Raw genomic sequence first — 144,179 nt, 5'->3', positions numbered from 1 at the left:
GTAGAGAGGTTAAGCTTCAGTTGTACAGGGCATTGATGAGACCACATCTGGAGTATTGTGTACAATACAGGTCTCCTTATTTAAAGAAAGATGTAAATGCATTAGGAGCAGTTCAGAGAAGGTTTACTAGACTAATACCAGGAATGGGCGGGTTGTCTTATGAGGAAAGACTGGAGAGGTTAGGCTTGTATCCACTGGAATTTAGAAGAGTAAGAAGTGACTTAATTGAAACCTTTAAGATCCTGAGGGGTCTTGTCAGGGTGGTTTTGGAGAGGATGCGGAGAACCTAGAACGAGGGGCCATTGTTTAAAAATAAGGAGTCACTCATTTATGACAGAGATGAGGAGAAATGTTTTTCTCAGAGGGTTGAGAGTCTTTGGAACTCTCTTTCTCAAGAGGTGGTGGAAGCAGAGTCTTTGAATATTTTTAAGGCAGAGCTAGATAGATTCTTGATTAACAAGGGGATGAAAGGTTAATGGGGGTAGGCAGGAATGTGACACTGAGGTTACATTCAGATCAGCCATGATCTTACTGAATGGCGGAGCAGGCTCAAGAGGCTGAGTGGCCAATCCTGCTCCTAATTCGTATGTTTGTATGATCGTATAACCAACACTAACTTCCTTTGTGCTAGATTAGATTCCAACCAGGAGAGAGTTTTGCCCCTGTTTCCCATTGATTCCAGTTTTGCTGGGGTTCTTGATGTGACCCTTGGTCAAATGCTGCCTTGATGTCAATGACAGTCAATCTCACTTCATCTCTTGAGTTCAGCTCTTTTGTCCATGTTTGGACCAGGGCTGTAATAAGGTCAGGAGCTAAGTGGCCCTGACAGAACCCAAACTGAGTGGCAATGAACAGGTTATTGGTGAGTAAGTGTCACTTGATAGCATTGTCGATGGCACCTTTCATTACTTTGCTGATGATTGAACGTAGACTGATGGGGAGGTAATTGGTTGGATTTGTCCTGACTTTTGTGGACCGGACATGCCTGGGCAATTTTCCGTATTGTCGGGTAGATGCCAGTGTTGTAGCTGCACTGGACCATCTTAGCATGGAGTGTGGCTAGTTTTGGAGCACAAGTCTTTAGTGTTGTTGCTGGAATGTTTTCAGGGTCATTGTCTTAAATATCCAGTGCAATAAGCTGTTTTTTGGGGCAGAATTTTCCCATTGGCATGTGGGGGCGGCCCCCCATGAACGCGTGTAAAATGACCTGCGGTGACACCGCGCACCGTTGCGATATTTCGTTGGGTGGGCCCACGCTGATCTCCGATGCGTGCCTGCCATTAAATAACGGGCCACTTGAGGCCCTTGAGGGGCCAGTTGATGGCAATTTTTTGGCACCCGTGCAATCTTCAGGTCGGCGCAGGGGTGCAATGGGCAGGCGGGTAGAACACATTTGTATAAACCTCATCCACTCGTGGGATAGGAGGGCTTAGTGGGGTCGTGAGTGTGCTTTGTCAAATATTGATGTTTCAAAGTTACTGATACTTGCCTGTGTGATCTGCAGTACTTCAAAACATACCAGCTGCTTGGTCTGGACTCATAACCTTTAGGTCAGCACTCTGCAGTGAGGAATCTTTTTTGGGCCTGCATGTTTCAGGAAGCCTTCCCTTAGCCTAGGAATGGGAGCTGAACTCTCCACTGGAGGCAGCTCCCCTGAGGAGGAAGGGAGGGCTATTAGGGGGGAGGAGGCCAGGAGTGCACATTCAGCCTCCAGGGGAGCCACCTTTGGGAGGTCAGGCGCAGGCAGAAGGGGTGCAGGGCCAAGAGGTAATCCAAGGCGGAAGGGACCGCAGGAGATGCCACTATCCTGCTGCCAGGGTATACAGGCAGTGAAATAACTACCTCAATATGTCTGAGGTGCAGTGCCAAAGGAAGCTCCATCTCCCAAGGGAGACAGTGAACTATATCTGTCAGATGATAGGGCCTGAGATCTCCGCTAACTGTGTGGGTGGACACCCCATGCCAGTGGCTCAAGAGGTCACAACTGCCCTCATCTTCTATGCCTCTGGCTCCTTCCAGGGCTCGGTGGGTGATCTTTGCGGTGTCTCTCAATCAGCTATCCACACTTGTGAACAGACGCTCTGTTCAGGCGTGCATTGACCTTCAGCCTCTACTGTTGGGACCAGGCAAGCCAGACACAAAAAGCCATAGGCTTTGTGGCCATTGCTGGCTTCCCCCACATCCAGGGTGCAATAGGCTGCACATATGTGGCCATCAAGGCACCAGCAGATGAGCCCGGTGCCTTCGTCAACAGGAAGGGCTTCCACTCCATGAACGTGCAGATTGTGCGTGATCACAGGATGCAGATTCTGCAAGTCTGTGCAAGGTACCCAGGCAGCTCCCATGATGCCTACATCCTCAGACACTCCCAGGTGCCGGGGCTCTTCAGTGCTCCTGCCCGGTTGGATGGTTGGCTGCTGGGTGACAAATGCTATCCCCTCAGAAGGTGGCTCATGACGCCTCTCCGCCATCTAAGAACAGAGGCTGAGCAGTGGTACAAAAGGAGCCACACCTCCAGAAGGGTTGTGGTGGACAGAACCACTGGTCTTCTCAAGATACTTCTGATACCTGGACCGCTCGGGGTGCACTCCAGTACCCCCCAGATCGTATGTCACTGATAGTAGTAGCATGCTGCACTCTCCACAATCTTGCGCTGGAAAGGGGGGACGCAGTAGACGATGAAGACGTCGATGCAGTGGCTGCAGCTGCTCACGATGAGTCCAGCAGTGAGTCCGAGGATGAACATGCACAGGGAAATGCTGAGGGGGTAGATGCTGACCCGGGCATACTCCAGGGAGGCAGGGACACCCGGGAGGCTTTAATCCAATGAACCTTCAGCTAGCACACCACAGATGGATCTCCAGGACAAGCCTGGGCTATAGGCTCCATATTCGAGAAGTAAGTGCAACATCTGTCTGGTTAGAAAGATTAACTGAGGTCCTTGTTAATAAAGCTGAATGTCCCACAAAACACTCATTACATCATTGGAAACCATCCAACTGCAGAATAAAAGAGGCACCCTCAGCCATGGTGACATGTCTGAATTTAATATTGCAACCAACCAAAGAAACTTAATGAAACAAAATTACAAAGGTGTTAAAAATTAAACAAACTCATAAAGACCTCATTGCGGCCAGCACAAAAGCACCAGAGAGAAACCCGTGGTGTACCTAAGGTGCCTCGTATTTATGTTTTCGGGTGCCACATCTTGGAGAACATTGGTGACCTCACTGCTGGGCAAATATACCTGCCGTGGCTCCCCAGCCTCACCAACACTGGTGGACCTGGGTGCATGGCGCTTTTCCTCCTGCTCGAAGCGGCTGAGAATCATTAACAGTGCCAGCCCGCCGCCAGTCCTCACCCGCTCGGCTGCATTATGTGCATCCTTCTCCTGAAAAGGTGAGAAGAGCATTGATTAGTGCTAATTGTAATTGGACTCGCTTCACGAACGGCCCACCCCAACCAGAGTGGGACATTGCAGGGCTCCAGTGTCTTCTCACCCTGCTGCCTTCAAACACTCACACAAAGATGCTAGGCCTGTCCAACCCCCTCCCACCCCCTTGGCCATATGCTGCCTACATCACATTAGGCACCACACAGTCTAACCTTCCACAGCAAGGAGGCATAAGCTCGTGGAGTGCAGAAGACAGCGGGTCAATCGGTGCCACACAACCTTGAAGCTCCCCTCCCAGCATTTCGTCACCCTGGCTTTGACATGTCCTGGAGTTCCAACATTGTGCCTAGGTGCAGCTCCTCCAGGTTGCCCCCAAAACAGTAATGTGGGTCTCAGTGTACCACATACTGCGGGGGAAGAACCCATCTCTTCACCACCCTCTCAGGGTGAGCTCAGCATGGGCAATATTTGCTGGCCCACCCAACAAGGGACACATGCTGTCAATGAATCAATACAGCCACTATGCTCAGGCTGCGGGGCAGGGGAACCGGGGAGAAAGCCTTCCTGGTGGGTTAAGTGACCAATGGCAACATGGTACTCACCATTTCTGAGTGCAACAGGTCATTGAAGCGCTTGCGACACAGTATCCAGGTGCACCACACCACGTCGCAGGAGCTCATCACCTCCGCCACCTCCTCCCAGGCACATTTGGTCATGTGGGGCGGAGCCTCCTCCTCTTATCCTGGGGTACCAGGACCTCCCGCTGTGCTGCCACCTCCGTGAGGAGAGCAGCAAGGCAATCATCGGAAAAACAAGGGGCACACTGGCCCCCCGCCCTACCCTCTTGCCTAGCCTGCTGACCACTGGCCATGATTCACAGCCTTTGAAAGGCTGCATCAACTTTTTAAAACAAGTCGCTGGGTCGCCATTGGATCTGACGGTCATTGCAGTCCCGCCTCCGCCCACTCCTGCTGCCCTCGGGTGCCACGATTCATGCTGGGCGGGCCTTAATTGGCCCACCCGCATAAAATGGCGGCATGGACCCGATCCCCCTCCAGCCAGAAAATTCTACCCTTGATATCACATGGAGTGAATCGTATTGGCTGAAGACTGGCATCTATTAAACTGGGGACCTTAGAAGGAGGCCAAGCTGGTTCATCCACTTGGCCCTTCTGATGAAATTGGTTGCAAATTTTCGTTCTTATCATTTACACTGATGTGCTGGGCTCTCCCATCCTTGAGGATGGTGATATTTGTGGAGACTCCTCCTCCAGTTAGTTGTTGAATAGTCCACCACCGTTCATGACTGGATGTGGCAAGACTGCAGAGCTTAGATCTGATTGGTTGGTTGTAGGATTGCTTAGCTCTGATTATTGCATGCTGCTTATGTTGTTTGGCATGTAAGTAGTCCTCTGTTTAGCTCACCAGGTTGACACCTCATTTTTAGGCATGCCTGGTGTTGGTCTTGGAATGCCCTCCTCCACTTCTCATTGAGCCAAGGTTAGTCTCTCAGCTTGATGGCAATGGTATAGACTGGGCAATAAGTTACAGATTGTGGTTGAATACAATTCTGCTGCTGCTGAGTACCCACAGCATTGCACGGATGCTCAGTTTTGAGTTGTTAGATCTGTATGAAATCTATCCCATTTAGCATGGTGGTAGTGCCACATAACACAATGGAGAGTATCTTCAATGTGACAATGTGACTTTATCTCCACAAGGGTAGTATGGTGGTCACTCTAACCAATACTGTAATCGACAGATGCATCTGTTACAGGTGGATTGGTAAGGACAAGATCAAGTAGATTTTTTCTTCATGCTGGTCCCCTCACATCCTGTTGCAGTTCCTTCTAGCAGCTATGTCCTTTAAGGCTCAGTCAGTCCAGATTGGCATGGTACTATAAGCCACTCTTGGTGAAGCCACTCTTGGTGATGGGCATTGAAATCCCCCACCCAGATTACAATCTGAGCCCTTGCCAACCTCAGTGCTTCTTCCAAGTGATGTTCTACATGGAGGAGTATTGATTCATCAGCTGAGGGTTTCCTTGCCCATGTTTGACCTGATGCCATGAGACTTCCTGGTCAAGGATCAATGTTGAGAACTCCCAGGGCAACTCCCTTCTGACTTTATACCAGTGTGCCAACACCTCAGTTGGGTCAGTCCTGCTGGACAGGACATACCCAGGGATGGTGATGGTGGTGTCTGGGACTATTCCTAGGACTAAAGTGAACAGCCTCACTATTCTCCAGATTATACTCCACTTACTTAACCTTTCTATATGTCTTTGCAGTCTATTTGAGTCCTCACAGCTGTATTCTCACCTGGCTTTGTATCATCAGCAAAATTAAATACATATCTCTCTGTCTCTTTAAGTTATTATTGCAATTTGTAAATAGCTGAGGTCCCAGCACTCATCTTTGCAGCAATCTACCAGTCATGGCCTTCCAATTGAAAATGCCCCATATCCCTAATAAAGACAAAAGCAGATGCTGGAAATCTAGAACAAAAACAAAAATACCTGGAAAAACTCAGCAGGTCTGGCAGCACCTGCGGAGAGGAACACAGTTAACGTTTTGAGTCCGAATGACTCTTCAACAGAACTAAGGAAAAATAGCAAAGAGGTGAAATATAAACTGGTTTAAGAGGGGGTGGGGGTGGAGGGGTGGGGGGGGGTTGGGGTGGGACAGGTAGAGCTGGATAGAGGGCCACTGATAGGTGGAGATTGCAAAAAGATGTCATAGACAAAAGGACAAAGAGGTGTTGATGGTGGTGAGATTATCTAAGGAATGTGCTAATGGGGACATTAAGGGTAGAAAGCAGGACAAGCAAGGGACAGATAGCCCTAGTGGGAACAGCACCTCATCTTCCGACAAGGCACTTTACAGCCTTCTGGCCTGAATATTGAGTTCAACAATTTTAGATCATGACCTCTCTCCTCCATCCCCACCCTCTTTCCGATCCCCACTTTTCTAATAATTTATATATATTTTTCTTTTCGTACCTATTTCCACTATTTTTAAATGTATTTCCATCCATTGTTTTATCTCTACCTTTTAGCCTATATCAGTCCCCCCCACCCCACCCCCACTAGGGCTATCTGTCCCTTGCTCATCCTGCTTTCTACCCTTAATGTCCTCATTAGCACATTTCTTAGTTAATATCAACATCTCTTTGTCCTTTTGTCTATGACATCTTTTGGCAATCTCCACCTTTCACTGGCCCTCTATCCAGCTCTACCTGTCCCACCCCCGCTTAATCCAGCTTATATTTCACCTCTTTTCTATTTTTCCTTAGTTCTGATAAAGAGTCATTCAGACTCGAAAACTTAACTGTATCCCTCGCCACAGATGCTGTCAGACTTGCTTAGTTTTCCCTAATAAAGACTGTCTCTTTCTGATCTAATTATTTTTTCTCTAACCTTGCAACAGTAAGTATTGTCCCAGGAAAATGAAACAAGACCTTTGGAACATACCTTTCACTTAATTTGCCTTACTGTGTTGGGTCTTTGCCACCTGCAGGTCCAAGATCCTTGAGACAGGTAATTTTGAACTCACATTCTGCCACATCCTTCACTGGCTGAAGATGACTTTTAACTGTCTTGTTCTATTCAGATCTGCTTCCTGGGCTGTATTAAATGCTATTTTCTGTTGTGTCATATATTGCTACCCCTATTCAACATTCCCTCCTCTATAATGAGGTCCAGCTCTGCTTTGGGATCTATTGACACAGACAGGAATTTATGCAAATACATTACTAGATGAAGTCAAAATAGTGAACAGAGATAATTGAATTCCTTATGGCATCAAAGAGGCTTATCTCTTGCTTGTTGTGGTGCTGAGCTCTTGAGTGTTGTTTGCAGTCTTAGTACTATTAATTGTAAAATTCTATATTCCACATAGATAATGGTTGAATTAATATACCTTTTGCGTACTCAAGGAGTTGATTTACCAGATTTTTTTTCCTTGTTCACACAAAAACCTTCAAAGTCTTTGTCAATATTATCCTCTTCAATGAACATTGTTGCGGGCCAATGGTTGTGCCAGCTGTTGGCCAAGGCATCTTTGTCAACAAACCGGTAGGCATAGGTGACGTCCTTTTGGAAGCCTTCCACCCCCAGGTCTCTGTTCACAGCACCAAGCATACCATTCAAGAAAGAGTCTTGGATATGTATATTTCATAGACTAAAGAATGACTTGGTCCATCAGCTGCATTACTGATCTTACATTGTGGGGAAAGTAAACAGCAAAAACATTGGCCAGAATTTTATGCTCCCCCACTGGTGGAATTTTAGGCGGGAGCGGGAGCATGAAACTGAAGGGACGGGATTCCCTCTGTGTTCCCGCCCACCCCAGCCACACAGCAATTTTGCGCTGGGGTGGGTAAGGCCCCAGATGGGAAGCCCGACTTTGCCCCATTTGAGGCCCTTAAGTGGTCAATTATTGACCTCTTAAGGGCTGTTTCTTGCCCAGCCTCAATTTTTAGGCTGGTGGGAGGATTGATCATGCATAGGGGAAGCCCAAACATTTACATGGTTACATCTCAGCCTGGAAGGCGAGGGGAGGGCCTCCCTCAGAAGTTTCTTTCTGACAAGGGGTGCTCACCCTTAAGGCCTAATGGCCTCCAGACCTCCCTCCCTCCTATCCCTGGCCTTTCCGCCAAGACCCTGATCACCCCTCCTATGCATTCCTACTTCCGTGCCCTGGAACTCCTTAAACTTACACTGGCCTCCATTTCCCAGACTTAGGCTTCGACATCCTCCTGAACATTCTCTTCTATTTATTGCAGTGTTGTCACTGCAGAGTTTGGAGAGTTGCTGGCCAATCGGCGACTGAGGGGTGGAAGTCCTGCCTGCATCCACTTAACGCTCATTCGAGTGTGAAATGGCTGCGGGACACTGGGAGTCGGTAGAGATGTGTTCCCTGCAGAAACAAGCAATAGTGTCATGGAACATATAGAGATTAAAGAGGAGGAGGTGCTTGCTGCCTTACAGCAAATAAAGGTAGATAAATCCCCCGGGCCTGACATGATATTCCCTCAGACCTTGAGGGAGACTAATGTAGAAATTGCAGAGGCCCTGACAGAAATATTTAAAATGTCCTTAGCCACGGGTCAAGTGCCTGAGGATTGGAGGGTAGCTCATGATGTTTCGTTGTTTAAAAAAGGCTCCAAAAGTAAACCAGGTAATTATAGGCCAGTGAGCCTGACGTCAGTAGTAGGTAAATTATTGGAAGGTGTTCTGAGAGATCGGATATACAATTATTTGGACAGCCAAGGGCTGATTAAGGATAGTCAGCATGGCTTTGTGCTTGGTAGGTCGTGTTTAACAAACCTTGTAGAGTTTTTCGAGGAGGTTACCAAGAAAGTAGATGAAGGAATGGCTGTGGATGTTGTGTACATGGACTTTAGTAAGGCCTTTGACAAGGTCCCACATAGGAGCTTCGTTCAGAAGGTTCAGACACTTGGTATCCATGGAGAGGTTGTAAACTGGATTCAAAATTGGCTTTGTGGGAGAAGACAGAGAGTGGTAGTGGATGATTGCTTCTCAGATTGGAGGTGTGCCTCAGGGATCTGTGCTGGGACCATTGTTGTTTATTGTCTATATCAATGATTTGGATGATAATGTGGTGAATTGGATCAGCAAGTTTGCTGATGACACTAAGATTTGCAGCATTGTGGATAGCGAGGAAGGCTTTCAAAGTTTGCAGAGGGATCTGGACCAACTGGAAAAATGGGCCAGAAAATGGCAGAAGGAATTTAATGCGGAAAAATGTGAGGTGTTGCATTTTGGAAGGACAAACCAAGGTAGGACATACACAGTAAATGGTAGGGCACTGAGGAGTGCGGAGGAACAAAGGGATCTGGGAGTTCAGATACATAATTCCCTGAAAGTAGCATCACAGGTAGACAGGGTTGTAAAGAAAGCTTTTGGCATACTGGCCTTCATAAATCAAAGTATTGAGTATAGGAGTTGGGATGTTATGGTGAGGTTGTATAAGACATTGGTGAGGCCAACTTTGGAGTATTGTTTGCAGTTCTGGTCGCCTAACTGTAGGAAGGATATCAGTAAGATTGAGAGAGTGCAGAGAAGATTTATTAGGATGTTGCCAGGTCTTATGGAGTTGAGTTACAGGGAAAGATTAAACAGGTTAGGACTTTATTCCTTGGAGCGTAGAAGAATGAGGGGAGATTTGATAGAAGTTTACAAAATTATGAGGGGTATAGACAGAGTAAATGTGAGTAGGCTCTTTCCACTTAGATTAGGAGAGATAAACACGAGAGGACATGGCTTTAAGGTGAAAGGGGAAAGATTTAGGTGGAACATTAGGGGGAACTTCTTCACTCAGAGAGTGGTGAGAGTGTAGAACGAGCTATCATCTGACGTGGTAAATGCGGGCTCACTCTTAAGTTTTAAGAATAAATTAGATAGATACTTGGATGGGAGAAGTCTGGAGGGTTATGGACTAGGTGCAGGTCAATGGGACTAGCGGAATAATATTTCGGCACAGACTAGAAGGGCCGAATAGCCTGTTTTCTGTGCTGTAGTGTTCTATGGTTCTAAGGACTCTTTGGATGGCAGGAAGTGAGAGCCCACCATCCAAAAAATTCAGGCTATTGTTCTTCACCAACAGTTCAGCAGGGGGAGGTGCTGAACAATTATCCAGGAGTAACAGGATTTTACAATTTTCTTGAAGTCCAACAACCTGACAATGTGATGTGCCTCTGGTACAAAGCGGTTATGAAAACAATCAAAATATGTGTCCCTGGTTACCCAGGCTCTCTTATTGGCATAGTAGTGAACAGGTAATGTCCGAATACCCTTGAAGCATCTGAGAAATTTCTCTTCCTGATTACAGCTAATTTGCATTTGCGTATGCCTGCTGCATTGGCACAACCAAGGGCCGTCAACTGATCCTTAGCACCCTTAACACATATTGGTGCACTCTCCTCAGCCATTGCTCGTGTTTTCCTTTGGACACACCATCAGAATACACTTGTTTTGTCAGCATTGTAAATTTGTTCGGGCGATAGGTTTTCATCTGAAATTACCATAGCAAAGTCATCAATAGATTTTTCAGTGGTGTCATGGTCTGCAAAGTTTTATCACCATCGACTTTCAGAAACTTGATACCATGACACTTCTTGAATTTCTGAAACCAACCTGTCATATATTCGCATGCACCTTCAAGCCTTGGTTCTTTGTGGTAGATCTTGTCTTGCTGCTTGATCAATGGGCCAGTCAATGGAAACCTTTCACTCCTGTGCTGACGAATCCACTCCCTCATAACACGATCATGTTCATCATTCTTTGACCTATGCAAAGTTTTGCTGTTATTTTGCGATTCACTTTCAATATAAAATTTCGACAATTTGCCTTTCTGCTTCTTTAGATCGTGTGTGGTGGTGATACTCACCCATACTCTTCACTCAATTGCCTCACAGCCGTACCATAGTCAAATTTCTGAAACAACTCTATTCTTTTAGCATCTGATAACGAATTATGCTTGCTTTTCCTGTTCTCATTGTTAGCCAGAAGGGTATCTGATTGTCTTTTTGAAGTGTTCATCACAAAACTTGCAAGGGAAACAGTGCAGACAAACAACTAGACTTCCCGTGCTAAAGGTCAGGTGTGGTGGGCGAGTTTTGTGTTGGCCAGGTCGTGTTGGCTCAGGTCAGGAACTTCCTGTGCTAAAGGTCAGGTTGGGTCGGCAAGGTTTGTGTCGACTCAGGTCGTGTCGGCTCGAGTCAAGGATTTCCTGCGCTAAAAATTGAAGAGGCTCAAAAAAAGTGCAGTTTTTGGATGAGTTTGGTTTTCAGATTTACGGATAAAGGATACTCGATCTGTAGTAGACACTGCTTTAAGGAAGTTTACCCCCCCTCCCCACTACTGGCTAACTTTATTCAATACCTGAATAAAACATGGCAGAAGCAAAAGTCAATTCAGAGTTTTTGACATAGCTATTGGGCCTATTTCATAACAGCACGCTTACTGCAGTAATGGGATGTTTTTATCAATGTAGATATTACAGCAAACTAAATTTGTCTTTTAAGGAACAAAATCCAGTTTTTACTCTGAGTGTCGTCGGTAACTGGCCAGCTTTATGAATTATCTACCTTATCTAACCATGGCAAACTAAGTTGTTTAAAGCGTTACTTATTCCTTTCAGGTCTATTGAACAATGTTTTAAAATGAAATGTGTAGAGTAAGTTAACCTGAAAATCATGTATTCTTGCAACTCTTGCTGCAGTACTAGGGGGCACACATCTGTGCAGCTATCAGGTTCAAAGCGAAAAGTAGTTCTGCTGACAAGTAAGCTGGCAGGAAACCATATGTCTGTTATTTCACATTGAGTAGGATAAGGGGCTTTCACCATTTATTTTATGCAGGCTCCATAATGAAGCAAAAATCCAGCTTTTGACTAGTATTAACATTGGGTCTTATATGGTGTGCATTGTCAATGCTGCTTATTGTCACTGAAAAGACTTCACAAAAGTAGGACAAGTACTGCTATTCAGATCTACTATTTCAGTCATACTGAAGCTTTATATATGAACCCACCAGATTATAAACACCACAAATACCGTTAAAAGCAGTGGTTGCCATGTAAACCATTTGCCAGCAGTGCTGGCATTGTTTATTAATTATATGCATGGTTTGACAAGAGGATGGCTTTTGTTCTGAAATCATAGACAAGTACCTTTTAGCACAAGAAATAATTTTATTCTATCAGGTCTTCACATACAAAGGCCTTTGTGAAAATTTACATACTGCACCTTATAATTATAAGGCAGTTAAATTAGTTAGGCACGACCTAAATTAGATACGATGTCAAAAGTTATCTTCTCCAATTCTAAAACATCATGGAGAGGGGGTGGGTGGGTGGGTGGGGGGGGTTCTCCTGTTAGTTCTCATTTTGCACTCAGGATAATTATTCGTGGTAAAATGCAGGATAGGATGGATTTCACTGCTCCGATTCTTCCTTTCATGTTTTGTATGTCGCTTTGCTGTTCAGTCTTTGCCTTGAACTGGCAAAGTTAAAAGAAAGAAACAAAAATTGCACCTATACAGTGAACTCACAACCTCAGGACATCCCAAAACACTTTAAAACCAACGAGGCACTTTTGAATGCAGCCACTGCTGTAATGTGAGGAAACATGGCAGCCAATTTGAACACAGCAAAGTTCCACAAACAGATGGGAGGTCATTGGGTCAGAAGACACCCAGGCATCTTTTCATTTATTTTGGGTGTCCTTGTGAGCCAGGAAGAGCAGAGTTCTCCTTCAGGCCTCACAAGCAAATCTTGGACCTGCCTTCCTCCAAGATTCCCACCACCTCCCTCTCCCACCTCCACCAATCACATACAGAGCCCCACTCCCAGCAACTTATTTGACAGCCAGGGATCAAACCCCTACCATGTCCTCCTGGCATCCAAATTGCCTGTCACCACCTCTTAACATAGTGGATTAGACCAGGTTCAGGCGGGAGTTAGGGACAATTTATCGGAATGCACTCTGTGAACTCGGCGGGTTGGCTACACACTTTAGGGTTCGCCCATCCTCAAACGCAAGTCCTATAAATTTTTAGTTAAAGTTATTTTTCTGCTTGCTTATGGAGTTCCATTTGTATTTGCCAGCATATTGTCTTGAGAAGTAAAAGTGTTTGATCAAGAAATCATAAAGAAAGAAAGACTTGTGTTTAGATAGTACTTTTCACACCACAGGATGTCTCAAAGCACTTGATAGCCAAGGAAGTACTTTTGAAGTGTAATCACTGTTGTTATAATGTAGTAAATGTGGCAACTAATTGCAGCACAGCAATGTGATAACCACGAGGTAATGTTTTCGTTTGGTAGTACAGAACTTGAGTATTGCTGAAAAAAGACATTGTCAAAGCTTTTTGTTTTGTTCTCATCAGGACAATCGCAGGAATACCAATGTCAGGGGAAGCAACAACTTCGTACTGCATGAAAAGAGAGTGCTGATTAGTTGGCAAGTGGAATCTGATTGGTAGAGGCACTGCTATGGAGAATGCACCAGTTAATGGTGACTGACGTTTAACTGCCAAGCCTTCTTTGAAATTTAAACGAGGCAGCTTGACTCTGATTGATCAAGGCATTTCCCTGGTTCTTTCCTCAGGAAACTCTGAGCCATCTGGTGCTCAGTAATGTCAAGAAAGCTAATCTTCTGTTTATGTATCCTGTGTCACCTCATGCTAGCTGGATCTCTGTGCTCGTCTCCTCTGTCCAATGGAATGGTGGTTGAAAAAAGGCTGTTCCCGCACCTGCTGATGCTACACCTGCTGCTACTAGTGTGGGTGGTGCTGCTCCACTTGTTCCTCATCAGAGGTTTAAGGTGCTGGTCCATAAGCAGCTCCTGTGTTGCTGTGAAGACTGACAGAAAGGAAGCGCAAATCAATGGGATAAAGCTCAAAAGTAGTACAAACGATGTCCAAACTATTGAAAATCGTCTGCAATGTAGTGAAAGCACAATCTCAGAAAAACTCTGGTGAACAAAAATCTCTCATTTATGGAAGGAAGCAGCTGCCATATTTCAGTATTTAAAAGGTGCCCTTGTGCAGTAATTCTGGTTTTATTTAGTGTGCAATATATCTTTAAGAAGAATACGTGTTAAGGCAAATCACATGATCTTTAGTACCCAATAGGAGAGTACCGTGGGTTACCTCAGTAGTTTGTAGTGTAGAGATAGAGTTTGAGTTGAAAGCACACATGTAGTTGCTGCTGAGTTCCTTGTAAATAAACTTTAAGTTTCCACCCAAGCCATATTTGCTGATCAACTGTATCAATAGTACCAACTCGGCCACCACTCTCAACAAACTGGCAATGAGGATAAAACAAATTTAGTAGAAGAAATCAAGTGAAAAGAAATCAGCATTGTACCTTACCCAGTGATTGTATGTAGAAAGCTCCACTAGATTAAATAAGATATTCCCTCTCAAAATGCTGCAATTCAGAAGAATTGATCCTTTCGATCGAGCCATGGACAATTGGTCTCATTACGTTGAATGCCTCACATTCTTTTCTCAAGCGAGCGAGATTACGGGGTAAGAGAAGTGAGCGATCCTCTTAAGTACATGTGGGAATAAAACCTATGGCTTGATTCAACGTTTGACGGCACCCAGTGCCCCAGATTCAATAACTGTTGATGAATTGATGGACCTTGTGAAGGATCATTATCAACCAAAGCCCTCAGTAACGATGCAAAGGTTCAAGTTTAAATGGAGAAACAGGGCTCCGAGTGTAACAGTTGCATGCTATGTGGCAAATTTGAAGCAGTTAACGGAACATTGTGAGTTTGGTACATCGCTAAACGACGTGCTCAGAGATCGTTTAGTGTGCGGTGTTAATGAAGACACTAATTAGAAGAGATTATTGTCTAAAATGAATTTGGATTTTAAGAAGGCGCTAGAGGTAGCATTGGTCATGGAAAGGGAAGATTCAAAAGCCTTACAGGGTGTGCAAAATGGCGCCATCCTCCACATTGGCGGGAAACCCCAGCCAAAAGGAGTGCGAAAGTGCAAGATTCTGCCAAGAAGCTGAAGAATGAGAAAAAATAACTTAGCAGCAAAATCAAAGAATAATTTCAGTAGAGATGGAAACAAGTAGTCTTTTAATAATTGGCAGTTTAAAAAAATCGAATGCTGTTACTGTCACAGAAATGGACATATAATGAGACAGTGTAGGGAAAGATTCAAGCAGGCTTTTAAACAAAAGAAAAAGCCCAATGAAATCTCCAGTGTAGAAGAGCCTGAAACAATAAATTCAGACATTTACTCATCTAATCTGAAAGTTGGAAAGACAGAACCAATGTTTGTTACAGTGAAAGTAAATGGCGGACCTGTTAGAATGGAAATGGACACGGGAGCTTCCACTAAAGTAATTGGGGAACATACCTTCAGGTATCTGAATAATAGTGAACATCAACTAGGTTTAGAAGAAACTACTTCCAAACTAAAAACATACACAGGTGAAGACATTCTAGTCAAAGGCATAGGCAGAGTAACTGTCCATTGCGGGTAAGGCTTTCCGCCTGGCCCATTACGCAGCACCATCAGCTCTTGGGAGATCCAGACCACTGTGTGCCTGCTGCTGCCCGGGGAACTGGCCAAACATACCATGTCGGAAGGGACAAAGGCGGTGTTCAAGTACACCAACTCCAAGTAAAACTCCACAATGAACTGAAAAACAATGGAAGCCAATTGGCAAAGCTACCAGTGTTGGTATTGGGAGGCAGAGGACCAAGCCTTCTAGGGCAAAATTGGCTAAGGGAAATCACAGTATCACAGTATCACAGTGCAGAAGAGGTCCTTCGGCCCATCGAGTCTGCACCGACACGTGAGAAACATATGACCTACCTACCTAATCCCATTTACCAGCACTTGGCCTATAGCCTTGAATGTTATGACTTGCCAAGTGCTCTTCCAGGTACTTTTTAAAGGATGTGAGACAACCCACCTCCACCACCCTCCCAGGCAGCACTTTCCAGACCGTCACCACCCACTGGGTAAAAAAGTTTTTCCTCACATCCCCCCTAAACCTCCTGCACCTCACCTTGAACTTACGTCCCCTCGTGAATGACCCTTCAACTAAGGGGAACAACTGCTCCCTTTCCACCCTGTCCATGCCCCTCATAATCTTGTACACCTCAATCAGATCGGCCCTCAGTTTTCTCTGCTCCAATGAAAACAAGCCAATTCTATCCAATCTCTCTTCATAACTTAAATGTTTCATCCCAGGCAACATCCTGGTGAATCTCCTCTGCACCCCCTCAAGTGCAATCACACCCTTCCTATAAAGTGGCAACCAGAACTGCACACAATACTCCAGCTGTGGCCTCACCAAGGTTCTATACAACTCCAACATGATCTCCCTACTTTTGTAATCTATGCCTCGATTGATAAAGGCAAGTGTCCCATATGCCTTTTTCACCACCCTACTAACATGCCCCTCCGCCTTCAGAGATCTAGGGACACATACGCCAAGGTTCCTTTGTTCCTTAGAACTTCCTAGTGTCATGCCATTCATTGAATACTCCCTTGTCAAATTACTCCTTCCAAAGTGCATCACCTCACACTTTTCAGGGTTAAATTCCATCTGCCACTTATCTGCCCATTTGACCATCCCGTCTATATCTTCCTGTAGCCCAAGACACTCAACCTCACTGTTAACCACCCGGCCAATCTTTGTGTCATTCGCAAACTTACTAATCCTACCCCCCACATAGTCATCTATGTCGTTTATATAAATGACGAAATATAGGGGACCGAGCACAGATCCCTGTGGTATGCCACCCTCGGCCTCCTACAACTAAGCCAATTTTGAATCCACCTGATCAAATTACCCTGTATCTCATGTGCATTTGCCTTCTTTATAAGTCTCCCATGTGGGACCTTGTCAAAGGCTTTGCTGAAATCCATATAAACTACATCAACTGCACTACCCTCATCTACACACCTGGTCACCTCCTCAAAAAATTCAATCAAATTTGTTAGGCATGACCTTGAATGGCCATGAGATTCCAAAAGGAAGCTGGAAGCATTCCTGTTTTAAAAATGAGTCTGTAAGGACTCAACAACTGGAAGAAACGCAAGCTGTCTTAAACCAAAACCTGGTAGAACAGCAAAACGATCTCGGAGAGACCATGCTCGATGACAGAGTTTGAGTCGAGGTGAGCAACCTCCGAAAGGAAAAAGAAAAGCTGTTGAAAGACCTTCACACACTACAAGTTTCCCTCAGGTCAAAGTTTGTACCTCTGGAAAAGTATGTTGAGAAACAGAAAGAATTAAGTGCTTCTCTGAATAAACTGAAAAACGAATTGGCAGAGAAGGCACAACAATTCTCAATTTTCCAGGAGGCAGCAAACAAATACACAAAAGAGGTGGAAGAGCTGTAGAAGCAACTAAATGAAGACAAAGAGGCTTGGGAAGCAAAAGTTGCAGAATTTTCTAAGAAGCAGACAGATGATGAAATTTTGGGAGACACAACCACTGAGGTCACTCAAGTTGAGCTTGCATCTGAGAAAGGTCTGGCTTGGTAGTGAAGTTGAAAAGAATGGTGAGATTAAAGTCAGCGCTAGAAAGAAGAAGACATGTAGAAAGAAGATGCAGAAATACTAATAGGGCTTTAATCTTGGCAGCATATGAATATACTTATGTACATAGACCTGGCAATCAAATTCCAAAATCTAATGCACTTAGTTGTTTGCCTTTATAAGAAAATAATGAGGACATCCCAGTTCTACAGGAACTTGTTTTACTGTTAAATTTCTTAGATTCCTTGCCGGTATGTGCTCGACAGATCAGAGATTGGACAAGTCGGGGCCCAGTTCTATCTCAAGTATGAGAACAAGTGCTTCATGGTTGTCACAAGAGCCAGTATCTGATGAAATGAAACAGTACTTCAACAAAGGACATGAAATAACCAGCCAGGATGACATCTTATTGTGGGGAGCCTAAGTGATAGTGCTTCCAAAGGGAAGGGAGCCACTTTTCATTGAACTACCCAGCGCACATCCAGGAATTTCCCGAATGAAGACCATAGCACAGCTACCTCTGGTGGCCTGGGATGGATGACGAAATAGAGAGTTTAATGAAGAATTGTGTGCAATGTCAGAAACTGCAAAAGTTGCCATCGACAGCTCTGTTACACCCTTGGGAGTGGCCAGGTAGACCCTGGGTGTGATTACACATTGATTATGTAGGACCTTTCTTGGGAACAATGTCTCTACTCATTGTTGATGCCCACTCAAAATGGATAGACATATATGAGGTGAAGTCACCAACATCGACTGCTATAATTGAGAAGCTACGTCAAAGTTTTGCCATTCACGGACTACCATAAGTAGTCATTTTTGATAACAGCACTGCATTTACAAGTGCTGAGTTTCAACGGTTTATTAGTCTCAATGGTATCACTCGTAAAAATTTCACCGTACCACCTTTCTTCAAATGGACTGGCCAAAAGAGAGGTTCAAACATTCAAGGCAGGCATGAAGAAGCTAACTGGAGATTCCTTAGCATCCAAGCTAGCATGCTTTCTTTTCCATTATAGGACCACCCCTCACAGAACAACATGCAGAATTATTGTTGAAATGCTGTCTCAGGATAAGATTGAGCTTAATAATGCTGAATTAAGCAGGGAAGGTGGAAAGGAGTCAGGGAAGCCAGAAAACTAGACACGCCTAGCATAGTCATGAGAGGAAATTTATCGTGGGAAAGATGGTATACGTGAAGAACTTTGAAGAAGAACCAAAATGGTTATTGGGTAAAATAAGTGCAGTGACTGGAGTGACTTACCACGTGGAGGTGGAGGGCTGGGTCATATGGAGACATGTGGACCATTTAAGGAAGAGAGAAACAGATCACCAAAAATTGATTCCACACGACCAGGTCAACATTTCCTGTAGCAAGTACTCAACACAGGACAGACATGATTGATGTTCCTGTAAGATTTTGAGGATACAGATTTGCAGGTGCCCACTGAAGCACCTGATGTTCAGGCAATTCTGAAAAGGGAGGCTCCTGACAAAACATCTGAAGTTGTAGAGCTGAGACATTCTGCACACAACAGGAAACCACCTGAAAGACTGAACTTGGTAATTCCCTACCCAGTGTAAATAATCTGTTGTCTTGAGAAATTTGTACTTGTAAATAGAATATGTATATCTGGGTAAAGTCGGGGGGAGATAGTAATTATGGTTTTACTTTGTATGTAATATACATTTAAGAAGAATACTTGTTAAGGAAGATCACATGATCTTTAGTACCCATTAGGAGAGTAGCACGGGTCTACCTTAGTAGTTAGTAGTGTAGAGATAGAGTTTGAGTTGAAAGCACACAGTTCCTTCTAAATAAACTTTAAGTTTCCGCCCAAGAAGTGTCTACTGATCAACTCTATCAACACTACCAACTCGGCAACCACTCACAACACCTTGCCTTTCAATTGCTCAGCCTCATGAATGCTTGCTATTTGCTCACTTTGTTCAACCTGGAAACTTCCAGGAAGCCTGGTAAAGCTGCTCAGAATTAGAGACAAAATCCAGGTTAAAACTTCACCCAATTTTAACATATATAAATATCAGACTGGCCTGTTTATCAGGGGTTTCCTACATGCTAAAGAATGTGCTCAAGTTAAATGTGGAAGTCCGCATGTTTTTGCTGGCTCCCCGGCATGCCAGTGGTTTCTGGTCTTTTTACCAGCTGCCAGCACTGAAACCTGCCCACCCTGGCAGGTTAAAATTCAGCCCTGCATCTCCCTATTTATTCTATCTAACCCCTGATAATTTTGAAATGGTTAGTATCCATTTGGTTTGCTATTACACATGTCCTAAGAATTCACAGCTTATAAATGCATATGTGCAAACCTTTTCAGTTCTGCATGAATTCTGACAATATTGACAATTTAAATTATAAATGAGATCAGAATCTCAGGGGTATTTTTTCCTCCATTGAGTACTGGTGTTTTAATCTCAATTTGTTGGCAAATGCCTCTGAGCTCAAGCTGCAGAGAATCAATAAGGGGAAGACTGGAAACATCTGTGATGATAATTGTCTTGAATCTTACTCGAGAAGGCTTATGCCGTATTTGCTTCACATCATTCCACCTGACGGCAAGAGGAACATTAGATGCATCCCTAGAGGAAGTAGCTTGCCAACAATGAGGCTGCAACACCCCTCTCATAAAGGGGGATCCTCTGGGGGCTGATAGCAGAGAATATAATCGCTGCTGCGGTTGGGTGACACACTTTCCCCATTGCTGACCCATATAGGCCCCCCACTGGCACTCAAGGAAGTCCTGGCCAGCCCATCAAGGTCAAGCTAACTATTGTTGTGCAGCATTCATACTTTAAAGTCAAAGTTAATTATAACTTCTGAACAATTGTGCGATCACAAACATGGACATAAGAAGCATTCACTTTACTGTCAAATCCACTCAGCAATATAAATGGGAAAGATATGATAGCAAAAGAATTTTAACATGGCTGCATAAAATTAATGGGAAATCGTACACTAGTTAGAGAGTGAAATTCCATTTCTAATGAATTGCAGATGAATGCCTACCTTTAATGTAATTCTGACCACTTGTAAAATTATGGCAATGCTGGGCTTGAAATATTTCTGATGCTTCGATTGCATTAGAAAGTGATTTATTCTGGCAAAGTACAGGCATTTTCTCCACTTTAATTAACTGAGGTGTGCCACTCCCTCTAGTGTAAACAATAGGACCTAGTAAAACTGAAACAAAAACAGAAATACCTGGAAAAACTCAGCAGGTCTGGCAGCATCGGCGGAGAAGAACAAAATTGACGTTTCGAGTCCTCATGACCCTTCAACAGAACTGAATAAAAATAGGAGAGGGGTGAAATATAAGCTGGTTTAAGGTGGGGGGGTGGGGTGGGGGGGGGGGTGGGGGGAGAAGTATAGTTTCATTGTCTAACCAGGTAAAATCAGCAAAAGGAACTGCACGGGATTAAAAATGTAAATTGTTTTACCTCCAATTAAAAGCGCTCACTATTCTCCTCTGTCCTTTACAGTTTTCACCGTAAATGTCTTTTCCTGTCACCACAGAAATCCAAATCCAATCATTATTACATTATTAATGGATATGTTCATTGGTCATGCCTCTTGTCTAGCTGTGTTGACAGCTGAGGTTTCCTATTGTTGTTTATCCAGTAGTGAATTGAATTTGAATTATTTGTATTTTAATTGAATTTGTGACTTCGCAGGAGCTGACCATTTACACAGGAGTGAGAAATGATAATTGAATTTGCAGTCGGCTCTTGCAGGTCATTTTTGCACATGTGAGACTCAGTGACTTGGTTTTCTTTAAATATAATTTTCTTCCCTCCTCGCCTGAAGGCACTGGAGTTGATTTTGAGTGACCTTTGTCTGCCATTTATGGGGCAGTAACAGCCCAAAAATGAGGTTGGTAACCTTACTGCATGTAAGCCCTCGCTGCTAACCAGAGTATCTGGAGACAAGCAGTCAGGAAGGGCATGGAAAAAGCAGTGGGCAAAAGAAATGACCAGATGTCTGAAAAGAGAGCCCACTAGAAGGAAAAAAACATCAGTTGACCTCAGGTCAAAGCTATTATAGGAACATTGGAACCGGAGAAGGCCATTCAGCTTGTTGAGACTGCTCCGCTATTCAATACAATCACGGCTGATGGAACACTTCAATGCCTTTTACCAACACTATCCCCATAACCCTTTACATTATTGTTAACCAGAAATCCATTAATCTCTACCTTAAACATACTCAATGACTGAGCTTCCACGGCCCTCTGGGGTAGAGAATTCCAAAGATTCACAAACTTCTGAGTAAAGAAATTTCTCCTCATCCTGGTCCTAAGTGGCTTCCCCCTTATTTTAAAATTGTGTTCCCTGGTTCTAGACTCCCCAGCCAGGGGCAATATCTTACTTGCATCAACCCTGTCTATTCCTTTAAGTATCTTGTAGATTTCAATGAGATCATCTCTCATTCTTTGAAATTCTAAAGAAAACAGTCCCAGTTTACCCAATCTCTCTTCATAAGACGGTCCCGCCATCCCCGGAACAAGTCTGGTGAGCCTTTGTTGCACTCTCTCTATGGCAATAATATCCTTTCTGAGGTAAGGGGAGCAAAGCTGCACACAGTACTCCAGGTGCAGTCTAACCAAGCTTCTATACAGTTGAAGCAAGACTTCACTACTGTACTCAAAACTTCTTGTGATAAAGGCTAACATTCCATTAGCTTTCCTAATTGCCTGCTGCACCTGCATGTTAGCTTTCAGTGACTTAAGGACAAGGACACCCAGGTTCTCTTGTACATCTACACAATCTAATCCCTTACTGTTTAGGAAATACTCTGCACATCTGTTCCTTCTACCAAAGTGGATAACCTCACATTTTTGCACATTATATTCCACATGCCATTTTCTTGCCCACTTATTAAGTCTGTCCAAATCCTCCTGTAGCTGCTTTACATCTCCTTCACAACACACATTCCTGCTTAGCTTTGTATCATCTGTGAACTTGGAAGTATTACATTTGGTCCCCATATCCAAATGATTGATATGTATTGTCAACAGCTGAGGTCCAATTACTGATCCTTGCGGTACTCCACAAGTCAGAACCTGCCAATGCGAGAATGACCCATTTATTCCTACTCTCTGTTTTCTGCCTGTTAGCCAATCCTTAACTCATGCCAGTATATTGCCTCCTATCCCATGTGCTTTTATTTTGTTAACCTCCTGTGGGGGTTTTTATCAAAAGCTTTCTGAAAATCCAACATCCATCAACTCTCCTTTATCAATTTTGTTAGTAACATCCTTAAAAGCTCCAATAAGTTCATCAAACATGATTTCCCATTCGCAAATCCATGCTGACTATGCCTAATCAGATCATGATTATCCATGTATCCACTTATCACATTCTTTATAATTGATTCTAGCATTTTCCCTGCTACTGATGTAAGGCTAACAGGTCTGTAGTTCCCTCTTTTCTCTCTCCCTCCCTTCTTAAACATTGGGGTGACATTTGCTACCTTCCAATCTGCAGGAACCATTCCAGAATCTATAGAATTTTAGAAGATGATCACCAATGCATCCACTATCTCTATAACAACCTACTTCACCACTCCGGGATGCAGAATATCAGGTTTGAGGGACTTATCAACTTTCAGTCCCATTAATTTCTCCAATACAACCTTCTTACTTATACTAATTTCCGTCAACTCCTCATTCTCTCTAGTCCCTTGGATCTCTAAACCTGGGAGATTTCCTGTATCTTCCTCAGTGAAAACAGACACAAAGTAATCATTTATCTTCCCTGCCGTTTCTCTATTCCTCAATATGAATTTTCCTGACTCTGCCTGTAATGGACCAACATTTAACTTAGCCAAATGCTTCCTTTTCACAAACCTATAGAAGCTTTTGCAGTCTGTTTTCATGTTTTTTGCTAGATTGCATTCATATTCTACTCTCCCTTCATCAGTTTGTTGGTCTTCCTTTGCTGTATTCTAAAAACCTCCCAATCCTCAGGTTTACTATTACTTCTGGCAACTTGATAAACCTTTTCTTTTAACCTTATACAATCCTTAACTTCCTTTGTCAGCCACGGTTAACTGACTTTTTTTGGGGTTTTTGCACCTTGATGGTGCAAAAGGTGCTGTAAGCTATGTAATAGCTCTTTGAAGATTATATATTGCCTATGTACAGCCATATCTTTTAATGTATTTTCCCAATCCACCTCAGCCAATCTGACCGTCATGCCTTCATAATCTCCTTTATTCAACTTTTAACACCTTGCTTCAGAGTGAACTACCTCACTTTCCAACATAATATAAAGTTCTATCATATTGTGGTCACTCATCCCTAAAGGTTCTTTTACAACAAGGTTATTAATTAGCCCTTTTTTATTACATAATACTAGATCTAAAATAGCCTGTCATCTAGTTGATTCCTCAACATACTGCTCTAGAAAACCGTCCCTAACACACTCCAGAAACTCATCTTCCATAGCATTAATGGTTAATTGGTTTCTCCTGCCTTCTGTTCTCATGACTACTTCCTGTTACCAACTTTACTTTCTTCCAATTTGGGTCACCCCTCAGGTTCCCATACTTCGGACAAGCTAGTTTAAACCTACCCCAACAGCACTAGCAAATCTCTCTGCGAGTATATCAGTCCCCGTCCAACTTGTACAGGTCCCACCTGCCCCAGAACCAGTCCCAATGCCTCAGAAATCTAATGCCCTCCCTCCTGTACAAGACCTCCCGCCACATATTTAATCAATCTATCCTCCTATTCCTGTGCTTACTAGCACTTGGCACTTGGAGTAATTCTGAGATTACTGCTCCTGAGTTACTGCTTTTTAATTTCCTTCCTAACTTTCTGAAATCAGCTTTCAGGACCTCATCCCTCTTCCTACTTATGTCATTGGTACAATCTGGATCACGACTTTTGGCTGATTTCCCTCCCCCGAAGGATGTCCTGCAGCCACTCCATGACATCCTTGACCCTGGCTCCAGGGAGGCAACACATCATCCTGGAGTCACGTTTACTGCCACACATACAGCTATCTGATCCCATGACTATGGAATCCCCTATCACTATTACCCTTCCGGTCTTCTTCCTCCCCCCCCCCCCGTACAGCTGAGCTGCCCGTGGCGCCACAGGCTTGGCTCTGGCTGCATTCCCCTGAGGAACCATCAGCATCCAAAATGGAAAACCAATTAGCAAGCAGGATATACTCAAGGGATTTCTGCACTACCTGCCTGCCTTTCTTAGGCTGCCTGTGTCATCTGTGTCAGCTGCAGAAGGGACTGCCACTCATGAACTGGCCTCTACAACTACAACGGGCAATATTCAATATGGAAGTGACATACACCCTGGGCGCAATCCATCATCCCCCAAGACTGATGGATGCTATCAACCATTTACACTGACAATGTAGCCAGAGCCATTTTAAAAGTGGTTTATCACCAGGTATCTAAAGTGCTAACCTGTTTCAGGCAACGGGCCCCTTTTATATGGAAATTTATAGGACATAAGCTTCTACCTTTTATAAGTTACTCTATGGTTCCATCGCGAGAATTACGAGAAATAATGAGAGTACACTCAAATATCTGAATAAAATATGAAGATCAGACATACAATGCTAAATTCTATTCTACTATGGACTATGTGGCACCTAGAATAAAAGTTCTGAGCAGATTCAAAGTAAAACTACATGGCTCACACCAATAGTCACACACAGCCATACATAAATACAAATAAACAGTTATATGTTTTAAACAGAGTACTAGCCCTTCTTCGTGTACATGTTAATACAATGCCTTTTTTTCATTTTTCATAGGATGTGTGCATTGCTGGCTAGGCCAGCATTTGTTGCTCATCCCTGATAGTCCTTGAGAACATGGTGGTGAGCTGCCTTCTTGAACTACTGCAATTGGTGTAGTGTAGTTGCACCCACAGTGCTATTAGGAAGGGAATTCGAGGATTTGAATCCAGTGGCAGTGAAGGAACAGCAATACAATTCCAAGACAGGATAGTGCATGACATAGAAGGGAACTTTCTGGTGGTAATGTTCCATGCATCTGCTGCTCTTGTCCTTCCAGGTGGTAGAGGTCGCAAAACGTGCCTTGGTGAGTTGCTGCAGCGCACCTTGCAGATGGTACACACTGCTGCCACGGTGATTGATGATGGAAGATGTTGGAGGTGGTGATGGGGCACTGATCAAGTGAGCTACTTTGTCCTGGATAAAGCTCCTTGGGTGTTGTTGGAGCTGCACTCATCTAGGCAAGTGGAGAGCATTCCATCATACTCCTGACTTGTTCCTTATAGGTGGTGAACAAGCTTTGAGAGGTCAGGAAGTGAGTTACTTGCTGTAGAATTCCCAGTCTGACGATAATATCTTATTCTGAGCACAGCACAGATATTCTTCTGAAGATGGGACGAATTCCCTCTTTGCCATTCTCCTTCCAACAATCAGAGCCCAGGCTGCCATTCTCCTTCCATGATCACTTGGATTTCTTACATGATGGCAGTAATGAAATTACCTTAATAGTTTCTTTAGTATCCTTTTCCTTTTAGTGGTGGACAGGATGTTACATTGCTAAGGCCTCATTAACCTATCAATAATAGCCTTAGATCATGCTAACCAAACATATATCACATTTTTGTTTTAACTTCAAGTTAAAGCCCACATGACACTGTTCATCTTACTTAAACTCCATTTCATTACATGACATGAAGCTCATCGTAACACAGAGATAAAAACAAAAAACTGCGGATGCTGGAAATCCAAAACAAAAACAGAATTACCTGGAAAAACTCAGCAGGTCTGGCAGCATCGGCATAGTAACAGTTGATTGATTGGATAGCTCACACAAATCTCAACTATCCAGCTGGTAAACTTTCTGATAAGGATTGTTTACTGAGGAGGCCCACTGAATTCTGTGTCTTCAAGGCCTTGTTTACATGATTTCCCCTTTAGCTACACAATGGCCCAAATCTTCCGGTATCCACATCAGTACAACCATCCATGGAGAAGGCCATCAAGTGCAAGAAAAGACAGATGGAGACAGAACATGTGCTTTTTACGTCAGTAGCTGCCATATTTTGGTAAGTTTTTAAAGGGCTCAAGTCTTCCAGTAAGTGAATTTAGTGAATGGATGACTGGGTGAATGGATGAATATATGAGTGAATTTACCGTGGCCCAATTTTCAGGCTTCAACCTACTGAGCTTTCATGGAAGAATTGTTTAGTGCCTGCAGCACACTTGCAAACTGAAATGAGGCTGGAGCCTCAAAAACACAATGGCCTCTTCGTCCTTCACCGCCCCACACCGCCCCCCCTCCCCCACCCCCCCAACCCCCCTCCCCAAATGGGATAGCCGAATTGCCACCAATGAGTGGTTCATTGAGGGACCATCCAAAAGTCCTACCCTACTGTCCCTTCCCTTCTGATACCTTGCCCAACAGATGGGTATAGGGTTTGTGGCGGGGGCCTCTTCTGATGGCTTTGGTTTTAGCTGGAGCAAATTGGAGATCATCCAGGATAATACCCCGGACAAGCAGTCTAAAAGCGCAGAGGCAGTGGAGTGGTTGGGAGAAGCGGTGGGAAGGTAGAACTGGGTGCCACAGTCTAAATGTGGAAGCTGCCCCATGTATGTAGACAATGTTGCCAAGGAGCAGAATATAAATGAGGAGGTGAAGGAACCAAACGTAAATGATGTGGAGAAGGAGGAGAAGACATTACTACAGATGCTTTGACAATGATTGGATGGAGAAGTGGAATGATGTAAGGATGGAAGAGGTTACAGAGATGTAAAGGAGTGAGGCCATGGAGGACTTTGGAAACAAGGATGAGAACTTTAAAATCAAGGCGTTACTTGACCAGGATCCAATGTGGGTAAGTAAGCACAGGATGATAAGGGAATGGAACTTGCTGCCGGCAGACAAGGGCAGCAGAGTTTTGGATCCCCTCAAGTTTACAGAGGGTAAAATGTGGGAGACAAATGGTCCAATTGACTGTAACCCCATTTAACACCTTAAATATACACTCTTTCTGCCACTGATGTCCCAAGTCTGCAGTGTGTAATATTTACAGTATGCACTGTGTTGCAATATGCCTTTAAGGGGTATCAGCATGACATCACAAGAAGGGAAAGATGTCACGTGATCCAGTTTTAGTTTCACCTTTTGCTTTGAGCAGAGCACACACACAGCTTTGTTGCCTTCAAGCTTTATATCTATGTATCATTGTTCTCATGTGTCTATAGATTGAATAAATGAACCTATAATGTGTTTACCCAATTCCTTATAAGTGATTGGTGCCTTATGTCTTGTACAGTAAATGAGCCAAAGGTATTATATCATTATAATGACATGACATGGTGATCAGAGGTGGTAATACAGGTGACAGGAAGATTAAGTACAGGTATAACATGGTGAAAAGCATGACAAGCCTCTTGACATTTTGGTCAGACCACAACGAAGTCGCAGCATCAGACAGTGTTGAAAAATTAGCTTGGTGACTGCAAAGAAAAGCTTCTTAGGCACTGTGCTGAACGAGTGCTCAAGTAAAGAGCTGCTAAGCAGGCAGATCCCATGTGGTGAGATTGCAGTGCATAGTCTGACAGTTCAGTGAGTGGATAGCATGTCGAGAGGACCGGCTCAGTCAGGAAAGGTGAGTGACCATGATGTGGGCAGGATCGATAGGGAGCAAGGGAGAGTCAAACAAAAAAACCCTCATAAAAATCAGGCCAGAGAAGTTTGCGATTATAATGGGCAGCTTTGGGAGTTGCTGAACAATAAATTGAATAAAAAATAAAGATGCCATTGCTCCAAGGTGCATTCCCACCACAACTTGCCTTTGTAGGCGGAGCTTTGGAAAAGTGCATGAGAGCAACTACAGCGACACTCATCCCAGATACTACAGAAGAAGGAAAGGTCAAAGGAATATTGTCAGAATGTCCACAAATTTCCTTTGTTTGAATTGGGATGCAGCTGATCTAATATCCAAATTCAAAATGTTGAAGCACTGTACAGAGCTATGGCTTCTTGACTCAGGTGTGTCTGAACAAGTTAGCCATAAAAAATTGCTTAGCAATTGTGAATGAAGGTCTACACGGGTTGAACACATCAGGATTAACAGAAAAAGAGCTAAAGGACCCCCAAAAAGATATGGGCTACATTGGAAGACCAGTTCAGAACTGGGTTAAACTTCTATATTCAATGACTACAGTTCATGTCATTTTGACAACAGTCTACAGAATCCATAGACTGCTTCATCCTCAAATGTAGAGAAAAGGGTAGGTACTGTGATTTTTCAAATGCAGAGCTAGCTGACAGAATTGTTGAGTTGGTGATTGCAACGACTTCCAAGGAAGCATTCAAGAAAGATGTTAGACAAGGCCAAAACATATAGCTTCAGAGAGCTCCTCAAGGATGGACATAAGTATGAAGTAGTCCTTGCAGGTCAATGAAACTTACAGGTTCTAAGTACAACCCAATTGTTGACACACTCACTAGAACATCCAAACTTAGCAAGACATATGGAAGTTTTGGCCTTCAGTATGCACCAAGGAAATGCCCAGCAGTTCATCAATTCTGCAAGACATGTGGCAGAAAGGGCCATTGTCAGCAGCAATGCACTAGAGCAAAGGCTGATGCAGCTACAAAGAGCCGTGCATTCATCCAAACATACTGTACACAATGGGTATCTTCAAGCAATAGGAATGACCATCTGGTCTCTGGCCAGAAACACATACATGAAGTGATTGACAAACCAGAAAATGATGGATGATGTGCATGATGAGACAGAGTGCTAAATGCATGCTTCAGTTGTGGAAAACATAGACACCATCACACTGAAGTGCTTGCCAATATTCAAATTATCTTCCCAAAGAAAGTTGGTAACTATTTGTTATTGGCCAAGATTGACACATGGGCAAGGACCAACGTATTACCTCTGCGAACTCTAAAATACATGTATCCAGAGACATGGAAGGCCATAGTGAAACTGACTGCTGTGAAACTTTCAGCGTACAGCAGTTCACCAATTCCATGTGCAGGATCCATAGTCCTGGAGTGCAAGTACAATCTTCATGGGTGTCACAGATGTTCTACATAATGGAAACTAAAGGCCCAGCGATTGTAGGTCTAATGGCATGTTGTGACCTCACACTAGTCACAATCCATGGAATCAGTCAGACTCACAAGGCAGCTCAACCTCAGAAACTACTCCTATCACCCGGTTCATGGCCTCACATTGAAAAATCTGGAACGTTTTGACAAAATTAGCAGCTTCAAGAGAGCTCCAACATTACACTTGTGGGAGAATGCAAGTTTGTCAATTAATCGTAAGTGTAGCATCCACTTGCAAGTCAAATTAAAGGTTGGACTGGACAAAATGGAGAAAGCTAGAATTATTAGGAGAGTACAAGAGCATACAAATTGGTACAGCTCAATTACATGTCATAAAGGTGGACAGATCATTGAAATTGTGCCTGAATCCATGATGTTTAAATGCAGCTTTGAAACAAAATACCCACATTAGAAGAGTTAGATCCAAGATTTGCAGGTGCAATATTATTTTTGAAGTTTGATACCAACCATGGATATCATGCTTGATACCAACCATCAGTACATCTCACGGAGAAGTCCCAAGAGCTTACTTCACTTTGTGCCCCATTAGGATGATACTGTGTTCAACAACTTCCTTTTAGGCTTTTTGTTAGTCAAGATCTTTTTCAAGCTCACATGGACCACATTTACAAGCACTGTATTGGGATCATCTGTATTGCAGATGACATGGCTCTTGTGGGAAGAATGAAGCAAGACCATAACCATAATCTGCATTAAATAATGCAAGCAGCACGTAATGAAGGATTAATGTTCAACAGTCTGAAATGTGACATCCAATCAATTTCTTCGGTTCTATTTATTCCAGTGCTGGCATATGTCCTGATCAAGGTAATGTAGAGGATATTAATGCCATGCCAGCTCCTCAAGATAAGAATGATTTTTCAAGATATCTTCATCACTATGAGAATTGTTGAGAAAGGATGTGCCTTTCATGTGGCACAAAGACCACCAATACCTCTTTGAAGCACTGAAACAGTCATTATCAGAAGCATCAACACTGTAATTTTACATCCTTTGGAGACAGTTACCCTGGAGTTAGGTGCCTCATAGAACGGTCTGGGAGGATGCATACTACAAAAAGGCAAACCGATTACATTTGCTTCAAAATCTCTGTAATGCAATCCAACTATTCCAACATTGAGCGGAAAGCATTACCTTCAGTGTTTGGAATCATGCATTTTCATACCTATCTATTTGGCAAAAGATTTGTGGTAGGGACCAACCGCAAGCCACTGGAGATGATTTGGTGAAAACCATTGACCAATGGACTACCAAGGTTGCAACATCTCTTGATAAAGGTTCAAGGTTACAACCGTGAGATTAGGTACAAGTCAGGTAACTTGATGCTCACATCAGATACGTTTAGCAGATTGCCTAACCCAGCAAAAACAGAAGATATATCCTTAGATCTACAAACTGACTTCACTGACATCAAACTTGAAGATATTCTCCAAACTGATCTGGTAAATTTTGCGCAATGCAAATGCCAGCAGCTACAAGGAGAAATGTGAAAGATTCCACACTACAGAAACTATGGAAAACCATCACTGAAAAATGGCCAGATTTAATTCAGCATATCCACAAACATGTGAGACCATTTTGGCCTTACTGGGATGAGCTAGGCATCTCCTAGGGAGTCACTTTTAAAGGCAGGCAGATCGTCATGCTGGAATCTTTGTAACCTGATACTCTTCAACAACTTCATCACTCACACATAGGCATAAATCAGATAACAAGACTCACAAGGTATACAGTCTATTGGCCATATATGAACACTGACATTGAAGTTGTCATCAAGAAATGCAAGGTATGTCAAGACCATAAGACAAGTCAACACAAATAACCTTCTCTTCAGATCTGAAGAAGCATCATATAGACTTGACTCTGAAACTCTGTTTCTCTCTTCACAGATGCAGCTAGACTTGCTGAGTTTTTCCAGCATTTTCTGTTTTTGTTTCAGATTTCCAGCATCTGCAGTATTTTGCTTTTAACAAAGAACCACTGATTCCATATGAAGTTCCAAACCATCTCTGGTACAAAATCGCATCCGACCTCTTTCACGTCCATGGCACTGACTTCATCGTGATCATTGACTACTTTACCAAGTACCACATTATTCGACAATTACAAAATACATCAAGCACAACTGTCACACACACTCTAAATGCTATATTCAATTTATTTGGCATATCTAGAGAAATCATTACGGATAACAATCTGCAATCTCTTAGTAAGCCATTTCAGGAAATGTGTGAGAAGCGAAATATCAAGCATACTGCTTGTTCTTCTCATTACCCTAGATCCAACGGTTGAGCTGAACAAATGGTTCACACGGTGAAAGGCCTAATTCTCGTATGTAGGCAGACCAATCAAGATCTACACATTGAAATGTTACATCTGAAAGCAACATCTTTAAGTGCACCTATTCCATCACCAGTAGAGCTCATGTTCAGCAGACCAGTGCATACCAATTTACTATTCTTACACATTCTACTCTCTCAGAAACTAGAGAGAAACTTTTAAAACTACAAGAGTAGATAACCAATCTGCATGATAAAAATGCAGGTACAAAATTGCCAAGATTATAGTTGGAACAAGTTTGCACCCAGGATCCCACAGAAGGTACATGACAACTAGTTAAGGTCAGAAACAAAGTCCGATGAAGTCATTACACAGAAAAGCACAAATGGTGAGGCATAATCAAGGACAAATCAGACACATTCCCACTCCTCAATCATCATACCGTCCTATTGCACCTTGGACAAGATCCCAAATGCAATCAGGAACAACATCCAAGAATGGCATTCCCATTGATCACTGTGAGCAATTAAAGAAACCGCCAGACAAGATTATGTTGGGACTTTGACACAAAAAGGAATCCAAAACTTTATTCTTTGGCCATTTTTAAAAATTGGACTTTCTGCTGAACCAAAAATGGCTTCGACAAGTCTACAGGACTGGCCCTCAGTTCTGGGAGCTACCACCAGGAGTTACAAGAACAAAATATTTCCTCTCTCATCTTGGAGAATCTCATATCTCATTGTAATCAATGAAAGCAGAGGAAGTGCAGATGAACGGGTTCCCCATCCTGAACTATCACAGAAGAGAGAGATTGAAACTTGTCATATCAGAATAGATGCTAATAGCCATCTCGTCTCTCTCCTAAGGGGGAACAATGGAATTCTAGCCAGAAGCACGGAAACTGATTGTTAAACTTTAATTAACCACTAATGGGCCATGTCACATGATCCAAGCCTCTGGCCTTTTGGGCAGTTTTAACATTACATCTTTGGCCTCACAGGCAGACTGCTGTTTTAACATCAACTGGAAAAGACTCCAGCAGCCTGACTGTGCAGGAAGTCAGTTACCATCTCTAAACTCCACGAAGCCTGCTTGGTTTCTCTGATCAATGCTTGCCAAGTGGTCTAAGCACATGGTGCTGCAGCATCATTGTTTCACGGACTTTCGTATTGTTATCTCCAACTATAAACTCATTGGGATTAAACCCCACCATGAAGGAAACAGCTTCTGGACTTTGACTTCTCGGACTCTGGGAATCACATGAGTTAATATTCAATTTGTAGTTCGTGTAGTACATATCCATAGTTGTAAAACTCATTTTATTTATCCTCCCTTACTGGGCACGTGTGTGTCTGTGTGTGTGTTGTGTGTGTGTAGTGGAGTGGGAAGTTACAAACACTCCTCCCCCAGGTTTTGAAGAGAAATAAATTAACCTTTGGAGTTAATCATAAAGTGAGTTTGCTGTGAATTATTAATAAATTGGATCACACAAATCGAGGATTTGGGAAAACACGCCATAGCATACTTTAAAAATAATTCAAAACACCTTCTGCTTATGGACAGTTGTGGGAAGACAGAAGTACAGTTTGCCTGTCTCCGTCCTATTCATCACAGTTACCATTACAAGATATGGGCATACCAGCAGATTACCTTTACACTTTAAAGAATCATAGATTCATCAGTTCTACACAATTATGTAATGATAACTAAACATGAACATGTATTGTAAATAGTTACTTTTTTTGGAAGGGGGAAATATATTTAATAAGAAGGGGGGGGATGTTGTAATATGCCTTTAAGGGATATCAATGTGATATCACGAGAAGGGAAATGTATCATGTGACCCCATCTTAGTTTCACTTTTGCTTTGAACAGATCACAAACACAGCTCTGATGCCTTCAAGCTTTATACCTATGTATAAATGTTCTCATGAGCAATGCCTTAATAAATGAATGCATAACATGTTTACCCAATCCCTTATGAGCGATTGGTGCTGTGTGTCTTGTACAGTAAACAAGCCCAAGGTATGATATCATTATAATAACATGACACACTGCGGCATGTTCTCAAATACACAACCTCCACCACCTAAAAGGACAATAGCAGCAGGTACATGGGAACATAATCACCTTCAAGTTCCTCTCCAAGCTGCACAACATCCCAACTTGAAAGTATATCAATATCCCTTCAATCCTGCTGGGTAAAAATTCTTCAATTGCCTACCGGATAGCATTTTTTGCAATACACTAAAAGTTCAAGAAGGTCACCACCATCATCTTGAGGGCAACTAGTGACAGGCACTAATAGCTGGCCTTGTCAGTGACATTGGTACCCTGAGACTGAGTAAAAAACAACAGATAAGGAGAGCAGAGAGGGATAATGGACCAGGGTCACATCCATTAACATGCATGTGCCACCTTTAAGAGCAGGTTTAATACTTTGTTTATACAAACAGTCCAGTAATTCACGCAGAACCTAGACTCTGAGACAATTTCAACACTGGCAGATTTCTTTTAACTGAGTGTCATGGCAACAATAAACTATGTTTCATAAGCAGCCTTCTGATAGATTTCCGCACAGTTTGTGCTTATGCTGGAAGATACCATCTGATCTGGTTTTGTGATCATACTCCATTGAAGACCACTTCTGCCAATATCACCTTACTGCATTACCTACACAATGGGCTAATGGAAAGAAAGCAAGTCTGGGATACAGTATTTGATTGGGGAAGGATTGGGGACCCTGGGTGGGAGGGGGGGATCTGGCTTTGAAGCCCAGGAGAGAGGAACAAAGGGAGGGGAATACCATCCTGGGCAGAGGGTGCCCGGAGGGTGCCCATGGCCACGGGGCACCCTCCAAAGGAGGTACCACCCTTCCTTCCCACCTTTTAGCCCAAGGTGGTGACAAAGCAGGCTGGTCTCTTTGTTCTTCCTTCCCTAGCCACACATATTATTTAAATCAATTTAATATTTCCCCCTAGATAGGCAACGTATCAGATAAGAACAAATACTGCGCATTATTGCTGCAGAGGCGGGAACAGGCCATTAATTGGCCCAGTTAAGAGCCTCAATAGGCTAAGGGCAGGCTGGCTGGCTGACGCCTTACCCACCTTCAGTATTATGGGGGACAGCTTGGGGGTGGGCAGGAAGGTGGGGGACTAGACACCTGTTCTATTTTATGTGCCACCCCACCTGCAACTACACCAGCAGAGGGCCATCAAACTCCCTCCAATGGGCAAACTGTCTATAGATATACACTGCTTACCACGTGCAGATGTCAGCATTTTGATGTAAACTATTTTGCCCCGTAATCCAGCTATTTTGTTATCAACCCATTCCTGGATTTCCTTTAACGAGGACATTCCCCGTTGTACATTACACATCCTGTACAGATAAACTTTGCTAATTTTTTCCTAATGTGCTTTGCTTTGGAGTCACCAACAGATTTACCAACCTTTATATCAATTCACTAACTCCCTACCCAACATGTTGGGCAGGAGAGGCGAGGGAGGGTTAAACATTTAAATGCATATTCTGCCTTCCCCACACGTTGCACATGCGCTCTTGAGCTTTTTAATGGGGATAGAATAAAGTGGTCCCCAGGTGTCCAGCATGGCTAGAAAAGACACATAATTAACATATTTATATTGGACTCGCACAGTATGGGGAGCCCCATAAAAAAACTGACAATTGCTGCATAGGTTTCCCAAGGGGAAGTCAGCAGTGAAAGGGACACAGGAGCTGCCAGTTTCATAATCCACATTATCCCCTAATCGCAGACCATGCTCCCAATCACAGCTTCCCTCCCTCCTCTCAAGAGTTATAGAGATTTAGGGTAAGTTAGCAAAGGAACCCAGTGTTCCCTAAAATAAGGCATCAGCAGGTGGTATAGAAGGGAAGTCCAAGAAAGAATAATAATACATGGGCTAAGGATAAAGTGTTAATGAGGGTGAACTTTTATAAGCAAGCAAGTTTTTGGAGGAACGTGTGGCCTCCATTTTACCATCAAAAGTAAACACTGATGCCTTACAATTTTTGCTTTGCAATTGTAGATGTGTCCCTGTGGTTAAAGGAGAAGTTTACTGATCAATTATATATTCATAAATATTTTTGAAGGTGACACCTGTGCCCTTGTTTCTCAATTGCCTTTGTTACCTTATGCTCTAAAATACCTGGTTAGAGGAAATGGAGAAAAGATATTTGGTATGAATTCTTCCTAAAGTGTCATAAAGATCGATTTCAGTAGTGTTCTCTAATGAAAATTCTGATGACTTAGCCCAATTCCCAAGTCTTTCTAGTTCCTAATTCTCATCTCCACAGCACTCAAGTCAAGATGATAGTCAGTCATCTATGTCTTCATCAATTTGGGACTACAGTAAGAGTTTACAACTGAAACTAAGAATTCCATTTAAACCCTACCCGCTTAGTGGAAATCAAGCAGACCAACAGCTCCCAAGTTGACTAACCCAGCATTTTCTTGGTTGCTTTGTGTCCACTTTGATTTTAATCTGCTCCTCCCAGCAAGTGTTAAATGAACCAACCTGAGGTCAGCTGGGTCCTTCTTTCAATATACAGATTGGGATCCAATTACATTATTTGTCCCCAACTGTAGTTTTAACTTTGGCTGATCAGGGAAGATGCTTTAAATTCCCCACCAGCAAGAGGAGGATCTGGGTCCAGAAAATGCAATAAGGTCAGTTTTTTTGCAAGTTCTTTACATGGGCCATGAGGAGGCCGCAAGAATAATTTAGGCTGCTAGACCTACTCCCCCAACCCCAACCCTGGGTTCCTCTCCTTCCCTCTAGCAAAACCCCCTCAGAAACCCCTTCATGAAATTACTTTCTTGCCTTCCTTTCCTTTGCTTTCCTTTGGTTCCAATGCAAGTCCCCAACATCCTCCTATAATACTGGCTGGGAATTTATGCAAACAGCAATACTGACAGTGAATACCATAAGTTAGATTGTTGTGCTCCCCAGTCCTCCAGAAACATGCTCAAAGGTTCTTGGAAAGCTGATCTAAATATGCCACAGTGAGGAGAGTGGTCAAAAAGGGAGCTCAAAAACATTCTTTTACTCAATGTTTACAGTGAGCCACATCTCAATCAAATACTTTTCAACCTGCCTTCTGAAAAATGGAACAAGCCTACATGGAGATATCTGCGAAATCATGGGCTGGGATTTTCTGACCCCACCCACCACCAGGTCCCACCGAAAGTCAATTGGCTTTTGGCTAGCCCATTGCATCTCTCACAGTGGAAATGGAATATTCAGCCCACATGGGGCAGAATATTGAGCTCAGCGGGCGGAAGCGTGTCTGACTCGGCCGAGCGTAAAATGGTGCACAATGACGTCGGGCGATGTCTCAGCAGCGTCACATAGTCCTGCTATATTTCGTTTGGCAAGTGTGCACTGGAGTCAGCAGAGCGCCCTCTGACAATTAAAAGGTCTATTCAGGCCATTAAAAAGCTAATTAAATTCAAATTTACACTGCCTGTCCAACCTCATGTTTGGCCGGCAGGTGAAAACCCCAAGCAGCCTTTGCACTTTTTAGGAAACCTCATCCACGGGCTGGGTGAGGCTTCCTAAAGCAAATAAAAATAAAATAAAAATTTTACACTTGAATTAAAAACATGTCCCTGCTCATGTGACAAACTCACATGAGGGGACATGTTTTGTAACATTTTTATTTTGCTCATTAAGTTTTTTAACAGTGATTCATGTCCCTGAGGCAACTCCGTGCCTCAGGGAGATTGAAGCACCCTTTCGTGCGCGTGCATGAAGTTCATACAAGACCTACTTGCCCTCCTCTGCCCGGCCGCACAGGCAGCACTAAGCGCTGCTGCTCGTGTTCCATGCTGGGTGGACCTTAACTGGCCTGCCTGCGTAAAATCACAGTGCAGTGCCAATCGCGGGTGACTGTCGGCTTCCTGATGGCCCCCGCCCACTCCCGCCGAGCACCCCCGCCAAGGGCAAAATCCTGCCTATGGGGTCTATGGTTACAGCCCTTGCATCATGTTATCAATTAACCTGAAATTGGCAATAGGAGTTAGATATCGTATAAGAGTCACTGGTAATGGTGAACTTGACAGGATATAGGGTGCAGTCCAAAAATTGTAACAGAAACCTTAAAATGTAAAGTTGGAACTGGACAAATAAACAACTAAGCTGTTGGGTATCTGAGAGAGGGTGGGGACATGTACCTTATTTCAAAATTTCACTCTTCTGAATCTGATAATCTGGATTAATGGGAAATCATTGCATCGAATTTACAATATAGATCCAGGCCATTCAGAACAACTGGTCTGTGCTTCCCTTAAAGGCATGTATAATCACATATAGGAATAGCATATATGTTATTCCTTTCAACAATTCCATATTATAGTTTCACGTTAAGAAATATCTCCTGAATTTCCTATTGGATTTGTTAATGACTATAGTTATGTCCCTAGTTTTGAACTCCTCCAGAAGTGGAAAGATTTTCTCTGTGTCTACCACTATTGAAACCCCCAGACTATCAAAAGAGGCAGGTGCTGCAAAACTGGATAACCCCTGAAAACAAGCATGGAGATTACAATGTACTTGTAACCTGTGCACGTTGCTTCTAATGCAGGCAGCACACAAACTTTCTGCTGTCTGCTCAGGTAAGTGATTGCAACGTGAAGCCTGCACTAAGTCTGCTGATGCTTGGTGTTGGTTTTCAGCAAAATTTTGAGAAGCTAGCACAAATCCAAGCTAGCCTGCACTACCTAAAGCCAGTCTTTTAAATGGAAGGTGCACTTTGGCTGGAGCAGGTGTTGGAAGTCAATGTAAAAGTGACTTTGACCTAGGAAAGATACATGAATGACATTACATGACATGCAGAGAATGAGCTCCAAGATTTTCCGATGCTGCACGGAGGATTTCCTACAGGAGGTGAAGAGGAAATAATATGTCATCTCTTCACATGGGGCCAGGAGAATCTCCAGTTTGCAATGGGACCAGATAATGGTGAAGGTCCAATGCCAGTACCCTAGATCCAAGGAACTGAATGCAGTGCTGCAAGAGTGATGGGTGTGGACATCACAGCACTTATTTCCCATAGCTAATCGCTCTTGAGAAGGTTGAACTGCTGCAGTCCATGTGATGTAGGAACACCTACAGTGCTGTTAGGGTGGGAATTCCAGGAGTTACAGCAACAATGAAGGAATGGTGACATATTTTCAAGTCAAGATGATGTGAGATATGGAACTGAACTTGCAGGTGTTGGTGTTCTCATGAGCCTGCATCCCTTGTCCTTCTAGTTGGTAGAGGTTCTCTGGTTTGAAAAGTGCTGTGGAAGGACCATTGGCAGGTTACTGCTGTGCACCTTGTAGATGGCACATACAGGAGCCATGGTGCACCTATGGTGGAGGGAGTGAATGTTTAAGGCAGTGGAGTGGGTGCTAAGGCAAGTGGGCTGCTTTGTCCTGGATGGTTTTGAGCTGCCTGAGTGATTTTCCAGGCAAGTGGAAAGTATTCCAGCGCACTCCTCACTTGCATATAGTAGATGATTTTGAGGAGACAGGAGTTGAGATACTCGTTGCAGAATTCCCAACTCTTGACCTACTCTTGCAATCACAGTATTTATGTCCAAGTAAGTTTCGGATCAATGGTAAGCCCCACAGGATATGGGTTATAGCAATGCCGTTGAATGTGAAGGGAGGTGTTCTGGTTCTCTTTCGTTGGAGATAATAATTTCCTGATGTTGTATAGCATGGGTGTACTAAGAACCTGACCTGGCTAAGTGTGAAGGCCCCTTAACACTTCCCAGGGAGTGCTGGCCACCACTTGTATGGCCAGAGTTTAGGACGCTGCATAGTTGCCCAAAACCCCACCCACCTCTGCCCTGCTCCACCCAACCGACTAGCGACAGTTTTGCCCATTGGATTGCATGCTGTGCTCTCAGCTCAGGCGCAGATATTCTCTTAACATATGCTGCAAGACAGCACTGTTAGCTTGAACCATCAGGGAGAGTGGTCCAAACCGGGATGCTGACATTGCAAGGGGCTGTGAGTGCTTCCAGCAGTGACTGCTCCATGGCCAGCTTTAGCAAGGAGATTGTACAATGTGTGCAGTCATCCAACTGTTCTTCAGTCCACTAAAATGCTCATGACTTTGCAGTCTGTGCCAGGGAGTGAAAAGCTCTGCAGCACTTGGTGGCACTTTGTTGCCTCTGCATTGCTTGAGTGGGCAGATAAGGTAGAAGCCTGATACCAATCATATCAATGTGGCTGCACCAGAACTGTCTCCATGCAGAGGAATAATCACTTTATACAGGTTTCCCTAATGCATGGCTGCTTCCCTCGCCCACTCAACCCCCAACCCCGAATGCTTGTGCACTATATTCAACAGCAGGGCTGCCCTTGCCCTCCCCCCACAAGTCGCCTCAACTGCTGGGCTGCCCTTGACACCACCTCCCCACCCCCAACATTCCTCAAGCTTGAAGTCCAATAGGTGACCCTGGTGAGTGTTGCACACGGTTGCTATGTACTCACCTCTGAGTTCCCCTCAGTGCAGCCCGCCAATTGCATGCCTTTTATATGCTGTTGTGAAACACGTCGGCATGCTTTCCCACCAAACTGGACAGATCCAGCTGGGGGGGCGGGGTCGGGGGGATGATTCCAGCAGGCTGGCCTAATAATGATATGCACATGTATTACAATGAGGTTCCGACGTCCGATGGTGGGAAACGCGGTCCATCGTTGGCAGGCTGAGTGGACAATCGCGAACTGGTTGCATGCCATTGTGAACCCAATCGCGCCATATTGTCTGCTCACACCACTGAAGATGCCCAATGTCGGCGGGCACAAAAATTCCTGACAATAGTTTACTGTATGGGTGTCATGCATTTCCCAATAATTCCACAGGACTTGCTGGCTGGATAATGAAACAGCTCAATAGGCATGAGCTATTCATTGGTCTCTGATTCTTTAACTTCTCCAATCAATACTCTCTTCAAGCAAGAAAAAGGTCAACTCTTAGACATTTTCTATTCTCTTTTGTTGTCTATGGTGAGAGTGGGTGACAGCAGCTATTGTTGTGTGGGAGTGATGGTGAATGAGAATCTTGAGACTGAGAGTGAACCAGACACACACTCACCCTCACCCATACCCTCACCTCACCCTCACACACTCACCCACCCTCGCCTTCACTCATCCACCCTCACTCACTCACTCCATCACCAACACTCATGCACCCACTCTCACCTTCACCAACTCCCTCACCCATACATCCTCACCCACTCGCACACTTTCATCGTAATAAACTTGGAGTGCTGGGCCGGTTTCTTGTAAGAAACAATAAACTTTATTTACAGACTCCTGATGAGGCTACATGCTTGTTCCAAGACCAAGGCTAAAAATCTCTGCCCCTAAGATTCCCCACGCTTAGGGCTGATTCATCTGTACAGTCACATGATCTCCATAACAGTAAGAAAAGGTTTAATTTACAATTACTGCACTCAACCTCCTTCACACTCAACATTGTCACTGACCCTCACTCACCCACCCTCACTGTATCTGCTGGGGGGAAAGGTGGAATGTGGTGCTATGACAGCTGAAGAGAGACCTGGGGCAAGGCTTGAGGTCTGGCATCGCCCATATGCAGGTGCCTGCTGAGGGGATGGCTGAGTGCTGGGAAAATGCGAGGAGAGCTGAGGGAACATGAGAAGAGCTGGGGGAACACTGGGGAAAGCATAGAGAACCTGGGGAACATGGATGAAAGCAGGGAGAACCAGGAGAATGCAGAGAAAGTGGCCACAGCCAGGCCAGAGCACTGGCAGCCAGGGGAAAGCAGCCGGAGCCACAGGGAAGGGTGGTGAGCAGAGACTCCACGTGCTCCAGAGTCTCTCTCTTTATCTACCTTCACATACTCACAGCTGCTGGTGTTCGCATTCTCCTCTAACTCAATAGTGAGCCTATCAGCAGCACACATGGGAGAGAAACAGACTGTGTTAGAGGTGCAGTGCCCTGCAGGAATCTTCAAACTCACCGAGCTGTCTTACTGGCAGTTTCAACAATTGCTCTAAGGGCCACATAGGGGGGATTCCTGGGCCACATTGCGACCCATGGGCCAGGGGTTGGACAAGCTTGCTTTACACCAACCAGGACAATGCAGCCTACTTGATCAACAGCCCATCCACCAACTTAAACATTAAATCCCTCCCCCCACTTATGACTTACACACACTGGCCACAATGTGTAATATATACAAGATGCACTGCAGCATTCCTTCGACAGCACCTTCCATTCCCACGACCTCTATCACCTAGAAGGACAAAGGCAGCAGATACATGGGAACACCACCATCTGCACATTGCTCTCCAAACTACACACCATCCTGACTTGGAACTATATCGCCATTCCTTCACTCTCATCGGATCAAAACCCTGGAATTCTCTTTCTAACAGAACTGGGGGTGTACCTGCACCAGATGGTTGGCAGCAGTTCTGAAGGTGATTCATCACCACTTTCTCAAGGGCAAATGGGCAGGGGCAACAAATGCTGGCCTTGCCAGCAATGCCCACTTCTCATGAAAGAATAAAGAAAAGTAATTGACAATTTATCAGAACTAATGAAAGGTCATCAATCTGAAATGTTGCAGTCAATTTTAACCTAACCAGGTCATTGAGATCGGATAGGATGTTAGTTTTGCACCCCACCTAATATTAATTAACATTGAAATCTTCCTTTGAAAAATTCACAGGCATTTGGTCAAATGCTGTCCTGTTCTGATGTTTCCTGGACACAGTTGGCCTGTGACTGCCCATGGGTCTGGTAAGAGGCATTTCAGATGAGGGTGGGAGATGTATTGAGTGGATAAAATGCATAACACAGGAAGCCTGGAAGTCAGTGCAGTGCATTGGTCAGTGTTTTTTATTTAACCAAGCCAATGAGTTAACATAACATTTCTGGGTTTCCTGACAAATTAGCGTGAACAGCAGTGATGACCCGCATGATGCAATTTCAACTCCAAAATGCAATTTGTTGGAGTTTTTGAGCAGTCAACACAACAAAAGGAATTGTCAAAATGGAGTCACAACATTCAAAGGCTGTGCTCCATTTTAGTGATGCTTTCCTACTGCTGCCGGCAGTTGTCAGGTCCCCACCTCAGAGATACACATCCCTAGCAATTGGAGGAAGATGCCTGTGTGTGAAACTGTGGCTGGAGGTTGTCCATTCAAAGCCAAAAGCAGTTTAATGACCTAAACAGACAGAACAGGTGAGAGATATAGCATATTCACCTACATGATGTCTTCAACCCCCTCACTCTGCCTTTTGAAGTCTATTTTAGCTCATCATTCCTCACACCAACTTACCTTGCATGTGTTTCCATCCTGCTCTGTCTATGCCCTCTGCACTCCCCCATCTGTCCATCCAACACTGACAATCACCCAGATTCTTATGCAATGTCATGCCACTCCCTCATAGTCACCCTTAATAAAAGTTCTTTAATTATTTTACCTGGAAAAACTCAGCAGGTCTGGCAGCATCGGCGGAGAAGAAAAGAGTTGACGTTTCGAGTCCTCATGACCCTTCGACAGAACTCGCAAGTTCTGTCGAAGGGTCATGAGGACTCGAAACGTCAACTCTTTTCTTCTCCGCCGATGCTGCCAGACCTGCTGAGTTTTTCCAGGTAATTCTGTTTTTGTTTTGGATTTCCAGCATCCGCAGTTTTTTTGTTTTTATTTCTTTAATTATTTGTTCCATTTCTCTTACTTGTAGATCCAGTCTTTCCTTCTTACAGGATAAGGGCGCATGGGATAGTAGGGAAAGTCAGAGAGCTGAAGCTGGTCCTCTAGGTACCTCTCAGCTGACACCTGCAGAGGAGGCTGCATCGGAGATCAGCAGAATTGCATCTTGCCTGGGCATCAGTGATGGGGAGTTGAGAAACTCAAAGTTACCCATTGACAGTATTGAATATCACACAGCCACATGGCTTACAATACTTAATCATGTTGACTTGATGTCAGCAGCCAGAGAAATATGATCATGTACATAAGGATTAGTTTAAACATTCCTACTGTGACAGTTCTAATTCATGTCTTTAATCTCTCACAGGGCCTTCAAGAATCACACAGGACGTTTTTATGTCTTGGTTAATTGAGTTTGTTGGCCAACCGAACTCTAACTGCATGCCTTCCTATGTTCTATCAATTGCTGCTTGCAATCAATAATGTGGAGAGACTGATGTAAGAATAAACAGTAATAGTTTATTGAGACATAGGACAGAGCACTAGATCATATGTGCTCACTCAGTTCCCAGGTGCTCGTGCTGTACAGTGATTCGTCAGTGCTACCACATGATCAGTACACTTGCGTTCTTTTAAAGGGACAGGGTACTTCATTTTACCACATCCCTCCCTCTTTACTTAAAAATGCAGCTAACAAGCTTAAAACATATTAACTATATACACAATAACTACTTACAGGTCAAGTCACTCAGGAGGCTTTCTTGGGCGTGTTGAGCGTCTCAGTTCAACCACCTCGGCTGGTTTTTCCAAGACTTACTTTTCAAAGGTCAGTTGTCCACTATGTTCCTCAGTGGCAATTGGCAGGTTTGTCTCCCCGACCCCCTTGGATCCCACAGGCCCTACCGGTGCTTCCAAATCGTGTAATCTGTCCTCTACATGTGGCACAAACTCAAGCTTAGATGAACACTGCATTTCTTCTTGTGAGACTGGTGTTCCTTTGCAGAAATGATCCACGTGTCATCTAATTACTCGGCCATTTACACTATAGGAGGGGGTCCAGTTACTGCACTAACCTCGCCTAACAGCCAATTGGGCCCATCTCCAAAGTTCTTCGCGAGGACCACATCTCCCGCCATGAAACTTATTTCGTGACCATGACCATCGTGCTTAGTCTTCTGCGCCTCTTGGCTTTTCTCCACCTTCCCCAATAAATTCGGCCAGATAAGGGTCAGGTGGGTGGGGAGAGGTCTCTTCATTAGTAGTTCTGCAGGGACAATGCCGGTTGTCATGTGCGGCGTGGTCCGGTATGTAAACAAGAACCGGGACAATCTCGTGCTGATGAAATCCCCTTCCATCTTTTTCGTCCCGGATTTAAAAGTTCAGGCTGCCCGTTCAGCCATGCCATTCAATGCTGGATGGCAGGATGAGGTTTTGATGTGGGTAATGCCATTAAGGCTCATGAACCTGTGGAACACCCTGCTAGTAAAAGCAGTCCCGTTGTCAACATGAGGACCTCTGGTAAGCCATGTACTGCAAAACTCTGCCACAAACGGTATTTGGTGGCAGCCGACGTGGGCAACACGACTTCATAGACGTCCATCCATTTGGAGTGGGAGTTAATCAGTAAAAGGAACATTGTGCCCAAGAAGGGTCTCATATAATCGACGTGGAGGCTCACCCACGGCCACCCCAGCCATTCCCATGGGGGCAATGGAGCTAAGGGGGGGGGAGCTTTTGCACGTGCTGGCATTGAGGACAGCTTTTGACCAGGGTTTCTATATCCAAGACCATATCTGGTCACCACAAATAGCTGCGTGCGAGCATCATCATTCTGCTAATGCCCGGGTGAGCACTATGTAGCTCGGATAATAACAGCCTTCACCCCCTCAGGGGGCACAATAACCCTTGCTCCCCAGAGCAATATGCCGTCCTGGCAGGAGAGTTCATATTTGCGATCAGAATAGGGCTTCATCACCTCAGATTTAGATCCACCTGACCAACCATTCAAGACCTGCTCCCAGACCTTAGACAATAGTGGGTCCCGGCTTGTCCACTCAAGGGTTTGTCTGGTCTGAACAGCGGAGGAATCCAGAAAATTTAGCACTAAGACCAGTTCCTAGGGAATCGGAGCCTCCCTGTTATTAGTTGGCAGGGGAAGGCAGCTTTGTGCGTCGGCATGTGTAATTTGAGTTCCCAAACGGTGAACAAAAGTCTATTTGTAGACGGCTAATATTAGTGCCCATCATTGGATGTGAGCCGATGCAATAGGTGGTATCACTTTATCTTCTCCAAATAATCCCCGTAGGGGCTTGTGGTCGGTTATAATATGGAAATGGTGACTGTGGAGATATTGATGAAACTTCCGGACACCAAACACAATAGATATCCCTCCTTTTCAATCTGAGAATGTCATCACTCCGCGACACTGAGTGTACGAGATGTATAACCAATGGGTCGTTCGGAGCCATCTGCCATCTGATGTGAAAGGACAGCCTCTATTCCATAAGAGGACGCATCACATGTTAAAATTAATTCTTTCTTGGGGTCAAAGTGGACCAACAAGGTCAATGATCTTAACAATCGCTTCACTTTCAGGAAGGCATCCTGGTGTGGGCTTGCCAACCCATTTCTGGTTCTTCTTAAGCAGGCAGTGCAAAGAGGCCAGCATAGTCGAGAGGTTTGGGAGAAATTGGATGTAATAGTTTTCCATGCCTAAGAAAGCCTTAAGCGCTGTGGTATTTCTCGGGGCAGGTGCCTCGTGAATGGCCTGGACTTTTTCTTCCACAGGATGCAGACCCTGCACATCAACCTTGTGGGCCAAGTAAACTACCTCCTTAGCTTGGAACAGACACTTCCCTCATTTTGAACATAGCCCCACTTGTGCGAAGTGTTTGAGCACCTCTTCTAGATTTGCTAACTGTTCGTCGTCGGTCAGTCCCGTGACCAATACATCATCCAAGTAAATGATAATATGGGGCAATCCTTGGAGCAAGTTTTCCATTGTTCTTTAGAAAATAACACAGGCTAAGGTGACCCCAAAGGGAGACCTGTTTATTGATACAATATTCGGTGTGTATTAATGGTGACGAATTCCCTTGAGTCCTTTTACCAACTCTACCAGCTGGTAGGCATGGCTCTTGTCTAATTTGAAATATGTGGTGCCCCCTGCCAACTTCAAATACAATTCCTCAATCTTGGGTACCGGGTGTCTATCAAGTATGGCCACCTTATTGACAGTTAGCTTATAGTCACTGCATAAATACATGCTTTGTTCTGGTTTCAGTACAAATATGATGGGTGCCACCCACTCAGAAAATTGCACCGGTTGTAAGATGCCCAATTTTTCCAGTCTGTCCAGTTTGGTTTCAACTTTGCCCCATAGAGCATAAGGGACTGGTCTGGCTCTTATAAATTTGGGGGTTGCGTTTGGGTCTAAATGGATCTTGGCCTGTAGCCCTCGAATCCTTCCTAACTCATCGTTGAAAACGGAAGCATGCTTCTGCAACAATTCCTGTAAGCTTTTCGTTATCATTTGAAAAATTGCAGGCCCATTTAAATTAAACCATTTTGAGCCAGTTACGGCCTATTAAGCTAGAGTCCTCTCCAGCTAACACTAACAAGGGCAACCTTTCAGATTGATTGCGATAGGTTGCCGAGACTTGACCTAACCCTTTCAGTCTTATTTCTTCGCCCATGTATATCCTCAGCTTTGTGTCCAGAACTTCTAACTTCAAAGGATGGGTTCCTTTAATCAAATATCTAAATGTTTGCTCTCCAATGACGGACATGGACAGTTCCATATCAACTTGCATCTTAATGGGTCGTCTGTTAACTGTAATGACTACTTGGATTAGCTTAGTTCTACCCACTTTGAGGCTATACAACGAATGGATGTCTGAATGTCTGATTCTATTTCTTCTGGCTCTTCCATGAGGAATATTTCACAATTTTTCCTTCTGCCTTTATAGTTTTGTTTTACCCTTTCTCTGCAGCGCCGCCTTATGTGGCCATAGCGGTGGCAGAAAAAGCACTCGACTTGTTTGAGTTGTCATTCGCTCACTGGTGGTCTGGATGCATTTCTCTCATTCATTTTGTGAGTTTTTACTACAGTACCATTGTTTTTCAATGGTCTGGAGCTAGACAGTGTTTCCTGCCTTTCTGTGGAGTCCGAAGTTTTTGTGCCTTTTGTTGCTGGGTTGCCTTGCTCGACCAGACAGATGGAGCAATTTTGTGTCTCTTTTTTATTTCTTCAGAATTTCTAACAGCACTCTCCATCATGGTAGCTAATTCTAATGCCTTATTGAAGCCTAGATTAGGTTTGGCTAGCAAACGCCTTTGGATAGTATCATCTCCAATCCCGCATGTCAGTTGGTCTCTCGACGTATCACTATTGGATGTTCCATATTTGCAATGCTCAGTTCATGCCGTTAAAATGGCCACATGATCAGCTAATGTCTCTTCCGAAAGCCTGTTCCTTGAATTGAACTTGAAGCGCTGCATAATAACTGAGGGCTTTGAACAAGTTTTATTAACTCATTGAAAATCTTTGAGTCTGGGGCACTAGGTGATGTATAGCTGCAGATTAGCCCATACGTTTTGCTCCTGAATGAGCACAGAAGAATCGCCCTCTTCATCTCCTCCACTGCGATGTCATTGGCATTAAAAAAAACGCTAGGCATTTGACGTGTTGAGACCAGTCATCTGAAATGGGGCAGAGTGGATTGACACATCTGAACTGCAGCATTGTGAACGACTGTAAGGGGACTGCATTTCTGATAGGCTTTCCAGGTAATGATGAATTTAGGTGTTTAGCTTACCGCGAAGTCGCCCTCTCTCTGGGGTCTCATAATTTTCTGTCCATAGCCATTTTTCATGTATTTACCCTTTTAAATGTACTTCCGCTTTAAGAGCAGTCACTTTTAAAAACAAACTCTGTCTCTGGAGCTGTCTGCTTTTCTCTGCTGGGTTTCACCCTCTTTTTGAGTTTTGGCAGGATCCCCGCGATTGTTTCGCATTTTGGCGGGATTCCTGCAATTGCGATCCTGCAGGGTTTTAAAAAAAATTTAAACTGCAGCACTGCTTCCTGTTCCGATTGGCGGCTGTTGCCTGTTTTATAACATAAGTACAAATGCTTTTTCCAATGCTTTGCTCACCCATCTTGAAATTTATTTTCTTTTGCTCTTTATCCTCATCACCACTTTTGTGTCTTGGGTAAATGAATTCGTTGGCTAACTGAACTCTAACTGCATGCCTTCCTGTGTTCTCAACAATTGCTGTTTGCAATCAATAACAGGGAGAGACTGGTGTAAGAATAAATAGTGATGGTTTATTGAGACATAGGGCAGAGCACCAGCTCATATGTGCTCACTCTGAAACCTCCAGAACTAGACTTACAGTTCCCAGTTGCCCATGCATTCTTTTAAAGGTACAGGGTAACTCACTTTACAAGGTGGTCAGTCCTCAGAGGAGAGTGCACTGTCACATAACTCAGACAGACCATGTACCAGTTCAAATACTCACTCTTCAGCAGGGACTGTAAAGCAGATAGTTGAGTTTTCCCCTGGTGACTCACACTTCACAAATGAGCAGATGCAGATGGTGGAGACAAGGACAGAATTGTAGGTCCACATGAGAGGCTGCAGGACAAGCAAAGCTCTGCTCAGCTGCAAACAGGTGCTATCTCGAAGGCTGTCAGCAAACAGGATATTTCTAGAAAGGCAGCAGAGAATGTGCAATACACTGCCAGTTATTCCAGTTATACTGTGCACACTTGCGGATAAATTGGAGTAGTCCATCTTAAGCATGAGCCTCAGGCCACAGTGATCAGATCTGGGCCATGGAAAGAGTGGCCACTTGTATAGACCGTCAAATGTGGTAATTAAATGAGCGCAGGCAAGCCTTCACCAATGGCTTGCATATGATCCATGTCATCTTAAATAGAGGGAATATCCCACAGAATTGAATTCTTCCCATCTGAGCAGTACTTTTTTTCCCCTTGTCTAGTTTCTTCCTGCTTATGTCCGCAACTCTTCCAGCCACCTCCACCACAATTTCCAGTTTCCATTTCACCATGGATTTCCAATCTCTCTACATTTCCATCCTCCACCAGGATGGTCTGAGGGATTCATGTTTCCTCTTTGAATGCAGGCCCAACCAATCTCCATCAACCATTATCGTCCTCCATTTGTGACAGGAAGTACTCTGCCTAAGAACCAATACTGCACCACTGAACCTTCTGTCATCACCTATGTACACTTTGTCCAGGTGCATAAATGTTCTTTAAAAACTTCACAAGTAACACCTCCTGCAAATTTCTTAGCTGCAGAATTAAATGTATTTTCAAGCCACATCTTTGCACAGCTGAGAATAATTTACTGACTGCAGTTTTCGAGTTTATGGCATTTGGAAGAAAAACTTGCAGAGTTCATTGGTATTTCTTTCATGAAGTAAATAGAATGCCTATACTTAATCAAAAGGGAAGTGAAAAAGCCTTCATGCTGGCCTTCTCTCTATCTGTGTGAGTTTCCAAATAAAAATCTTGGACAGAAAGGCGTCTAGTACTGTTCGGGGAAAAACTATCTAAAAACCAGACTGTCTGGCATAAAATCGGATGAATGGCCACCCTGGGTAATCTGGGGTGCCTTAACTGTACTATGCCTGCAATCAATGATGCTTTGTACCTGTGGGAAGCTAGTCAGAATCAGAAACCTGAGTGCCCACCCCTCCAACTGGTGTCATCATAGGAAATTGCACTCTGCTGACATGTCATATATTTATGTGCCACTGACTGTGAGATTCTGCAAATATCTCTGGGAGGATCCAAAGGCAAAAAATGTTGTGGGTGATAGTGTCTTTGACACCCACTGTTAAAGTATGACACCAGGTACAGCTGGCACCAGGTCTTACTTCAGCAGGCTGCAAATGTCTTCCACCAAACTGATAAAGAGGAGTTAATGGACAGGCTGTCTGTACTTAAAGTAAGACACCAGAACTGGATGAGTTGCATCCAAGTATATTTAGGGAACTGATAGTAGAAATTGCAGAGGCACTAGACATAATTTTTCAGTCTCCTTAGACACAGGGGTGGTGCCAGAGCACTGAAGAATTGCAAATGTTGCACCCTAGTTCAAAAAAATGTGAAAAGACTAGCCCAGAAACAACAGGCCAGTCCGCTTAGTTTCGGTGGTGGGGAAGTTTTTTGAAATGATACTTCAGGACAAAAGGAATAGTCACTTGGGAAAATATGAATCAATTAAGGAAAGCCAGCACGGATTTGTTAAGGGCAAATCATGCTTAACTAAGTTGCTTGAGTTTTTTGTTGAGATAAGAGAGAGGGTTAATGAGGGGAATGCTGTTGATGTGTTGTACATGGACTACCAAAAAGTGTTCGATAAGGTGCCACACAACAGACTTGTGAGAAAAGTTAAAGCTTACAGAATAAAAGGGACACTGGCAACATGGATACAAAATGGGTTGAGTGACAGAAAACAGAGTAATGATGAACAGTTGTTTTCCGGACTGGAGGAAGGTTTATAGTGGAGTTATCCAAAGTTCAGTGTTAAGACCCCTGCTCTCCCTAGAGAAATGAATGCACTAGACTTTGGTGTACAGGGTAGTATTTCAAAATGTGTTGACAATACAAAACTTGGAAGTATTGTGAACTGTGAGGGGAATAGTGTAAAACTTCAAAAAGAGACACAAGTATTGATGGAATGGGCAGACAAGTTGCAAATAAAATTTAATGCAGAGAACTGTGAAGAAATTTATTTTGGTAGGAAGAGTGCAGAGAAACAAAAATCAAATAAAGTAGACAATTCCAAAGGGGTTGAGCAGAGACCCCTGGGCATAAATGTGAATAAATCATTGAAGGTGTCAGAACAGGCTGAGAGAGCAGTTCATAAAGCATACAGGATACTGGGCTTTATAAATAGGGGCATAGAGTACAAAAACAAAGTTATCTTAAACCTGTATAAAACACTGGTTTGGCCTCAACTGGAGTATTTCATTCAGTTCTGGGTGCAACACTTCAGGAAAGATGTGAAGGCATCAGAGAGGATGCAGTAAAGATTCATAAGGATGGTTCCAAGGATAAGGCACTTCAGTTACATGGATAGATTGGAGAAGCTGGGACTGTTCTCGTTGGAGGAGGAAAGGTTGAGAGGAGATTTGATAAAGGTATTCAAAATCATGCTGAGTCTGGAGAGAGTGGATAGGGAGAAACTGTTACCATCGATGGAAGGATCAAGAACCAGAGGACATCAATTTCAGAAAATTAGCAGAAGAAGCAATGGTGATATGAGGAAAAGCTTGTTTTACACAGTGAGTGATTAGCTTCTGGAATGCACTGTCTGAGATTGTGCTGGCAGTAGATTCAATCAAGCCACTCACGAGGAAATGGGATCAATATCTGAAGAGGAATAATGTGCAGGGCTTTGGAGAAAAGGTGGGGGATTGGCACTGGGTGAATTGCTCTTGCAGAAATCCAGTATGGATAAAATGGGCTGAATGGCCTCCTTGTGTGTTGTACCAATGATTCTACCTGATGTGACACCCTGGTATTCTGACATGTTGATGAAATTTATCCTCTGCCAATAGACCTCTGCCTGTGCTGGGGATGGCCTCTAACAAGCTATCCCTCTCTGCTCATCATCACTCCGCTATGGGGCTTCAGTTCATGAGCTGTTTCTGCTTGTGCTGGTGCTGCTGCTGCTGCTGTGGACTCAGTGAGGCACCAAGTGATCAGGGAACAGAATGCTTTGTAAACCGAGTGCTAAACATGGGAATTTGGTCTCTCTAGTATGTACTTCTTAAACTGCAATTTTGATTAACATTTAGAATTTGACTTAGAACTTTAAACTGAAATAAACTTCAAACTCGTTAAAATACCTAGTTAAGATAAACTGCCTGTTAGTGGCAGTGGCAGTTAACTGTCAGTCGGCTGAAGGTGATTGTCTGAATAAACTGTTAATTACTATATCAGGAATCTGATTTAGCAGCTATAATTTAGGTGTGTTGCCACCAGATCAGGAGTGAACTGACTCCTCTCTTTGTTGGGTTGGTTGTAATAGAGTTTGAATTTAAGTTACTAAGTGAAGAGTTAGTTTATTGCTAAAAATCACTTGGGTAAAGATGGAGAAATTTTGCAGAAGACACAGAAGGTTTAAAATGTGCAAAGATGTCTAACTACCCACTAACGCAAAAACAACGCACAGAAAACACCCCACACCCACCCTCCGCTAAGCATAAAAACAAAAAGAAATAAAACTCTGCAGTGTATCAGAGTTTAAAACCCAGCCAAGTAACAAATACATTCAGAAAAAAAAATATTCACAGATTGTCCCGATGCTTGCTTACAGCTGAAGGCTCACTCTCCACAGGAACTGCTGGTACTTGGATTTCTCATTGGAATAGTCATGGCTGATTGATTCTCTTTTCTCTTGGAGGCAGTGATGGTGATTCGGAATCCCCTTTAAGAACTTTTGGTTTGCAGCAATGAGGTCTTCTGGTGGATTTACAAATCATAAGCAGCTCAGCTTTGATTAGAGAGGTTTCAGAGAAAGAGAGGTGTGGTAAGGCTGTTGCCCTTTGGTAGTCTCTCACTGCTAGTTCGAATCTGGTATCTTATTATGCTCAAGAAATGAGTCACATGACCTCTTTCTAGTTTCAATCTGGGCTTATTTTAGCTACTGTCTCTGAGAGCTCTGCAGTCTGGGTCACCATAACACAGCTTGTGTCCTGAACAAGTGCAACACAGTAGCTGCTGTAGGCCAGCATCCTTTGCTTAGCAAAAGTGTTCTTTTCAAAAAATTCAATACATGTGTGTATATATGTATCTATATATATGTATATATATATATAATGTCCACCCGATGACATTATTAAGGAATATATGTCCAGCCAATTACATTATAAATTTATATTTTATATAACACATCTTCATAGCAGGTGTGAGTCATAAGCTCTCTGTATAAGTAGACAGTGTTGCACAGAGTGTGAAGCACAGTTTGATGGGGAACAGAGTGCTTTGTAAACTAAGAGATAAAGTCAGCAATTTGGTGCAGGTGGGAATTTGGTTCGGCAGAGGAAAGAGATGCTGCTTTTTATTCATTTTGTTTTACCTCCAGTAGCTGGTGAGTGTTCTACTTTGTCTCCAAGCTAGGAGACTATAATTTGCCATTAGTTCACTAAATTAGTAACTAGTTTTTTCATTCTATCACGGAATGTAGGCATCGCTGACTAGGCCAACATTTATTGCCCATCCCTAATTGACCAACCAACAGTGAAGGAACGGCGATGTATTTCCAAATCAGGATGGTGAGTGACTTGGAGGGGAACTGGCAGATGGTGGTGTGCCTATCCGTCTGCTGCCCTTGCCCTTCTAGGTGGTAGTGGTCACGGATTTGGAAGGTGCTATCAAAAGAGCCTTGGTGAATTTCTGCAATGCATCTTGCAGATTGTACGCACTGCTGCCATTGTACGTCGGTGGTGGGAGGAGTGAATATTGCAGGTGGTGGACAGGGTGCCAGTCAAGTGGGCTGCTTTGTCCTGGATGGTGTCAAGCATCTTGAGTGTCGTTGGAGCTGCACTCATCCAGGCAAGTGGAGAGTATTCCATCACACTAATGACTTTTGCCTTGTAGATAGTGGACAGGCTTTGGGGAGTCAGGAGGTGAGTTACTCTCTGCAGAATTCCCAGCCTCTGACATGCTCTTGTAGCCACAGTATTTATATGGCTAATCCAGTTCAGTTTTTGGTCAATGGTGTCTCCCAGGATGTTGATAGTGGGGGATTTAGTGATGGTAATGCCATTTAATGTCAAGGGGTGATGGTTAGATTCTCTCTTTTGGAGGTGGTCATTGCCCGCATGTGTGTGGCACGAATGTTACTTGCCACTTATCAGCCAAGCCTGAATGTTATTCAGGCCTTGCTGCATATGGGCATGGACTGCCTAGTTTTCTGAGGAATCGCAAATGGTGCTGAACATTGTGCAATCATTGGCGAACATCCCCACTTCTGACCTTCTGATGGAAGGAAGGTCATTGATGAAACAGCTGAAGAAGGTTGGGCCTAGGGCACTCTTCTGAGGAACTCCTGTAGCGATGTCCTGGGAATGAGATGACTGACCTCCAACAACCACAACCATCTTCCTTTGTGCTAGGTATGACTCCAACCAGTGGAGAGTTTGCCCCCGATTCCCATTGACTCCAGTTTTTCTAGGGCTCCTTGATGCACACTCGATCGAATGCTGCTTTGATGTCAAGGGCAGTTACTCTCACCTCACCTCTTCAGCTCAGCTTTTTTGTCCATGTTTGGACTAAAGCTGTAACGAGGTCAGGTGCTGAGTGGCCCTGGTGAAATCCAAACTGAGTGTCAGCGAGCAGGTTATTGCTGAGTAAATGCCACTTGATAGCACTTGATGACACTTTCCATCATTTTGCTGATGATCGAGGGTAGACTGATGGGGCAGTGATTGGTTGGGTTGGATTTGTCCTGTTTTTTGTGGACAGGACATACCTAGGCACTTTCCACATAGCCGATAGATGCCAGTGTTGTAGCCTTTCTGGCAGAGCTTGGCTAAGGGCACAACTAGTTCTGGAGTACAAGTCTTCAGCACTATGCTGGAAAGTTGTCAAAGCCCATAGTCTTTGCAGTATCCAGTGCCTTCAGCCATTTCTTGATATCATGTGGAGTGAATTGAATTAGCTGAAGACTGGCATTTGTGATGCTGGGGACCTCAGGCAGAGGCTGAGATGGATGATCCACTCGGCATTTCTGGCTGAAGATTGCTGCAAATGTTTCAGCCTTGTTATGTGCTAATTAAATTAATAAGGTTAGACAGGCATGGCACCAGGGCATGTGACTGAAGCATGTGCGAGTTTGTGGAGAGCATTGCATTCCCAAACAACCATATCTGTGGTAAGTGTCTGCAGCTTGAGCAACATTTGCTCAGAGTTGCTGAGCTGCATTCCAAATTGCAGATATAGTGAGGCATCAGGAAAGAGGAGAATTACCTGGACACTTTGTCCTGACATGCTCACACTCCCTAGGTTAAGTAGAACTTCAGAGTTGGTCCGGGACAGGAGGAAATGATTGCAAGTCAGGCAGGTCTGGGGGCTCAGGATACACAGTTGGCCATTGATTTCCCCCAACAGATGCAATGTACTTGCTATCTGTGTGGATGAGAACAAGGGCTTGAAGTGAGAATGGGCAAACTGACCATTGCACCATGGTGCAGGAAGATATTCAAGTGGAACGAGTGAAAGGAATGTGGAATCTGGAACACCACAATCTTCAGATAAGAGGTTGATCATATAAGGCTGAGATGAAGAGAAATTTCTTCACTCGGGGGGTTGTGAATCTTTGGAATTTTCTTCCCCAGGGGGTTGTGAATACTTCGTCATTGTGCATATTCAAGATTAAGGTAAATAGAGGTTTGATCTCTTGGGGAATCGAGGGATATGGGGAGCGGATGGGAAAGTGGAGTTGAGGCTGATCAGCCATGATTGTATTGAAAAGCAGAGTAGGCTCGAGGGGCTAAATGAACTAGTCCTGCTGTTCTTTGTGTTCTTCTATTCATGGTTAAATTGCAAAATCCATGTTAATACATTGTAATTGAGCAATTAACATACTGAAATTGACAACCTGTCTCTCTTGAGGTGGTTGTGCACATCAGCCTAATGTGTTCTATGTAGAAGTCGACGGGTTGGATCTGGCTTCCTGCAAGCTCTAACATTCAGTTTTAACCCATCCCTCACCTGCACCTTAACCCACGGGATCATCCAGGTTAAAATTCCCTCCAATGTCTTTTTGAAGCTAGGAACTCATGGGTGTGAATTCCAAATATGGCTTCATCAGTAGTCTATGCAACATTGGAATAAGTTGTTTCAACCTGTGGTCAACTGTCCTTGAAATACAGTCAAATACATGATTAATATGGTTGGCAACAGCTTACACTTGGTTATGCTCATCACACGAATGGTTCATGATTGCGGTTGTGTATTTTGCATGAGCTGCATGGAATTCTTAAAACTGCAAAGACCTTGTGATATTCATCAATGTCAAAATGAGCATCTTTTAAGCATGATCCATGCAGGGAAGCAGTGCTGCAGGGATTGAGCCACTGAACCCGCATATATAGTCTCTTTTCTCAGTTTTGAAGTTTGTTTTTAGGCTTTGCCTCCTGACATGTACATTTAACCCCTGGCTGCATTATTTTTTCTTCTTTCAGGCCTCTGGCTGACTCATTGTTAACCAACCATTACAACTATAGTTTTGACTTCATGTTAAATCTGACTGTGTTTTGCAGAACACCTGATTTGCGAGGTTCAAAAACAGCACAGAGAAAGAGAAAGGGGCCTGATTTTTTCACTCGTCAGGTGCACGTGATCGGCAGGTCCGGGAGCGGACAGGAAACGGATCTCCGACCGCGATTGGCCCGCGGCCGCGGTTTAATGCTGGCTGGCCAATTAACGGGCTGAGAAAGGCTCAGCACTGCCAGTGGGGGCGGGAAGAGGGCGGGTGCCAATGTCACCGCGGGTGCTGGTGAGCGCTGCCAGTGAGCTCCCTGAAGGCAAACAGCTGCCTGAGGGAACTGCAGACCTCCACAGAATAAACAAGACAACAAAAATGCTGCAAAATATGTCCATGAAGAACAATCAGGCACCCGAAAGCACACCTCATAAAAAAACAATCCCAAGATATCTCTTTTTATTTAATTTCCCCACAGAGATTTCATCCCACCCTGGATCAAGTTTTGAGCAAAAATGCAAAGGCCGCCAAGGCAATTCGCCCGTCCGCCAACCATAAAAGTGGACAGGCCACGAAAAATCACTTTCAATTGTTTCCTTTTGAGCTTAGTTGCTTATTTAATTGTCGGCAGGCTCACTTCTAATTGCCACGCATGCCCACCAACTTGAAGATTGCCCTTGTGTGGGATAACGTGGGCACGCTCGCCCAACATCATCTCATGTTATTTCACATATGTTCGGGTTGGGCATGCACCCACCCATGAGGCATAAAATTCTGCCCAGGAAATCTTTAGTGGGGTGAGCACAGGAAACCCAATCAGCTGGTGACTCTGGTATAAACTGGCCTGGTCTACCTGCCGTTCCCTGTCCCCAGAGCAAAGGTATAAATACTGGGACCCTATGCCACTCTTGGGTAATCAATGATGATGAACCTACATAGCATTGGCTTGGAACAGGGCGTGAGGGGTTGGGTAGCTTACTTCTGTTCTTCAGTTCTACTGTGTTATTAATTGTCAACCTTTCAATTGATTGAATCTCCCTGCATCGACCTGAGGTATTGACTCTGTTTCTCTCTCCAGAGAGGCTGCCAAGCCTGCTTGCTGTGTGGTTCCAGCATTTCAGAATGTTCTGTTTTATACTGGAATAGGTATGTCTTGAAGTAGATGAGATTCAGCAGCGAGTTAGGCTAAGCTGGAGAGCAGCAATGAACATAGGTAGTCTTTGTTACCTGTCAGAAATTTAGCTTGGGGTTGAAAAGCCAGGTAAAGGTTGTGAGCAGATTGGTTCAGCCTGTGACAGTCGCATTTTATGGCACAGGACCAATGACAATGACTTTGGTCATACAGATGTTTAGCTGGAGGAGATGGCAGTTCATTCAAAATTGGGGGTGAAAATTTCCCTTCTGAAAGCAGCACCACGGAGCCTGATTGCCATTCTGCTAAGATACCTGCGCAGGTGTCTCCAGCATGTGCCGGAAGGAACCCTTTCCTGCAGCACACAGCCCAACCAGCTGATGCAATGCCACAATGCCAAATTTGGACCACGCAGTTTCAGGCAACCTATCCACTTGTCAGTCTGCAAACAACAAGCGCTAACCAGCAAGATGGCCCTTGCATGAGTGTTTTTAAAAGGGCCAGGCACACAACTCGCAGTAAGGTCAATTTTAAGCATACGAGTCTGGAAATACTCTGAAGTGTCTTTGGAGGTGTTGTAGTGAGTTCTTGGATTTACCAGAGGATGTTGTCACACCCTCACAGAAAGGACAGAGGTGTAGCTGACCTGTGCACACAAAGGCTGCAACAGATATTGGGACAGCAAAAGTAATCCCCCAGGTTTGCAGGATGACAGAGAGATGGAACAGACTTTACAGAGAGGCAAGTTCTGCACGATGCCCTTTGCCAACTTGGAGCCTGTCCCCTACATGCTCATTGGCTGACCTGCCAAATCATCCAGTGTCTTGGTTTGCATGCACATCAGTGCTTTCCTGTATGCCACCTCATTGAGGTCCTCTCTTGAGTTTGTAGCAGAACTCATCTGTGACCTTCCTCTCCAGGGAGCTGTCAAATGAACCATCCATTCGATCCTCTTATGTCCTAGCTGGAACCCACTTGTGCCTGGGTCTCACCACATGCTGATCTCAACTCTACACTAACCTCCAGGTTTTGTGAAATGCCAGTATCTGAAATTTCAGGTCAAGTGACATGGCCTCTTCTTCACTTCTGTGCTGTTGCTCTCTCTTCCTCCTCAGTCTGCTGTGATTGGGCAGGCAGCAGGCCTGGAAAAAAAAGCAGGAAATCAGAAGGTGAAGAGGAATGGGGAGGAAGCAAGAGGTGCATGGTCACACAATGAGCAGCTTTCTCTTCATGAGATACCCGGATGATGGTGTGCTGGGAGTTCAGCAGGGGCATAAGGCAAGGCCTCAATATTCTCAGCAATGCCAGAAGCCTCTGTGACAACTGGCCCTACGAAGCTGAGAGCCCTCTCCTTCTTAGAACTCAGTGAATACAGGCTTCTTCGTCATCTCCCACTTCTGCTCTGCTCCCTTCTTGCTCTGCAAGCAAGAAGGCAGGATATCAGTGATTATGTCACATTATGATTTTTTAAAAGATTCATTCATGGAATTTGAGTGTCACTGACAAGGCCAACATTTGTTGCCCATCCCTAATTGCCCTTGAGAAGGTGATGGTGAGCTGCCTTCTTGAACCTTTGCTGTCCATTTGGTGTAGATACATCCATAGTGCTGCTGGGAAGGGAGCTCCAGGAGTTTGACTCAGCAGTAGTGAAGGAACAGCAATATAATTACAAGTGACGATGCTGTCTAGTTTGGAAGGGATCTTGCAGGTAGTTGTGTACTCACATATCTGCAGCTCTTGTCCTTCTAAGTAGTAGACACTGCGGGTCTGGAAGGTGCTGTCAAATGACGCTTGGCAAATCTCTGCAGTGCATCATGTACATGGTGCACACTGCTGCCACTGTGTGCCAGTGATGGTGGGAGTGAATCTTTAAGGTGGTCGATGGGGTGCTGATCAAATAAGTTGCTTTGTCCTGGATGGTATTGAGGTTGTTGGAGCTGCATACATCCTGCAAGTGAAGAGCATTCCATCATACTCCTGACTCATGACTTGTAGATGGTGGACAGTCTTTAGGAGTCAGGTGGTAAATTATTTGCCACATAAACATCCAGCCTCTGACATGCACTTATAGCCACATTATTTACATGGCTGGTCCAGTTCCATTTCTGGTCAATGGTAAACCCTAGGGCATTAATCATAGGGGATTCAGAGATGGCAATGCAGCTGAACGTCAAGGAGAGATGGTTATGTTCTCTCTTTTTGATTGGAGATTGTCATTGTCATTGGATGGTGCAAATGTTACTTGCCACTTATCAGCAGAATTCCAGGTCTTGCTGCATGCAGGCACAGGCTACTTCAGTATTGTGAATGGTACTGAACACTGTGCAATCATCAGCAAACATCCCCACTTCTGACTTTCTATTGAAGAGAAGGTCAATGATGAAATAAATGAAGATGGTTGTGCCTAGGATACTATCCTGAGGAACTCCTGCAGTGATAGCCTGGGACTGAGATGATTGGTCTCCAACAACCACAGCCACCTTCCTTTGTGCTAGGTATGACCCCAACAAGTGGGGAGCTTTCCCCCATTTCCTGATTGCATGATGTGCATGTCATAACTGAATAGCTCCAGGCCTGTTTTGGCAGTGAGATGTGGGTGTGAGGCTGGCAGCATTGACAGATGGAGCATTTGAATGTTAATTCCTGAGTACTGGGGTTGCTGCTGGGTGAGTGATGGGAGTGTGGTGCATTAAGCTATTTGTTTTAATCTTTCACAGATATGGGAGTCGCTGGCTGGGCCATCCCTAATTGCCCTTGGGAAGGAGGTGGTGAGCTGCCTTCTTGAACCGCTGCAGTCCATGTGGTGTAGGTACACCCACAGTGCTGTTAGGGAGGGAGTTCCAGGATTTTGGCCGAGCAACAGTGAAGGAACAGCGATATATTTCCAAGTGAGGATTGTACGTGCCTTGGAGAGAACTTGCAGGTGGTGGTGTTCCCATGCAGCTGCTGCCCTTGTCCTTCTAGGTGATAGAAGTCACAGATTTTGAAGGGGCCGTCAAAGAAGCCTTGGAGTGTGACTGCAATGCATCTTGGAGATGGCACACACTGCTGCCACTGTGCGTCGGTGATGGAGGGAGTGAATGTTTGTGGATGGGGTGTCAATCAAACGGACTGCTTTGTCCTGGATAGTGTCGAGCTTCTTGAGTGCTGTTGGAGCTGCACTCATCCATGCAAGTGGGGAGTAGTTAGTCCATCACTCTCCTAGCTTGTGCCTTGTAGATAGTTGACAGGTTTTGGAGAGTCAGGAGTTGACTTACTTGCCACAGAATTCTCAGCCCTGGCTTGCTCTTGTAGTACTTGTGTAGCTGATCCCATTCAGTTTCTGGTCAATAGTCACCCCAAAATGTTGAGTCCAGGATTCAGCAATGGTAATGCCATTGAATGTGAAGGAGTGATGGTTGGTTTCTCTCTTGTTAGAGATGGTCATTGTCTGGCACTTGTGTGGCACAAATGTTACTTGTCACTTATCAGCTCAAGCCTGAATGTCCTCTGGGTCTTGCTGCATATGGGCATGGACTACTTCATTATCTAAGGAGTCATGAATGGTACTGAACATTGTGCAATCACCAGCAAACACCTCCACTTCTGACCTTATGATGAAGGGAAGGTCATTGATGAAGCAGCTGAAGATGGTTGGGCCTAGGACACTACCCTGAGGAACTCCTGCAGTGATGTCCTGGGAATGAGATGATTGACCTCCAACAACCTCAACCATCTTCCTTTATGCTAGGTATGACTCCAACCAGTGGAGATACTTCCACTGATTCCCATTGGTTCTAGTTTTGCTAGGGGTCGTTGATGCCACACTCGGTCAAATGCTGCCTTGATGTCAAGAGCAGTCACTCTCACCTCACCTTGGGGTTCAGCTCTTTTGTCCATCTTTGGATCAAGGCTAATGAAGTGAGGAGCCCAGTGGCCTGACAAAACACAACTGGAGAATCAGTGATCAGGTAATTGCTGAGTAAGTGCTGCTTGATAATACTGTCAACAGTACCTTTCATCACTTTGCTGATGATCAAGAGTAGACCGATGGGGCGGTAATTGGCCAAGTTGGACTTGTCCTGCTTTTTGTGGACAGGACATACATCATCAATTTTCCGCATTGCGGGGTAGATGCTAGTGTTGTCGTTATAGTGGAACAGCTTGGCTAGGAACACAGCTAGTTCTGGAGCACAAGTCTTCAGTACTATTGCTGGAATGTTGTCAGGGCCTTTGTAGTATCCCTTGCCTTCATCCGTTTCTTGATATCACTTGGAGTGAATCGAATTGGCTCAAGATTGGCATTTGTGGTGCTGGGAACCTTAGAAAGAGGCTGAGATGGATCATCCACTCATACTTCTGGCTGAAGATGGGTGCAAATGCTTCAGCCTTATATTTTGCGCTGATGTTCTGGGCTCCTCCATCATTGAGGATGGGAATAATTTTGGAGCCTCCTCTTCCAGTTGGTTGTTTAATTGTCCACCACCATAGGTGACTGCATGTGGCAGGACTCTAGAGCTCAGATGTAATCCACTGGTTGCGGGATTGCTTAACTCTGTCACATGCTGCTTTCAATGTTTGGCACGCAAGTAGTCTTGTGTTGTAACTTCATTGGGTCAACACCTCAGTTTTTGATTTGCTTGGTGCTGCTCCTAACATACCCTCCTGCACTCTTCATTGAACTAGGGGTGATTTCCACACCACCCCCCACTCCAACAACCCCCATCCCCACCACCCCGTGCCCCCAATTTGATGGTAATAGTAGAGTGGGGGATATGCAGTCCATGAGGTTACAGATTGTGGTTGTATACAATTCTGCTGCTGCTGCTGATGGCCCACAATGCTTCATCGAAGCCCAGGTTTGAGTTGTAAGATCTGTTTGAAATCTATCACATTTAGCATGGTGCTAGAGCCACACAACACAACAGAGGGTATTCTAAATGTGAAGACAGGACTTCGTCTCCACAAGGACAATGCAGTGATCACTCCTACCAATACTATCAGGGACAGATGCATCTGAAGTGGGTAGATTAGTGAGGATAAGGTCAGGTAGGTTCTTCCCTCTTGTTGGTTCCCTCACCACCTGCCCTAGATCCAGCCTAGCAGCTATGTCCTAGAGACCTGGCCAGCTCCATCAGTAGTGGTGTTACTGAGCCACTCTTGGTGATAGACATTGAAGTCCCCCACCCAGGGTGCATTCTGTGCCCATGCCACCATCAGTGCTTCTTCCAAGTGGCATTCAACCCAGAGTAACACTGATTTATCAACTGAGGTGTGGTTTTGGGGGCAGTAACTGGTAATCAGCTTGACCTAATGCCATGAGACTTCATGGGGTCCGGAACTGATTTTGAGGACTCCCAGGGCAACTCCCTCCAGACTGTACATCACTGTACTGCATCTCTGGTGGGTCTATCCTGTCAGTGGGATAAGACAGACCCCAGGGATGGTGACGGTGGTGTCTGGGACATTGTCTCTAAGGTATGATTTGATGAGTATGACTATGTCAGGCTATTGCTTGACTAGTCTGTGGGGCAGCTCTCCTAATTTTGGCACTGGCCCCCAGATGATAGTAAGGTAGACTTATCAGGGTCGACAGGGCTGGATTTGCTGTTGTCATTTCTAGGTCTATGTTGTGTCTAGGTCAATGCTGGGTGGTCTATACAGTTTCACTTCTTTTAGACTTCATAGCAGTTTGTTACAACAAAGTGGCTTGCTAGTCCATTTCAGTGGGCATTTAAGAGTCAACCACACTGCTGTGGGTCAGGAATCACATGTAGACAAGAGTAGGTAAAGATGGAAGATTCCCTTCCCTAAAGAACAATAGACATTCGTGTGAGAGGCTGGCATTTTGGTGGACAGGAGAAGTCATGGGCAGCTGCATTCACTGAGCTTGGCCACCTATGTGAGGTCATTAGTTTTCTTGTGGCCTGGCCCTTACTGCCTGGCCCTTTGGATCCAGACTCTGGGAGTTGACCTCCCTGCTCATCTCCTCCCACTCCCTTCTGAAGATGGTCCTTGAGAGCCTCCTCAACCCTGCAGAAATATGGCATCTTTTCTCCTGCCCACCTCCTGTACTAATGCATCTAGTGTTTCATCCATCATCCTAGAACCCCTCTCAACCCTAATGTTCATCCGTCATATTTTAACTGCGAGCAATATTATTCAGTGCAGCTTTTCTTAAGGGGGACAGATTGCCTTTAAGATGAACAGGTTGGCTACACCATGTGCTCTCTGACAAGACACTGTTTGGCCCTCTGCTAAGTGTAGAGGCAGTTGGAAGCAGAATGAGGAATCCTGCAATGCAGAATCCCCTTGGCCCCATGCAAAAATCATGGTAATGAAGTAGGTACATGAAGTCTGTGTGCTGTCCACCTCCGAAAGACATGGCACAGTCAGGTTGTGAATCATGAACCTCCTGACCTCAAAAAAATGGGCAAACAAGCTTTAAACATGAATGTCAGACAAGCACTCTGGCAGCATAGAGGCAGTAGAGGTTTGAGAGAGGTCTGGACCATTGCGATAGGTTATCTATGCTAATCTATCCACCCCCGTACCTTTTATTTCTGCTCAAAATGTGGCAAGAAAGCGCTGATGATTGTGTTGGCCTGGGCAATTTCTCACATTTAACATCCACCCAAAACTAATGGGGCTGATGCAATGGTTGGTAAACTGGAATGGATATCATACAGTTGCAGACTAATACCAGAGAGATAGGGGAATGATTTCCTACAAAGTTAGTGAAGAGAGTGGGAAGGGTCAAAGGCTATTGTGGTTATAGAAAATGGCAAGGATGCCTGGGCAGGAGAGTAACAATTATTTCTTGTGGAACATTGAGGAGTATTCCTGCTCCTCCTGGCCCTCAAAGTAAACCTTAAAGAAAATTACTTTACTAAACTTTCCCTTTGGTGCTGGGCATTGCACCTGTGATCCTGAGCTAAATTCTTAGTGGGCAGTCTTCATGCTCCTATTAGTCTCTGGAAGTTACAACAGTGTGGGTTTGCTATCATGATAGAAACACCTGTCAGCCAATTCAACCACACCCTGCACTATTGCTGCTGGGTGGCCAGGATTAAAGCATGGCTTCACTGTCTGTTTCACAGCAACATTAACATTGTTTTGGCCAATCTTTAACACACATTTGCCACACTAAACATCCAGTGGATAAAATATCATGTCCATTACACCGATGGTTCAGTTGTACTCTGTTATAAAGCCTTGCTTTATATCAAAAGTGACTTCATGCATTTATTGGGCTGAAACCACTGGTTGAGTTTTAAAATGCTGAACAATAGCATTTCAGCGACTTAAAACAACAGCTTCTAAGATGGCTGAACATTAACATAGCTATACCTTGCAAATTAGAAAGCCATTGTAACTGAGCCAGGCTGTCTGGAAGAACCCATCAGATATAATCACCTAAAATTAATATAAATGGTCTATCCTGAACCATTCACAAAACTTCTAGACAATCATCCTTGTATTCAACTGGGTGTGGAACAAGCCATTAGACACAATCACTTTGAACAATGAACCCTGGCTGAGAAGGGAGCCCTTCAAACTATAAGCTAATCATGTCCAAACCTTGGATCCAGAATCAACTCACTATGACCATGTTTGGGTAATTGGTAAATTGTTGAAAGGGAATCATGTGATGTGATGAATCATGTAAGTCTTAAGAAACTACTTTTCTCCAGGCCAGAGAACAGAAGAAGAAAGATGCAGAAGCAGCAGGATCCTGAGTTGGATACTCTCTCTCTCCACCCATCCTGCAGGCTTGAGCCCAGCCTGTCATTTGACAATCCACGTGATGCCGGTTGTATTTTAAGACTTAACCCAGTAGCCACTGCACCCAGCAGGAAAAGATATAAATCGCCTATCAATATCTTTAAGTCATCTCTACACAGAATCCAGAAAGGCCATAGAGCCCAGTCTGAAACCATCCAAGTTATCAGTCTACAAGATCCGTATACAACTGACTTTTATTGAACTTTTAAACTACTTAACATGTCCTCCCACTTTGTAACTTACTCACCTCTACTTATGTGAACCCTTGGATGCACATGTGTGAGTTAGGGCATTTTCATTATTTTTGTTTTGATTCGGTGTTAAGTGCAACAAATACTAGTCTCTTTTCTTTAAAAAAAAACAGGAAAGCATGCCTGTGTGTGTCTTTTACAGTCACAGCAATTAAACAGTTGAATAGTCACAGATTTGGCAAACACATCCTTTTAAAAGAAACTAGTGGTCAAACAAAGAGTGGGAAAAGAGGGGTGCCTTTCCACCCCTTTTCACCTGAGCATAACAACCCGTATGTACCCCTATATAATCATACGTGGAAGGGCAAGATTTAAAGTCTGGGTCCAATTGAATCTAGAACAGGTAATGCTTGTACATTCTTCAATAATGCTGACCTAAGATAAAATAGTTACCATAACTATCAGAGAAGACTAACTATTTCAATCCTCGCTAGAGAATTAAGGCAAAATGAAAATCATCAAAAGAAGTGATGCCAATACCAGAAAATAATGCTAGCAATCAGAAACAAATGATCCAATTATTTGGAAATAACACGTGCTCATAATTAAAATTAAAATGGTCAAAATCAGAAATAAAAACAAAATATGTTGGAAACACTCAGCAGGTCTGGAACAATTTGTGGAAAGAGGAACAGAGATTTTGGCCAGTTAACATCTGAGCTCCCCAGTGTCAGATTTGGGGCTACCCGAAAGATGCAGTGGGGAATCCCTGTGTGAGAAGTTCCCAGGTAAGGGTTTGCATGGCAATTGCCCAGAAATGCTAACTTCCTCTGGACTATTGCGCTGCACTGGGAACCATCTGAAAATGCAGTTTAAATTGCGAACCTCGGATGGTTCCACCAGTTATACCGATAATTACTCAGAAAAAGTCAGAAGAATTAAAACCTCTTCCAACTTCTGAATAACTATTGTAAAGACCCAGATTGACTCCCGTGGGACAACCGCTCTAAATCCCGACCTCTGAAACCACCCACCCTCCTCGACCTCTAACAACCCTAACCTCTGATTCCCCCACTCCCCCAAACTCCTACAATCCCTACCCCACCAATCTCCTACAACACCCCTCCCCACCCTTCCGACCTGCAATCTCAGCCCCCCATTTGACCTCGGACCCCCTCCACAAACACCGATGGACCTCCAATCCCCCCCCCACTGGACCTCTGACTCCCACCCACTCACCAAGAGCCCCCTCCACAGCCCGCCAGGACCTCCAAACCGCCCTCACGATCACCCGGACCTCTGACCGACCTCCGCCCCCATGCCTTAAAGTCCCCCCCTACGGACTTCCGACACCCCCTCCACCAAACCCCCGACCAACAACACCCCCCCCATGCCCGCATCTCTGACCCACTCCCTGGACCACCCCCGGACACCTCTACCCCCAAATCCTATCCAGTTACCTTAGACACTTACCTTCTCCCTGGCCTGTCAATTTCCCTGGCCCTTTAAACTTACCTGCTTTACGGAGCAAGTGTTGTAAAAATAGAGGGCATGCCCTCCTTGAATATGCTGGAGCTACACTATGCTGGGGCTCGTGAGGAGTCTTTTGATGCAGGCCCCAAGCAGCTCCGGTGAATGGAAGTGGCAACGTAATTTTCAAGGGCAGGTAAACTGGTACTTATTTCTTCTAATTCCTGCGGGCCAGCATTTTCCACTGCAAGGCAGAGGCTATGCCCAACGTTTTAAGTCTGCTGAGTATTTCCCACATTTTCAGTTTTTTTTAATAACATTTTCATGAATTGCATACACAACAACTGCACACAGGTAGGTGTCATAAAAGATGTAAACAGGCTGTCTGCCAAATACTATACAGATGGCATGCTTGTGTTGGGAATGTTTGACAAGTTGCTGTTAAGCTTAAAATATACCTTGCAAAATAGACCTCCATAGCGTTAGCTCCCTTTGTATGTCCTATTGACTGTCACTAATGCTGCTGCATATTCCAAAGATATAAAAAGGACTGACACAGCATTGAACAAGACAGGAGATTTATTCTTCTTTATTAGCATTGAAGGGAGGTCAACAGAGGGCAAACTCTGTGGCTTTCTGTCTTATGGAAATAAGTCCCAAACAATCACATCTTCCATGTCAGCAGATGAAGCTGTCAATCAGACTGATGTTACATCTTATCACATTTCTGATGATTCAAAGATGACCTTCACTTGCATTCGTTCTTTCAGTTGTACAATGCTAATTTTTACTATTTTCTTTTTAGGTCAGGACCTTCATAAGCTTGTGCACTTCAATGTTTCAGCCATGGCCCAGTGATACTATTCTTACTTCTATATTATAAGGTGTCAAGTTTAAACCCCACTCCAGGATTTGAACATACAATCTAAGCTGACACTTAAGTGCAGTATTTAAAGAATACTGTATTGTTGAAGGCGCTGCCTTTCTTGTGAGACATTGAACCAATTAGTCTGCTAGCTTAGGTGACTGCAAAAGGTCCCATGGCAATCTTTGAAGAAAGCACAAGAGTTTTTAGCAGCCTCTAGCAAACACTTATCATTCAACCAACACCAACAAAATAAAATTATCAGTGATTTATCTCATTGCTGTTTGTGGAGTACAAATTAGTTACCACATTTATCTACACAATAACAGTGTGAGCATGTCAAAAGTAATTCATTAGCTGTAAAGCACTGAAATATTGACGTTTTGATGATGCAAAGGATGCTTGATCAATACAGTTTGTTTCTTTCTTATGATGCATATATTAAAAGTAAAATGGTATTTACTTAATTGCAATATAATTAATATACCTTAGGAGTTAAATTGGATAACACAAAAGCTGGATATCAGGATCATGGTAACAATTAACCTACGCCCATGCATTGTGATGCAAGCAGCATGTTAAATTGGTGATGCCATTTATTTCCATAATTCCTGCATGCAGCCATGGCTATGCTCTGTTCATTGGCTGTACATATCAGCAGGGGGCCTTGATATCATGGGACTTAAAGACAACCTGCATTTCTTAAAGGGGAGGTGTATTATGGCCGCAAGAAGTGTAGGAGTCATTTGAAAAGCGAATTTGTGCTGTGCTACTTTGAGAAATGGCTGAACCTGTGAGATAGTGGGCACCGAGGTTTTCTGACAATACACGGGAAGTCTTGGTGCATGACTTGAAGAAAATGTATCCCATATTTACGTGGAATGGGAGGCCCTCCAGCCAGATGCTTAAGAAACAATAAAAAGAAATTGGGGCAGAGGTCAATTTCAGAAGGGTAGCTCCAAGAACATGAATGCAGCGGTGGAAGATGTTTAATGATCTGACACTAGTTGCCAAGGTGAGTAAGTTCAATCATCAAAAGGCATATCCTACTAACAGCACCACTTGCCTCATTGGCTGGTCAATTCACTAAACTCACATCACCCACCTAGAAACAATATCTATTCATCAGTACTCAATCCCACAATTCATATGGTTTACCTCCTTCACATACTTGACATTGTTCCCAGCCTCACACACACCACTCACAGTTTGTACAGATTTGCATATATTCAACCATAGCAGTCACATTATGTAATCATACTGCAAGACACTGACTAACACAGCTCCCCTTTTCTTGCAGGAGTGTGTGGCACATTACAGAAGACAGCAGGACAGAATTAGAGAATGGCAAGCACACCTAAGCGTTTTAATCCTCCTGGAGATGACAGTGTTGATCATCATGGAAGGGGCATTAATGAGGCCACTGCTGAGCTGGAGGGATCGATGAATAGGGTTTCTCATACCTAATCCTCCTGCTCTCTTTCCATCTCTCCATTTGTCACATAAGCAGCAGATGGTGTATTGCTCTCCCCTCACTACAACCCAACCCTTGTCCCTTTGCATTTCCATGTCCAAGACTAGAATGTTCCTAGTCAGAGGAGGGAGAAAGACAAAGAATAAAGATGAAGAAACACCATCATGCAACTGATGCTGCGCATATTTTAGAAGCTTAGATAGAGGAGAGATCTACACTTGGTGAGACACTGGGCATAAATGTGCAGGAGTAAGGATGGGAGAAAAGAAATTGCTGGAGGACAAGGTCACAGGAAGTTCTGCTGCTGAGAAGTCAGATAAGGGCTTTGATGGGCTAGGCCACAGAAGAAGGCTGATGGATATACACATTTAAATATCTGATTCTCTGGAAAGTCTTCCAGAAAGCCCATGCACAATGTTAAGGAGCATGGGGGTGTCCAACATTTTCTTGGTACATGGCTTTGCACAACCTTTGGTGTCCATCCTTTCAGATATGAAACAGATGAAGGAATTGTGACTGCTGCAGGATAATTGACAATTACCAGCTTTTATGTTTTTGGTTGTCACGTTCACTTTGTCCGGCGAACGCTAGCTGCGCCCTTGATATTAACACATTAGTTGGTGCTTGAAACAATATAGGCAAAGAGACTGATTAACTGAACAAACAATGGTGGTTTATTGGAACTAAGAACAGAGCACTAACACCATGTGCACTCCTTCAGTTAGCCCCAGCTGTAGACTTCCAGTTAGCCAAGAAGCCCGCGCTGTGTAGCAATTGGTCAATACAGTTGCAAGGTCAACTAACTATATTCTCTTAAAGGTACATAGAACTCCATTTTACCACACCTGTATGTGTTGCTTCATTCAAAGAGGACAAGTTTGTGTTCCATGGAGGAGCTACAACCCTCTTGGGGTGGCATATCAGCAATATTGCTGAACTGTTGGAGAACAGATTGATGAACTGGTATGATGCCCTGGAAGCTCCATTGAACAGTGATATCCATAGCCATGATGGCAGTAGTCTGAGATTCAATCGTAGCATTCAAACCTTGGATGGAAGCTGCTTGTGTTGCAATGGAAGCTCCAACATCGGCCATCAGTTGCAGCCGCATGGTGGGTCCTACAGGTTTGTTGTTGGAGGTGACCACTGATTCTACGTTTGAAAGGATGGGCTCCAAATTCCATAAGACCATGAGGCGGAGGAGCAGAAGTAGGTCATTTGACTCATCAAATCTACTCCACCATTGAATGAAATCATGGCTGATCTGATAATCCTCAACTCCACTTTCCTGCCTTTTCCCCATAACCTTTGATTCCCTTACTGATTAAAAATCTGTCTATCACAGCTTTGAACATGCTTAACCACTCAGCCACTACAGCCCTCTGCAGTTAAGATTTCCACAGATTCACTACCCCCTGAGAGAAGAAATTCCTCCTCATCTCTGTCTTAAATGGACAGCCCCTTACTCTGAGATTATGCCCTCTGATCCTAGACACTCCTACACTCTCAGCATCTACCCTGTCAAGCCCCCTAAGAATCTTATACGTTTTAATACTCTCATTCTTCTAAACTCCAATGAGTACAGGCCTAACCTACTCAATCTCTCCTCATAAGAAAATCCGTCTATCCCCGGGATCAACCTAGTGAACCTTCTCTGGATTGCCTACAATGCCGATATATCCTTCCTTAGATAAGGGGACCAAAACTATTCACAGTATTCTAGCTGTGGCCTAACTAGTTTTAGCAAGACTTCCCTATTTTTGTACTCCATTCCCTTTAAAATAAAAGCCAACATTACATTTGCCTTCTCTGTTATCTGCTGAACATGTATGCTAACTTTTTGTGATTCATGCATGAGGACCCTCAAATCCCTGTATACTGCAGCTTTCTGCAGTCTTTCTCCATTTAAATAATATTCAGCTCCTCTATTCTTCCTACCAAAGTGCATAACCTCACATTTTCCCACATTATATTCCATTGGCCAGGTCTTTGCCCACTCATTTAACCTGTCTATATCCCTTTGTAGCCTCTTTGGGCAGAATCTTCTGGCTGGCGTGAGGGTGGCGGAGCCCATATGCCAGCGCTTAAAATGTCGTGCACTGACGTCGCGATATTTCGGTCGGCGGGCGCGCTATGCAGCAGGACACGCACCTGCCATTAATTAAAGGCCTCACTAAGGCCCTTAACTTGCCAATCGTCGACGATTTTGAGGGGCCTGTGCGAACTTCGGGTCGGCGCACAGGCCCAAGGGGCAAGCGGGTAGTTGATTTTTTTACAAACCTCATCCAGTGGCGGGATGAGGTTTGACAGCGGTTTTAAAACTTTTAATAAGGTTTTTGTTTATTTCATTAATATGTCCCATCTCGTGTGACATTTTCACATGAGGGGGACATGTTAATGAATTTTTATTTGTTCATTTTTTTATATTTGCCAGCCTCTCAGCGATCTTCCTGAGGCAGCACTTTGCCTCAGGGAGATGTGCACTCTTTCGCACACATGCGCGAAAAAGCACGCTCTGACAGTGGGGAATTCCACCCCCCCCCCACCCCTGGACAGGAAGCACATAGTGCCTCCTGTTAGGTGGCCTGCTGGGTGGGCCTTAATTGGCCCACCCACTTTAAATGACAATGGGGCCCCTTTCGATGGTGGCGGCGATAGGCTGCCCGCCCACCCATCGAGGGCAAAATTCTGCCCTCTGTGTCATCTTCACCACTTGCCTTCCCACCTATTTTTGTGTCAGCTGCAATATTGGCAATAGTACATTCACTTCCCTTATCCAAGTCATTAATATATGTTGTAAATAATTGTGGCCCCAGCACTGATCCCTGTGGCACTCCCCTAGTTACAGGTTGCCATCCTGAAAATGCATCCCTTCTTCCAACTCTCTGTCTTCTATTAGTTAGCCAATCCTCTATCCATGCTAATATATTACTCCCAACATCATGGGCTTTTATCATTAAGTAGCCTTATGTGCAGTACCTTATCGAACGTCTTTTGGAAATCCAAAGATATTAAATCTACTGATTCCCCTTTATCTATCCTGTTTGTTACTTCCTCAAAGAATTCTAATAAATTTGTCAGGCATGATTTCCCCTTCATGAAGCCATGCTGACTCTACATAATTATATTATGTGGTTCTAATTGCTCTGCTATTACATCCTTTATAATAGACTCCAGCATTTTCCACACAGACCATGTGCTAGGTCCACATTAAAGTTGCGGGTCATTGCCAATCACTGTTCATTTCCTTGATTGAATCCCGCCAAGCTCGCCAGCCTTTACTGAAGTCATTAGCTGACTCAGATGCCTCAAATGTCATGTCTTTTAATTGCAAATTATACTGAATAACTAAAATAATCAAAAATAGATTTATTCAAGGAAGGATTTTCATCTTCACAGTGGCTTTCATCAATCAAAGTCAGAATATGGGTTCTCATCTCTCAATTTATCCAATGTAAACTGAGATTCTTGTTCACTTTATTACACAAGCATAAAGTTCCATAGCCAGAACATCAACACTATTGTATAACCCTCGCACTGTTTCAGCATAGTCACATTCAGACCCCTCCCCCTTTGCCTTTCTGCTAACATTTAGTAAGTTTACATTATAAATTGATTATAATGGGACACAATATGTTTGCAACTTTTAGAGAGTCTGCAAACGCTTACATTGATCACGTTTTCTTATATAATTTAACAGGAGGAAACTGCCAGGGCAGTGAAAGAGAGACCATCTTTTGGTAAACGTTTGTTAGGAATCCATCTACCTGACAAAATGAATGACCAAATATATTGCTGTGGAACCCAAGTTTAGATTGTTTTGTGATAAAAGTTTTCCCTAATGTCTTTACTTTTTCTAAAGCAGGTCGAGTAAGAGGGCTCTGGTGTAAAATGAAAACCTTGTCATTTTTTGATTCGAGGGAACTTGCATTTACGTTTAAATAGTTTAGCTCAATGTTAGATACTTACCATAAGCTTGACAATGAGGCGTTTTGTATGTTGGGCTGAGGCTTTGATTTTACAAAGCTGAGGTAGCATTAATGAGTTTATACTCTTGTACAACTCTTCAAGCTTTGTAATCTCATTATAGTGTAGTAGATGATATTTTTGAGAAATGATTGGGTTGAATACTACAATACTGAAAAAAGGCAAATACTTTAATTTGCTCACATTAGAGATGAGTTCATTGCTGTTGAGAGACATTGAATTGTCTTCTCTTGACCATTCCACCTCAAAGGGCAGATTCAGAAGCTTCTGGAAGGATTGTGGGCTAAAGTAACAGCTTCTCATTAATTGAACATAATCAACCACCTCAGCTAGATCTGTGCAGGAGCATGTGTAATAGAGTGGATAGCAAAATTAAGCATTTCATATTAAGATAGGCAAGTTTCCAGAAATGCACTGTTTCTTCTCCTGCACATTCTGCTTTGTAAAGCAGTTATTCTGCTGTCAGTTAGGATCTGTTCAGCTGGTTAATCTAAAATCAACTGCACAATAAAATCAAAGACCTCAAAACACCCAGGAATGCTCACAGCAATGCATAATAACAATTCGGCTTTCAGATCCGACTTCAAACTGTGCCCTGTCTGCTTCTCAAGCAGTATAAAAGATCTCAAGGCACAATTTCAAAGAAGACCAAGGGAATTATTCCTAGTGCATCAACCAATATTTATCCTTCAGTTAAAATCCCCCCAAAAATACATTATTTGGTCTTTGTTACATTACAGTTTGTGAGAGCCTGCTGTGTTTGGGACATCCTGAAATTGTGAAACATGCTGTATAAATGCAAGTTTTCTTTGTTTCCTCTTTAATTGTATTCCAGTAGAAACACTGGAATTTATGGGTGGAATCCTCTGTTCGGCGAGCGGGGGTGGGGCCCACACACAGAAGTGTAAAATGACGCGCGGTGACCTCAGGCGTGCGTCCCGACGTCACCACACATCATCCTGATCTTCTGTTCAGGGGGTGCGCACCGGAGTCGGCTGCGCGCCTGCGGAACTTTCAAAGGCCTGTTAAGGCCATTAATCAACCAATTAAACAAATTGTCAGGACTGCCTGTCCAACCTTAAGGTTGCTTTCTCATTTTTCATGAAACCTCATCCACGGGCAGGATGAAGTTTCATGAAGGGTTGATTAATTAAATAAAAATTTTCATGGAAATTCACAAACATGTCCCAGCTCATGTGACACTGTCACATGAGGGGACGTGTCTGAATTTATTTTCTTTTTTCTTTTTCTCGTTCTGAAATTAGGAGCCAGCTCCGTACCTCAGGGTGATGTCTGTGCTCTTTCGCCTGTAAGCACAAAAGAGCACAGGCCCCGACTCTCCCTCCTCCCCCGCCTGCATAGGTAGCGCGCTACCGGGCGTGCATCATGCTGGGCGGGCATTAATTGGCTGCCCCACGTAAAATGGTGGCCCGCAACCAATCACGGGCGGCAGTCAGCTCCGCGCCCACTCCCAGCCGGCCCGCCCGAAGGAGAGAAAATTCTCCCCTATATTTGAGACATGTATGATAATGAACTGTACACTACAATATCTGCTTTATTTTCTGATTGATAGATTATTAGTTGGCCTCAATACCACCCCCTCCCACCCACCCTCCACCCCTCCAAGCTCACTGAAAAGGAAAGGGTCAAATCTGGGGTAAATATTCTGAAAATTAAAATCCTACCTCCAGCCTGTCATGTTCAAAGCTTCATAATATTACCGGCAGTGATTCAGCCTTGGGGCTTCCATTAAATCAGGCGAGGGAACTTACTTAACATTAAAATGCCACAGCCTGATGATGTCATCTGCAATGTGATTTTTATATTAACATAGGGGAATTGTGACACTGAGGGCTATCCAGCAGCAGAAATGTGGCAAGAGGAACCAACTAGCCAGGAGAAGCCCAGAAATTTGTTGCACTTAACCTTTCTTACTCCCTAGAATCATCCCTGATGCCCTTTCCTGAACTCTCTCCCAAATATTGCTGTCCTTTGAGGACCCATCATAATGAAGATAATCAGGGCTGCTCTTTTAGGGTTGGATTATCTGCAAGCATGGTTTTCAGATCAAAATGAATACATCCCAGAGGTCAGGTAAATGCACTTTGGTGTATCCTTCAGAAGTTGGGTCAAGAGAATTCATTGACGAGCCCATAGATTAAAACTTCCTGCTTGATCTACATCAGGACCATCTCCTGAACTAGAAGCAGAAATACAGTAACACAAAATATAACATCAATGCTCAGTTGTTGAGGCTTCACTAATAGAAATGTATATTTTTTTTATTCGCTCACAGGATGTGGGCATTGCTGGCTAGGCAAACATTTATTGCCTATCCCAAATTGTCCTTCTTTAGAGTGCATTTAAGAGTCAATCACATTGCTATGGGTCTGGAGTCACATGTAGGCCAGACCAGGTAAGGACAGCAGACAGGAAGGGGAGGAGGGAGAGTCGGGTCCTGCGATCTTTCATGCGAAAGAGCACAGAAATCTCCCTGAGGCACGGAGCTACCTCAGGGAGATTAATTTCATAACAAAACATTGAAAAAATACAATTAATCAGATATGTATCCTCATGTGCTAAAGGGACATTGGTGAACCAGACGGGTTTTTACAACAATTGTCAATGGCTTCATGGTCATTATTAGGCTTTTAATTCCAGATTTTTAATGAACTCAAAATTCCACCATCTGCCATGGCAGGATTCGAACCCAACTCCCCAGAGTATTACCCTGGGTCTCTGGATTATTAGTCAAGTGACAATGCCATTACACCATTGCCTCCCCTAATCACTTGTGCTATGGTTGATTTTTAAACAGAAAGATCATCTGGCTTTTACTTATATGTGATGATATATGTGAACATATATGTGATGATAACTAGGTGGAGCAAAAATATTAACACCACATTATTATTGAAATAGTAGATATTTAGTAAATCAAATAATAAACTTAATCTGAAAATTAGTCTGAAAAGTTCACTTATATTGAAAGTAACTTGGTGAATGGAAGTTACATATTAAACAGTAACTATTAACTTCAGCTGAATTCTGTTCTATAATAGTTACATGTTCCCTGTTGGGCGGATGGTATTATACAGATATACAGACATGTTAGAGATGAGACAGTGAAATATGATCAGTGCACACCAATAAAATGACTTCTACATCTAAAGTTGTTTCCCTATTTGGTTCTTGATTCTGTGTAGACAGCTTTTATCATTCCTCAATGCTTTTTTGTCTGCAGCTAGGCATACTCTTCTAGATTTTCTCATTTTTTTCTAAACGAGCCAATTAAACAGTTATTTATGTCAGCTTGGCCCTTGTTTGGTCTGCAAAGCCAATGTTTCGAAATACTGTTAATTGGTTGTTTTGACAGTTGTGTCTGCTCCTTAATGCAGCCAGTAGAATAACACACAGATGGCTTTAAACACAATATATGGCTGAAGTCACCACATTTCTGAAATACTCTGCTATCACATGAGTGTCAATGCTATTCACAGGCACCCTATTACTGTCTAAGTGCTTTTCAACCTTACCTGACTAGCCATTTACACTCCTGTTCACCTTTATTCACCTTTATGTCTTGGAGTTCTCTTATCTCTGGTTACTTCTTTTGCAGCATAATGCAAAATCACATCCCACTGTTCCCCGGAAACAAATTATTGGCCAGGATTTTACAGCCCCGCCATGGCATGTCTCCCCCTGGCAGATGCGGCGAGCCATTTAAATCTCCATTCAGTTCGGCAAGACCTTAATATCCTGCCAGGCAGGAGGGGCCGTAAAATCCTGGCCATTTTATGCTTTGATTATTTCATTACCTTCATCAATTTACATAATTCTGGCTAAACATTGACCAAAATTAGTCCCCTTTACATGTTGCAATCAGGGGATGCCATGTCTAAGTATTACTATAAGATCAGGTGGATGCTGGGGAGGAGGGGTAGGGTTCTCCTGCTCCTCCTGCCACAAGGATATCAAACAGATACAGTGGGCAGAATCCTGTGCTGTCGCTGATGGCGAGTTTGTAGGCGGGCACAGCATCTAATTAGGCAGGATGGTGGTATACCAGAATCCTGCCGCATTCCCGCCTCTGCTAGAATTAAGTTCTTGGCAGGAAGGCCCATGGTCGACCTTCCTTCCTCGCTGCCAATTGACGCCATTGAGTGGCCAATTATTGACCACTTAAAAGTCTGCTGGTATTAACCCAGGGGCCGGCGGGCCTGTCACCATACGGCATGCCTACCACTAATAACCTTACACCCCCTTGTTAATCAAGAATCTATCTAGCTCTGCCTTAAGAACATTCAAAGACTCTGCTTCCACCGCCTTTTGGGAAAGGGTGTTCCAAAGACTCACAACCCTCTGAGAGAAAAAATTTCTCCTTATCTCTGGCTTAAATGAGGGACTCCTTATTTTTAAACAGTGATCCCTAGCTCTAGGTTCTCGCACAAGAGGAAACATCCTCTCCACATCCACCCTGTTTAGGACCCCTCAGGATCTTGAGGATTTCAATTAAATTGCCTCTTACTCTTCTAAATTCCAGTGGATACAAGCCTAACCTGTCCAGCCTTCACTCACAAGACAATCTTCCCATTCCTGGTATTAGTCTAGGGAGGAGTTTTCTTCGTCTAAACAACCTGTTTGCTTGCAAACATAAGCAAAACACAAAGCAGCTTTCCAATAACACACTAGATAACAAGCTGCAGTGCCCCCTTCTACACACATACTTCTTGGGGTCTTGGCCTTGAACTGCCTATTATGCTTGTGAAGATCTTATACTATGTGTTTACTACATTGTTAATGTCTCTACCAAGTGGTTTTATTTTGCAGCGAGGCTCAAGTTGCAATAAAACACTGGAACTGGCTCCCACCTGCAATCTCAACATTTGAAACTTAAGAGTCAGGAATGGGCCTCCGCCCATGTTTGAAGAGTTTTTTCCCAAGTGGGAGACTTCCAGTCAGAGCCAAGATATATAAAGGAGGCATTTCCTGGTGGGAGCTGCTTATATAATTCAGTCCAATTTCATACTGCAGTCCATAATCACATTTTGCCAAAGGAAACCTGCTATTGGTACATCACATATAAAATAGATCATACTCGCCTTTGACCATAACAATTTCATATTATGTGGCAGAATGCTAATTAACAATGTGCAATGTTTTGATCTGTGAACCGAAACATGTCTTTAAATTAAACTGTATTCTTCAGTAGAACTGTCTTCTTTATATCTATGTCCTATTATTATTAATCTTAATCATCTCTTTTCCATATTAATTACAAAGGAACTAATAGAAGACATGAATATATTTTGAACACACAACGTGGCTTTCTCTTCTGCTTATTACTTCATAACTTTGGATTTGTTTCTAGCTTTCTGGTTTATTACTTTTATGGTTGTATGATTTTAAGGGTGGTAAGTATAGAGTAATTAGGTTCCAAATATTTTAATGCACTTTTGTAAGACAAGCCTAGCAAGATAAAAAGATACAGTAGAAGACTGTTGGGTTGATATTCTAGAGGGATGAGATTAAATAACACAGAATCTTGTTCAGTTGAAACTATCTTGTGGATAACCCAAAAGTCAGTAAAACCCATCAGTATGCTTTTTCTTTAGATGTGTCACTAATGATTAATATTTTATTGTCCTTTCATTTCATATCATAAGCCAGTTTCCCAACAATTTTAGAATGCAGTACTAGTTCTCCAACTGATTTATGTAGCTTCACATCTGTTACAAGGCTAGGTACTAATAAACAGGCATCTAAAATTTAGAGCATTGTGTTACACTTACGAAGGATGTGTGTGTGTGTGCGTGTTGTGTGTGTGGGTATATATAATATATATCTATCTATATATATTATATATATATAATTTTAACAACTTTTTAAAAATCTGTAATGGCATTTGATTCTATGTTTTTCTGCATTAAGAGAACTTGTACAATCCACTGTTGTCAAGCATGTAAATGCCTACTTCAAAGGAAGACAGATCAATCCCTGTTTATGTTGGCTAGTGTTAAGAAGATGCAGAGCTCAACCAGCTGATAGAATTAACTAATATTAATCACCAGGCTAAATTTTGATAGCTTATTATGTGTGTGATTATTTAGGCCTCTGTAATAGCCATCCCATCAGGGGGCCCCATGACAATGAAAACTCAGCAAGAAGGAGAACATCCTTGTGTAGTGTAACAGCAACACCAAGTGAAGAGGGCATTCAGTACAGCCCAGACATCCACCACACTGTGTTAACTGAAAGTTATTATAATTATGCAGCTCTTCCTTGAGGCTTTTCCCTGCCTGGTTGATGCTTTGTAACTACAAAGCTGAAAAAAAATCTCTTTATTAAGAGCTTCCATTTCACTGAAGAGGCTTCAGCCCAATCCATATTCAACAACGAGCTCTGAAAACTCTGCCCACATTGTCACAGCTGTGACAGATTCCATCATAGCAGCTGAGACAATCCATAACTTTCTAAAACAATTAACAACATGCTAAATAAAACAACCTGCAACATTCTAAATGAAGATGTCAATTTGCCCTATCTCCTAATCTTAACGGATCCTTTAAAAAATTTCAAGATCCCGATCTGCACCTTTGCCAAAAACTAATCTGTTCTTCCTTGGGTCATACCCTATCTATGTACCAAGTTTTGTTGAAATCTGTCCATTAGCTTTTGAGATATATTATTTACTGATAAATAGGCTAGCAAACAGGGATGAAAACATTACCTCCACCATCCTTCAGTGACAGAGGTAACAACTCAGTAAGAATTGCTAATCCATTGTGATAAGTAAGGAGGGGAAAAAGTATACTCCATGATCATGTAAGTAACTGGTTTACATGGTATTTATCTTGATTTTGACTTAAATATAAGGGGCATCATTAAGAAGTTAACGGACAATACAAAAATTGCCTGTGTGGTTGCTCGTAATGAAGATAACTGTGGACTGCAAAAATGATATCAGTGGACTTGTCAAGTGGCCAGAAAAGTGGCATTTGGAATTTAATCCAGATAAGTGTGAAGTAATCAATTCTGGAAGGCAAACAAGACAAGGGAATACACAATAAATGATAGGATCCTGAAGTGTAAATGAACAGAGGGACCTTGTAGTGCATGTCCACAAATCTTTGATGGTAGTAGGACAGGTAGATATGGTGGTTAAGGAGGCATTCGGGATACTTTTCTTTATTAGATGAGGCACAGAATATAAGAGCAGGGAGTCAATGATAGAACTGTATAAAACAAAACTAGTTAGGTTACAGCTAGAGAAAACTGCATACAGTTCTAGTCACTGTATTTCAGGAAGGATGTAATCACATTTGGAAGGGTACAGAGGAGATTTATAAGGCTGTTGCCAGGACTGAAGAACTTTAGCTATGAGGAAGGATTGGATAGGCTAGTTTTCTTTTGTGGAACAGAGGAGGCAGAGGGGAGATTTAATAATGGTGTATCAAATTAGGAGGGGCTGGGAGAGAGTGAATAGAAATTATCTATTTCCCTGAGCAAAGAGGCCACTAAACACAGGGGACGTAGATTTTAAGTAAAAAACAAAAGTAATTGGCAGCAGGATTAGAGGAAAGTTGAGGAGTTGTTTTTTCACCCAGAGGGTGGTGAGGATCTGATTAATTAATAGGGTAGAGGCAGAAACTCGCAGCACACTTACAAAACCACTCTGATTTGCATTGGAAGTTCCGTACCAAGAGATGGAAAGTGGGATTAAGCTGGATAGCTCTTTTTTTTTGGTCAGTATGACATGATAGGCTTCACACAGTAAATTTATATGATCTTATGAGAAAAGTTGAATGCAGAAATTGCACCTATTTGTTATTTTCTAGCGGCAAGGAATTGATTAAATGTAATCATTACCGTAGGAACTATATTGTGTGTATCATTGATATTATTTGCTTGTTTTTCTGCTGTTTAATAAATTTGCCTGCTAAAGTCTAAGTCACAGTCTGATGTAATGCTATTTTGCAACTTTCTGAAGTCAGGGAAGATCATATGATCAAACACGTAATCCTGCACAAAGTTTTGTGTTCCCTGTTCGATCCCTGTTCTACACAATGGTCACTAGATTACTCTGTGGAGTAATCCCATATCTCACCCATTCAACTGCCATATTTATTATCAAGAAAAACTTCTCATAGAATCACAGAACAAGGCCATTGGGCCAATTGTGCTTGTAACTCTTTTGAGTACAAACATGTTTCCATCTGTTCCTATTCAGATGAAGTTACATTGTTTCATAGTTTGCTATTGTGAGATTTGAACTCTTGATCTTGGGGTTACAAGCCCAGTACCATAACCACTTGGCTATTTAGGCCAAGCCCAATTATGCTTGTACCAGCCCTCTGAAAGAGCTAATAATAATCATTCTCTCCTGCTCTTTCCCCATAGCCCATCAAATGTTTGCTTGTCAAGAAGAATTCCAATTCCCTTTTAAAACTTGAAATTGAATCCATTTCCAGCACCCTTTCGTCAATTGACTCTGGGCAATAATATCTTACTGAAACACTAAAAAGCTTCAATTTCTCTAATTATTAAAACCATAAACTCTGATGTCAATGACCTTTTTTTGTAATGTATGTTAATGTAAGCAGTAGTCAGCATATTTATATGGTGTACATTACTCTTCCAGACAACTTTATTAAAGCTACACACCACTCACTAGCCTGACTTGGAACTCTATCACTGTTCCTTCATTGTTGCTGGATCAAAATCCTGGAACTCCCTTCCTAACAGCACTGTGGGTGTATTTGCTTCAGATGGACTGCAGCAGTTTAAGAAGGCTGCTCACCACTGCCTTCCCAAGGGCAATTAGGGATGAGCAATAAATGCTGGCCCAGCCAGTGAGGCCCACATCCCATGAAAGAATAAAACAACAGACCTGCTCTATGGACAACATTAGAGATGTTTCTTCTGTTTAAATTAGTCACATCTGTTGTGCAATCTAGGCATTTTCATTTTTAATACCTGCTACGTGCTAATCTCAAGGCTCGGTTCAATTGCAATCGCATTTGTAATTGCATTGGATCACACCTGGGATTTTGGATGACACTCACTGTCATTTAGCAGCTTTTTCTTTGCCTGTAATCATTTGCCAGATGATCATCACATCATCACATGTAAGGAGGAAAATCAGAAACCTGCAAGTCACCAGATTCCTGTCAAAGAATGTCAGCCATGGCTACTTCTCGACTTCATTATACCTGCCAGCAGCATTGAGTGGAAGCGTACACAGAAAAACTTTGAGGTTTTACTCAAGTAGAGATAATTGCCCAAACAACATTAAGGATGCAGCTTATTGTTTAATCACCTTTTTCATTAATATATTCATGCTTCATTTGTGCCACAAAATATGTGTAATAAGCCTATTTGCATAATTCAATGTGACAATTTTCTGAATCTATAGCATTTACATAATGATGGTAGCTAACCACAGGACAATAGATGATTAATTTTGACAGACAGGATTCCATTCTGCATCCCTCATTTCTGACTATATTATAATTAAAACCACCAACACAACATATTGGGTTCAAATGATATGGTTTACGAAACAAAGAAATTGACCCCACAGCTGAAAATGCAAAGCCTTTCAATTTCTGTCCTAGGGAATTCTTTATAAACCACCCTGCCCTTCCTCCATGAAGGCTCAATCCTGGTTCTGTGGTGTAGCTCCCCTTCCCTACCTGCAGCTTTTGATAGAAAACCAATAAAAGAGATGATGATCTGAATGGAAAAGTCACAATTAGATTGTTTGCAATGCTGGTTACCATACCATACATATATCCAAATGAGACTGTTGAAGGTAGGGCAAAGGCAATATATTAGGGGAAGCGATTTCCCCTGTCAATGGGTACAGTGAAATTATAAATCTGTCTTTGGAATCCAAAATGGGGGTGAGGAAGTTAACATATTTTATAAGCAAAGAGGAGACTTCAATTCAATTTAAATAAAATATTCAAACTTATTGGCCCGATTTTTTACGGTGTCAGAGTGGGCGTGCGACGGTCATGATATTACAGTCGGCAGGTGTGCGTGAATGTCGGAAGCACACCCCCCAATAAATAAAGGGGCAATTGGGTAAATTAAAACGACAATTCACAGCGATTTTATGAGGCCCGTGAGATTTTATGCTTGGCGCATGTGCCACTGGGCCAGGCAGCCTTCATCTTTTTCATGAAAACTCGATCCAAAGTAGAATAAAAGGCAAAAAGGATCTTGGCAAGGTGAGTAGGTAGGAGTTTTGCTGTGAGTTGGTTGGAGTTGGTTTACAAATGGTTTCTGGCATTTTTTTTTTCTGTGTCCTGGAGAACTCTTTGTTTTCTCCACATTTTCAGAGGCTTTCTGCCGAGAGGCCTGGCAGTGCACAATCCATTGCAATCATCTTTAAGAAATTGGCAATTGTCTACTTTGCTGGCAGGACCTCCTTGGAAGAGGAAGAGAGGCCCAAAAGGGAGGGGAGGCCAGTTACCCAACAGGCAGTGCCCAGAGTGCGACCTGTGGAAAGAGGGATGCAACCAGAAGGGGTGCAGAGCCATCAGGAAGCGCAAGGCAGAAGGGTCTGCAGAAGACACCATTATTCAGCAGGCAAAGTTTACAGGCAGCGCTCTTGCTATCTGGACATGTCTGAGGCCCAGTACTGAATGAGGCTCCACCTCTCCAGGAATACCGTGACCTTCATATGCAAGATGTTTGGCCCAGACATCACCTAAAGCTGTGTAGGTGGCCACCCTCTGCCAATGGCTATTTAGGTTACTGTGGCCCTGAATATTTTTACTCAAGTTCTTTCCAGGGGTCTGCAGGTGATCTACATAGGTTTCCCAATCTGCTGCTCTCAGCTGCATCAAGCTGGTCACTGATGCTCTGATCAGACGGGTCAGTAACTTCATTTACTTCTGGACCAAAGAAGCCAGCCAGGCTGAGAGAGCCAGAGGCTTTGTTGCAACTGCTGGGTTTCCCTGCATCCAGGAAGCCATAGATTGCATGCATAAAGGTGCCAGTGTTTGAGCTAGGTGCCTTTGTCAGTGAGAAGGGGTTCCACTCCCTGAAGATCCAGTTTGTTTGTGACCAAAAGACTCAGATATTGCAGGTACACACCAGGTACCCTAGAAGCTGTCATGATGCTTACATCCTCTGACACTTCCAGGTGCCAAGGTTCTTCGTCGCTCCAGCTCGCTTGGATGGTTGGCTCATGGGGGACAAAGGCTATCCCCTGAAGAGGTAGTTCATGACTCCACGCAGACACCCAAAAACAGAAGTGGAGGGGAGCTTTATTCAAAGTCATGCCTCCACAAGGGCAGTAATTGAGAGGACCATTGGACTACTCAAGTTGAGGTCCACTGCCTGGACCGATCAGGGAGAGCACTACAATATCCTCCAGTGTGTGTTGCACTTATTGTCATTGTCTGCCGCGCACTACACAATCTGGCTCTGTTGAGGGCGGATCTCACTGGAGGATGAAGACAGCAATGCTGCTCCACAGGCCGCTGAGGACAATTCAAGTGCTAGGTCTGAGGAGGAGGCGAAGGAGCCCAGGGTGGGGAGGTCCAAGCCAAAATGAAAAACCTAATGGGAGGCAGGGAGAGTAGGAAGGCTTTGATTTACCATACTTTCAGTTAGGCATCCAAGGCATGGCATGAAAGTGAGGGCAAGGATGACGTCACCTTCCTAATCATTCCTGATGATGTCATCCTTCACCCTTAAGTCAAGTTATGACCTCTGAAGTAAAGTTTGCAATCCTTCCCCTGTGTCACAGGCAATTCCAAGGCCCATCACCTCTGAAAACATAAAGCACTTTCAGGCCATTGCACATAATGAGATGTTTATATGCTGGTCTCGAAAATACAAATTAAACAGATAACAAGTCTCAACGAAGGTTACATCACCCATGACAACCCCTGTTGTGCTCAAAGTAACTTAAACTTTCATTTGTGAGTACTACATCTTGGTGTCCCAACTCCTCACTGGCAGCTGGATTGAAGGCAGCCTGCTGGCTCTGATGCCCTGTGGGCCTCAATGACCTTGGCGGCCATTGTCTGGCCAGCAGAGCCTATGCAGGCCCTATCTGGGTGGAAAGGTCCAGCACCATGCTGGGCACTCCTCAGTCTTCGTGTTGTCATCAGTTGTGACAGTCACTGGTAGAGGGGTGGATGAGCTGCTGTCATCATCCAGAGTGCCCTGAGAGGTGCCCACAGATGGGAGGTGCAGCTCATCTGCCAAAGTGAAGTTAGTTTGAATCTCCCTGCTCACCATCGATGTACAGGCACCTGGCAGAGTTACTAGGGATGTCTCATCCATCTCCCGCATTGGCATTAACCTGCTGGTGCTACTGCCCTTGCAGTTCAAACACAACCCCAGAAATTCCTGATTCTGTCCATGAGTGTCACCACTCTTTCCATGAAATTGGAAACTCTAGTGGCTCTCACAATATTCTAAACATCATTAGGGTTTATTTGTGTAACAGACTTCAGTACTCTTCTGTTCTTCTGATGTATTAGCATATTACAGAATACATTGCTAGCAATTAATATATTTTGCATATGCTAATGATTTCAAATTAACACATAAGTTCTTTTAGCATAACAAATATACCTTCCAGGTGCCACAAAGAAAGGTAATACTGAATAAGGAATGTAAAAAATTCTGTTTTCTAATATATGTTGAAAATGAGGTTAACTTTGTATAACTAATTCATTTATGTATTCATTTGAATAATATTCTCCCAATTTTGTAAAGATGCAAGTCACGGGTTTTAGTTATTAATGAAACAACAAAGTTGATAGTGTTGCTGATGTCAGTGCTAGTTCTTCTACTGTTCCTGTTACATAGAGATAGGGATGTTCTGTTTGATCTGCAGAACACAACGTACCAAAGCTTTTCAAATGAAGAGAGGTTTGTTTCTTTGCTGACGAGGTTGTAGAATGATCCCTTAACTTGTGCAAAAGATAATCGTAACTTTCAACTCAACTTATAGGCATCTCATGGTTAGGAAAGATTGCCAAAAATGCTTTATCTATGGCAAGAAATTCCGGTTCTATGTTTAAAAATGTTTTACATTTTTTTTCAAAATTGAAGGCAATGCTCATGTCTCTTTTGCTCCTCTCCTCTCCTGAGACACTACAGTCTAGGAATCCAATGATGCTGCCACCCTTTTAAAGACAGCAAAGCATCTGACATGGCGGGCTGCAAGAGTGTGCATTTTCTAGCATATTGGAGAAGTATCGAAAGAGTTATTTAGGGCCCATGCCTGAAACAGGAATGAGAATCTCGGTTCAGTGGGAACACTTCTGTCTCCAAGTCAAAATGTTATGGTGCATGTACTGCAGGAGCACTAAAGTTCCTTTCTACTCTCTCCAATGGACGCAAAAGATCTAATGCCCCTATTTCATGGAAGAGCAGGGGAATTCTTCCTGATGAAGAGATGGAGGAACATTAAGTGTAATTCTGAGTTTTGGCACAAGGGATGTGGGGGTCAGAGCTCACTCCACCCTCCCCCCAAATAATCACACATTGGCAGTATTTAATGGAGGTGACAGCAGTCTCGCCTGCTGGCTGACAAGCTGACAAGACCCGCCCGTCACCTCTTTTACGGAAAGCCCGTTATATCAAGTGCCACTCAGGATCCAGGCCCCCAGGGGATGGATGCCCCGCCCACTGACTGCTGGCGGCCAATCAGAAGCCAGCAGCAATATTGAACATCAGTGCCACCAGGGAGGCAGTGGCTGCTGCTGGTACAACACCCCTATCATCACTGAACCCAGGCCACTCGTGAGGGATGGCAGGAAGGGTATGGGATCAGGAGCAAGAGCGGAGTTAGCTCCTAGCTGGACCTTCCATGCCAGGTCCTTCAATCAGGCACCGAATGCCTTTGAAGAAGAGACACTCCTGTGAGCCTGCATGCAACCCTGCACGGGTTAGTTTATCATGTTCCCTGTATGTTTATCCCCCCATCCACTGCTGGATTAATACCAGCAGCGACAGCATGAGGCCCTTTAGTGGACGTTAATTGCCTACTTAAGGACTTCGATTGACAGTGGGGCAGGAAGGCCATGCACAGGCCCTCCCACCATGGATTTAACTGGGCTGTAGGTATGAAGGCAGTGGAATCCCCTCCTGCCTGATTTAAGGCCCAACCATCATTAAACTCGCCACAGGGAAGGCAGTAAATTCCACCCATCCTTTTAGTTGTTGCACCACTGAACACGGTTCCACATTAGTTGATGGAAACTCATTCATGGCACACTAATAAAGAGATGGTGCATTGAAAACTGAAGAAGAGCTTACCCATGGGTTTAGGGTTAATTTGTTTGATCATACCTGCTGTGCCACACTTTGGCATCATATGTTTTCATTTCTTCACCAATCTTTGATGATCAGAACAATAAAATTATTTTGTGAAACCTTTTATCTATCATTTTCTTTCAACAAGCGGAAGTATCCAGAATTGAAAATGGACTTCCTCGCATAACTTGAATTGCTACAACATTGGGCAGAAATTTGCCCCATCCGGGGGGGTAGTGCAGGGGCTGGTGCGAACATAATCGGTGACCCCCAATCGGGGCCGCGCCTCCACTTTATGTGGGTGGGACAATTAAGGGAACCCCGCCCCACCCACCCTCCCCCCCACCCACCCCCAGCATGACGCGCACCCGGAAGTGCTGAGGGCTCCCTGTGCGGTCGGGGAGGCAGATTCCATGAGTCGCATGCTCGCGAAAGAGCACAGGAATCTCCCTGAGGCACAGTGCTGCCCTCAGGGTGATTAAGTTCAGAAGGTAATATTTTATTAAAGTCAGGAAAAAATGATTTAGATATGTCCCTTCATGTGACGCTGTCACATGAGCTGGGACACGTTTATCAAATATTTGAAAATTCTTCATTTAATTAATAAACCCTTCATGAAACCTCATCCCGCCGGTGGTTGAGGTTTAATGAAAAATGTGAAGGCCGCCCGGGCTCTTCACCTGCCCTCCAACCTTAAGGTTGGACGGGCAGCTCAGGTTATTGTTTCAATTGCTGTTTAAATGGCCTTAAAAGGCCTTTGACAGTTCAGTGGGCATGCAGCCAAGTCGGCTGTGCGCCTGCTGAACTGAAAATCTAAATGACGTCCCAACGTCATCGCATGTCATTTTACACGTCGGCAAGTGTCTTGAGGCCTAATAAAAACTATGGAAAGAAGTTTTGAGTCAGCGAGCGGGTGCTGACTCAAAACTTCTTTCCATAGTTTTTATTAGGCCTCAAGACACTTGAGTGAAGTGGAACAGGTATTCAGCTGAGGGTGTCTAAAGCAAATGTTCCTGTCAATGTCTATGTTCAATCTCTGTTATAACGGTATTTACCTGTATTCATTAATGGCACTAGGATGAGGAGAACACACCAATCATGTTCTTGATTTGACTTCATTCAACATTCACTACTTAAAAGGCCTTTGATTTTAAAAGGTCTTCAACAATTCGTTCTCCATGCACTATTAGTCATCACCAGTGTATCCCAGAGTTCCATGGCTGCCCATCCCTTCTACATGCTGTCCCTCATCAACATGACACGGACACTACTCAGCATTACCTCACCTTTTCCAACCTGAACTCCACTACTATTGCCATCATCTCCAGCAGCCCGACTGACCTTATGACCTACATGAATTGAAACTTCTTACAGCCTAATGATAGCAAAAGCTAAGTGATCCTGCAACTCAATTAATTCTCCCACAGCAGATCTACAACCCATTCAGCTTTCTTCCACCTAATCTTTTAAATTTGTAACTGGGTGCAAATAAATTAACCCCATTAAACGTGATGATCTTTTGAGTGAGTCATCAGCTTGTTGTTTTCCCTTTTCTTCCCTAGTAATTCATGAAACTATTAAATGAACAATAAGTTTGGATGAGTGTTCTCAATCCTTACACAACCCCAATCATCAATCCCCTTCCCTGCTCCTGGTTGTTCTCTCATTTTTGATGCAGATATATCTGCTACTGCAGTTGTTAGTGAGCAGCTCTCTGCCTGTCTGTAGGCCCAGCTGTCAATGAGGTTGGCCTTCTGACAGGAAACCGATCAGTGAAGTCAGAGACAAGGGGTAGTCCCCATTAATGGATCCCTCAACTTTCTAACCAACCCTGACTCTTCCCCATGGGCCAAGACAGTAAATGTTCTGCCCAATAGATATAGATATAAATAAGGTCCTTGTTACTGAGAAGATCCTTTCTGCCGTGACTGGATTCCTAAAATAATTACAATGACCATTCGACAAAAGAAATGCAAATGTAAATATATGTTCTGCTATAGTAGCCCCAGATTTTTCAAAATATTAGTTTTACTCATCTAAGTCAAACCAATTTAATTAAAATTCACATTCTGCAGTGATAATCTCACAATCCAAACACGCCATTGTCATTTCTCTCTTTGCTACATCAAAAAGGCAAACTGGCCTGGCACCCAGGCTCAGGAGGAGGTGAAAAACTATCCTCCCCTTCTTGTACACTTGAGAGGGGTCGGCTGTTGTTCATCATTTATCATGTATACATTGTGGGGAAGCTTCAAAGTTGCCCTGGTAAATGAAGTACAGCAACAGCATATAAATAAAAGCAAAACACTGCAGATGCTGGAGATCTGAACTAAAAACAGAAAGTGCTTGAAAACCTCTTTGGAACACATTATTATTTGAAGAAAAGTCCTAAGAAGAGTCATATTGGATTTGAATCATTAATCCTAATTCTCTCTTCACAGGTCCTGCCAGATCTGCTGAGTTTTTCTTGAATTTACATGAAGTCTTTAACAGAATTAAAACACCTAAGACCATTCATAGGAGCATTATCACCATAGACTAATAAGTAGCAGGAAACATTTGTGCTACACAAGTGCCAGCAAATTATCATCTCCAACAAGAGAGGATCAAACCATCACCCTTTGACATTCAAAGGCATTACCATTGCTGAATTACCCGCCCATCAACATCCTTGGGGCGGGTTGCCATTGACCAAAACTTAGCTGGACCAACCTTATAAATACTGTGGCTGAAAGAATGGGTCAGAGGCTGGGAATTCTGGAGCAGGTAACTCACATCCTGACTCCCCAAAGCCTGTCCAATATTTACACGGCAAATGTTAGAAGTGTGATGGAATACTCTCCACTCGCCTGGATGAGTGCAGCTTCAACAACACTCAAGAAGCTTGACACTATCCAGGGCGAAGCAGCCCGCTTCATTGGCACTCCATCCACCACCTTAAATATTCACTCCTTCTACCACTGGTACAAAGTGGCAGCAGTGTGTGCCATAAACTAGGTGTACTACAGCAACTTGCCAAGCCTCCTTGAATCTTCTTCTTCTTAGCAGTCCCTTAGAATCGAGGGTGATTTGCTTCCATTTTGAATTGATGAGTCTGAAATGGCTGATAAGTCCAATGCGCAGTCTACAGACTCTATCGTTGATGGATGGGGTGCTTGAAGGTTTGTGCACTCCTTCTGACACCTTGACTTTGCCTCTGCATGTACCTGACACAGTCTCTTAATGTGTTTGGTGCCTTTCCGCCTTGACTTCCTTCCTTGCCTTCACAAGCCAGAGTCTCCCATTAGTCAGTGGGTACATTTGACCTCTTCAGGGATGCTTTGAGGACAACCGTAAAGCGTTTCTGCAAGTCTTTCTGTGAGTCTCCTGCTGTGATCAAGTTCTCAGTAGAGCTACGTATGACACTGACTAGTGGAGAGGGTTTCCCGTTTCCTATTGACTTCAATTTTGCTAGGGCTTCTTGATGCCACATTCGGTCAAATGCTGTCTTGATGTCAAAGGCAATCACTCTCACCTCACTCTTGAATTCAGATCATTTGTCCATGTTTGAACCAAGCTTGTAATAAGGTCAGGAACTGAGTGGTCCTGGCAGGCCCCAAACTGAGCCTCAGTGAGTAGGTTACTGCTGAGTAAGTGTTGTTCTATTGCTGTACCACATCTATAGCTGAGTTGTTGCTGCTCCTGGCATGCCTTCCTGTACTTCTCATTGAACCAGTGCTGATCTATGTCAAGCCATGAGGTTACAGAATGTGGTTGAATACAATTCTGCTGTTGCAGATTGCCCACAGCTCCTCAAGGATGATCAGTTTTGAGCTGCTACATCTGTTCTGACCATTTAGCAGTAGTGCCACACAACACAATGGGCAGTATCCTCAGTGTGACGATCAGGCTTTGTCTCCATAAGGACTGTGAGGTTGTCACTCTGACCAATACTGTCGTGGGCAGATACACCTGCGACAGGTAGATTGGTGATGGCAAAATCAATTAGGTTTTCCTTCATGTTGGTTGCCACAATCCCAGACTGCCAGATATGCCCTTCAGGACTAGGCCAGCTCGGTCAGTAATGGTGCCACTCTCAGCGATGGACATTGAAAACCTCGACACAGAGTACATTCTGTGCATTGCTAATCTCAGTGCTTTTTCCAAATGGTGTTCAATATGGAGGTGTACTGATTCATTAACTGAGGGAGGATGGTGGGTGGTAATCAGCAGGAGGTTATCTTGCTCATTTTTGACCTAGCTGATGCCATGAGACTTCACGGTGAGTGTTCGGAGTCAATGTTGAGGACTTCCAGGGCAACTTCCTCCTGTCTGTACATTACTGTGCTGCTACCTCCACTGGGTCTGTCCTGTCCTTTGGACAGGACATACCCAGAGATGATGATGGAGGATTGTGGGGCATTGTCTATAAACTATGATTCAGTAAGTATGACTATGTTAGGCTGTTGCTTGACTAGTCTGTGGGACAGGTATCCCAATTCTGGCACAAGCCCCCAAATTTTAACAAGGAGGATTTTGCAGGGTCCACTGGACATCATGTGCTGTTGTCATGTTTGGTTTCTAGGTCAATCTGGTTGATGTTGATAGTGGGGGAATTAGTGAAGGTAATTCCATTGAATGTCATGGGGTGATGGTTAGATTCTCTCTTGTTGGAGGTAGTCATTGCCTGGCACTTGTGTGGCATGAATATTTGTCACTTGTCAGCCCAGGTCTGAATGTTGTCCAGGTCTTGGTACATTTGGACATGGAGCTAAGGAGAAGTAGAAATGTGGTGGATTTTATATTGTTGAAGAGAAGGTGGAGCAGGTGGAGCAAAATAGAAGGTCAGAGATAGGTGGGAGCTAAGGAGAAATTTTACAACGGTGTCATAGACACAGGACAGAGGGAGTGTTAATGGTAGTGTTAAAGACTAAAGAAGGTGCTGATAGTGGCATAAAGGTAAGATATGTGTTAGTTGCAGAACAAGGGTTGGTGCTCTGTGAAACAAAACATAAAAACAATTGACAGGTAGCACTGTGGAGGTGATGGGAAGTGTTGGGAAAAAGGATAAAAATAATAAAATAAAAATGAATAAATAAATTTAAATAAATTAAAAAAAAATAATTGGATTAAAAAAGGGGTAAAGATGGAGGAGAGGGCTCACGGACTAAAGTTTTTGAAAACAATATTAAATCCAGAAGGCTGTATAGTGCCTAATCAGAAGATTCTGTTTCAGATGCTGTTCCTCCAGTTTGCTTTGGGCTTCACAAGAATATTGTTGCAGGCCAGGGATGGACATGTGGGCATGAGAACAAGATGATGTGTTGAAATGGCAAGTGACAGGAAGGTCTGGGTTATGCTTGCAGACTGAGCGAAGGTGTTCCACAAAGCGGTCACCCAGTCTGCATTTAGTCTCCCCAGTGTAGAGGAGAATGCACTGGGAGCAGCGAATGCAGTAGACCAAATTGAAGGAGGTGCAAGTGAAGCACTGCTTCACCTGAAAGGAGTGTTTGGGGCTTTGGATGTTGAGGAGGGAGGAGGAAAAGGGGCATGTGTTGCACCTTCTGCGTTGCATGGAAAGGTGCTGTGGAAAGGGGATGAGGAGCTAGGGGTGATAGAGGAATGGACCAGGGTGTCACAGAGGGAATGGTCCTTACGGAATACTGATGGGAGGGTGAGGGCAAGATGTGTTTGCTGGTGGCATCATGCTGGAGTTGGTAGAAATCCTTTGAATCTGGAGGCTAATGGGGTGAAAGGTGATGACAAGGAGGACCGTATCATGGATCTGGGAGGGAGAGGAAGGGGTGAGAGCTGGGGTGTGGGAGATTGGTCAGATATTGTTGAAGGACCTGTCAGCCACAGTGGGGGGGAGAACCCTTGGTTAAGAAAAAAGGAAGACATGTCAGAAGCACTGTTTTGGAAGGTGGTGTCATCGGAATAGATGCAATAGAGGTGGAGGAACTGGGAGAATGGGATGGGAGTCCTTACAGGAAGTAGGGCGTGAGGAGCTGTAGTCAAGGTAATAGTGGGAGTCGGTGCGATTGTAATGACTATTGGTAGACTGTCTATCACCAGAAACTGAGACAGAGAGGTCAAGGACCGGAAGGGGAATGTCGGAGATGGACCAGGTGAAGGTGGGGGAAGGGTGGAAATTGGAAGCAAAATTGATAAATTCTTCCAGGTCCAGACGGGAGCATAAAGTTGCACTGATACTGTCATCGATGTACTAGAAAAACAGTTGTGGGAGAGGGCCTGAGTAGGACTGGAACAAGGAGTGTTCCACATACCCCACAAAAGGACGGGCATAACTTGGGGCCATGCAGGCACCCATAGCCACACCTTTTATCTGGAGGAAGTGAGATGGGCTAAAGGAGAAATTGTTCAGTGAGAGAACAAGTTCAGCTAGAGGGAGGAGTGGTGGTGGATGGGGATTTGAACAATCCTGAATGGCCTCTGTTCAAGGAAGGATCAGAGAGTTCTCAGACTATCCTGGTAGGGGATGGAGGTGTAGAGGGATTCGACACCCATAATGAAGAGGAGGTGGTTAGGGCCAGGAAACTGGAAATTGTTGACATGATGTACGGCATCACAGGAATTGGGAATGTAGGTGGGAAGAGACTGGATAAGGGGAGAGAGAATGGAGTCAAGATAGGAAGAAATGGAGCAGGAATAGCCTGACATGATCGGTCTACCAGGACAGTCCTGTTTGTGGATTTTGGGAAGGAGGTAGAAGCAGGCTGAACAGGGTTGGGAGACGATAAGGCTGGAAGTTGTGGTGGGAAGATTTCCAGAGGAGATGAGGTCAGTGCCAGTCCTGGAAACAATGGCTTGATGTTTGGTGGTGGGGTCATGGTCCATGGGAGGGAGGAAGAAGTGTCTGAGAGTTGGCACTCAGCCTCTGCAAGATAGAGGTCAGTACGCCAGACAACAACAGCATCCCCCTCGTTTGCAGGTTTGATAACAAAGCTAGGGTTGGACATGAGAGAATGAAGTGCAACAAGTTCAGAAGGAGACAGGTTGGAATGGGTGAAAGGAGGAGAGAAATTAAGGCAGCCAATATCACACCAAAAGTTCTCAATGAAAAGATCAAGAGCGGGTAAGAGGCCAGAGGGAGGGGTCCAGGTAGAGGGTGAATACTGAAGGCGGATGAAAGGATCTGTTGAACAGGGGGAGGACTCCTGCCCAAGGAAGTGAGCATGGAGACGAAGATGACAGAAGAAGAGGTCAACATTGTGCCGAGCCTGAAATTCATTGAGGTGAGGATGTAAGGGGATGTAACTGAGTCCTTTGCTGAGTCCAGAGCATTCAGCATCAGAGAGGGGAAAGTTAGAGTGTATAGTGAATACATAGCAAGGGCTGGGATTAGAAGAAAGGATGAGGTCAGAGGGATAGGAAGGGGTAGAGGGTCCAGGATGGGCATTGGTATCAATAAGTTGTTGGAACTTATGTTCCTTAACACCTGAAAGGAAGAGAAAAATTTTTTGCTAAGGCATTGGATGACATGAAGAATAATATGAAACTGGGGACAAGGACAAAGATGCTGACCCTTGTTCAGCTATTAGCAAGTTCGGCTATCTTGACCTTTAAGCCACTGTGAGCACCTTCTTTAGTCTTTAATACTACCATTAAGACTCCCTTTGACCTGTGTCCATGACATCTTTGTCAAATTTCTCCTTAGCCCCTACCTATTAAGCAATATCTGGACAGGTGACCAAAAGCTTGACCTAAAAAGCAGATTTTATAATAAAGGCTCAATGGCAACTTTATCTTCCTATTGGTGATGTCTACTTTGCACTGCCTTCATCTATGGCAGTAGAAAATGCATTAAACATGAATCCAATGCCTTCAAAGCCATCTGTTGTCTCCAAAGTAAGCCTCCAAAGTGCCCAGTGAAGGTTGGCAGCACACTGCAAGGAAATGAGGAACGCCATACACGTAGGTCATTCTTAATGGCAATAAGGGATGGACAACAAATAATGGTCTTGCCCCAATGCACTCCTACGCCCCATGAAAGAATAAAAATCTGTGTCTCCCCGTGACCTTGCATTTAGACAGAGCACAAATATCCACAGTAGATGACAGTTTCTATAAGCAATCTAAGAACAAGAAATAACAGGCAGATATAAAATACATTTTCATTTTTTCAAAGCCCTTACTCTATTAAGTGTAATTACTGTTATTATGTAGGTAAATGTGGCCATCAATTTTGCACACCATAGGGACCCACAAAGGGCCAATGAGCTTAATGCTTTTGTGGCAGGGCTTTGAGCCACATCAGCCCTAACCTCTGGACTTTACTCACACTCTCCTTCAATTCCTCAAGGCATCCGGAGCAATTCTTAGACTTCTGGGATTAAATGGCTACCTTTTCAGTAAAGTTAAAAACATATTGACTGCCATCATCTTTATTTGCTTCTATTCATAATTTAGAAGCTGTGCCACACATTTGAATTATAAATGTAAATAAGATTGCAGAAGCTGTACACATTTCCCAACTTTACAGTCATCATTCAAATGCTCTGCCATACAGCATTTGAATTATGCATGCAACTAAATAAGGTTGCCAATCATCTCATGGATTTCAAACTGAGAAAAATCTAGTCTACTTTTGCATTACAATGAGAGTTTTCAATAAAGTGATGTTATCCAATTGTACCTTTCATTTTAATTCTGAATGTTGTTTAATGAAAAATTCAGTTTTGGTAGGCAAAAATAAAGTAATTATTGAAAGGTTGAGTTAGGTTGAAAGAATGGATAGCTAAACTACACAGATCTGGATGATTGTCAGTTAGATCCCTGACCTGCGCTGACATCAATGATTCCAACCTTGGTGGAAGAAGACCCCAAAACTGGCCTCACCATGCTCCAGGTCAGTCAACGTGGGCTGGCCTCACATTTTCCGGCTGGGTGTGGGAGACTGAATGGAAACTGAATGGGTTGCTCGCGCCTGCCCCCAGTCTTAGATCATCAAATCAAGCATTGGATGACCAAATAGTGGCAATTAGAGCTGCAAAGTGGGGCTCTAGGTTTTAGTCTAAGCCGGGCCATCATGCTGCAGAGGGCTTATGCCACAAACAGGCAGTCAGTCATGACTACAAATTTAAAGGCCCCAACCGTCCTCTGAATATGTCATTATTTTTTACTGAAGTTTCAAAAAAGTTTAAAAATGTGTTTTATAAAGACTCCATAAAAGCACTGCCACCTTCACCAGCAGAATCTGCTGCTATATTCAGCCATGGTCCCGGTGGAAGGCTTTTTCATCCATCCTTGTGCTGCCTTGTCATAGCTGCCGCCAAGACTCCCAAATTTTTTGATGCCCAAAAAATGCAGTGGGTAACAAATAATTGCAGGCAGTTGGGTTGTTAACCAGCTCAATGGCAGGCTTCAAAATGGCAGGTGGGCTGCCAATTTCTGCACCTGCTCACCTTCCACAATTTCACAGACTGGCATGGTGACGTTGTTAACACCGACCAAATATCATCACGCCCTATTTTACATTTGTGCTCGGGTGGAGGTGGGGCGGGAGGCAGCCCAATAATTTGTGGCAATAAAGACTAGCCCCACGTCACACTTAAGCCGAATGACCTATATAAACTTGCAGTCTAGGCTTACACAAGCATCATGATATAAGAGGACAATTGGCACCTGTAGAATTGTGCTCGACATTGAATGAAAATGACAAAAATACTTTGTACCAATAAAGATGAATCCTGTAGGAGCATTGACCGGCTGCACTTTCCTAATATTTTCTATTTTTTCAAATTTGTGGGGTTTTATTAGTTCCATTTGTGAGCTGTTTTGTTTTTATGACATGAATTTATCACTATAAATGTAATTGTAAATTTTGCATACAATTTAAAATCGATATTTTAAATTTTTTCTGTGTATCAAAAAGTCAACTATGGAAAAAGCTAAGGAGCAATCCAAAGTAAAAATAATTCATTGGAGGAGAGGCAATTGCAATGGCTGAGAATGGCCCAGATAAATTGGAAACAAAGACAGGCAAACTGTAATGAAAAATGGATTGCCTTTTGTCATGAAGATATCAATGTATAATGTTATTGGAAATTATTTTTTTTAAATAGAGGTTTAATCTGTGGGTGTGTCTGTGCGTGTTTTAATTGGATTAAAGCCAGCTAGTCTGGGTGCTTTGGTGTATACTAGTTTTGAGATGTAAATACAGAGGTGGAGGACATTTGCATTTTGTTGAATAGAGCTTTCAAGAAGGGGAGTGAAATCTTGCACTTAGCTAGGCGAGACAAAGCAATGTTTATATTAGTAATAAAATTGGTACTGTGAAAGGGGTTTTATTGTTAAAAGGGGTGACATTCAAAGGGACTAGTGATAAAATAAAAATTTACATTCAAAGAGAAGTGCTGGATATAACAGAAAACACTTTTGTGTGTGCAGGGCAGAGGCAAGTAACATCAAAGCAGCTGTAAGCCTAGAACTGACTGCAAAAGAACCAAATTGAAAGGAACCTCATTTTGAATTTGTAAGGTGAAAATGCTTTGCCTGGTGTCTGGATAAACTCTATTGGTTATGATTGCCTTAGTGGAGATTAATTGGGAATTTACTAAAAAGTTATGATAGTAGTAATTTATAGCTATGAGTATATATTTCATTTTTTATAAATTAATAAATGCCTCATGTAGTTTGATATAAAAACATCTCGAGAACTGGTGGTCTGATTCCTGAATTTAGAGCTGCATCTCAAACATACCAATTGAAAAGATAAGTTATGACAGTTGTCTAAAGTTGGGATTCTAAATAACAGCCTTTACCAACTGTTGTGTCATAACACTTTAAATGGAGGTGGTTCAGGTAGAGGCAGGGTACATTCCTATGAAAGGAAAGGTAGGGCAAACTAACTTAGAGCTTCCTCGATGATGAAAGATAGTGAGATGGAGCAGAAAAGGGGAGAAGAAGAAATATGACAGCTGTCAGGTGGATAATACAATTGAGAATAAGGCTGAATATAGAAGGGCCAGAGGGGAAGTGACAAAACAAATAAGAAAAGCAAAGAGAGAGCATGAGAAGAGGCAATCTAAAAGTCTTCCATAAGCATATAAGCAGTAAAAGGGTGGCAAAAGGAAGAGTGGGGCCAATTAGGCAGCACAAAGGGGATTTACACATGGAGAGCAGGGAGCATGGCTAACATACCAAATGAATACTTCTCAGCTGTCTTCACCAAGGGAAACAATGCTGCAAAGTGCTAGTGAAAATTGAAATCCTGGATGGAGTAAAATTTTGATATAGAGGAGTTAGACAGATTGGCTGTACTTAAAGTTATGGTCACCAGGGCCTGAATTTTACACACCCACACCAACAGGTTTTTAGGCGTGGGGGAGTGTGAAATTGCAGGGAAGGGATTCCCTCCAGGTTCCCACCTGCCAGTACCTCACAACGATTTTACGCTGGGGCGGCAAGGCCTCAGATAGGAAGCCTGCCCTTTCCCCTTTTGAGGTCCTTAAGTGGGAAATTAATGGTCACTTAAGGGCTGTTTCCTGCCAAGCCTCAATTTTTTGGCTGGCTGGACCATTCCATGGGGGAAGGCTGCATATAAATAAACTTGGATCTTGGGTGGGAAGGGTGGGGGTGGATCCATCAAAAGCCCCCTTCTGACTGGGGCAACCCCCCCACCTCTCCCCACTTAAGACCCAGTGATCTCTGGATGTCCCTTCCCCCTTTGCCCCTCCCTCAAGACCCTAATCACCTCCCTTGTGACTGCCCAGGCGTTCCCTACCTTCTCCACCCTGAGACCTCTGACACTTACCTTTTCCTCCAGTTCTCGGACTTGGTCTCAGGCTTCCTCCTGAAATTCCTCCTCTGTCCACTGCAGCGCTGTTGCTACAGGGACTGGAGAGCTGCTGCCGATCAGAGTGGCCAGCAGCTCTCTAGGGCGGCACTTCCTCCCAAGTGAGGGGTGGAAGACCTCCCTGCTACCAATAAATACTCATTGGAGTGTAAATTTGCAGCAAGGCAGCCAGCACGGATGTATTCCCTGCTGACTCTTTCGATGGTGGGAGGAGAGCCCCTGTCATCCAAAGAATTCAGGCCCAGGACCAGATGAGATGTATCCGAGAATACTGAGGGAACTTAGGGTCAAAATTATAGAGGCACTGACCGTAATTTTCCAACAGAAAGGGTTGATGAGGGTAATGAGGTTGATGTGATGTTTTTGGACCCCTGAAAAACATTGATAAAGTGCCAGATTACAGGCTTATCAGCAAAGTTACAGCCCATTGAATAAATGGAACAGTGGCACTATTGGGGAGAATTCTCCCCATGTCAAGCGGGACGGTTGGGAACGGGCGCAGACCTGATTGCCGCCCGCGATCGGGTTCGCGCCGTCGTTTTACGCGGGCGGGCCAATTAAGGTCCATCCAGCGTACGTCATGACTCCCGTGCGTAGCAGGAGTAGGCGGGCGGCGGCGGCCGCGCTCAGCCCGCTGGGTCCAATGGCGACTGGTCGGCCTGTATAAAGGACAGCCTGGCAGCCTTGGAAAGGCTGCACATAATGGCTGGGCAAAGGGCTCTGCAGAGGGGCAATGTTGGTGATGCAAGTCCAGAAGGTAGGCCATCAGGGCAGGCCAGGCCGGAGGGTAGGCCACTGGGGCAGGCCAGGCTGGAGGGTAGGCCAGCAGGGCAGTGTGCCCCTCGTTTTCAGACAAATGCCTAGCTGCCCTCCTGGAGGGGGTGGCAGTGCGACAGGAGGTCCTTTTTCCCAGGGATGGGAGGCAGAGGCCTCTCCACCTGACCAAGCATGCGTGGAAGGAGACAGCCAAGAGTGTTAGCCCCCATGATGTAGTGCGGCACATATGGCTCCGGTGCCACAAAAAGTTCAATGATCTCCTGCACTCGGGAAGGGTGAGTACCATGTTGTCTCAAGTCACTTAATGCAGCCATCACCCTTTCCCCCAACCCACCCCACCCCCCACCACACCCCTGCCAACTCTGAGTACAGTAACGTCATTGAATGTCTCATGGCATGGATCCCTCACTGGGTGTGACAGAAAATATTGCCCATGCCCAGTTCACCCTGAGAAGGTTGAGCTAGGATGTGTTCTGCATCCGCAACATGTGTGACACTGACACCCAGAGCATAAAATGGGGTTGAAAGTCAAGGGTCTACGCCTAGGCAGAGCGCTGGAACTGGGAAGCATGTCAAAGTCAGGGTGCTAACATGCTGGGAGGGGAGCTTCCAATTGGCAGGGCACCAATCCATCTGCTGGTCTTTGCGCTCCATGTGCTTATCCCTCCTTGCTTAGCAAAGTGGCACCTTGTGGTGCCACATGTGAAGAAGGCAGTATTTGGACAATGATGGTAGGGGTCAGTCCTGGCTTGTTTGGGTGAGTGTGCGGCAGCTGCAGGGTGACTAAGAACTGGAGTCCTGCAATGTCCCACTCTGGATGGGTTGGCAGGAATGCGATGGGAATTCAGGTGCAGGCTGGACTAATCAATGCTCTTCTCTCCTTTTCTGGAAAAGACTGCGCATAATGCGTCAGAATGAATGTGGACTGGTGGAGGGCAGGCCTAGTTGGCCATTAATACCGGTTTCGAGCAGCAGGCCATGGACCTTGAGAGGCGCCATGCCCCCAGATCCACCAGTGGCAGTGAGGCTGGGGTGCCACGGGGAGGTATATTTGGCGAGCACTCAGGTCACCATGTGTGTCACAGAAGCCATCGCACTGCTGAATATTCAGTGATTGAACTTGGCAACATGGGTTTACCCTTGATTATGGAAGGATGAATGCATAATGATCTGGGGGAGCAGCATGCACGTTGACATTGTCTGTACTGTAACTAATCAAATGTCCTTTTTCTTCCTTTCAGCATCACTGGAGCAGAGCTGGGAGGAGCAGACAGAGGACCCACCTCTCACCCCTAAAGACCCCAAGCAAATGCACTCTCGATGGTCATACTATCTCAGCCAGGCAGGCAGCAGTGCAAATACTAGCACCTCAGTGGGAATTAGATCTTCGGCTTGTGTCCCAGGGCAAGGCGGTGAGGGCACTTCACACTCGCTTGAAGTGCGAGCAGAGACATGAGTGCCCAGGGCGCCAGCAGTCGGAGGACTGCTGGGGACCAGGTACTTGTGCGGTCGGTGGCTGATGATGTGCCTCTGGAGTCGGTCCGTGAGGCAGCGAATGCTGGAAGTGCAGCAGGGTATGCGGGACGGCAGAGATACATGAGGCTATGCATGACATGGTGTCGGTGCTGGAGGAGTTGACGTGAAGCATCACCGATGCAATGGGCCTCATGGCTGAGTGCCATGCTTCCTCCATGGAAAGAGTGGCGACTCTCATGGAGAGGCACCTCCAGGAGAACAATCAAGTCCTCCAGGGGTTGTGCTCGGACCTGCAAGCCTTCACAGCGGCATTGGCCACAGCTGGTCAGTGGCAGTGTGGGAGATGGTCTGGGCACCAATATCCCAGTTCAGTGCCCATCTAACTGTGGTAAGCAAGGAGGTCCGAAGCAACATCATGTCAGCGCAGCAGCTGCCTGACGTCTCTGTGGGCTCCTCTCAGGATGAGAGCAATAGCTCCTCTGCCCCTCTGCCAGTGACTAAGGCATCCAATGATCCTGCGACAACTGGGGAGAAGCCAGCTGTGGAACTGGCCGCTCCCTCCCAGGCGGGGTCATCTAATGCTCCATGGGCCAGAGGACAGCCGCCAAGGTCATCGAGGCCAACAGGACAGCGCAGTGAACAGGCTGTCTCAGATGCCAGTGCCAGCAAGGAGACAGCACCTAGACACAGCACCCATAAGCATAAACTTAAGGCACCTTAGGCACACCACAGGTTTCTCACTGGTGCTTTTATGTTGGCCCTTAGTACATAGTAGAAGACTTGGTGTGATGACCAACACCGTTTTTATTTAGCTTTATGAATTTACTTTTGTTTACTCAATAAATTTTGACATGTTGCCATGCTTCAGGGTGATTCCTTACTTCTGCATGTGTACAGGAAGCCATGATGTTATGAGTGAGTTGTTTGACATTGAGCTTTATTGACAAGGGCCTTAATTAATGTTATTATTCAGGCTGATTTAGCACTCAGGTATTGAGTGTGGAGCCTGCAGCCCTGGCATGTGTTGAAGGTCCACCGGTGGTGTGCTAGCTGAAGGTTCTTTGGATTAAAGCCTCTGGGGTGTCCCTGCCTCCCTGGAGTATACCCACGTCAGCGTCAAGCCTCTCAGCATTCTCCTGTGCGTGTTCATCCTTGGACTCACTGCTGGAGTCATGGTGTGCGTCCTGAGTAACTGTGTCCACATCTTCCTCATCCACTGCATTGACCCTTTCCAGCGCCAGATTGTGGACAGCGCAGCAGGCAACCATTATCAGTGACACATGATCTGGAGGGTACTGGAGTGCGCCCCCTGAGCAGTCCACGCATCGGAAACGCATCTTGAGAAGACTGAGCGCTCTCTCCACCACAGCCCTTGTGGTGCCGAGGCTCCTATTGTACCGCTGCTCAGCTTCTGTTCTTGGATGGCAGAGAGGCGTCATGAGCCACCTTCTGAGGGGATAGCCCTTGTCACCCAGCAGCCAGCTATCAAGCTGAGTTGGAGCACCGAAGAGCCCCAGCACCTGGGAGTGCCTGAGGATGTAGGCATCGTGGGACCTGCCTGGGTACCTTGCACAGACTTGCAGAATCTGCATCCTGTGGTCACTCACTATCTGCACGTTCATGGAGTGGAAGCCCTTCCTGTTGACTAAGGCACCGGGCTTACCTGCTGGCGTCTTGATGGCCACGTGTGTGCAGTCTATTGCACCTTGGACGCTGGGGAAGCCAGCAATAGCCGAGAAGTCTCTGGCTTGCTCTGTCTGACTGGCATTGTCCCAGCGGTAGTGGATGAAAGTCAATGCATGCCTGAATTGAGCACCTGTCACCTGCTTGACTCAAATTAGACAGCTGATTGGGAGACTCTGCAAAGATCACCCACCAACTTTTAAAAAGAGCTGGAGGTATAGAAGTTGAGGGCAGCTGTGGCCTTTAGAACCACTGACATGGGGTGTCCACCCACACAATTCGCAGAGATCTCAAGGCCTATCATCTGACAGATAGAGTTGACTGTCTCCCTTGAGAGACGGAGCCTCCTTCGGCACTGCACTTAAGACATATTGAGGTAGCTGCTACGCCGCCTGTATACCCTGGCAGCAGGATATTGGCGTCTTCTACTGTCCCTTCTGCCTTGCACTTCCTGTTGGCCCTGCACCCCTTGTGCCTGCACCTCTCCTCCCAAAGATGGCTCCCCTGGTGGCTGAATGTGGACTCCTGGCCTCATTCTCCTTCTGGCCCTCCCTTCCTCCTCAGAGGAGGTGCCTCCAGTGAAGAGCACAACTCCCATTCCTAGGCTAAGGGAAGGCTTCCTGAAACCTGCAGGCCCCAAAAATGATTTCTACTGCAGAGTCCTGGCCAAGGCTTTGTCCTAGCAGCTGGTATGAGTTTTGAAGTCTTCCTGCCCACTCAAGGCAAGTAAAAGTTACTTTCACACTTAAATCCCTCAAACAGCACATTCGCAGCTGCACTCACCGCTCTTATCCTGCCCGTGGATGAGGTTTATACAAATGTCTCCTACCCGCTGCTCATTGTGCCCTTGCAAAGCCCTGAAGATTGCACAGACTGCAAAAAAATCAAGATCAATTGCTGCCTCAAGAGCCTTACCTAGCCCGTTAATTAATGGCGGGCGCACATCCGAACTTATAGCGCTCCTGCCTTTCCAAATGTCATGATGGCGTGCGGTGATGTCAGGCCGCTCGCCTGCCATCACCATATATCATTTTACGTGCAGGTGTGCAAGTCTCCAACCCGCACGCCAATGGGAAAATTCTGGCTTCTGGATCAAAATTGGCTGAATGACAGGAATCAGCGAGTAATGGAATCAGAGAGTAAGGCATATAGTTGGGTTCACCCAGAGTCGGTGTTAGATCCCCTGCTTTTCTTGATATATATTAATGACCTAGACTTTGGTGTACAGGGCACAATTTAAAAATTTATGATTACACATAATTTGGAAGCATTGTGAACTGTGAGGAGGATAGTGATAAACTCCAAGGCTGATTGAATGGGTAGAGAAGTTAATGCTGAGAAGAGTGAAGTGATTCTTTTGAGGGAAGAATGAGGAGAGGCAATATAACATAATGGTTATAATTCTAAAGGTGGTACAGGAGCAGAGGGACCAGGGGTACATTTGCATATATGGCAGATATCAGGTGACAGAGCAGGTTGAGAAAGCAGTTACTAAAGCATTGAGGTTCCTGGGTTTTATAAATATAGGAATAGAGTACAAAAGCAAATAAGTTATGATAAACCTGTATAAAACATTGATCCAGCCTCATCTGGAATGTTGTGTCCAGTTCTGGACACCACACTTTAAGGGAGGATGTGAACATATTGGAGACAGTGCAGAAAAGATTCACAAGGATCATTCCAGGGATGAGGAGTGTCCGTTATGTGGACAGCTCAGAGAAGCTAGGGCCATTCTCCTTGGAGAAGAGAAGGTTAAGAGGAGACTTGGTAGGTGTGTTCAAAATCATGAGGGATCTGAACAGAGTAGATAGGGAGAACCTGTTCCCGTTGGTGGAAGGATTGAGAACCATGAGGATACCGTTTTAAGGGATTAGCAACAGAACCAAAGGTGACATGAGGAACAACTTTATAATGCAGTGAGTGATTAGAATCTGCAATTAAAAGTGTGTTGGAGACAGATTCAATAGATGATATTACAAGGTTAGGTCAAGGTTAGTCGAGGCCTTCAAAAGACAATTGGATAATTATCTCAAGAGAAAAAGCTGCAGGGCTATGGGGAAAAGGCCGGGAAGTGTGACTTGGTGATTGCTTTTGAAGAGAGCTTGCATGGACACATCAGGCCCAATGACCTCCTTCTGTCGTGTAACCATTCTATGATTCTATGTTACTTCTAATATTATTCTCAGCTGTCTTCCTTCCAACCCTCTGTCCGACTAAAAAATGTTAAAATTACCAGGCTGAATGGCATATATTTTGGCCTTGAGTCATGAAGCTAATACATCACAGATTCCAAATAGGTAAATTTATGGCATTTTCTTTAAAGTTGCTTTTTAGCCAGTTTAGTCGATATTGCTCCCACCTTCAGAATAGACGATGAAAGCCAGGGAACATAGATAAATATGGTAAGTAAACAGAAAACAAGGCTTAAATACAATAAAATATGTAACTAGAAATAAAGTGAAACATTTGACTTGAGCTGATGGGAGAAAAGTTGGAGGAAAAGGGAACAGACCAAGCAGAAGCACAATTTTAATTTAATTTTTGATGTTTATTTTATCATATAGCTAACATTATAGTAGCAATGCTACTTCAGGCATTTTAATGCTCTATTTTGGTAACAATAGAGTTTGTTTTTGTTTCTTATGAGCTAAGGTCTTTAAAAAAGGGAATCACTTCTTTTAAAAATCAGTGCCTTGCATCCATATGGGGGTAAAAATTTTAAGTGTTTTTTCTCATGCAGGTATTGATAGTTACTCATACTATTACAGACCTATAGTTAATGTTTTCTTGGCAATTTTGAATTAGGCCTAATTACTATAGCAATAAACCTGGAGTAACACAGGAAAATTTGAGATAGCAGTACTAAATCAATTCTTTCCTACAACAGAGGCCGGGATTTTCCATGCCCGCCTGTGTCAGGCGTGTTTGGCGGTGTGAGTGGATAATATGGCGAGAAGGCCAAAAATCAGTTAATCAGTTTCACAAAGTTGTGAAACCAGTTTGTGATTGTCCGCTCTGCCTATCATTGGCATCGGACATTGGGAACCACATTGTAATACATCAGCATGTCATTATAAGGCCAGCCCAACAGACTCATTACCCGCAGCCCCCCGCACCCTCCCCCCACCACCAACACTGGACCGGGAAAACATGCCAACATGTTTCACAAGAGCATATATAAGATAAAAACAAAAAAACTGCGGATGCTGGAAATCCAAAACAAAAACAGAATTACCTGGAAAAACTCAGCAGGTCTGGCAGCATCGGCGGAGAAGAAAAGAGTTGACGTTTCGAGTCCTCATGACCCTTCGACAGAACTTGAGTTCGAGTCCAGGAAAGAGCTGAAATATAAGCTGGTTTAAGGTGTGTGTGTGGGGGGCGGAGAGATAGAGAGACAGAGAGGTGGAGGGGGGGGTGTGGTTGTAGGGACAAACAAGCAGTGATAGAAGCAGATCATCAAAAGATGTCAACGACAATAGTACAATAGAACACATAGGTGTTAAAGTTAAAGTTGGTGATATTATCTAAACGAATGTGCTAATTAAGAATGGATGGTAGGGCACTCAAGGTATAGCTCTAGTGGGGTTTTTTTATATATAATGGAAATAGGTGGGAAAAGGAAAATCTTTATAATTTATTGGGAAAAAAAAGGAAGGGGGAAACAGAAAGGGGGTGGAGATGGGGGAGGGAGCTCACGACCTAAAGTTGTTGAATTCAATATTCAGTCCGGAAGGCTGTAAAGTCCCTAGTCGGAAGATGAGGTGTTGTTCCTCCAGTTTGCGTTGGGCTTCACTGGAACAATGCAGCAAGCCAAGGACAGACATGTAAGCAAGAGAGCAGGGTGGAGTGTTAAAATGGTAAGCGACAGGGAGGTTTGGGTCATTCTTGCGGACAGACCACAGGTGTTCTGCAAAGCGGTCGCCCAGTTTACGTTTGGTCTGTCACTGACCTCATCTCCTCTGGGGATCTCCCTCCCACAGCTTCCAACCTGATAGTCGCCCAACCTCGGACGGCCCGCTTCTATCTCCTACCCAAAATCCACAAACAGAACTGCCCCGGTAGACCGATCGTCTCAGCTTGCTCCTGCCCCACAGAACTCATTTCTCGTTATCTTGACTCCCTTCTCTCTCCCCTTGTCCAGTCCCTTCCCACCTACATCCGTGATTCCTCTGACACCTTACGTCACATCAACAATTTCCAGTTCCCTGGCCCCTACCACTTCCTCTTCACCATGGACGTCCAATCCCTCTACACCTCCATCCCCCATCAGGATGGTCTGAGGGCCCTTAGCTTCTTCCTCGAACAGAGGCCCGAACAATCCCCATCCACCACTACTCTCCTCCGTCTGGCTGAACTTGTTCTCACACTGAACAATTTCTCCTTCAACTCCTCTCACTTCCTCCAAATAAAAGGTGTGGCTATGGGTACCCGCATGGGCCCCAGCTATGCTTGTCTCTTTATGGGGTATGTGGAACATTCCTTGTTGCAGTCCTACTCCGGCCCCCTTCCACAACTCTTTCTCCGGTACATCGATGATTACTTCGGTGCCGCTTCATGCTCTCGTCAGGACTTGGAAAAAATTATTAATTTTGCTTCCAATCTCCACCCCTCCATCATTTTCACGTGGTCCATCTCTGACACTTCCCTTCCCTTCCTTGACCTCTCTGTCTCAATCTCTGGTGATAGACTGTCCACCAATATCCATTACAAACCCACCGACTCCCACAGCTATCTCGACTACAGCTCCTCACACCCTGCTTCCTGTAAGGACTCCATCCCATTCTCTCAGTTCCTTCGCCTCCGTCGCATCTGTTCCGATGATGCTACATTCAAAAACAGTTCCTCTGACATGTCCTCCTTCTTCCTTAACCGAGGTTTTCCACCCACGGTCGTTGACAGGGCCCTCAACCGTGTCCGGCCCATCTCCCGCGCATCCGCCCTCACGCCTTCTCCTCCCTCCCAGAAACATGATAGGGTCCCCCTTGTCCTCACTTATCACCCCACCAGCCTCCGCATTCAAAGGATCATCCTCCGCCATTTCCGCCAACTCCAGCATGATGCCACCACCAAACACATCTTCCCTTCACCCCCCTTATCGGCATTCCGTAGGGATCGCTCCCTCCGGGACACCCTGGTCCACTCCTCCATCACCCCCTACTCCTCAACCCCCTCCTATGGCACAACCCCATGCCCACGCAAAAGATGCAACACCTGCCCCTTCACTTCCTCTCTCCTCACCGTCCAAGGACCCAAACACTCCTTTCAAGTGAAGCAGCATTTCACTTGCATTTCCCCCAACTTAGTCTACGGCATTCGTTGCTCCCAATGTGGTCTCCTCTACATTGGAGAGACCAAACGTAAACTGGGCGACCGCTTTGCAGAACACCTGCGGTCTGTCCGCAAGAATGACCCAAACCTCCCTGTCGCTTACCATTTTAACACTCCACCCTGCTCTCTTGCCCACATGTCTGTCCTTGGCTTGCTGCATTGTTCCAGTAAAGCCCAACGCAAACTGGAGGAACAACACCTCATCTTCCGACTAGGGACTTTACAGCCTTCCAGACTGAATATTGAATTCAACAACTTTAGGTCGTGAGCTCCCTCCCCCATCTCCACCCCCTTTCTGTTTCCCCCTTCCTTTTTTTTTCCCAATAAATTATAAAGATTTTCCTTTTCCCACCTATTTCCATTATAAAAAAAAACCCCACTAGAGCAATACCTTGAGTGCCCTACCATCCATTCTTAATTAGCACATTCGTTTAGATAATATCACCAACTTTAACTTTAACACCTATGTGTTCTATTGTACTATTGTCGTTGACATCTTTTGATGATCTGCTTCTATCACTGCTTGTTTGTCCCTACAACCACACCCCCCCCCCCTCCACCTCTCTGTCTCTCTATCTCTCCGCCCCCCACACACACACCTTAAACCAGCTTATATTTCAGCTCTTTCCTGGACTCGAACTCAAGTTCTGTCGAAGGGTCATGAGGACTCGAAACGTCAACTCTTTTCTTCTCCGCCGATGCTGCCAGACCTGCTGAGATTTTCCAGGTAATTCTGTTTTTGTTTAGCATATATAAGATATCCACTTGGCAGGCTCCACTTCACTTGGGACTTCAAGGTTTGTTTGTCAACCTTGCTTTGGGCAGCACTCGCGGTTATCGACACCAGGCTTCACAGACAGCATCACATCACTTTTAGTGATTAGTTCTCACGGGTAGGTCTCTACCTACCAGATCAGCCATATGTGGGTTGCTTTTCAATGGCTGCAGGGCAAGTTCTTGCTTGGGGAAGGGGGAGAAGTGGCCTCAGGCAAGCAAAGAGGCTGCAGGATGAGAACTACACTGGGGGAGGAGGGTATCCGAGGGTGTGGGTGGGGGCACATGTTGATCTGTGCAAGTTGCTTCAAGATGGTGAGACTTGAGGAGCAGTCTCCAGAGGAATTGAGGCCAGGTGGACATGTGGGGGAGTGTGTGTGAGAATGGATGGTGATGTCCATTGTGCTGGCAGTGAGTGAGATGCCAGTGAATGTGTGATAGGCTTGAGTATGTGAGTTTAAAGTGATGAGATGGCTTCCATAATCTGGCTGCATGGATGAGATCATTAATCCTCTATCTGCATTGGATGGCCAACCTCTTCTATGCAGCATTGGCACTGATCACTACTGCCATCGCCTGCCAAGCTGGAGTGGTAATGTAGCTGCCCCTCCTGCGGCCAGAGCAGGGGTAGAGGACATCACAGCTGAACCTCCATGGCATCCAAAAGGTGCTTAAGGGCTGCAGTCTCCTTGCCTTTTGGGGCCATGTCTTCTTTGCTGCAGTCCTGGGCTGGAAGCACTGAGAACCTCTGTACTTTAAATGTGGTGCCTGGTGTGATGAAGTAGCAGGCAAATGAGAGCCCATCCGCCATGGAAACCTGTCATTGCGGCTGATGAATAAAACTACCCGCCCACTACCACATTTAGTGCAAACTGGGATGATGCCACCCAGAGATTCACAAGTTAAGTGTTTATTTCTTGATAATTACAGAATCTTTTCCTAACCAGGCCCAGGGATAGACCCATCCAAGAGGATAAATAACTTATCAGAAGGTGGAGCCAGGAGGATCAGTTTTTCTGGATCCTACATTAAAAAAAAATGATAGCCACCCACTCCAATTGCAGCCTCATCTCTCTGCCCCCATCACCCACTATTCCTGGCTCCAACCCCAAATACTGCCATTCCTGATGTCCCATCCCTTCGTACCAAGATTCCCCATCAATCTTTTGGATCCCTGGACACTGTGAAGCATTCCCAATTCCAATGTCCCTGGCTTCCCTAATTCCCAGTCCCCACAAGCATCTCAGGGCAACTAGGGACAGTCAATAATTGCTAGGCTTGCTAGTAATGCCCATCATGAGAATGGCTTAAGGAATAACATGAGGGAGAAGAGAAGAGTATAGGGACAGTGTGAGGAGAAAGTGATTTGATTGAGAGGATACTTCTGTGGAATATAAAGACTGGTATCAATCAGTTGGATCTACAGCCGGTTGTGCTGTAGATTTTGTGCAATTTTAAGAGTAGCCCAGATGGATTTGCTTTCTGGTGAAGTGCCATACCTTAACTTGCTATCTTTAACTTATTAATCTTATTATCTTCTTAACTTGCTATCAAATTAAGATTTGTAAATCAGCACGCATGTAAGTGTATTGCATAATGTATCATACACCAACGTGGTGGTCCACTTTGCTGCCTCTTCATGAACTATTATTTTAATTCAGTGACCTTCCTATTTAGCAGATTAAAGCAATTAAGCTATAAATGTCAGTTGGCACCATAGTTAAACAAAACAACTCGACAGGTGACATACACTATAACTCCAAGGGGGGAGACGGTGCCACAGTGGGAATGTTACTGGACTAATAATCCAGAAAACCAGCTTGCTGCTCTGGGGACAGGGGTTCAAATCCCACCACAGCAGCTGGTGGAATTTAAAATAATTAAAAAGGCTTGGCCTAAATAGCCAAGTGGTTATGGTACTGGGTTTGTAAACCCAAGATCAAGAGTTCAAATCTCACAATGGCAAGTTATGAAACAATGTAACTTTCTCTGAAACAGATGGAAACAGGTTTGTACTCAAAAAAAAAAGCTTGGCCTAAATAGCCAAGTGGTTATGGTACTGGGTTTGTAACCCCAAAATCAAAAGTTCAAATCTCACAATGGCAAACTATGAAACAATGTAAATTCATCTGAAACAGATGGAAACGGGTTTGTACTCGAAAGAGTTACACTATAACTCCAATATTATCATGTCACAAATGCTGGCTCCACTCAGGCAGCAGAATATCATTTTAGCTTGGCCTAAATAGCCAAGTGGTTATGGTACTGGGTTTGTAACCCCAAGATCAAGAGTTCAAATCTCACATCAAGAGTTCAAATCTCACAATGGCAAAACAATGAAATGGAAGAGACATTGAACAAACATTTGAGCTTGGCCTAAATAGCCAAGTGGTTATGGTACTGGGTTTGTAAACCCAAGATCAAGAGTTCAAATCTCACAATGGCAAGTTATGAAACAATGTAACTTTCTCTGAAACAGATGGAAACAGGTTTGTACTCAAAAAAAAAAGCTTGGCCTAAATAGCCAAGTGGTTATGGTACTGGGTTTGTAACCCCAAAATCAAAAGTTCAAATCTCACAATGGCAAACTATGAAACAATGTAAATTCATCTGAAACAGATGGAAACGGGTTTGTACTCGAAAGAGTTACACTATAACTCCAATATTATCATGTCACAAATGCTGGCTCCACTCAGGCAGCAGAATATCATTTATATAAACACATTTTGAGAAAACCACTACAATATTCAGTTACTCATACACCAATATTTATTTTATTAGCGAAGCTGTATTCTGTGCAAAAATGAGAATTGTTATGATCCCTGTAGAGACCATTAACTTTCAAAAGCATGCTTGAATTTCCAGTGACTGACCAGAAGGATCACATGACAAGATTTCAAGTTTTGGACTTTTACCGTACCAAACAAATGAAAAGCAATATTGACCGAACATTATTTAAGCAGGCAACTTAAACTCTAAACTACAGAAAATTTTCCCCATTTAACTTTTAAAGGACAGAAAATCCCTTTCCATATCTGTACTTTACTCGATCCCTTAAGTGGATACTTCATTCTCCAGCTATCAGTCCAAAGTTCAAAGATCTTAAAGCACACAGAAAATAGTGAAATCAGTCAATAGCTGGCCGTCAATGTGAGATCTTTTTCCAGGTTTTGGAATGGCGGTGATTTTTCCCATATGCTACACTTTCAGGAGTAAGCTTGAGCTGATGATTCGTGTGCAGAACAGAGTCAGCCAGGCACAAGCACGGGAGCCAAGTTGTTTCAGGAATTCTGGTGCAACATTGTCATATCCTGCTGCTTTGCCATATTTCAGGTATCTTAATGCTTTCATTAGTTCTGTGATATTGAAGGGATCAGGACTGCTGTGGTCTGCATGTTGCTGGTGTTGTTTTTTCAGTTCGTTGTAGGTGATACATTTTCTTTTCTTTTCCAACAGTGCCCTTGCTACATGGTGGAACTCATACAGAATTGGCAAAGCACATCCTCTCTAAATTCACCTAGAGAGCCTGTTATGGTCAGACCTTGAGTGGGAGAATAGCGGAGTAATTTCCCCCCTTCCCACATGGTCATAACAGTTGTTTCTGGTTTGAACGTTTGCTGCTGTTTTCTATAGTATAGGCTGAAGTGATATGATGTACTTCCATACAGCAGATTGGTGGAAATACAGCAAGCCATGGACCACAATCATTGTAACTATACCTATTCATGATATATCATCGCAACACCTTGTTGATGCTCAATTGAATGAACAATGTGCATCATAACTGGGACTCTCTGATCAACAAGCCTCCCCTGGCCTCCTGAGCTCACAAACATCTGGGGAGAGATGGTGGCATAGTGGTATTATCATGGCACTGGTAATCTGAGATTGAGGATAATGCTCTGGGGACATGGGTTCAAATCCCACAATGGCAGCTGGTGCAATTTGAATTCAATTAATAAAAATGTAATTATAAAACTATTCTCAGCAATAGTGACTGTGATGCTATTATCAATTGTCATGAAAACCTATCTGGTTCACTAGCTCTCTTTAGAGAAGGAAATGTGCCATCTATAGCTGACCTGACTTACATGTGACTCCCAACCCAGAGCAATACCATTGTCTATACCCTCTGCAATGGCTTAGTAAGCCACTGAGTTCAAGGCAATTAGGGATGGATAACAAATGCTGAGCTTGCCAGTAATGGCCACATACTATCAAAGAATAAAAAATCATCACTCCACCACACGTCTGACTGATAAAAACCCACAAGTTGGTTGAAACCATCAATGCTGCACCTCACTTGCCACTCCATGGTGAACTGTTCAACCCACCTACTTATATCTCACCATCCTCATATGGTGTGTCCTTCCTGAGCAAGATCTACCAACAGATGTTATTTGAATTAAGGGAAGGGAAATGCAGGAAGTCAATAACAAGTTCGTTGTGACAAATCCCATCTGTTGAATGACAGGCTTTGAACTACAAAGGTAAGAGTAGGTCCTTACTAAATAGGCTCAAGTCAGGCCAGGATCCCTGTGCAGCCAATTTCCACAGCTGGGACCTCAGTACAAACCCATTATGCATTTGTGGAAAGACACAAACAGTGTTGTGCATTACCTAGGAATGTTGCCGCGAGGGAGTAAGTGACGGACTAATCATCTTAAAGTCAGCAAATGAGAAGCCTTATTGCTTGCCTTCACAGATTTGCATTTACTCAATAAAAAAAAGTTCAAAGCTCTTCTCCATTTCCGATGGCTTCCTTCCTTTCACCTTTTCTAGTCTAACAACTTCTAATCTCCAAAATGACTTTCAAAGAGAGGGTTATTCTGGAGATTCCTCCCTCTAGTCAAAGCCAGATGAATCTCTCCATTTAAATCCTCACAAATTTGTTCCCTGCAATCCAAGCATGAGCTCCATCTGCATTCCGTGTGGTGAACAAAAGAAACTGGCTGCCTCTTTCTCTCTCTCGCTCTTAGATTCTTGTAGAATGACTATGTCTGATAGTTTCAGGGATATCTTAAGAAAACCTTCTAAGCTGATAATGCAAAAGTTTTCTATGCTGTGTGAAGCACATGGCCCTTGTATCTAGGTAGCATTTTTAAAATGTTCTTCCACGGGCCGTGGGCATCACTGTCCAGCTTAGCACTTTATTGCTCAACCATAGTTGCCCTTGAGAAGGTGATGGTGAGCTGCCTTCTTGAATCGCTGCAGTCCATGTGGTCTAGATATACCCACAGTGCTGTTAGGAAGGGGTTCCAGTATTTTGACCCAGCGGCACTGAAGGAACGATGATAAAGTTTATGAGGGGCAAGATTATGAGGGCCATGGACAGGGTGGATAGGGAGCAGCTGTTCCCCTTTTATGAAGGGTCAGTCACAAGGGGACATAAGTTCAATGTGAGGGGCAGGAGGTTTAGGGGAGATGTGAGGAAATACTTTTTTACCCAGAGAGTGGTGACGGTCTGGAGTGCACTGCCTGGGAGGGTGGTGGATGCGGGTTGCCTCACATCCTTTAAAAAGTATCTGGATGAGCACTTGGCACATTATAAGATCCAAGGCTATGGGCCAAGTGCTGGTAAGTGAGATTAGGTAGGTAGGTCAGGTGTTTCTCATGTGTCGGTGCAGACTCGATGGGCCGAAAGGCCTCTTCTGCACTGTGATTCTGTGATTCCGTGAAAGCTCCTAGTCAGGGTGGTATGTGGCTTTGAGGGGAGTTTGTAGGTGGTGGTGTTCCCATGCATCTGCTGCCCTTGTCCTTCTAGGTGATAAAGGTCACAGGTTTGGAGGTGCTGTCTAAGAAACCTTGGTGAGTTGCTGTAGTGAATCTTATAAGTGGTACACAATGCTGCCACTATGCATTGGTGGTGGAGTGAATGGATGTTGAAGTTGGTGGATGGGGTGCTAGTCAAGTGGGTTGCTTTGTCCTGGATATGTCAAGCTTCTGGAGTATTGTTGGAACTGCACTCATCCAGGCAAGTGGAGAGTATTCCATCACAATCCTGACTTGTGCTTTAGAGATGGTGGATAGGCTTTGGGGAGTCAGGAGGTGAGAAACCCTCCACAGAATTCCAGCCTCTGAGCTGCTCTTGTAGCCACAGTACTTATATCGCTAGTCCAGTTCAGTTTCTGGTCAATGGTATCTCCCAGGATTTTGACAGTGGGGGATTCAATCATGGTAATACTATTGAATGATAAGGGGCAATGGTTAGATTCTCTCTTGTTGGAGATGGTCATTGCCTGTCACTTGTGTAGCGTGAAAGTTACTTGCCACTTATCAGCCCAAGCCTAAATTTTGGCCAGGTCTTGCTGGGCGTGTACTCCTTCAGTATCTGAGGAGTCATGAATAGTGCTGATCATTGTGCAATCATCTGTGAACATCCCCACTTCTGACCTTATGATGGAGGGAAGGTCATTGATGAAGCAGCTGAAGATGGTTGGGCTAAGGAACTCCTGAAGTGATGCCCTGGGACTGAGATGATTGACCTTCAACAACTATAGCCTTTGTGCCAGGTGTGGCTCCAATCTGTGGAGAGTTTCCCCCCTGATTCCCATTGACTCCAGTTTTGCTAGGGTCCTTGATGCCACACTTGGTCAAATGCTGCCTTGATATCAAGGGCAGTCACTCTCACCTCACCTATTGAGTTCAGCTCTTTTGTCTCTGTTTGTACTAAGGTTGTGATGATGTCAAGAGCTAAGTGGTCCTGGTGGAACCCAAACGGACCACCAATGAGCAGGTTATTGCTGAATGTGTGCGGATTGATAGGACTTTCGACAGCCCCTACCATAACTTTGCTGATGATTGAGAGTACACTGATGGGGCAAGTAATTGTTTGGGTTGGATTTGTCCTGCTTTTTGTGGACATGACATAACTGGGAAATTTGGTACATTGCCAGGTAGATGCCAGTCTTGTAGCTCTGCTGAAACAGCCTGGCTAAGGGCGCAGCTAGTTCCAGAGCAAAATTCTTCAGTACTGTTGCCTGAATGTTGGGAGGGCCCATACCCTTTGCAGTAACCAATGCCTTCAGCCATTTCTTACTATCACGTGGAGTAAATTGAATTGAGTGAGACTGGCATTTGTGATGCTGAGGACCTCAGGAGGGTGTTGAGATGGATCATTCACTAGGCATTTCTGGCTAAAGACTGTGGCAAATGATTCAGCCTTATCTTTTGCACTGCTGTGCTGGGCTCCCCCATCATTGAGGATGGGGATATTTGTGGAGCCTCATCCTCCAGTGAGTTATTTAATTGCCCATCAAGTATTCACGACTTGATGTGGTAGACATGGAGAGCTTAGATCTGATCTATTGGTTATGGGATTGCTTAGCTATCTCTATTACAAGCTGCTTTCACTGTTTGGCATACGAGAGGTCCTATGTTGTAGCTTCATCAGGTACTTCCTGCACCCTTCATTGAATCAAGGTCGATCCGCCCATTTTGATGGTAATGGTATAGTGGGTTATATGTCAAGCCACGTAGTCACAGATTGTGTTTCCATACAATTCTGCTACTGCTGATGGCCCACAGCATATCATGGACGCCCAGTCTTATCTGTTCGAAATCTATCCCATTTAGCGCGGTGATAGTGCCACACAACATGATGGAGGGATTAGTCATTTCTACCAATATTGTCATCAGTGGCAGGCAGGTTGGTGCGGATGAGGTCAAGTATGGTTTTTCCCTCACCACCTCCCTAGCAGCTATGTCATTTAGGACTCGGCCAGCAGTGGTTCTACCAAGCCACTCTTGGTGATGGGCATTGAAGTCCCCAACCCAGAGTACATTCTGTGCGTCTGTGCCCTTGCCACCCTCAGCGCTTCCTCCAAGTGGTATTTAACATGGAGGAGAACTGGTTCATCAGCTGATGAGGGATGGAGGGTAGTAATCAGCAAGTGGTTTCTTTGCCCATGTTTGACCTAATTTTTAAAAATGATTTATTCATGGGGACGTGGGCATCACTGGCCAGGCCAGCATTTATTACCCATCCCTAGTTCAGAGGGTATTTAAGAATCAACCATATTGCTGTGGATCTGGAGTCACATGAAGGCCAGACGAGGTAAGGACAGCAGATTTCTTTCCCTGAAGGGCATTAGTGAACCAGGTGGGTTTTTTACAACAATTGACAATGCTTTCATGGTTAGCCATTAGACTTTTAATTCCAGATTGCTATTTATTTCAAATTCCACCATCTCCTATGGTTGGGTTTGAACACCGGACCCCAGAGCATCGCCCTGGGTTTGTAGATAACTAGTTCAACAACAGTACCACTATGCCATCATTCCCCCCTAATACCAGGAGACTTCATGGGGTTCAGAATTGATTTGAGAACTCCCAGGGCAGCTCCTTCCCGACTGTATACCACAATGCTCCCACCTCTGCTGGGTCTATCTTAACTGTAGGGCAGGTCATACCAAGAGGTCGTCTCCAGCACATTGTCTGTAAGGTATGATTCCATGAGTATGACTATGCCAGACTGTTGCTTGACTAGTCTGTGAGACAGCTCTCCCAGGTGTTAGTAAGGAGGACTTTAAAGGGTTGACAGGGCCAGGTTTGCTGTTGCAATTTCCGATGCTTAGGTCGATGCTGAATGATCCGTCAGGGTTCATTTACTTTTGTTGACTTCATAGTGGTTTGATCCATCTGAGTGGCCTGCTAGACCATTGTAGAGGGCATTCAATAGTCAACCACATTGCTGTGGATCTGGAGTCAGATGTAGGCCAGATCAGGTAAGGATGGAAGATATCCTTCCCTGAAGGACATTTGTAAACCTGATGGGTTTTTACCACAATCAACAATGGTTTCACGGTTACTATTACTGAGCCTAGCTCTTTAATTCCGAATTTCATCTGAGATTTGCAAATAAGTGTGGTAATGGGTCGGTAATACCCGCGGGCCATGATGGTGGCTTCTCAAGCTGTATCATCCCAAACCCGCCTCATTGTTTATGCATTCCCGGAAAACACACTGTTTCCATGGTGGGCGGGCTCTCATTCACCCGCCCGCCGTCACCTCACCGCTTCAGCATGCCAGGGGCCATATTTAAAGCCTAGCAGCGTGCACACATCTCAGTGCTTTCAGCCTATGACTGCTGCAGGGAAGATGTCCACAAAAGGCAACAAGGCTGCAACCCCCAGGTTTGACAACGCATCACTGGAATGTCTTTGGATGCTGTGGAGTCCCGCTGGGATGTCCTCTACCCATGTTCTGGCTGCAGTTTGGGAAGTGGCATGACCAACTAGGCTTGGGAGGTGGTGGCAGCGATGGTCAGTGCCAATGTCCTTCAAGAGGGCAGCCATCCAGTGCCGCAAGAGAATGAATGGTCTCCTCCATTCCGCCATCACTCTCAACTCACAAACTCACAAACCCATCACGCATCCACAAGGATATCATTCACTGCTGGTTCAAGGGACAACACCATTCACTTTCTCATACGCACCGTCATTGGCCTCATCCCGTCCAAGGAACCTCACCAACCACGCGTGCTAGGCATACTTATCATCTGGCCAGGCAGGTGTCCTGCTTAAACTTTCTACATTTCTATTCATGCAGAGCAAGCTGGCACACAACAAGAGGGAGAGGTTGTAGACTGGTGGAGGAATGCCTGAGATCAAGGTCCTCATGGACTTAGAAAACAGAGCCATCCAGCTAGCCGGCGAGGATTTGAACCGGTCCTGTGCTGATGGTGAGGTCAGTGGTGCCCTACCAAGTGAGGGTCCAGCAGTGAAATATCCATCAGACAACCGCGCTCTGAGTGATGTGTCCTGATTGACAGGCCACTGCCATGCACTATCTCCCTTTGCTTCTGCAGACAGGTCATGGAAATAGCCGACAGAGTCCATGACCCAGGGCCTCCAAACAAGCCCCGATGAAACCTCTGAAGAGGAACCTGGAGAGGCTCTTCTTGAAGTCCCGTCACAGTGCTCATCCCACACCCTCCACCAGCGCATACTTTGTTGGGACCTAGCTTTGGAGTAACCTCGGGATCACAATTTGGTAGCATAGTAGTATTGTCACTGGACTGGTATTCCAGAGACCCAGGATAATGCTCTGGGGACCGGGATTTGAATCCCATCACGGCAGATGGTGACATTTGAATTCAATAAAAATCTGGAATTAAAAGTATGATGATGACCATGGAATCATTGCGGATTGTTATAGCAACCCATCTGGTTCACTAATGTCCTTTAGAGAAGGAAATCTGCTGTCCTTACCTGGTCTGGCCTACATGTGACTCCAGACCCACAGCAATGTGGCTGACTCTTAACTGCCCTCTGAACAAGGGCAATTAAAGATGGGCAATAAATGCTAGCCAGTGATGCCCACATCCCATGAAATAATAAAAAACACATTTGGCGAGCACTTCGCACATCGCACTGTCTGATCCACAGCAGGCAGAGGCAGGGACTTTCCAGGTCCCCAGCACTCGGAGGACTGCTGGAGACCAGAAATTTACTGAGTCTGAGTTAGATGATGAGCCTCTGGACTCAGTCATGTCACAGTTGCTGGAGCTGCAAAGGCAAGCTCGGGAACTTCAGGAAGGGATGTTTGCTGTATTCCTCAGATTGCAAAGCGCAATGGAGGAATCCGTCCGCCTTCACTCTAAGGTGATAGAGCCAGCATGCCAATGCACCGAGGTTCACACCGATAGGATGGCGGCTGCCATGGAGGCCTTGGTCTAGGATGTTGTTCCTGCACGGCTGTGTGGGCTCAACTCCATCACTGATGCCATAGTTGGCCTCCAACAGTGTGTACGTGAGAGGGGTGCTGGGCAGCTCAACTTGCTTCAGCTAGGCCTGCTCCTCAATGAGTCGGCCTGGGGCCTTGGGCACCTGTGGGGAGGAGAATCAGCAGGTGCACACGCTGGGGTTATCCATCCAGGTGACTCCAAGAGTGTCTGGCCCATCCAAATCCCCTTTTCCTATGACATCAGCAGCTCCAGCTCCACAGACCAAGGAGGGTGCCACTGCTACATGGCAGGACCCTGGGGCCAGGGCCCTCCAAGTCTCAGCCCTCCAGAGGACACCAGCCAAGGTCATCCCAGACAGGGCAGAGCAGTCAGCAGGCTGTCTCCACTTCCGCTGTGGATATCCAGGGAGCACCAAGATGTTGTGGAAGGGTTAGGAAAGTTAAAAGGAATTAGTTGCACAGCCTGGGCACGGATGTTAACCACTTGTACAAACTGTTCACTATTGTTAATAAACTCCCAAGAATGTCTCCCTGCCTATGGTTTCTTGTTCTGATAAGCAGTGTTCTTGTCACTCAGATGTGAAATCTTTCTGCACAGGATAAAGGCAGGTGTCTCAGTCCAGGGCCTCTTACCTCTGCTCTGTGCAGCCAAAGTGATGGTCCAGCTTCACACTCTCTGGACACATTATTGACGTGCTGCCTGCCCTTTGATGGTGCTTAATCATTGCTGCCAGAATTTAGTGGGCAGGCACCGAGTTCCGTCATTCTCTCTGTGTGCTTTAAGGTGGGGCTGGCCCCATTTCTTCAGCATCTGTGACCAGTGACGCTGTGCTCCTGAAGGGGTCAGGTGCAGACAAAGGATCAGATGCTTTTAATGTTTCATGGCTGCGTCTCTATGATATGAGCCTGATCACAGAGCGCAAGCAAACTGCTCTCAGCCAGACAGGAGTCAGACATTCTCAGAGGCAATGTGACAATCCATAGCATGTCTTCACTGCAATGTTGTCATCATTCTCCTGTAATCGAGTGACTATTAGGGCCTCCACTGCATCTCCATGACAGGAACATTCTCACAGAGGGTAATCACGCTGCCATAAGCCAGACTGGAGTCAAAGGTTCACAGATGCATGGTGAGGATCCATTGGATCACCTCACTGCATGTCATCATCATCCACAAATCCGGCAGCTATGAGGGCCTCCCAAGCATACCTGCCTCATCCAGCCAGGGCGAAGGCCTCATCCCCGTCATCATCGCCTTCGAGGACCTTCTCATCCTCAGCTCTGTCGGTGTCCTTCTCATTGGAGGAGACCTCAGCTCCTGCATCCCCACCTCATCCAGCTCCTCTCCCTGTTGCAGCACCAGGTTGTAAAGGTTGTAAAGCAGACAACGACAATGCGTGACACCCCTTGCAGACTGTATTGCAGTGCTCCACCAGACTGGTCCAAGCCCTGGAACTGCTTCTTCAGCATCTCGATGGTCTCCCCAACAAAGTTGTGGGTTGCAGCATGAATCTCATTATAGCATTGCTCTGCTGCAGTCTGAGGCCTCCACGCAGGTGTCATCAGCCACAGCATCTAGGGGTAGCCCTTGTCCCCGAGGAGCCATCCCTGCAGCTTCTGTGGACCCTGGAAGACTCCGGGGATCTATGACCAACTGAGGATGTAGGAGTTGTGCACACTGGCTGGAAACCGTGTGACACCTGCAGGAAGGGTTTGTGGTGGTCACACACCAGCTGCACATTCAGCCAGTGGAACCCCTTGCAGTTGATATAGTTGACCGTGTGTTGCGATGGAGACCTGAGTGCCACGTGATCACACCCTGCACCTGTGGAAACGCGAGATCTGGATGAATCCAATCACTTTTGCATCCTGGCTATCCTGATCCCAGGCAAAATGCACAAAGTTGTGTACCCTTGTGAAGATGGCATCCATGACCTCAAGGACACATTTGTGGGTGGAGTCTTGTGAGATCCCAAAGAGGTCACCTGTGGAGCTCTGAAAGGAGCTACTGGCATAGAAATTGAGCACTGTGGTCACTTTCACAGCCACTGAAAGTGGATGCCCTCCATGTCCCAATGGCCCCAAATCCTGTAGTAGCTGGCAGATATGACTGACCAGTTTGCTAGACATCTGCAGTCTTCGGCAACACTGGTTTTTGGTCATCTGCAGGAATGAAAGGTAATGCCTATAGACCCTGGGCTAACTAGGTGCTGACCAGCAACAGCTCGCTGTGGTTCTTCAGCGATGTGTGCATGAGCCCAGCCGTCCCTTCTCCCTGAGGCAGCGCGCTCCTCCCTCTGTGTGTCCAGAAGCCTCAGTCACTCTGTTCTCCATCATCTTCATTCTCTGTAGGCCATCAGGCACACATCTAGTTCACCAGGCTCCATGATCCTCATGTATTCCTCCTGCAGAATCAAAGAGAGAGACACGTGGCTAGCACGGGTATACTAAGGACCTGTCCTGGTTAAGTGTAAAAGCCCCTTAACATTTCCCAGAGAGTGATAGCTACCACTTGGACGGTGAGAGTTTAGTGCGCTGTATGTTTGCCTGAAAGCCCACCCATCTCCACCCCACTCCACCTGACTGATTGGCAGCAGCTTTGTCAATTAGACTGCATGCTAAGCTCTCAGCTCAGGCGCAGACATTCTCCTAATCCATGCTGCAAAACTGCACTGTTAGCTTGAACCATCAGGGAGAGTGGTCCAAACCGGGATGCTGACATTGCAAGGGGCTGTGAGTGCTTCCAGCAGTGACTGCTCCATGGCCAGCTTTAGCAAGGAGATTGTACAATGTGTGCAGTTGTCCAACTGTCCTGCAGTCCACAAAAATGCTCATGACTTTGCCATCTGTGCAGAGGTGGGGGGTGCAATCTGGAGCACTTGGTGGCAGTTTGATGCCTTTGTGTTGCTTGAGCGGGCAGATAAGCTGGAAGCCTGACTCCAATCATATCAATGTGGCTATGCCTGAACTGTCTCAGCTGTACAGGGATGGCTACGTTATACAAGGTGTCCCTAATGCATGACCACTTGCCTCGTCTACCCTACCCCCCGCTCTGAATTCTTGTGCGCTATATACAATGGCTGGGCTGCCCTTGCCCCTCCCACAAGTCACCTCAACTGCAAGATAGCCGTTGCCCACCCACCCCACCAAGTTGCCTCAACGGCAGGGCTGTCCTTGATTCACCCCAACATCCCTCAAACTTGAAGTCCAACAGGCGAGCCTGGCAAGCACTGCACATCCTTGCTGTGCACTCTCCTCCGAGTTCTCCTCAAAGCATGTACACCTATTATGTGCTGTTGTTAAACACATCTGTATGCCTTCCCGCTGACCTGGACAGATGATCCAGCGGATGGGGGAGGTGGGGTAGTGGACGGGGACGATTTCAGCGGGCTGACCTGATAATGATATGCTGATGTATCACAGTGAAGTTCCCAATGTCCAATGGAGGGAAATGCGGCCCGCCATCCGCAGACTGAACAGATGATCGCAAACTGGTTTCATGCCATCAAGAAACTGATCGCACCACATTCGCTCACACCACTGAACACACCCGTCGCCAGCAGGCATGGAAAGTCCTAGCTTTAGTAACTGAATTTAAATTCCACCAGCTGCTGTGGTGGGATTTAAACATGTGTAACCAGAGCAATAGCCTTGGCCTCTGTATTACTAGATCTGTGACATTACCACTACACCAACACCTCCCCTGATATGCTGATTAACTACCTTCTAAACTCCATTCTATCTTGGAATTATATAGACAGTTTAAAATATAACCATTTAAAAAACCTGACATTCTTCATGCTTCCCTGTGAGACTTGGATAGTGTATTCACAGTCATCATCAATGCCCTTGCCATTGTTCACAGGTGTGAACATCTTGCACTTTCTTCCCAGTAAAACAATCTGCCATTCCCCCTTAGCTTTTAACAACCAAGCACTCAAGCTTGTTTTCGGGCTGAATTCAGAACAGGTCACATGGCCTCCTTCGTTTCTCCATTTTATCATAAATTGAAAAGACAGTCCCAAAACATATCAACCTCATAATTTTTATATTTGTAACACAATAGATGAAATGTTTATTCAACTACTCCAGATGCTGGTGACTAAATTAAGCAAGCAATCAGTGTTATTTTTTCATTAGCTCCTAAATATCATGGAGCTGTTTCTTTCACATATAAAAATACAATTTCCAGTATTCAAATGGACTGAAAGAAGGGAAAGAAGCAAAGCATTACAAATATTGTCAATTGGGTCAGAACTCAGAGAATGTGATTTGAGCTTCTTTTGAAGCTTTTATTCGTCCTGTATGCAACATGAAGTCTGACAGCTGCAACAGTGCAGAATGGGAAAGCTTTTGCTTAGAAAATCCTGCATCAAGTCAGGAGAGTTTGAGTAGCATTTTCAAACAATTGCCCTTTTGTTAAGTCAAAGAAATAAATTTGAGTTTCATATGATCAGTCAAACATCATTGCTCACTGCCATGAAAACCAATGAACGTAAACTGGATTTCAAAACTGCCAAAATTGCCACAAACATGTTCTTTTTACCAAAGATTTGCATTTGAAGGAGTTAAACAAGACCATTTCTATAATAAACAGTAGTTCTACCATGGATATTGTATTGTAAGGTGCAGTGTAGGCCAGCAATCTGCTATTAGATAATGATTTACATGCATTGTTACAATGTAGTCTGTTAAAATTCTATTTTCTGTTGCCCCCAAAGATATTTACTCACAATAGAGTACTATTACCACTATGCTAACCCATTCAAATTGCCATTCTTTATGTGTGAGACCCACAGTGACCGTCATAACTGATATTTTTAAGCTTAATATTCTCTCACAGTACTAGTAACAAAAAAAAATCACACTGCATACAAGGATTCCATAGATGCTGGAGCAGAAGCCAAACACTGTGCTCTGTTTAGAACGTGTACTTTTCCGAACAGCTATAATTTGATTACATTGAGTGCCTTTAACATAATAAAACATTCTAGGATGCTCCACAGGAGCATTATAAACCAAAATTTTGCCCCAAGTCACATAAGACGATATTATGGTAATAGCCAAAAACGTAGTCAAAGAGGCAGTTTCAAGGACCATCTTAAGGGAGGAAAGCAAGGTTGAGAGGCAGAGGGGTTTACAGCAACAATAATAACAATGTATATTTATATAGCAATTTTAACATAATAAACCATGCCAAGGTGCATCTCAAAGAGATAAGTTTTGAAGAGTGTCTTAAAAGAGGAAAGAGAGGAAGAGCGGTGGAGAGGTTTAGGAACAGAATTCCAGAACTTATGGCCTAGGCAACTGAAGGCATGGCACTAACGGTGGACTGATTTAAACCAAGAATGTACAGGAGGTCAGAAGTAGAGGAGTGCAAATATCTTGGAGGGTTGTGCAGATGGAGGAGATTATGGAGATAGGGAGGGGTGAGGCCATGAAGAAATTTGAAAACAAGGTTGAAATGTTGTTTGACAGGATTTGGTATGAGTTAGGACACAGACAGCAAACATTTGGATGACCTCAAGTTTGCAAATTGAAGAATGTGGGAGACCAGTCAGAAATACATTAGAATAGTCAAGTCTAGAGGTAAGAAAAGCATAAATGAGGTTTTCAGCGGCAGACAGGCACAAAGTTGGGTGATGTTACAGAGTTAGATGGCCTCAGTAATGGCACAAGTCTGTGATCAGTAGGTCATCTCAATGTCACATATGACACCAAGATTATGGGTAATCAGCTTTAATTTCAGACAGGTGCCATGGAGAGGGTTAGAATCTGTACCTTGGGAAAGGAGCATGGGACTGAAAACAATGGCTTCAATCTTCCCAATATTTAATTGGAGGACATTTCTGTTCATCCACTACTGGTTGTCAGATAGAAACAACAGTGGAGGAGTCAAGAGGGGTGATGTTGAGGTAGAGCTGGGCGTTGTCAGTGTACATATTTAAATTATTCTTTCTTTAAATGTGAGCATCACTGTGAATACCAGCATTTATTGCCCATCTCTAATTGCCCTTGAACTGAGTGACTTTCTAGGTGATTTCAGAGGGCCGTTAACATTTTGCTTTAGGCTTCGGGTCTGGAATCACAAGTAGGCCAGACCCAGATAAGGACAGCAGATTTCCTCCCCTGAAGGATATTAGTAAACCAGACGTCCATCCCTTTCTCTCAGTTCCTTCACATCTGTTGCATCTGTTCTGATGATGCCACTTTCCAAAACAGTGCTTCTGACAAGTCTTCCTTCTTCCTTAACCGAGGTTTTCCACCCATGGTGGTAGCCAGACTCTTCAACTGCGTCCGGCCCATCTCCCATGCCTCTGCCCTCACACCTACCTCTCCCCTCCAGAGCCATGATAGGGTCCCCCTTGTCCTCACTTATCACCCCACAAACCGCCGCTTTTAAAGGATCATCCTCTGCCATTTCCATTGACTCCAGCATGATGTCACCACCAAACACATCTTTCCTTCACCCCCATGTTGGCAATCAATGGGGACCGGTCCCCCGGGGACACCCTGGTCCACTCCTCTGTCACCCCAACAGCTCAACCCCCTCCCACGGCAACTTCCCATGCAATCGCAGAAGGTGCAACACCTGCCCCTTTACTCCCCCCCCACACCTCACCATCCAAGGGCCCAAACACTCCTTTCAAGTGAAGCAGCTCTTCCCTTGCGCTTCCCTCAATTTAGTCTTCTGCATTCTTGCTCCCAATGCGGTCTCCTCTACATTGGAGAGACCAAACGCAGACTGGGTGACCACTTTGCAGAACACCTTCGGTCTGTCCGCAAGCATGACCCAGAGCTTCCTGTCACTTGCCATTTCAGCACCCCACCCTGCTCTCATGCCCACATGTCCATCCTTGGCCTGATGCAACGTTCCAGTGAACCTCAACGCACACTGGAGGAACAGCACCTCATCTTCCGATTAGGCACTTTACAGCCTTCTGGATTTAACATTGAGTTCAACAACTTAAGACCATGAACTCTCTCCTCCATCCCCACCCATTTTTGACCCCCCCCCCCCCCTTTTTTCTATATTCATTTTAATTTTTTTTTATTTCCACCCCCACTAACTTCCATTATTATTATTTTTTAAATTTATTTCCATTTCATTCATTGTTTTATCCCCAACACTTTTTGCCTTTTCGATCTTTTATCCCACCACCGTCCCTTCCCCTCACACCCCCCCTCCCACCCCCCCACACCCCCCCCCCCCCCACCCCAGCCTCACAGAGTGCTTACCCTAGTCCTGCCATTATCACATTCTGCTCTCCACTCTTAATGTCTCCTTTAGCCGGCACCACCATTATTAACAACCCTTTGACCTTTTGTTTATACATCTTTTGCAATCTCTCCTTTGCCTCCGCCTATCGCTGGCCTTCTATCCAGCTTCACCCTGTTCCAGCCCCCTCAAACAGTATACATTTCACCACATTTCTACTTCCCTTTAGCTCTGAAGAAGAGTCATACGGACTCGAAAAGTTAACTCTGTCTTTCTCTCCACAGATGCTGTCAGACCTGCTGAGTTTTTCCAGCATTTTTTGTTTTTGTTTCAGATTTCCAGCGTCCGCAGTATTTTGCCTTAATTATAGTAAACCAGGTGTGTTTTTTTTTTAAAGTAGTTTCATTATGATTATTAATGAGTCAAGCATTTTATTCCAGGTGTGATAATTAATTGAATTCAAATTCCCCCAGCTGCCCTGTTGGGATTTGAACTCATGGCCACAATTTTTCACATGGTGGGGTTTCCCAGGACGCAGCCCAAGGAGATGGTGGTGAATCTATCTTTGCTGATAGTGGCTGCTGCACAGCCATGTAACACTTCAAGGAATTGTAATTGGCTGGAGATGGGACTTTGCCCTTCACTCAGGAGGAAATTCCGCCTTATAGAGCTGTTAAGCAATCTGATTGGCTGGCAGCTCTCTAGTCCCTTACGTGGTCACGAATTGCCCACTTAAGTGCCTCAATTGGGGCAAGGGTAGTCGGGCCTGCCTAGGCCTCACCCATCCCACCGTAAATTTGCAGATGTTGTGACAGATGGGAGGGCAGTGGGTAGGCCATCCAAGGAATTTTATGGGCCCATCCTCAGCTGCAAAGCCATCGATGGAGGAATATAAAATCATGCCCCATGTCTCCAGAGCATTGGCTTCTGGATTACTTGCCCAACATACTACAGTCCCCTTAGATGTTTAAACTATTGCTGTGCTTTCTTATGATGTCACTGGGAAATAGCAAGTAGATGAAAAGTAGGAAGCAGCCATGGATAGATTGTTGAGGTCACCGATGGTACCAGTGTGGGAACAGGAAGAGAAGCCGTTGCAAGTGATACTCTGACTACAATTAGATAGACAAGAATTAAATAAATCATTGCATTAAAAAATGACAGTGGAGAGGCATTGTAGGAGGATAGTGTGTTAAATCATGTAAAAGATTGCAGACAAGGTCAAGAAAGACACAGAGGGATAACTTACCTTTGTCACAATCACATAGGATGTCATTTCTGACTTTGATAAGAGTTGTTTTGGTAGTGTGACAGGGGCAGAAACCTGATTGGAGAGATACAGGCATGGAATTAGTGCCTAAGCAAGTGAAGGCATGGCCACCAATGGTGGAGTGATAAAATTGGGGATTTATTCATTTGCACCAGGCTTGGGGGGAGTGGGGGTGGAGTTTAAAGTTGAGGCCATGTTTCAATTTTATAGATTTCCTGCATAATCCACAAGCACGGTCCAATGATATTAGATCACAATTTCAGAATATAACCTGAAAGAGTTAAGCTTAGTAAATTATTTGTGTAGGTTTATCTTGCAATCCTATTTTTAAATAAATTACCTTATTGGCAATCATTGAAAACTTTAACAATTGAACAAAGAGGAATGAAGCCTGTGCTGGCAGACTGATAATATACTGACCAACAAGATTAGGGTTGAAGCTTAATGAGAGTTAATGCTTTCATGTAGAGTTTGTTATTGTCACAATGTGTAACATAAGCAATACAAATTTGTGCAACATGACTTTGCAGCAGAATTCTTGTGGTAAAGGAGAGGTCTCATCATGCGCTCTGTTCTGTCCAAATGGTCACTTGTGAATTACTGTCCTGTGTAATAGTAGAGTATTTGGGGTGATACTCCATTCGGTGTGTAGCCTGATAACTAAATTCATTCTTCAGATTTTAATGGCATTATACATTATAGGTTTGGAAATGTTAACAAAAGACTAATTAACCCCCCCATAATGGTATTAGATTTTAATGAAGGACATTTAATTTGTGTACTCTGAAATCAGCAAGCTTGTCAGCCTTTGGCTTACCTTGGAGGTCATGTATAATTTAATAGGGAACTTAGGCAGAATTTTTGATTTGAGTTGGAGATGGGACTGGAGGGGAGAGGGCTGGAAAACTGGCATTGGAGAGCGGCATGCCAGTTTGCCAGCCTGTTCCTGCCTCCAGCCCATTTTGAAAGTGAATGGTTAAGGGGTTGTGTGACAGCTGTGTGCCCGCAAGTGGCAAGTACTCAATTAAGGTCCTTAAAGAGCACTGGGGAGGCACTTGCTGGAATTTTCCAGTTGGCAGCAGAACACCTACAGGCAGATTCCAAGCCAATACATGGACGCAGCCTCCCAGCAGCAGAACAGAGGGGATAGAGCTCTACATAACTTTTTAAAGCCCCCACCTTAGGCACATCTGTTAGATGATCATAGCTGTGGCTGCAGGCTGCATGAGGAGGGGATCCCCCTCCAATGTCTGGCAGCTGTGGCCTGTACAAAATTTCATCTTTATTTAAAAAATCTTCAGAGGGCACCTTCATTTTGAGGCACCCCCTCTCTCTCTTAACTATATTGGCAGCTCCCATTTCTGACAGTTCATTCATTCATGGGATTTGGGTGTCACTGGTTAGGCCAGCATTTACTGCACATCCTTAATGCCTTTAAGCTGCCTGCTTGAACTGCAGCAGCCACGTGGTGTAGGAATACCACAGTGCTCTTAGGAAGGGAGTCCCAGGATTTTGACCCAGTGACAGTGAAGGAATGGTGATATATTTCCAAGTCAAGCTGATATGTGACTTGGAGCGGAACTTGTACGTTGTAGTCTTCCCATGCATCTGTTGCCCTTGTCCTTCTAGGTGGTAGAGGCCCTGGGTTTGGAAGATGCTGTTGAAGGAGCCTTGGTCAGTTGTTGAAGTCAATCTTGTAACCGGTACACACTGCTGCCACTGTGCGATAGTGGTGGAGGGAGTGAATGTTTATTGTAGTGAATGTGGTGCCAGTCAAGCCAGCTGCTTTGTCCTGGATGGTGTCGAGCCTCCTGAGTGTTGTTGGAGCTGCACTCATCCAGGCAAGTGGAAAGTATTCCATCACACTCCTGACTTGTGCCTTTTAGATCGAGGACAGACTTTAGGGAGTCAGGAGGTGAGTTACTCTCTGCAGAACTCCCAGCCTCTGACCTGCCATGTAGCTGGAGTATTTATATGCTGGTTCAGTTCAGTTTCTGGCCAATGGTAGCCCCCAGAATGTTGACAGGCTGTCAACCTTCTAGTGTTGCAAGGCCTCCTATTAGCCCTTCAACCTCGGGAGCCTGCAGACCATCCTTAATTGGATGGTGAGCATACGCCCTGGCCACTGATTGTCCAGCCCTTCCAAAATCACATTGGGCCTGAGGCACCAACGCAATACAATATTGGGACCCAGAATTGGTCCCAGCACGGGGGTCCTGACCCCAAAACAAAAGCCATGCTCATTGTATCTGAGTTCTTACAGTGATAAAGATATTTAAGAAGTAAGGTGGATTCTCAATACCAGACTCATTCTAAAGGCAATGCTTCCAAATTCATTTTGGAGATGAATATCTCTGAGTGCAGTAAGATTTTTACATTTCCAAGAGCTACACAGAAAGGCTAATTATAAGCGGCATCAAAGTTAGTGTCTAACTATACGAAAATGATTTGGTCAAGAGAACTGTCATTATCCATACAAGTAATGGGTATGCTTCATTGCCCCATATCCATCCACACAGTTGACATTCTTTCTTGTAGAGATGAGGGAAGCTCGAATTTATGAAGACAAAGATGTCATGATAACTTCAAACACATTTGGCACTCAGGTGGCGAGATCTATGGAGCTGGTCACATGTTCTCTGCATATACAACGATTGGAATTTTTTTGTAGCAAATTCAGAGAGTTTAGTGTAGGAGCATATATCATTGAGTGTCATATCTTGAGTATCATCTATTCCATCTTGCACTTCGGGGAAAGAAGAGTTTGATAACCCTGGATGGGTGTAATACAATGTTGCTTTGCTGTTGTGCCAAATTGGATGAATTCTCCAGTTCTCCTAAAAATCAAGTCAGTGACCTAACAAGTGATTTCCTGAACAACACCCTGAGTCATGTAACGTATGACCCTTGTGGCCGTTTGATAAGAGCTGGTGGGATGGAGATTGATAGTGATAATAACTTGTACAGCAATAGGTTGAGTTGTCAGTGCCGTTTATCTCAGCAACAGGTCTTCAGGCAAGACCTGTATCAACCTTCATGAACTGCATTCCACTCACACAGAGGTCCTCATTGAGATCTTCCAAAAATATGCCTGAGCTAGTAAATATTATATCGGAGATAATGACTTCCGAAAGAACTGTTATCCTTGTGCACATGTTATTAATTATGACTCCCTGAAACTTAGGGACTAGTACGTAATGGTACAGCTCCAATAACCTTCACTCAATAAGCAGTTGTTTACTTCACATGTGCTGATACTGTAAAGGTAAGATTCCATTCAAAAGTTCAATGATCGTCATTTTAATAAATTTGTTACTTTAGGAGGTTACAGTTTAAGAAATATTCTTCCCTATTTAACAAAGGCTGAAAACTAACATTATTATAGCTTCAATGCAAATTGCATTAGCATGTTTCATGTCTTTCAGGCAGTGCATTCCAGATCATAACAATTCATTGTGTAAAAAAAAGTCTCCTCACCTACCTCCTGGCTTTTTGCCAATTATCCTAAATCTGCGTTTTCTGGTTACTGACCCTTTTGCCAGTGGAAACAGTTTCTCTCTCATAAACCATAATTTTACATTTCATTAAACTAAGTTTTGTTGTGCTAATATCATGACTAACACTTTGAGGAAAATGGCTTGGTTACTGGCTTCTGTGTTACTATTGGAAGACAGTGTTGAAACTGCCTGAAGGAAAGACAATGGTTGGAATGCTGTTGGGATGGAGAAGATATGGTGGGAGTGGGGTGGGATTGAAGAGAAATTGAGTATTAACAGTCAGTGTGATTATGGAGGACATTAAATGTGACAATAAGGATTCTGTTACCCATTCCCTATTACCAGGCATGACTGGATAATGATCAGGACCTGAATCTTCACATCAGATTCAAGCATCAATGTTGAAGCATCTACTATTTGTAATTTACATTAATATCTTGGATTCAGAAAGAAAGAAAAAACTGCTCAAATGTGTTTATCTTAAAGGAAAAGTCAATCACGTTCTAAATGTTTTTAATTATCACAGAAGGAATTGAGTTTATTAGCAGTGTAATTACAGAACGTTGGTGAAATCTTTTGGTCCCGCTTTACTGCTTTGTTGTGTTTATTTTATCTAAATTAAGGCAGATTGTGCCTCATCAACAATGCAGTGTTATCAAAATGCAAGCCGAGAATTGAAACCTGACAATACGTGTGCAGAGTTGATGAGTTGAGGCTGTAGATTAAATTGACCTATTTGTTTATATTAATAATTTAAGCTCAGGTTGATAAGAATGCAGAGAATGCAGTCAGAGAAAAAGAGATTATACACAGAGAGGGGTCTCCTGTAACCCTGAAATGTCAATTGGGACTGTGGCTGAGTTCCTTTCTATTGTGAAAAGCTAGATGATTGCGCAGCAATGTGGCATGCACTGTTTGAATCCAATCCCACTCAATGCTGATTTACCTGATTGCAGCCAAGACAGTCTGTAATGACATTCTGATTTGCTTCAGCCAACCTGGAGAAAATCAGTCAGCTTTCAGATCCTGATTGTTATCCTGGCACACCTTGTAGTAGGCAATGGGTAACAATATCCTTATTGTCCCTTTAATTTCCTCCATGATCACAATGGCTGTGAAGACTCGCCAGAAGAGTCATTTTAATAAGGTACCAAAGGGTCTTAGATTTACTCGACTTCTGCCTACAAGCGATAGATAGGTTCTTGATTGGTAAGGGGTTCAAAGGTTACAGGGAGAAGGCGGGAGAATGGGGTTGAGAAACTTATCAGCCATGATTGAATGGCGGAGCAGACTCGATGGGCCGAATGGCCTAATTTCTGCTCCTATGTCTTAAGGTTTTATGGTCTAAGACACAGTTCAGGGGTACTGTGTACCACTTTCCTGAATGGGTGCAGCTGTAACAATATTCAAGAAACTTGATATCAACCGGAAGAAAGTAGTCCACTTGTTCAGCACCCTATCCACTGGCTGAAACATCTAACCTCTCCACTATCTGTGTGCTGTGGGCACAGATTGTCTTAGCTGTTGGATACACTGGAACAAGTTACCAAGGCTTCTTCAGCAGCATCTCATAAACCTGTGAGCCCAGCCAGCTAGAAGGACAAGAAATGTATGGAAATACCATCACCTCCAGATTCCCCTCCAAGTCACATACCACCTGGACTTGGAAGTATATCACCAATTCTTCATCATTCTAGGTCAGAATTTGGAACTTCCTGCTGAACAGAATTGTGGGAATACCTCCATCACATGGGAAGTGGAGATTCAAGAAGGCTGACCACCACTTTCTCATGGGCAGCTTATGATGATCAATAAAAATTGGCCTTGTCAGTGACACTCATATCGTAAGAACATTTTTCTTTAAAAATACCGTACTTTAGGAGAGGGGGAAGAAGAGGGATGAAAATTGGACAAGGATAACAATGGTTAAGACATTATTAAGATAAGATAAGTGGTATTAAGAAGATTAAAGTTATTTAGCTTCATATGGAAAGAAGACAAAGGCTGCTTGAAGGAACATTATGCTTCTCATGACTTATGCTGAAAAACTGATATCGATGCTCCAGAATCTTCCAAGAACTATTAATTTTGTTAACCTAAAAATGGCAAATCCACATAGCATTCAGATACACTAAATAATTAGGAAGACAAATAACATGTTTGCCTTTATTGCAAGAGAGATGGACTATAAAAGTGAGGAAGTCTTGCTACAACTGGACAGGGCATCAATGAGACTGCACCAGGAGTACTGTGTACTGTTTTAGTCACCTTACTTAAGGAGGAATATACTTGTATTGGAAGCTATTCAGAGGATGTTTGCTAGGTTGATTCTGTGATGATGGGTTTGTCTTATGAGGAAATGCTGAGCAAGTTGGCCCTAAGCTCATTGGAGTTTAGAAGAATGAGTGGTGATCTTATTGAAACATATCATATATACTCCTGTAAAAGTTGAGTTTTTGAGACCGGATCTTTTGGCAAAAAGTAGGGGTCAACCTTTACACAAGTAATACTTTTGAGGAGTTGAAATCCATGTCAGTTCTTGTGAACTGCCAATAACTATGCTGTCTCAGCAGTTGTTGACCATGGTCCTGAATTCAGCAGGGAACTATTTCTGATGGTTTAAATGAGTAAGTGGCAATTGTGAAAAAGACACACCGGACTGATCCTGTCAACCCTGCTCACAAACTAGCACAAGGTATATGAAAAATAAAGGATTTTGAGCCATAAGTTGAAGGTCGATTTATACACCCAATATATGAAAAACTAAGGATTTTAGGGCCAAAAGCCGGGGTTGACTCTTACACAAGATCAACTAATACTTGAGAATATGTGATAGATTCTGATGGGGCTTGACAGAGTAGATGTTGAGAGGATACTTCCTGTCAAGGGGAATCTAGAGCTAGGAGGCACAGTATCAAAATAAGGGGTCTCCCATTTAAGACAGGGATGGAGAGGAATTTCTTCTCTCAGACGGTTGTTAGTGTTTGGAATTCTCTTCCCCAGTGAACAGTGGAGGCTGTGTCATTGAATATATTCAAGGCTGAGTTAGATAGATTTTTGATTGGCAAGAGGGTAAAGGGTTATGGAGGGAAGGCAGGAAAGTGGAGTTAAGGCCACAATCAGATCAGCCACAATCCTATGGAATGCTGGAGCAGGCTTGGGGGCTGAATAGCCTACTCCTGCCCCTAATTCTTATGTTCTTCTGTTCTTATGTTAAGAACATAAAATAGGCTTGAGATTGCTATTTAGATCAATTATCTCAGCCAACAATCCTTCCTCTGAATCCTGCAATATTATTAATAATAAAGGAGAAGATCAAGGTCAATAGACCTTTAGAGACTACAGCTCTCTAAGATAAGAAGCTCTCATTTTACTTCCCTGTGCATACTTCCTGTTTCAGAATTTATTATTCTCTTTTGCCACAGTCACTTTTTAATAATATTCTGGTACATAAAATAAGCCACATTAAGGTATCAGGTCAAATGCTGCAGGAAATTTATTCCCCATAACATCACTGTGAGCATTGTTAAGTAATAAAATTGATCCCTGTTCTTCGTTAACATTAAATAGATAGGCTGCCAACGTTAATCTCACTGTTTATTGGTAGGTTGCCCAATTGAAACCTTGAAAATGATGGACTGGGTTTTTAAATGGCCCTGAATGCAGGACAGAAGGTGAACGGGCCCACAATTTCCCTTAACTGGCCAGCATGCCTGGCCCCACCTCTGGGCCAGCTTGGAACATGCTGCTTCAGCAGGGCAATTGTTACCAGCCCGTAAGCAACGCATAACCAATTAGACATTATTAAAGGCCTTTTAAGGTCACACTGCAAATGCCAACTGGAATTTTCAAAAGCTGAGGGTGAAACATGTCTCAAGCATGGAGGCTGGGAGGTCAGAGTTTCAGAAATCATCTTTAACCTCCACCCTGACCACATGTGAAAGTGATCGCAAGATGGCCACAGTTGCGGCACCAGGCCAGGATGTAGAGGGGTCCTCTTCACAGTAGCTATCTGGCAGCTGTAGCCAGTTTTGCGTCTGCCTCTGAAAAAGGTTTTCAAAGGGCATGTCCAACTTGAGTGTATTCTCTCTCCTACATACATTGGCAGCTCCCATGATGGTCAGCATGCTGACCTCTTAAAGCTAGATAGCTTCATACTGGCTGGCCTTAGTTTGATGGTGAGTGTGCTCCCTGCCCACTAATTGGCCAGATGACACAAAATTGCATTGGGTGTATAACGCTGACATGATTCTAGGTTAGACTCGGAAATCCAAACCTCAGAACTAAAACCCAGCATGATTTTTTTGTTATTTATTCATGGGCTGTGGGCATCACTGGCTAGGACAGCATTCATTGTCCATCCCTAATTGCCCCTGAGAAAGTGGTGGCTGCCTCCTTGAACCACTGCAGTCCATGTGATGTAGGTATACTCACAGTGCTTCTAGGGAGGGAATTCCAGGACTTTGACGTAGCAACAGTGAAGGAGTGGCAATATATTCCCAAGTTAAGATGGTGTGTCTTGGAGGGGAACTTCCAGGTGGTGGTGCCCACACTGCAATTTAAAGAGTGGCTGCAGCTGTTAAAGGGAATTTACTCAGCAAGCTTAAGAATTGCCAAACCACATGCATGCACAACCTAATTTCCCAAATGAGCCCTAAATCAGGGCAAGGAATTTTGTTATAATATTTTAATTGGCTCTGTACTTAATTTAGGCTAATGCATGGAATAACTAAGGGCGATCGATACCAAAATGACAATTAATGTGCTTCCAGTGCGCTTTGGGAACATACAATTACAAATTGTGGACCAATTTTACACCTAAAAAAGCTGGTGAAGTGAGGTCCAATTTCATCCCTTGGAGTGCATTTACCTTCCTAAATCCCTTTGTTTGTCCACCTCCACTGATTTATTCAAGGTCCTCCCTAAAACACATACCATTGGCCAAGCTTTTGTTAATCCTTCCTAATATCTCTTTCTTTGGCTTGGCAATCATTTCTTTATTTAGGTTTTTTTAATTCTTAAAATTGTCAAAAGCTGAACAGTCTCTCAATGACTCAGCTGATATTATTTACTACGGAACTAAGGCAACAAACTATAAAGGCTCCAGGTTCAATTCCAAGGCTTTGCTGAGTCAGTTTACCTTCAGGCAGGTAGTAGGAAAGATGCTACAATTGATGTCAGTGGTAGGAGAAAAATATCAACATAGGCTCCTTCCTTTGACTGCAGCATCTCCTGGAAAATGCATTGCTCTAGACTTCAGGTCAGGACAGCATGTCAAAATTTGCTGCTTACACTCACACATGAAAAATGAACGAATATTGGAGGTTATTGGTGTCTGTGGATACAGAACCCAGCACATGCCAGCACCTTCAACATAGGAAGGAAGAAAACTGGAAATAAACAGTTTTACAATGCCATTATTTCAAGTTACAAAGTAAACCAGATGTGGGCTTGACTTCACAGATTATTATTCATCATTAAAATGCATTTCATGTTTCATATATTAAAGTAATAATCAAATCTGTATGTGTATTTTACTTCCAGCTGAATATCACACTCCTGTAGCATGGAGTGTGAAACTAATGCAAACCAAAGGCAACCGACTCCACTCTATACATGACAAGTACGCATTGCTATTTTTGATAAATTTAAAATCACAAGGCATTTTCTTACTGAGAAAAACAGGAATTTCACCTGGGACTGGACTTTCTGCTTAATTGTGTTGGTTTATTTGACACAATTTCCCCAACATTGGCATTCCTGCTGCAAAAGGTCACGAATTTGAAATGCAAATTGCATTCAATGCAAATCGAGTTTCTGCAATCTATTGTGCTAGTTTGAAAATAAACATTGCATTAGAAGCTGACCCTGCCTAAAAAACTGCTCACACCCCCAGGGTGAGTTAATCACCATTGGGAGCTTCTATTAATTGCACTTGTTTGCGGGTCACTGAGGAGACTCTTAAAAATTCAGCTGGATCTTTTCATTGCAAGGTCACTAGTCCGAACATTTTGAAAGGTTCTGAATGCTTTTTTAAATAAAACTATTACAAAGGAACTGATTATTATACCACAATTTAACAGGAATTTTTTTTGTATATTTTTAAAAAGTTATTTTCAGTAATTTAAAATTGAGTTACCCACAGATGGTGATTGGCATCAGGATTTAACATTCTTATTTTTTGTGATAAATTCACTTTCAGCTGTCCAAATACAAAAGACATATATTTAAAACAAAATTTAATTTTTAAAAATTACTTTAAAATGCTGCCCTATTGGAGATGCATCTAGCCATAGCAGCATTGGCAAGAGTAACCATTAAACAATTCATATGGAGATGATGCCCAATCCTCACACTGAGCATGCCCTTCATTGTGTTGTGTGGCATTACCAACATGCTAAACGGCATAGATTCAGAATAGATTGCGCAGTTCAAAATTCAGCATCTATGAGGCACTGTGGTTTATCAGAAGCAGTTTAATTGTATTCATCCACAATCTGTAACCTCATGGCTCAGCACATCATTCACTCTACCATTACCATCAAGCCAGAAGATCAACCCTGATTCAGTGAGGAGTGGAGTAGAATGTTGTGTTTTATGCCTTGGACATAGGCAGAGATGATACACCAGATTCTTTGTGTGCAGGAGAAGTTTTATTCAATGTATTTAAAATGTCTGCTCTTTCATTCTGTAGCAGTTTGCCTCAGTTTAGTTTATTTTTGTATGTGACCACACCCAGGCTTAACTAATCATACACAGTGAGCAGTCAACAATCAACAGACATAATAAACAGCAAAAAATTGAACACTACATCTTTCCTCCTTGTAAAATTAAAGACCTTACTTTAAATTAAACCATCCTAAACAGCAAACATACGTACATCGATCATTTCTTACAGTTCAGCTTGTCTATTTTCTCTAAGTTCAGAAATAGCCTTTGACATATGAAGGTCTCCGACAAAAGGGCTGAGATCTACAAATTTATGGTCGTGGTTCCACGTGATCAATTTGGATGCATGAACCTGCGAGATTCTATACCTGGACCTTGTACTGATGAGGAAGATCTGACCACCTCTCGATGTGTAGAAGTTGATGAACTGATCCTGAAATGACTATGTGGTCAGTGATTGATGATTAGTGTGGAGAGTAAACTTTCCACCATAGAGATATATGTGCAAGCGCAGGTGTAGGCTAGTTCTTCCCACTCTCCAGTAGAGTATTTGTGTTCAGTTCCCAACAACTGGCATTACGCATAAGCAATTTGTTGTTTGCTATCTTCGATGTACTGTGAGAGCACAGCTCCAATTCCATTTCCTGATGCATCTGTTGTGACATACGTTTCCACATGTGGGTTGAAATGCATGTTATCTTCACCTTCAACATATCAAACGCTGTTTGCTGTGTGATTGCCCATTGTGCATCTTTGTGCTGTAGCTTCCAAAGACGGTCCACAATCTCTGTGTACAGCGATCACAGGTCTCATCACAGAAGCCAGTCTTCAACCATTTCAATTCACTCTACGTGATATCAAGAAACAGCTGAGCATATTGGTTACAGTGAAGGCTTTGGGCCCTAACCATATCCTGACCACAATGCTGAAGATGTGGTCCAGAGAAAGCTACATTCCTAACTGGCTAGATGTTCCAGTATAGCTACATTACCTGGCAAAATGGAAAATTTACCAAGTAGGTCTTATCCACAAAAAGTAGGAAAAGCTCATACTGGCCAATTGCCTCCCTTCAGCTTACTATCATGAAGGTTCATCAACAGTGCTATCAAGTGGGATTTACTCATCAATGTCCTACTTGAGTTATGGCAGAACTATTTGTTTCTAGACCTTTTGGTTTTTGTCCAAGCATTGACAAAAGAGCTAAATTCTGGAAGTGAAGTGTGACTGGAGTCATTGGATCATAGAATTATTGAAATTGATGGCACAGAAGAAGGTCACTCAATTCATTTTACATGTGCTTACTGAAACAGAGATACCCAGCTTGATCTGATTTTCCAGCTCTTTATCTTATAAGTTATAGCACCTTCAAGAGCATTTCCAACTACCTTTTAATTACAGAGAGGGTTTCTGCCTCCACAACCATTTCAGGAAAAGAATCCAGACATCCATCACCCTCTGGGTCAAATAAATTTTCTTCTACTCCCCTCTAAATATTCATCAATTCTTTTAAATCCACGCTCCTGGTTATTGACCTCTCTATTAAAGGCAAACCATTTCTTCTATACCACTCCTATCTCAAACCCTCATAATTTTATACACCTCAATTAAATCTCTCTTCAGTTTCCTCTGTTCCAAAGTAACAACCCCAGCCTATCCAATGTTCATCATGCCTAACATTGTCCAGCCCTTACAACATCCTCATGAATCTCCTCTGTGACCCCTAAAAGGATGCAATCACATCCTACCAGTCATGTGATGACCAGAACTGTGTGCAGTACTCTGGATGTGGCCTAACTAGTTGTTTATGCAATCCCAGTGCAACCACCCTGTTCTTTATATTCCACACCACAGCTAATAAAAAACATATCCCCCTCATCTACCTGTAATACTACTTTCAGGGATCTGTGGATTTGCATTCCAAGGTCCCTTTCTTCTTTGACATTTCGCAGTACCCGACCACTTATTGTATAATTTCTTGCCTCATTTGCCCTTCCCAAATGCATTACCTCACACTTTCCTAGGGTGAATTCCATTTGCCACTTTTCTGCCACACTAATCGGACCATTGATATCAACTTGCAATGATCAGCTTCCCTCCTCATTATAAACCACACAAGCAACTTTTGTATTAACTGCAAACTTCTTAATCATTCAGACTTCTACAATCAAGTCTAAATCATGAATGAATGGCACAAAAAGTAGTACTGAGCCCTGCAAAACCTCACTCAAAACACCCATTCATCATTACCCCTTGCTTGCTGCCACAGAATCTATTTTGGATCCAACTTGCCACTTCTCCTTGGATCCTATGGATGTTTACTTTGCTGACCACATCGGCCATGTGGGATTTTGTCAAAAACTTTGCTAAAATCCTTTTAAACTGCCTGCATTGACCCTCCATGTTACCTCATCAAAAAAATTCAATCAAGCTAGTCAGACATAAACTTCCCTTAACAAATCAATGCTGACTGTCCTTGATTAAATATTGCCTCTCTAATGACCATTTATACTGTTCCTCAGAAATCTTTCCAATAATTTTCCTACCACAGATATTATGCTAACTGACCTGTAATTACTTGATTTTCTCCATTTTTAAACAACAATACAACAATAGCAGTCCTTCAGCCCTCCAGCATTATGCCTGAACCAGACAGGGTTAGAAAATGATGGTCAGCGCCTCTGTTATTTTGTCCCTTGCTTCTCTTAACAACCTGGGAAACCATTACATCTGAACCTGGTAATTTATCTACTTCCCAAGTGACTGTCCTTGACATGAAGGCAGCAATTGACTGAGTGTAGTATCAAGGAGACCTGGTAAAATTGAACTCAAGGGGAATCGAAGAAAAACTCGTCACTGACTTGAGATGTACCTAACACAAAGGAAGATGGTTACGGTTGTTGGAGGTCAATCTCAGACCCAGGGTATCGATGCAGGAGTTCCTCAGGTCCATGTCCTAGGCCCAACTATCAATCACCTTTCCTCCATCATCATAAGGCCAGAAGTGGGGCTGTTCATGAGCAATATTCAGTTCCATTCACAACTCCTCAGATAGTGAAGCAATCTGTGCTTGCATGAAACAAGACCTGGACAACATTCAGGTTTGGACTGCTAAGTGGCAAGTAACATTTGTACTACACAAGTGCCAGGCAATGGCCTTTTTCAAGAAGAAGAAATCTAACCATCTGCTCTTGACACTCAATGGTTTTATCATCACTGAATCTCCCACCGTCAGCATCCTGGGGTCACCATTGATCAGTAACATAACTGATAAGTACTGTGGCTACAGGAACAAGTCAGGAGCAGGGAATTTGGTTACCCAAATTCTTTCTACAAGGTCCATTAGGAGTGTTATGGAATATTCTCCACCTGTCTGAATGAGTGCAGCTTCAACAAAACTCAAGAACGTTGACATCATCCAGGGCAAGGCTGCCCACTCCTATTCACCACCTTAAACTTCCCTCCACCACTGATGTATTGTGGCTGCAGTGTGTACCATCTGCAATAACTTGTGACAGCTCCTCCCAAAGCTGTGTTCTCTACCATTGAGAAGGACAAGGGACGTCAATGTATGGGAATACTGCCAGCTGCATGTTCTCTCTAAGTCAGATAGAATCCTGACTTGGAAATATATTACCATTCCTTCATTGTCACTGGGTCAAAACCTTGAAATACCCTATCTACAGGCATTGTGGATGTAAATTCACCACACAAATTGCAGTGGTTCAAGAAGGCAGCCAACCATTTTCTCAAGGGCAGTTCGAGATGGACAATCAATGCTGACCATACTCCATGAAAGATTAAAATGAATGTTCACTGTGAAATTTTACTGCAGAAAGTCACAGAGTTGGCAACAACATATTTCAAAATGTTCCTTTGAATTTAAGGATAAATTAAATGTGATCTTTGGAAATGGTTCAGGAATTAACAAATTCATTGAAGAAGGACTTGCATTTAGTCATGCCTTTCACATCCTTATGATGTTGCAAATTTCTTCACAGCCGAATCAGTGGTTCTCTAGTGCAGTCACCATATAGGGCACATGTTGCAGTCAATTTTCACACAGCGATGTCTCACAACAGCAATTGAGACTGCTTGAATAAGTTTTTGTTCAATTTAGCAATAAACATTTGAGAAAGGCAGCAAAAATTCTGAAGCAAATCCAACAGGTGCCTTTTACAGATTTGCTATAAACGATATAGTTGTCAGGCAATTTTTAAAATTTATCTAGTGATTCATCCTCTTCATCAATACCATTCATTTATTTTAATAACGGTTTTCTCCTTGGGGAAAGGTTCAATGTTTATGTATTAATTGTAAACTTTGTGTGTCTTTTAGGACTGAATTATTTAGTGTCTGCTTTGTGAACTTACGCCCTTTTTAGTGATCTTCTAATTTTTAACTTACTTGTTTTTGATGAAATTGTTCTCTTGGGCTGGGCATATTGATTTTATGTAGTGAAAAACGTGAAAGCCACATGCAGCTGAAACCAACTCTGATACTTTCTAATCAGGCTTGGACATGATTGTTTTCATAAAATTTATTAAACTTTAGAAGATGGAGAATGATTGAATTGTCACTGATAAACTTAAAACATGGTGCATTAGAATCCCAGTAAACGCATCTTACTTCATCCAAATGATTATCACAGAACTTTTACAGAGCAAAAGGAGGCCATTCAGCCCATTGAGTCTGCACTGGCTCTTTGAAAGAGCATTCTACCTAGTCCCACTCCCCTGCCTTATCCCCGTAACCTTGCACATTCTTTCTTTTCAGGTAGCAATCCAATTCCTTTTTGCATACCTCAATCGAACCTGCCTCCACCACTCCCTCAGGAAGTTTGTTCCAATCTGAATAAAAACCATTTATTGCTACTGTTTCCTGTCACTCAGGCAATTTCTTATCAATATGCATACTTTTCCTTTTTTTTCCATGAGCTAGAATTTTGGTCACAAGTCTGTTGTGTGGCACTGTATCAAATGCCTCTTGAAAATCCATATACACCACATCAACAGTATTTCCCTTAACAACCTTTTCTG

This window comes from Carcharodon carcharias, chromosome 9, assembly GCF_017639515.1.
Source record: "Carcharodon carcharias isolate sCarCar2 chromosome 9, sCarCar2.pri, whole genome shotgun sequence".
Lineage (NCBI taxonomy): Eukaryota > Metazoa > Chordata > Chondrichthyes > Lamniformes > Lamnidae > Carcharodon > Carcharodon carcharias.
Note: the sequence above shows the minus strand (reverse complement) of the source record.